The sequence below is a fragment of the Anolis carolinensis genome, unplaced genomic scaffold (genome assembly GCF_035594765.1).
Source record: "Anolis carolinensis isolate JA03-04 unplaced genomic scaffold, rAnoCar3.1.pri scaffold_7, whole genome shotgun sequence".
In the NCBI taxonomy this organism is placed as follows: domain Eukaryota; kingdom Metazoa; phylum Chordata; class Lepidosauria; order Squamata; family Dactyloidae; genus Anolis; species Anolis carolinensis.
In genome coordinates this window covers 34,325,766-34,469,944 of record NW_026943818.1, presented here as the reverse complement: position 1 = coordinate 34,469,944, position 144,179 = coordinate 34,325,766, and the positions used below count along the sequence as shown (strand labels likewise).

The window sequence follows — 144,179 nt, the reverse complement described above, 5'->3', positions numbered from 1 at the left end:
CAGCTTTCGACTTTTCCAAGCAAGTCAGCAGCTGAACACTTATCTTTTTTTACTCATCCTGGGAGTTGTAGTTTGACACGTTGTCCATCAACAATGTGGAATGAATGTGTTTGTTACGGAGTCCTGGGAGATGTAGTTTGACAAGGAGTGGGTCTACACTGTTCAGCTTTCGACTTTTCCAAGCAAGTCAGCAGCTGAACACTTATCTTTTTTTACTCATCCTGGGAGTTGTAGTTTGACACGTTGTCCATCAACAATGTGGAATGAATGTGTTTGTTACGGAGTCCTGGGAGATGTAGTTTGACAAGGAGTGGGTCTACACTGTTCAGCTTTCGACTTTTCCAAGCAAGTCAGCAGCTGAACACTTATCTTTTTTTTACTCATCCTGGGAGTTGTAGTTTGACACGTTGTCCATCAACAATGTGGAATGAATGTGTTTGTTACGGAGTCCTGGGAGATGTAGTTTGACAAGGAGTGCGTCTACACTGTTCAGCTTTCGACTTTTCCAAGCAAGTCAGCAGCCGAACACTTATCTTTTTTTACTCATCCTGGGAGTTGTAGTTTGACACGTTGTCCATCAACAATGTGGAATGAATGTGTTTGTTACGGAGTCCTGGGAGATGTAGTTTGACAAGGAGTGGGTCTACACTGTTCAGCTTTCGACTTTTCCAAGCAAGTCAGCAGCTGAACACTTATCTTTTTTTACTCATCCTAGGAGTTGTAGTTTGACACGTTGTTCATCAACAATGTGGAATGAATGTACTTGTAATGGAGTCCTGGGAGATGTAGTTTGACAAATTGTCAATCTACACTGTGGAACAAATGTATTTGATATAGAGTCCTGGGAGATATAGTTTGACGTGGTTTTTCACGTCAGCAAACTGCAACTCCCAGGATCGCAAAGGAAGTGTTACCAAGCCCGTATTATATTCCGACAGTGTCAATAAAATGGGATCCTTAACAAGTATATTTTGAGACGAGCGAAGGAAGCGGAATTTCCTCGGAATCCATCGGAAGGGTTGGTTTCCGAGCGGACCGAAATCCGCCCGGATACGGCCCAAAACAGCCAAAATTAATGTCCTAATGGAAGTCCAAATTTGCTGATCGACGGGAAATTGGGAAACCCATAATGTAGATCATCGGGAGGGAGATTTAATGCGGAAACCTTGCAACAGCTTTCGGAGCTCGGAGAATATACGGTAGCATTCGAGTCACGGATACTGTCGAGCCGGGTACTCCGTTGTCTCTCCTCGCGCTTTTTTCGCTTCTCTCTGCTCCGAACTTTCAACGGGTTTCTTGGTGATTTTCGTCCTTCTGCGATAAGAAGGGCGACGTTTTCCCAATCTCGAAACCGTGCCCCTGATACGGAGCCCTTTCTTCTGGTAAAGAGGCCATAAATCATGCGCCAAAGTCGATCGATAGATTTCCAATGCAGTTTCTCTTTCCTCGCCGAATTCCCCTCTCCATTTGCAGAACTTTATCACAGACTTAAAGGCGGATTGATGCCACTCGAATCCGCCACATCATCCTGGGAGTTGTAGTTTGAGAAAGCCAAATAATGCCCAACAACTAATAATATTCCATAGCATTGAGTAGCCTCAAACGGCATTAAGTCTACATTAAGTGTAGATTTGCATGAGGCATATTTTCATATTACTATTCATTTATTTACAATGTTTATAAGATCCAACTCAGGATGGGCAAACATTCAGTCCCGTTTGTAGACAGACAAGACAGTCATACTCCTAGTATGACCAAGAATGTGATGTGGGATGGCCATCTGTCAGGAGGGATTGGATGGTGTCATGGCGGAAAGGTGTTGGACTGCATAGCCCTTGGGGATCCCTCCCAACTCTAGGATCCTACGGCCCTATTTCTCCATGAACTTGCTCATGTTTATGAGGTTGGAGGGCTAAGGTAAGCCTTGACTTAGATTGCACTAGAAAGCTGAGTGTGTGCTTGCCTCCTGTAGTTAAAGGCTAGCTGCTCTGCTGGGGCACCAGAAAGCCGTGTGTTTGTTGTGAAGTCGAGGCTAGATACTCCAGCCAGTAGTTGATTGGCAGTTGTTTCCTGTTGTTGGAGGGCTAAGGTGAGCCTTGACTTAGATTGCAGTAAAAAGTTGAGTGTGTGCTTGCCTCCTGTAGTTAAAGGATAGCTGCTCTGCTGGGGCACCAGAAAGCCGCGTGTTTGTTTTGAAGTCGAGGCAAGATACTCCATCCAGTAGTTGATTGGCAGTTGTTTCCTGTTTTTGGAGGGCTAAGGTAAGCCTTGACTTAGATTGCATTAGAAAGCTGAGTGTGTGCTTGACTCCTGTAGTTAAAGGCTAGCTGCTCTGCTGGGGCACCAGAAAGCCGTGTGTTTGTTGTGAAGTCGAGGCTAGATACTCCAGCCAGTAGTTGATTGGCAGTTGTTTCCTGTTGTTGGAGGGCTAAGGTGAGCCTTGACTTAGATTGCAGTAAAAAGCTGAGTGTGTGCTTGCCTCCTGTGGTTAAAGGATAGCTGCTCTGCTGGGGGCACCAGAAAGCCGTGTGTTTGTTTTGAAAGCGAGGCTAGATACTTCAGCCAGTAGTTGTTTGGCAGTTGTTTCCTGTTGTTGGAGGGCTAAGGTAAGCCTTGACTTAGATTGCATTAGAAAGCTGAGTGTGTGCTTGCTTCCTGTAGTTAAAGGATAGCTGCTCTGCTGGGGGCACCAGAAAGCTGTGTGTTTGTTTTGAAGGCGAGGCTAGATACTTCAGCTAGTAGTTGATTGACAGTTGTTTCCTGTAGTTGTTGGAGGGCTAAGGGCATTTGCGTTGACTGTTTATTGCCTATGTTGTGTTCTGCACTTGTTGTATTTTGTGTCACACCTTGAGTGTTTTCTGAGTCATTCTGGGAGATGGTGGTGGGATATAAATAAAGTATTATTATTATTATTATTATTATTCGACTCAGTTAAGTGATTGACAGTGGTTCCCTGTTGTTTTTGCCTAGTTAAGTGAGTGATTGTTCCCTGTTGAGTGAGTGTTGTTTCCTGTTCTTTGACGACTAAGGGCATTTAATCCGAAGAACAATGGCTTAAAAATACAGGAAAGGAACATTAGGAAGAACTTCCTCACTGGGAGAGCTGTTCGCTGGGAAAGTGTGTTGGAGGCTCCTACCAACAGAGGCTGGATGGCCATCTGTCCGGGGTGCTTTGAATGTGAATTTCCTTCTTCTTGGCAGAAAGGCGTTGGACTGGATGGCCTTTGGGGGTCCCTTCTATGATTCCCCCCAAAGAGAGACTCGCTCGTTCCTCTGTTAGCAGCAGGTGCCTCTGGCAAGCGTGTTGGCTTTTTCGTTATTATTTTCCGCTCCTTCTTTTCAAGCCCATCAAAAACCCGTCTGGAAGAGCGGGCGATCAATTCCCCTGTAAAGCTGTCGAAATATTTAACAGATATTACAGCTAATAGGCGAAGAGGAAAGCCTTGGCTGCCAGCCGGGAAGAAAAATGACAGGGCCGCGCGGCGCCAGGGAGACGGTGCCAAGAGCCGAGAGGCCGTTTGGGTGCAGTCGGCAGGGTAGAAAAAATGCCGTCGGGATCCTGGCAGTCCGAGAAAGCTTGGGAAACTACAACTCCCAGGATCCCATCACTTTGGGCATTAATTTGGGGACATTGAACAATTTGATTGGAAGCGGGAGTCACACCAGAGGATTTCGGTCAAGGTTCGCCAAACTACAGCCCGCGGTCCGATTACAGCCCGTCAAAGCCTTTGCTCCGTCCGGTGTCTTGAGTCTGAAACGCCTTGAAGGCGAACAACAACAATTCTAGTTAACTTGACTCTCTCGTCAGCCCAAAGTAGACCAATATTTCCCATTGAAACACTGGCAAATTAATGTTGTTTACCATTGTGCTCCCTTTTAAATATTCTATTGCTCGTTCGATACAAAATATGTGCCGTGTTTGGGTTAAACTGTATTCGTTCAACAGTATCGATGGGAAACAGGTCGCCGCGAAATCCACTCCCCGAACCCAGGACCTTTGACATGCAAAGCAGGGCCGTCGTCCCCGAAGCCTTTTGTTGACCGAGACACAGGCTTCGCGTTTCCCAATTTGCATGTGGTTAATAATTTGCCCCTTATCTGCTCACATTGGCAGATATGCTTGTCTCTGTGTGCTTTAACATCAACAGTACAGATAGAGGTATATAAGTATTTCCCATCTTCAGCATCCTGCTGGGTGGGCAGTGAGCTGGGCTGAAGGTTGGGTGCTCACCCTGACCCGTACCTTTCAATTAGTAAGATTTATTTCAACTGGTGGAAAATACCTCCCCACTTAAGCGGTACATATTTATCTACTTGCAGCTGTTTTCGGTCTGCTAGGTGGGCAGTGAGCTGGGCTGAAGGTCGGGTGCTCACCCCGATCCATACCTTTCGATTGGTAAGATTTATTTCAGCTGGTGGAAAATATCACCCCACTTAAGCGGTACATATTTATCTACTCGCAGCTGTTTTCGGTCTGCTAGGTGGGCAGTGAGCTGGGCTGAAGGTTGGGTGCTCACCCCGACCCATACCTTTCGATTGGTAAGATTTATTTCAGCTGGTGGAAAATACCTCCCCACTTAAGAGGTACATATTTATCTACTCGCAGCTGTTTTCGGTCTGCTAGGTGGGCAGTGAGCTGGGCTGAAGGCCGGGTGCTCACCCCGACCCATACCTTTCGATTGGTAAGATTTATTTCAGCTGGTGGAAAATACCTCCCCACTTAAGAGGTACATATTTATCTACTCGCAGCTGTTTACAGTCTGCTAGGTGGGCAGTGAGCTGGCCTGAAGGTCGGGTGCTCACCCTGACCCATACCTTTCAATTGGTAAGATTTATTTCAGCTGGTGGAAAATATCACCCCACTTAAGCGGTACATATTTATCTACTCACAACTGTTTTCGGTCTGCTAGGTGGGCAGTGAGCTGGGCTGACGGTTGGGAGCTCACCCCAACCCAAGCTTCGAACTGCCAACCATTCGATTGGTAAGATTTAGTGCAACTGGTGTGCTGTGTCATTAAAATACCTTCCCACTTAAGCAGTACATATTTATCTACTCGCAGCTGTTTTCGGTCTGCTAGGTGGGCAGTGAGCTGGGCTGACGGTCGGGAGCTCACCCCGACCCGAGCTTCGATTGGTAAGATTTAGTGCAGCTGGTGTGCTGTGTCATTAAAATACCTCCCCACTTAAGCAGTACATATTTATCTACTCACAGCAGTTTTCGGTCTGCTAGGTGGGCAGTGAGCTGGGCTGACGGTCGAGAACTCACCCCGACCCGAGCTTCGATTGGTAAGATTTAGTGCAACTGGTGTGCTGTGTCATTAAAATACCTCCCCACTTAAGCAGTACATATTTATCTACTCGCAGCTGTTTTCGGTCTGCTAGGTGGGCAGTGAGCTGGGCTGACGGTCGGGAGCTCACCCCGACCCGAGCTTCGATTGGTAAGATTTAGTGCAACTGGTGTGCTGTGTCATTAAAATACCTCCCCACTTAAGCAGTACATATTTATCTACTCGCAGCTGTTTTCGGTCTGCTAGGTGGGCAGTGAGCTGGGCTGACGGTCGGGAGCTCACCCCGACCCGAGCTTCGATTGGTAAGATTTAGTGCAACTGGTGTGCTGTGTCATTAAAATACCTCCCCACTTAAGCAGTACATATTTATCTACTCGCAGCTGTTTTCGGTCTGCTAGGTGGGCAGTGAGCTGGGCTGACGGTCGAGAACTCACCCCGACCCGAGCTTCGATTGGTAAGATTTAGTGCAGCTGGTGTGCTGTGTCATTAAAATACCTCCCCACTTAAGCAGTACATATTTATCTACTCGCAGCTGTTTTCGTTCTGCTAGGTGGGCAGTGAGCTGGGCTGACGGTCGGGAGCTCACCCCGACCCGAGCTTCGATTGGTAAGATTTAGTGCAACTGGTGTGCTGTGTCATTAAAATACCTCCCCACTTAAGCAGTACATATTTATCTACTCGCAGCTGTTTTCGGTCTGCTAGGTGGGCAGTGAGCTGGGCTGACGGTCGGGAGCTCACCCCGACCCGAGCTTCGATTGGTAAGATTTAGTGCAACTGGTGTGCTGTGTCATTAAAATACCTCCCCACTTAAGCAGTACATATTTATCTACTCGCAGCTGTTTTCGGTCTGCTAGGTGGGCAGTGAGCTGGGCTGACGGTCGGGAGCTCACCCCGACCCGAGCTTCGATTGGTAAGATTTAGTGCAACTGGTGTGCTGTGTCATTAAAATACCTCCCCACTTAAGCAGTACATATTTATCTACTCGCAGCTGTTTTCGGTCTGCTAGGTGGGCAGTGAGCTGGGCTGACGGTCGAGAACTCACCCCGACCCGAGCTTCGATTGGTAAGATTTAGTGCAACTGGTGTGCTGTGTCATTAAAATACCTCCCCACTTAAGCAGTACATATTTATCTACTCGCAGCTGTTTTCGGTCTGCTAGGTGGGCAGTGAGCTGGGCTGACGGTCGGGAGCTCACCCCGACCCGAGCTTCGATTGGTAAGATTTAGTGCAGCTGGTGTGCTGTGTCATTAAAATACCTCCCCACTTAAGCAGTACATATTTATCTACTCGCAGCTGTTTTTGGCCTGCTAGGTGGGCAGTGAGCTGGGCTGACGGTTGGGAGCTCACCCCGACCCGAGCTTTGATTGGTAAGACTTATTGCAGCTGGTGTGCTGTGTCATTAAAATACCTCCGCACTTAAGCGGTACATATTTATCTACTCGCAGCTGTTTTCGGTCTGCTAGGTGGGCAGTGAGGTGGGCTGACGGTCGAGAACTCACCCCGACCCGAGCTTCGATTGGTAAGATTTAGTGCAGCTGGTGTGCTGTGTCATTAAAATACCTCCCCACTTAAGCGGTACATATTTATCTACTCGCAGCTGTTTTTGGCCTGCTAGGTGGGCAGTGAGCTGGGCTGACGGTTGGGAGCTCACCCTGACCCGAGCTTTGATTGGTAAGACTTATTGCAGCTGGTGTGCTGTGTCATTAAAATACCTCCCCACTTAAGTGGTACATATTTATCTACTCACAGCAGTTTTCGGTCTGCTAGGTGGGCAGTGAGCTGGGCTGACGGTCGGGAGCTCATCCCGACCCGAGCTTCGAACTGCCAACCATTCGATTAGTAGGATTTAGTGCAGCCTGGAAACGAGGGTCTCTTGTATATCCCATGGGTCTATATGATGATGTCGATGGACTCCTTCCCAAACTATAAATCCCAGTTCATAGGCATTCAGCCTAAGCAAAGGAGGAAATAATGATTGGAGCACTGAGATTGATAGCAGCCCGGTTTCTTGGGATTCCTCCGCCGTTCGGTGCCAGGAATACAACGCTTCCCCATCCATCATCTCGCTCGGATTATTAGGGACATCCCTAATGCGTGTTCGGAGCCGTGAGCCAAAATTTTACAAAATTGGCCGGAGTCCATTGCAGTCTGGATCGCGACGCAGTTGCTGATCTATGGTCCTCGATCAGTCCGAAGCCGACCCAAGGAGGCATCATCCGGGTCTCCCCCACTCTCCACCCCCTTTCCCGGCCTTCTTCCCTCCTTGCGCCTCGTAATGGAGCTGTCAACGTCTCGCGGGCCCCCTCTGGCACCGAGGCGAGACTCCTCCGCCTGCCAGGTCCGGTTACGCCGGCAGTTTATTAGCAGCAATTGGCTCATGTCACATTAGCCGATCTTGACTCGGGAGGAAACGAGATTGGGAGTGAAGGGAGGCCGGGGAAGCAGTAAGAACCGTCTTCCTTCCTTCCTAATAATAATAATAATAATAATAATAATAATAATAATAATAATAATAATATACTTTATTTATATTCTGCTCTATCTCCCCGATGGCGGATTACTAAATACAATTAGCAAGGACAGACAATACACAGACAGAGGTAAAGGCATTTCCCGACTTATTTCCAGGATCTCCTAGGTGGGCAGGCGAGCTGGGGCTGGTGGCAGGTGCTCACCTCAACCCGGGCTCACACTGCTGAAAGCGGTGCCTATTTATCTACTCACATTTCTGCTTTCGATCTGCTAGGTGGGCAGGTGAGCTGGGGCTATCGGCGGGTGCTCACCCCAACCCGGGTTCACACTACTGAAAGCTGTGCCTATTTATCTATTCACATTTCTGCTTTCAATCTGCTAGGTGGGCAGGTGAGCTAGGGCTATCGGCGGGTGCTCACCCCAACCCGGGCTCACACTGCTGAAAGCGGTGCCTATTTATCTATTCACAATTCTGCTTTCGATCTGCTAGGTGGGCAGGTGAGCTGGGGCTATCGGCGGGTGCTCACCCTGACCCGAGCTCGAATTGCCAACCTTTCGATGAGTGGAATTTTCCACAGCACAGCGGTTTAGCCCAATGCCCAACCACGTCCTTCCTTCCTTCTCTAGTTCTGTATTTCTTCATTCCTTCTTCCGCTTCTTTTCCTTCCACCTTCCTTTCTGCTCGCCTTCTTTCCTTCCTTCTCTATTTCCCTTTCCACTTTCATCACTTCTTTCCAACGAACAGCCCCAAGGACAGAAATCTGTGTTACCTAAAGTCATGGATACTACCAAACACCATTAAATTACTCAGCGTACCATAGAGTCACCCTAGAGGACCTAGAAAATTCCTAGAGAGGTAGTCCAGAGCGGAAAGGATACCATAAGAGTCACCTAGAGGGCCTAACAAATTCCTAGAGAGGTAGTCCAGAGCGGAGAGGATACATAGAAGGCCTAAAAAATTCCTAGAAAGGTAGTCCAGAGCGGAGAGGATACCACAGAGTCACATAGAGCGCCTAACAAATTCCAAGAGAGGTAGTCCAGAGCGGAGAGGATACCATAGAGTCACATAGAGGACCTAGAAAATTCCTAGAGAGGTAGTCCAGAGCGGAGAGGATACCACAGAGTCACATAGAGCGCCTAACAAATTCCAAGAGAGGTAGTCCAGAGCGGAGAGGATACCATAGAGTCACATAGAGGACCTAGAAAATTCCTAGAGAGGTAGTCCAGAGCGGAGAGGATACCATAGAGTCACATAGAGGACCTAGAAAATTCCTAGAGAGGTAGTCCAGAGCGGAGAGGATACCATAGAGTCACATAGAGCGCCTAACAAATTCCTAGAGAGTAGTCCAGAGCGGAGAGGATACCACAGAGTCACATAGAGCGCCTAACAAATTCCTAGAGAGTAGTCTAGAGCGGAGAGGATACCATAGAGTCACATAGAGCGCGTAACAAATTCCTAGAGAGTAGTCCAGAGCGGAGAGGATACCATAGAGTGACGTAGAGCGCCTAACAAATTCCTAGAGAGGTAGTCCAGAGCGGAGAGGATACCATAGAGTCACGTAGAGGGCCTAACAAATTCCTAGAGAGGTAGTTCAGAGCGGAGAGGATCCCATAGAGTCACCTAGAGGGCCTAACAAATTCCTAGAGAGGTAGTCCAGAGCGGAGAGGATACCATAGAGTCACGTAGAGGGCCTAACAAATTCCTAGAGAGGTAGTCCAGAGCGGAGAGGATACCATAGAGTCACATAGAGCGCCTAACAAATTCCTAGAGAGGTAGTCCAGAGCGGAGAGAATACCATAGAGTCACGTAGAGGGCCTAACAAATTCCTAGAGAGGTAGTCCAGAGCGGAGAGGATACCATAGAGTGACATAGAGCGCCTAACAAATTCCTAGAGAGGTAGTCCAGAGCGGAGAGGATACCATAGAGTCACGTAGAGGGCCTAACAAATTCCTAGAGAGGTAGTCCAGAGCGGAGAGGATACCATAGAGTCACATAGAGCGCCTAACAAATTCCTAGAGAGGTAGTCCAGAGCGGAGAGAATACCATAGAGTCACGTAGAGGGCCTAACAAATTCCTAGAGAGGTAGTCCAGAGCGGAGAGGATACCATAGAGTGACATAGAGCGCCTAACAAATTCCTAGAGAGGTAGTCCAGAGCGGAGAGGATACCATAGAGTGACGTAGAGCGCCTAACAAATTCCTAGAGAGGTAGTCCAGAGCGGAGAGGATACCATAGAGTCACGTAGAGGGCCTAACAAATTCCTAGAGAGGTAGTCCAGAGCGGAGAGGATACCATAGAGTGACATAGAGCGCCTAACAAATTCCTAGAGAGGTAGTCCAGAGCGGAGAGGATACCATAGAGTCACATAGAGCGCCTAACAAATTCCTAGAGAGGTAGTCCAGAGCGGAGAGGATACCATAGAGTCACGTAGAGGGCCTAACAAATTCCTAGAGAGTAGTCCAGAGCGGAGAGGATACCATAGTCACATAGAGAGCCTAACAAATTCCTAGAGAGGTAGTCCAGAGCGGAGAGGATACCATAGAGTCACGAAGAGGGCCTAACAAATTCCTAGAGAGGTCGTTTTTCTCCCGTATGAGTTCTTTGCTTATTATATCTGGAGGATAAGAAGACAGTAGTAGGGAAAAAAAGGGCAGAGTTTGTATATGAAAGCCTACTGCCATCTAGTGGGCAGGAGAAGCATAACACATTGAATCCTATTAAGTTCATGCAGTTTCTAGCGAGGTTGCTGAGAGTTTTCCGGGCTGCCTAGACATGTTCCGGAAGCATTCTCTCTTGATGTTTTATCCACATCTATGGCAAGCATCCTCGGAGGTTGTGAGGTTTGTTGGAAACTAGGCAAGTGAGATTTATGTATCTGTTGAGTTCATTAATGGCTCTGTTTTGACCCCTTCTCAATGTAGTTCATCTCGTGGATGCCATGAGTTGATGGAGCTTACTTACTCACCCAGAAGCTCCACCCAACAAGGAGGTTCCCAAACTTATTTGGCCTACCGCCCCTTTCCAGAAAAAAATATAACTCAGCGCCCCCTGGAAAGGGGGCGTGGCTTAGAGGGGTGGGCGTGGCTCCTGCTCAAGAGGGCGGGGCTGAGCCTCTCCCCTAGTCCAAGATGCAGAGCTGGGAGGGGAGGTGGGCGGGGCCACAAATGGGCGGCCAGGACTGGGATGGGCGGAGTTACGAGCTCTGAGGCAGGGCTGAGCTTCTATCCCTGTCCTGCGGCGCCTGCCAGGACACAGGGGGCGGGGCTAGAGGAGGGGGCGGGACCAATTCCCAAGTGCCTGATGGGACTGAACAGAGGCTCAGCCCTGTCTCGCACCCCGCCCCCGCCCCAGCCCCACCCTTTAGTCCTAAAAGGCCTCTCAGGAGAGATATAGAGGCTCAGCCCTGTCTCACGCTCTTGGGAAGAGGCCCCGCCCCCACCCCTAGCCCCGCCCTTTAGTCCTAAAGGCCTCTCAGGAGAAGTATAGAGGCTCAGCCCTGTCTCACGCTCTTGGGAAGAGGCCCCGCCCCCACCCCTAGCCCCGCCCTTTAGTCCTAAAGGCCTCTCAGGAGAAGTATAGAGGCTCAGCCCTGTCTCGGGCTCTTAGGAAGAAGCCACGCCTACTCCTCTAGCTCCGCCCTCTGTGTCCCAACAGGAGAGTTATAGATTCTCAGCCCTGTCTGAGGCTCTTGGGAAGAAGCCACGCCCACTCCTCTAGCTCCGCCCCCTGTGTCTTCACAGGTGCTTCAGATGCTCAGCTCTATCTCTGGCACTTGGGAAGAGGCCCCACCCCTTTTCTGGCCCCGCCTCCGTGTCCTAATAGGTGCCATCACCACCAGAGGGCGGTAGCGCCCACTTTGAGAATCACTGCTCTACCCAATCACCTGAAAGCTCCACCCAACAAGGATCATCCCATAGTGGGTCGTCTCTAGTGCTGAGTTTTGTATCAGAAGGCCAATTGGTTCTCGCAAAACCCACCTTGTTGTCCGGGCCCATAACCCCATTGTCCCTTTTTTTGCCCACCGAATGCTGTTTTTGATGCCTTTTTCCTGGAACGAGGACACTCTCCAATGCGTGTTTCGTCCCAGTTCTGCGCATCGAACGACGCTCGATGTGCCTCCGAATCCCAAAAGCACTTCAGTCTAAGAGGAAAGGAGAGGAAATGATAGGTTGTGGCTTCCAGATTGCTGGGGAGGGGATGACAAACACATATACACAGATGTGTATATACACACAGACACACAAAGGGAGAACGGGAAGACTCACGCAGGGAGAGATAATGGGCCGCTATCCACCGCCAGCATCTTGATTGTCGCTATTATGTGTCCCGGCCTTAGAAGCTATTCGGGGGATTTTGTCATCTTCTGTCATCTTCCGATTTCAAGGAGAAAAAGAAGGTCAGGATACCCCAAGATACATCCAGTCAGAACTTGTGGGACATCAGAACTGGGGTCTCCTTAGTCATCGGGGTGACTAGCTCAAGGAGGATCACAGAATCCGAGAGTTAGAAGAAATCTTAGACCTTCTCGGTGCCTCCTTGAGTTGGAAGGGACACAATCAAAACCCTCCTGAATGATGGTCCATTCAGCCTCACGAAAGGTTTTGGGGTGAACTGACCTTCCTTTCTGGGAGTTGTAGTTCACCCACAACCAGAGACACCGTGACCACCACCAATGATGGACCTGGTCCAAATTCGGCACACAAAACCCCCAGGAATAACTCAACCTACTGCAGGTAGCGGGTTCACAGAGAAATAGAGCCATAGAATCCTAGACCCCAAGGACCATCCAGGCAAGGAGACACCAACAAAGCTCTCCCGACAGGTGGACATCCAATCTGTGCTTCAGAAGCTCCAGAGAAGGTGACACCACCAGATTCTGAGATTTGCATATTCCATCAGGAAAGTTCTTCCTAACGTTTAGGTGGGATCTAGACATGTGCAATGTTGACATGACGACAACCAACAGATTCCGAGATTCGTATATTCCATCAGGAAAGTTCTTCCTAACGTTTAGGTGGGATCTAGACATGTGCAATGTTGACATGACAACCACCAGATCCTGAGATTCACATATTCCATCAGGAAAGTTCTTCCTAACATTTAGGTGGGATCTAGACACATGCGATGTTGACATGACAACAACCACCAGATTCCGAGATACACATATTCCATCAGGAAAGTTCTTCCTAACATTTAGGTAGGATCTAGACATGTGCGATGTTGACATGATTACGAGATTCCGAGATTCTCATATTCCATCGAGAAAGTTGTTCCTAATGTTTAGGTGGGTTCTAGACACTTGTGATAATGACATGCAGACAACCAGACCATTCATTTTCTTTGCTCAATGTCCACCAGATTCCAAGATTCGTATATTCCATCAGGAAAGTTCTTCCCAACGTTTAGGTAGGATCTAGACATGTGCAATGTTGAAATGATGACTAGATTCCGAGATTCTCATATTCCATCGAGAAAGTTCTTCCTAATATTTAGGTGGGATCTAGACATGTTCAATGATGACATGACGACAACCACCAGATTCTGAGATTCACATATTCCATCAGGAAAGTTCTTCCCAACGTTTAGATGGGATCTAGACATGTGCGATGTTGACATGATGACTAGATTCCGAGATTCTCATATTCCATCAGGAAAGTTCTTCCTAATGTTTAGGTAGGATCTAGACACATACGATGTTGACATGAGGACAACCACCAGATTCTGAGACTCGCATATTCCATCAAGAAAGTTCTTCCCAACGTTTAGGTGGGATCTAGACACGTGTGACGTTGACATGACAACAACCACCAGATTCCGAGACTCGCATATTCCATCAGGAAAGTTATTCCTAATGTTTAGGTGGGTTCTAGACATGTCCGATGTTGACATGACGACAACTAGATTTCAAAATTCATATATTCCATCAGGAAAGTTCTTCCCAACATTTAGGTGGGATCTAGACATGTGTGTTGTTGACATGATGACTAGATTCCGAGATTCTCATATTCCATCAGGAAAGTTCTTCCTAATGTTTAGGTGGGATTTAGACATGTGCAATGTTGACATGATGACTAGATTCCGAGATTCGCATATTCCATCAGGAAAGTTCTTCTTAACGTTTAGGTAGGATCTAGACATGTGCAATGTTGACATGATGACTAGATTCTGAGATTCTCATATTCCATCAAGAAAGTTCTTCTTAACGTTTAGTTAGGATCTAGACACATGCGATGTTGACATGACGACAACTACGAGATTCCGAGATTCACATATTCCATCAAGAACGTTCTTCTTAACGTTTAGGTAGGATCTAGACACATGCGAAGTTGACATGATGACAACTACGAGATTCCGAGACTCACATATTCCATCAGGAAAGTTCTTACTAACGTTTAGGTGGGATCTAGACATGTGCAATGTTGACATGACAACCAGATTCCGAGACTCGCATATTCCATCAGGAAAGTTCTTCTTAACGTTTAGGTAGGATCTAGATATGATGACAAGATTCCGAGATTCTCATATTCCATCAGGAAAGTTCTTCCCAACGTTTAGGTGGGATCTAGACATGTGTGATGTTGACATGACAACCACCAAATTCCGAGATTTGTACATTCCATCAGGAAAGTTCTTCTTAACGTTTAGGTAGGATCTAGACACATGCGATGTTAACATGACGACAGCCACCAGATTCTGAGATTCACATATTCTATCAGGAAAGTTCTTCTTAATGTTTAGGTGGGATCTAGACATGATGACAAGATTCCGAGATTCTCATATTCCATCGAGAAAGTTCTTCTTAACGTTTAGGTAGGATCTAGACATGATGACAAGATTCCGAGATTCTCATATTCCATCGAGAAAGTTCTTCTTAACGTTTAGGTGGGATCTAGACATGATGACAAGATTCCGAGATTCTCATATTCCATCGAGAAAGTTCTTCTTAACGTTTAGGTAGGATCTAGACACATGCGATGTTAGCATGACGACAGCCACCAGATTCTGAGATTCACATATTCTATCAGGAAAGTTCTTCTTAACGTTTAGGTGGGATCTAGACATGATGACAAGATTCCGAGATTCTCATATTCCATCGAGAAAGTTCTTCTTAACGTTTAGGTAGGATCTAGACATGATGACAAGATTCCGAGATTCTCATATTCCATCGAGAAAGTTCTTCTTAACGTTTAGGTGGGATCTAGACATGATGACAAGATTCCGAGATTCTCATATTCCATCGAGAAAGTTCTTCTTAACGTTTAGGTGGGATCTAGACATGATGACAAGATTCCGAGATTCGCATATTCCATCGAGAAAGTTCTTCTTAACGTTTAGGTGGGATCTAGACATGATGACAAGATTCCGAGATTCTCATATTCCATCGAGAAAGTTCTTCTTTAACGTTTAGGTGGGATCTAGACATGATGACAAGATTCCGAGATTCGCATATTCCATCAGGAAAGTTCTTCCTTACGTTTAGGTAGGATCTAGACATGTGTGATGTTGACATGACATCCAGATTTCGAGATTCGCATATTCCATCAGGAAAGTCTAGGTAGGATCTAGACATGTGCAATGATGACATGACGACAACCATGCCCTTCATCCCAACCGGGTCCTATGTTCACTGTCCGGTCTCAATGAAAAAAGCATGTGCTTGCATATATCACTCCTAAGGGTCTGCGGGGGACGGAGAAATATGAAAGGACGCTGCCGGTTACAGCGTTGGCGCTGCTCTGAATATAGATTTGACTACAGCCGCGATCGATTTCTTCTCGGTGGCGCTGTAATTATATCGAACGGCCAACCACCGCTTTCAGACGTTTCTCTCCCCCTTCCCTTTAGAAAAAGACGGGGAAATTTTCTCTCCGATTTCCTATGAAGGGTTGAAGGATGCGAAAGACAGCGTTTGGGAGTTCACGGGCGAAAGCAACGGACTCCTCCCCGTCCGTAACAAAAAAACGAGGTCGTATTACGAGAAATAGATTTCCAAACAGTTCCTTTCCAGAAGGGTTGAGTGATTTCAAAGGCTGCGGTGTCGATGATGTGTCAAATCATGCTTTTCCCGATAATTTTCACACTCCGGTACTTTATTGGTGGGGAAAACACGGTACGATTTTTTTTTCATGACAAATACTTTTTTTGCAGTAGCAACGTTGTAGGTACTGGGAGGTATAGTATAATATATAGAGTATCTATATCTATATCTATATAGAAATGTAATGTGCATTTTTCCCGTGGAGTAAACAACAAAACCACTGGACCAAATCAAGCTAAATTGGGCCACAAAAGACATACCGTATATACTCGAGTATAAGCCGACCCGAATATAAGCCGAGGCACCTAATTTTACCACAAAAAACTGGGATAACTTATTGACTCGAGTATAAGCCGAGGGTGGGAAATGCAGCAGCTATGGGTCAATTTCAAAATAAAAATAGATACCAATAAAATTTCATTTCATGAATCGAGGCATCAGTAGGTGAAATGTTTTTGAATAATTACCGTATTTCAAAGAAAAACAAACTAGCTCTTTAAGTGGAAGAAGTAGGGGCAACAAAAACAATATGGTATCAACAATAACCTAATAATAATAATAATAATAATAATAATAATAATAATAATAATAAAACTTCATTTGGATCCCACCCTATCTCCCCATGGGGACTCAGGCCGGCTTCCAACATAGTCACAGGCAAACATTCAATGCTTATATAAACAATGCAGAGCTAGATATAGATCTATTATTATAGACACTAATTTCACATATGCATTTCCCCCTGAAACGTTTGCAAATCCCTCTCTCTGTGTGTGCATTTCCCCTACAATATTTGCAAGCCCTATATATATATATATATATATATATATATATATATATATATATATTCATATCTATCTAGACATGTCTATAGATATTTGTGTATTCATTTCCCCCTGTAATATTTGCAAGCCCTATATATAGGTAGGTAAGAATATATTCATATCTATCCAGACGTCTCTATTTATATAGATATTTCCAGAGACTTGCAAACATATGAGGGGAAATTCATATATAAAAATAATGTATATGTATGGCTACAGATACTCAGGTACATGGATCTATATGTATAAAGGATTTGCAAAGACTTGCAAACATATGAGGGGAAATTCATATATAAAATTAATGTGTAGTTATGGCTACAGATACACAGGTACATGGATCTATATGTATAAAGGATTTGCGAAGACCTGCAAACGTATGAGGGGAAATTCATATATAAAATTAATGTATATAGATAGATACACATATAAAGGTACATAGAGATGGCAAAAGCTTGCAAGGGGTTAATGCCTATATATCTGTAGGAGAGTTTAACAAATATTTCAGGGGAAAATGGATTAAGTGGATTAAGCCTTTTATATGAATTGTTGTTTTGTCGATTGTTTTATATGAATTGTTGTTTTTACATTGTTTTAGGCATTGAATTTTTGGTCATTGTAGTTCTGTGTGCCAAGTGAGTTCCAGGTCCATCACTGGTGGATCAATTCCTCTGCTTGCTTTGTACCAAAGAGAAGAATAGGAAAGGGTTCTAGGAGAGGCAGTGGGCGGGATCATGCAAATTCCACACTAATACAGTAAGGAACACTGGGATGCCTGTGGTGGGGGAAAAACAGAAAATCTCGGATGAAATTGTCCCCGTATGAAGCTGTCATGATCTCCAATCTTTGACATCTCCGGTTGGCTGACAAAGAACAGATGCCAGCCATAAAACGGGCCAGCCAAAAAACCTCAATTACCCTCTGGTATGTGAGAGCCCCTATATAAATGGGCTAAAGGGAAGGTTCTGGTATTTTGTACAAATTGTTGGGTTCTCTTCTTCCAGTTGTGCTGTGGGTAAGTCTTCCACCAGGAGAAAGCAACGACACACACTGGTAGATTCCAACAGGTTTTATTGTACAGAACCTTCTCTTTGGCCCATTTATATAGGGTCTCTCACATACCAGAGGGTAATTGAGGTTTTATGGATTGTTAGGTCCTCTTCTTCCAGTTGTGCTGTGGGTCAGTCTTCCACCAGAAAAAGCACCAAGATACACACTGGTAGATTCCAACAGGTTTTATTGTACAGAATACCAGAACCTTCTCTTTGGCCCATTTATATAGGGTCTCTCACATACCAGAGGGTAATTGAGGTTTTATGGATTGTTAGGTTCTCTTCTTCCAGGTGTGCTGTGGGTCAGTCTTCCACCAGAAAAAGCACCAAGATACACACTGGTAGATTCCAACAGGTTTTATTGTACAGAATACCAGAACCTTCTCTTTGGCCCATTTATATAGGGGCTCTCACATACCAGAGGGTAATTGAGGTTTTATGGCTGGCCCGTTTTATGGCTGGCATCTGTTCTTTGTCAGCCAACTGGAGATGTCGAAGATTGGAGATCATGACAGAATCCTTCACTTGGGATGGTGTTTGTGGAGGACATTGGACATGTTCATGCGCTCGCCATAACCTGCAATGGCATTTCTTTAATCGAGGGGGTTATATGATATGCTTTTGAAATGAGTCCTGATTTGCCAATCTGTCTCGTTGTTTCCCTTTCAGAAATGTTGGTAGAAAGAAAGAACAAATTCTTTCGTTTTTTTTGTTACTGTCATGTGCCAAAAAGGTTTATTTTTGTTTTGTTTTCTTTGCAAGCATCTGATGGTCATAGGGTAGGTCCTTCCTTCATCTGTCGGGGGTTTCGATTGCAGAGGCCGGCTTGGGATGATGGGAGTTGTAGTCCAGGACCGGGCCGGGGAGGCGGGTTGGAAGCAAAAGCTCCGGGGCATTCAATTATTATTATTATTATTATTATTATTATTATTATTGAATGGCCTGGCATTTTCGCTCCTGGATGGAAATACAGTAGAATCTCGGTCATCCGACATAAACGGGCGGGCACAATATCGGATAAGTGAAACTGTTGGATAATAGGGAGGGAGAGGCCTCCCCTCACTCACTTGCCCTCCCTCACTCACTCACTCACTCACTGCAACCTACCCTCCCTCACTCACTCACTGCAAACTACCCTCCCTCCCTCTCTCACTCACTCACTCACTGCAACCTACCCTCCCTCCCTCACTCACTCACTGCAACCTACCCTCCCTCTCTCACTCACTCACTCACTCACTGCAACCTACCCTCCCTCCCTCACTCACTGCAACCTACCCTCCCTCCCTCTCTCACTCACTCACTGCAACCTACCCTCCCTCCCTCACTCACTGCAACCTACCCTCCCTCCCTCTCTCACTCACTCACTGCAACCTACCCTCCCTCACTCACTCACTCACTCACTCACTGCAACCTACCCTCCCTCTCTCACTCACTCACTCACTCACTGCAACCTACCCTCCCTCCCTCTCTCACTCACTCACTCACTCACTGCAACCTACCCTCCCTCCCTCTCTCACTCACTCACTACAACCTACCCTCCCTCCCTCTCCCACTCATGGGAAAAAGAAGGCAGGTGAGTGAGTGAGTGAGTGAGTGAGTGAGGCTGCTGTCGGGTTCTCCCAGTTGTGCTGTGGGTCAGTCTTCCACCAGAAAAAGCACCAAGACACACGCTGGTAGATTCCAACAGATTTTAATGTACAGAATACCAGAACCTTCTCTTTGGCCCATTTATATAGGGGCTCTCACATACCAGAGGGTAATTGAGGTTTTATGGCTGGCCCGTTTTATGGCTGGCATCTGTTCTTTGTCAGCCGACCAGAGATGTCAAAGATTGGAGATCATGACAGCTGCAAAGGCGACAATGGTGGCAAAAAAAGGAGCCTGGAAGAGGCGGCCAGGCTCCTGCTTCTACCACCGCTGTCGCCTTTGCAGCCTGCCTCCCTCTCTCACTCATCAGCCGAGTCTTAGCGAGGAGGAGAGACAGGGAAACATAGGGAAGGTGAGTGAGTGAGTGAGTAAGAAAGAGAGAGGGGGCAGTCTGCAAAGGCGACAGCGGCGGCAGAAAGAGGAGCCTGGAAGAGGCGGCCAGGCTCCTGCTTCTACCACCGCTGTCTCCTTCCCTCTCTCACTCATCAGCCGGGTCTTAGCGAGGAGGAGGGAGAGGGAAACAAAGAGCAAGTGAATGAGTGAGTGAGAGAGTGAGAGAGAGCAGGCTGCAAAGGCGACAGTGGCGGCAGAAAGAGGAGCCTGGAAGAGGCGGCCAGGCTCCTGCTTCTATCCGCTGTCGCCTTTGCAGCCTGCCTTCCTCCCTCTCTCACTCACGAGGAGGAGGGAGAGAGAAAAAAAAGGCAGGTGAATGAGTGAGTGTGAGAGCGAGAGAGGGCAGGCTGCAAAGGCAACAGTGGCGGCAGAAAGAGGAGCCTGGAAGAGGCGGCCAGACTCCTGCTTCTACCACCTCTATCACCTTTGCAGCCTGCCTCCCTCTTTCTCTTACTCATCGGCCAGGTTTTAGCAAAGAGAAAGGAGAAGGAAACATAGGGCAAGTGAGTAAGTGAGTGAGTGAGAGAGCGGGCTGCAAAGGCAACAGTAGCGGCAGAAAGAGGAGCTTGGAAGAGGCAGCCAGGCTCCTGCTTCTACCACTGCTGTTGCCTTTGCAGCCTCCCTCCCTCCCTCTTTCTTAGTGAGAAGGAGGGAGAGAGAAACATAGGGAAGGTGAGTGAGTGAGAGAGTGAGAGAGAGAGGGCAGGCTACAAAGGCGACAGTGGCGGCAGAAAGAAGAGCCTCGAAGAGACGGCCAGGCTCCTGCTTCTACCACCGCTGTCGCCTTTGCAGCTTCCCTCCCTCCTTCTCTTACTCATCGACCAGGTTTTAGCAAAGAGAAAGGAGAAGAAAACATAGGGAAGATGAGTGAGTGAGTGAGAGAGAGAGAGAGAGAGAGAGAGGGCAGGCTGCAAAGGCGACAGTGGCGGCAGAAAGAAGAGCCTCGAAGAGACGGCCAGGCTCCTGCTTCTACCACCGCTGTCGCCTTTGCAGCCTCCCTCCCTCCTTCTCTTACTCATCGACCAGGTTTTAGCAAAGAGAAAGGAGAAGAAAACATAGGGAAGATGAGTGAGAGAGAGAGAGAGAGAGAGAGAGGGCAGGCTGCAAAGGTGACAGTGGCGGCAAAAAGAGGAGCCTGGAAGAGGTGGCCAGGCTCCTGCTTCTACCACCGCGGTCACCTTTGCAGCCTCCCTCCCTCTCTCACTCATCGGCCAGGTCTTAGCGAGGAGGAGAGAGAGAGAAACATAAGGAAGGTGAGTAAGTGAGTGAGTGACTGAGTGAGAGAGAGGGCGGCCAGGCTCCTGCTTCTACCACCGCGGTCGCCTTTGCAGCCTGCCTCCCTCCCTCTCTCACTCTCACTTAGGAGGGAGAGGGAAGCATAGGGAAGGTGAGTGAGTGAGTGAGTGAGTGAGTGAGTGAGAGAGAGGGCGGCCAGGCTCCTGCTTCTACCACCGCGGTCGCCTTTGCAGCCTGCCTCCCTCCCTCTCTCACTCTCACTTAGGAGGGAGAGGGAAGCATAGGGAAGGTGAGTAAGTGAGTGAGTGAGTGAGAGAGAGGGCGGCCAGGCTCCTGCTTCTACCACCGCGGTCGCCTTTGCAGCCTGTCTCCCTCCCTCTCTCACTCTCACTTAGGAGGGAGAGGGAAGCATAGGGAAGGTGAGTGAGTGAGTGAGTGAGTGAGTGAGAGAGAGGGCAGCCAGGCTCCTGCTTCTACCATCGCGGTCGCCTTTGCAGCCTGCCTCCCTCCCTCTCTCACTCTCACTTAGGAGGGAGAGGGAAGCATAGGGAAGGTGAGTAAGTGAGTGAGTGAGTGAGAGAGAGGGCGGCCAGGCTCCTGCTTCTACCACCGCTGTCGCCTTTGCAGCTTGCCTCCCTCCCTCTCTCACTCTCACTTAGGAGGGAGAGGGAAGCATAGGGAAGGTGAGTAAGTGAGTGAGTGAGTGAGTGAGAGGGCAGCCAGGCTCCTGCTTCTACCACCGCGGTCGCCTTTGCAGCCTGCCTCCCTCCCTCTCTCACTCTCACTTAGGAGGGAGAGGGAAGCATAGGGAAGGTGAGTAAGTGAGTGAGTGAGTGAGAGAGAGGGCAGCCAGGCTCCTGCTTCTACCACCGCGGTCGCCTTTGCAGCCTGCCTCCCTCCCTCTCTCACTCTCACTTAGGAGGGAGAGGGAAGCATAGGGAAGGTGAGTAAGTGAGTGAGTGAGTGAGAGAGAGGGCAGCCAGGCTCCTGCTTCTACCACCGCGGTCGCCTTTGCAGCCTCCCTCTCTCACTCTCACTTAGGAGGGAGAGGGAAACATAAGGAAGGTGAGTGAGTGAGTGAGTGAGTGAGTGAGAGGGTGGCCAGGCTCCTGCTTCTACCACCATGGTCGCCTTTGAAGCCTCTCTCCCTCCCTTTCTTACTCACTCACTCGCCCTTGTTCCCCCTCTCCCTCCTCCTTGCCAAGACGTGTCGGATAATCCGGAGTGTCGGATGAGCGGAAGTCGGATAACCGGGACTCTACTGTAGAGCAAAATATTTACTGTTATATAGCCAATTGGGGACATTATCCGACAGGGTATAACCAATGAGGGATTTCGGCTGTTACCTGAAAGTACAGGGAGCCCATTAGAAAAGGGAGAGACGCGGAGGGTTCTAGTCCTCGCGAATGCATTCGTTTTGGTCTTTTGCCCAAGCGACAAACATTTGCCGTGCATTTCTCCTGCTCTGGTGGGAAGGGAGAGTGAGTAGCTTGCCCGTGGCTGGGAATGGCATTGCTTTCATGGCCGTCTCCTTCTTCTCCTCCCCTTTTTTTCTGCCCGTTCTGCGTGCAGCGTGCAAGCGCAAAGAGCAGGAGCAGCAGAAGGACCGGAACCTGCAGCCCAAGAAGCAGCGCCTGGTCTTCACGGACCTCCAGCGCCGCACCCTGATTGCCATCTTCAAGGAGAACAAGCGCCCGTCCAAGGAGATGCAGATGACCATCTCGCAGCAGCTGGGCCTGGAGCTCAACACCGTCAGCAACTTCTTCATGAACGCCCGCCGGCGGTGTATGAATCGCTGGCAGGAGGAGCCCGGCGCCAACCCCGGGGTCCCTTCTTCCTCGACGAGCACTTTCTCCAAAGCATGATCTGCCCCTCGACATCACTCACCTCTGCATCTCTCGACTCCACACCGCCCCATCTCACAAACCATATCCACATCCGCAACGGGTGCGTCTAGTTTCTCAACCACTGCTTTCCGGGAGCATTTCCCCGCCCTCGCATCTCACAAGCCAACCCGTCCGAACCTTGCCGTTCGTTGAGAAATGCCTCTTCCCCATTCAATCCTAGCTCACGTCGGGGGTGGGCGGCAAATAACAAACCATTCCAGTCCTTATTCTGAAGTTAGGAACGAAAGTCAACGACCTACAGAGCGAGCGTGCAATGTATGCCTTAAAAAAACACCCCACAATTTAACTCGAGGAAGGCAAGGAACGGTGGGATTGTTATCATTATAAACCTCCTTCCCGTTTGGCTTCTTGGGCTTTCAGCACTTGCCCTCATCCCTTTTTTTGCTGTTACAGTTGTGTTGACACTAGCAAGACCATAAGCACAACGTGTCTTGCATTTTGGTCTAAAACATACAGTTACTTGCCCTTCTCCCTCTGCTTTGAATCAGTCACAAAGTCGAAAAGGCGTTTGACCGAATCGAGTGGGAATCCCTTTGCCGTCCCGCTGAAAGCAATTGGTCATAGCTGACACTTGTCAATTTGTGGCAGATATGGCTGTGGCATTTCACTTAACACAAGGCAAAGTTTTATCAAGCTCCCATATTCATGATCCTTCTCCCCTTATTTGAATCGCTGTCACAAAGTCAAAAAGGCGTTCGACCGAATCGAGTGGGAATCCCTTTGCCGTCCTGCTGAAAGCAATTGGTCGTAGCTGGCACTTGCCAATTTGTGGCAGATATGGCTGTGGCATTTCACTTAACACAAGGCAAAGTTTTATCAAGCTCCCATATTCATGATCCTTCTCCCCTTATTTGAATCGCTGTCACAAAGTCAAAAAGGCGTTCGACCGAATCGAGTGGGAATCCCTTTGCCGTCCTGTTGAAAGCAATTGGTTGTAGCTGACACTTGTCAATTTGTGGCAGATATGGCTGTGGCATTTCACATAACACAAGGCAAGGTTTTATCAAGCTCCCATATCCACGATCCATTCAGTAGGGCAATGGCATGGCAAACCACCATCACAACATCTCCATACTGCCCTCACAAACATCTCCTTTGATCCTCACCAACATCTCCTCTAATTCTCGCTCACATCTCATTCTCTAAAACACTCACTCTCTTTGAAAGAAATCAGTTGCCAAGACCATAACCCACACCGACCAAAAAAGACGCACGGTGCCAATTCACCGAGACAACACGCAATCCAAGAGAAGACACTTAGTTCTTCGATGATTCCTCTCAAAAGGAATTCCAAGCCAAAGTATGGAGGGGGGGATGAAGAAGAAATAGAAGAAACTCTTTGATCGAAAGATACCCCCTCTTCTCCCCCTTTGAATCATTAGCGGGGGGTTCCAAACCTAGTTGCACTGTGTCACCTAGAGATAAAGCGGGTCATGAAGCACATTTTAGGTACATGAATCGGGTATTTAAAGAAAAAGCTTTAAAGAAATCAAAGGAAAGAATGAGTCCGAGTTTGGCTTTCTTTTCCGGACACTGACCTTCCATTCGACCGTGGTTTCGTTCCAGCTCCGAACTGGATTAATCCCATCCGCCTCCTCCCTGAATACCTATCAACCTCACTCCTTGCCTCTTTCCCTTGTTTTTGTTAACAAAATTAAGAAATGAGAGCTATGGTAAAAAATTGGATATAGGAGGGCTGGGTCTGATCATAAAATGGAGTGCGGAAAAGTAGAAATGTAACACCCGTTCCCAACTTTCTCCAAGCAACCTGACACAAGGATCATTGTCTCAACTGCAACATACGAGACATGCCCAAGAAATAGAGAGCAAAAAAATAGAGAGCAAGAAGTAAGTGACAGGATGATGCTGGAGTTTCTGGGCCCAAAAGATAAATGAAAAAGAACGAGACAGTCAGCCAGATGAGTCAACCAGTCCTTGTTTCATGAAAAAGTTGAAGGAATGAGACGAGTCGTTCTATTGACGCGTTTCCAGTCCTTGTTTCATCTAAAAGTTGAAGGAACGAGACGAGTCATCCTATTGATAGAGTTTCCGGTCCTTGTTTCATCGAAAAGTTGAAGGAACGAGACGAGTCATCCTATTGATAGAGTTTCCGGTCCTTGTTTCATCGAAAAGTTGAAGGAACGAGACGAGTCATCCTATTGATAGAGTTTCCGGTCCTTGTTTCATCGAAAAGTTGAAGGAACGAGACGAGTCATCCTATTGATAGAGTTTCCGGTCCTTGTTTCATCGAAAAGTTGAAGGAACGAGACGAGTCTTTCTATTGAAGGAGTTTCCAGTCCTTGTTTCATTGAAAAGTTGAAGGAACGAGACGAGCTGTTCTGTTGATGGAGTTTCATCGAAAAGTTGAAGGAATGAGACGAGTCGTTCTATTGACGGAGCTTCCAGTCCTCGTTTCATCGAAAAGTTGAAGGAACGAGATGAGCTGTTCTGTTGACGGAGTTTCATCGAAAAGTTGAAGGAACGAGATGAGTCGTCCTATTGACGGAGTTTCCAGTCCTTGTTTCATCAAAAAGTTGAAGGAACGAGACAAGTCGTTCTATTGAAGAGTTTCCAGTCCTTTTTTCATGGAAAGGTTGAAGGAACGAGACGAGTCTTATTGACGGAGCTTCCAATCCTTGTTTCATCTAAAAGTTGAAGGAACGAGACGAGTCGTTCTATTGACGGAGTTTCCGGTCCTCATTTCATGGAAAGGCTGGAGGAACGATATGAGTCGTTCTATTGGTGGAATAACATCTCAGCTCCATCTAAATGTGGGAATCATTTTGGGCTGTGGTTGCTTTTTGACAGAACACTCTCACATTGATGCGGGTACAAGAGCTTACGGGCAGGTCAGCGTTAGTGTTCGGTTTACACGGAGGAGAGGCAAAGTGAGTGGAAAAGGAGGAGGAGGAGGAGGAAAAGAATGCAATGGAACGAACCACTGGATTCAAAAGGAAGAAGGAAGCAATGAAACAAACCTCTCATTAACTTCACCAAAAAAAAAAAAACCAACCCCAACGAGTTTTGTTTGTTTGCCCCAATCTAGGCTATTGGGTCTGGCCAATCAGGGTTTGGGAGATTGTGTTTTTGATTTGACGGTGGGGGGGAAATGGTTGGTCCAGCCAAGTGGACAATAGAACGAGCTGGAAGAGGGACAGTCGCAAATGCCAAGGTACGTTTTGCCAAAGAATCTTTTAAAAAGAAGAGGAGAGGAGGAAAAGGGAGGAAAAATCGAAACCCAAATGGAAAAGAAATCCTCCCGATCGTCTCTCCTCTCCTGGAGTTTCCACCTCCCTACCGAGTGTCCCTCGCCCCACTGTGTCTTTTTGTCTTGTTGTGATGTGTTGATGCTCATGGACAATTGAAAAAAGGACCGCGGTGGATTCCCGGCCCTGGTTGTGTGTAGTCTTTGAGGGCTACGAAGCCACCAGGGGGAAGAAAAAAAAAAGATGAAAGAAAGAAAGAAAAGCGAAATACCGGGACCCGATTCCCGACGAGACGAACACCCAACGAGAGAAGAAAAAAAAAAACAAGAGAGTTCGCACGAACTACCATGCAAAGACATTTTTAGTGAGAACCAGAAAAATATAGGCTACCTCACTTGAGTTTTCGAATTTTTTGTGATGTGAAAATCACACCTGATACCAAAGATTTTGTTCCCCTTGCCTGGTCTGTGCTGGAAACCACACACTCGTACAACCCATATAAGCATTCATTCCTAGTGCGATCCAAACCATCCAAAGCTGAGAGAGAGAGAGAGAAGGAAAGAGAGAATATGAATGTTAGAGTGCGAGAAGATGAGTGCCTTGTTCTTGAACCAAAGGTGTGCAAAACCATTCCCTTTCCATGGTTTTCTGTCCTGTATTACCTCAGTTCTCCGAATCAGATCGATTCTGGCGAATTTTGTAGCCGTTGGGTGATGGGGCAGAGAATTACACCCCGGAACTCCCCTTATTTGCTCTCCTGTACCCAATTTTCCAATCCCCATACCCATCGAAGGACTAATATTTCCCCCTCAGACACCTTGTGCATACTTTAACAAACTACAAAACTCGACGAGAAATCCCAATCCGAGATATCAGTTTGGACAAACTGGAGCATATGGGACCATCACATTTGTTCACTTCCATTTTCTGATTTTTAGAGACGAAGTGCAAACATTGTGACACTGACAATAAAGCTAAGTTTGGAGAGGAAGGTTTTGTGAACCTCCGTTCCTACCCAGGTCCCCACGTAAAGAACATTCTCCGGTTATTTGGGTCCAGTTTTTGTAATCTATATATATAAAAGAGTAATGGCATCACGGCGACCTACAAAACAACAAAACTACAGGCCCCCCAACCTTGAAATTTGACAACACAACCCATCATCCACGCCTCTAGGTTGATACAACAAAAAGAAAAGAAAAATAAAGTCCTAATTTGAGAGAGAGGAATAATTGCTTTTATCCAATTGCTGCCAGTTAGAAGGCTAAACTCCTCCAACTTGGTCTCCCAGCAACCCAATAAAAAATAATAAAAAACACTAAAAATTAATACAATAAAATACTATAATAACAGAAAATAACTAAAAATAATACAAGAAAATAATAAAATATAATAAATAAAAATATAACTTAACAATAAAATTAATAAAAAATTGCAAATAATGTCAAATAAAAATTACACAACAATTTTTAACCAATACCACCACCACTTTGCCACAGCAACGCGTGGCCGGGCACAGCTAGTATATTATATATATATATTAGACATGTCCAAAAAATTGTTTTGAATCATTTGAAACGGAAATATCTGAAATTTTTGGGTGAAAAATTCGGAAATACTTTCTATATCGAAGCACCAGCGCCCCCTACTTTAGAAACGAGAATTGAAACATTTTTTTCATCGATTGGACATGCCATATATATATATATATATATATATATATATATATATATATATATAAAAGAGTGATGGAATCAGGGCACTGGACAAAACAACAAAACTACAGGCTCCTCAACCTTGAAATTTGACAACACAACCCATCTTCCACGCCTCTAGGTTGTGTCGCTTTTCACAGACTCGCTGTTTTGTGGGTTTTTTAATAAACACTAAAATAATATCATAAATTTTAAAAAATATATAATTTACAGTGGCAGTGGTCCTAGTCGAGTGTGTCACTTTTCACGGACTCACTGATTTGTGGTTTTTAAATAAACACTACAATATTATAAATCATAAAAAATTATAATTTACAGTAGCGGTGGTCTTAGTCGTGTGTGTCGCTTTTCACGGACTCGCTGTTTAGCGTTTTTTTTAATAAACACTAAAATAATATTATAAATCATAAAAAATTATAATTTACAGTGGCGGTCGTCCTAGTCGGGTGTGTCGCTTTTCACGGATTCGCTGTTTTGCGGGGTTTTTTAAAATAAACACTAAAATAATATTATAAATCATAAAAATTATAATTTACAGTGGCGGTCGTCCTAGTCGGGTGTGTTGCTTTTCACGGACTCACTGTTTTGCGTTTTTTTAAATAAACGCTAAAATAATATTATAAATCATAAAAAATTATAATTTACAGTGGCGGTGGTCCTAGTCGAGTGTGTCACTTTTCACGGACTCGCTGTTTTGCGTTTTTTAAAATAAACACTAAAATAATATTATAGATCATAAAAAGTTATAATTTAAGTGGCGGCGATCCTAGTCAGGTGTGTCGCTTGTCATGGACTCGCTGTTTTGCGGTTTTTTTTAATAAACACTAAAATAATATTATAAATCACAAAAAGTTATAATCTAAGTGGCGGTGATCCTAGTCGGGTGTGTCGCTTTTCACGGACTCGCTGTTTTGCGGTTTTTTAATAAACACTAAAATAATATTACAAATCATAAAAAATTATAATTTACAGTGGCGGTGGTCCTAGTCGGGTGTGTCGCTTTTCACGGATTCGCTGTTTTGCGGGGTTTTTTAAAATAAACACTAAAATAATATTATAAATCATAAAAAATTATAATTTACAGTGGCGGTGGTCCTAGTCGAGTGTGTCACTTTTCACGGACTCACTGTTTTGCGGGTTTTTAATAAACACTAAAATAATATTATAAATCACTAGTTGTGCCCGGCCACGCGTTGCTGTGGCAAAGTGGTGGTGGTATTGGTTAAAAATTGTTGTGTAATTTTTATTTGACGTTATTTGCATTTTTTATTAATTTTTTATTGTAAGTTATATTTTTATTTATTATATTTTATTTTTTTCTTGTATTATTTTTAGTTATTTTCTGTTATTATAGTATTTTATTGTATTAATTTTTAGTGTTTTTTATTATTTTTTATTGGGTTGCTAGGAGACCAAGTTGGAGGAGCTTAGCCTTCTAACTGGCAGCAATTGGATAAAAGCAATTATTCCTTTTTCTCAAATTAGGACTTTATTTTTCTTTTCATTTTGTTGTATCAACCTGGAGGCGTGGATGATGGGTTGTGTTGTCAAATTTCGAGGTTGGGGGGCCTGTAGTTTTGTTGTTTTGTGGGTCGCCATGATGCCATCACTTTTTTATATATATATATAATTTACAGTGGTTCTAGTCGGGTGCTGGCGGCGGGGGGGCGGGGTGGAGGGGTGGTGGGGCGGAGCCCAAGTGGCAGTGGAAGGAGAAGGAGGCAACGCCATGTTCCTCTGCCTCTTTCTTCCCTTCTTCCTTTTCTTCTTCCCTCCCTATGGAGAAGCCTAGCATCCCTACTTCACGGATTTTCAGGAACGTGGTGAGGGAACACTTTAACAGTTCGTCCATTCTCCAATTTTGATATTAGCTCGTACAAATGCTTTATTTCCCGTTAACGTCGAGGGCCCGGAGACCTCCTCACCTACCCACCTTCCCTATCTCTGTGGGGTTTTCTTTCTGACCCAACACCCAAACGGCTAGTTTGATACCAAAGATATTCTCCACTCAGGAGAGCAAAAACAATAAAAATGAACGAACCAAACAAAACCAAGGGATCCTTACCCCCATTTCTCTCTCCGGCACAAACCAGGCAAGTCTTTGACAATGCTCTCTGAAATACCTCAAAAATATTTAATGTATAGTTTATGTGATGAAAAAAAAATGATGATGATGATGATGATGATAATTACTTAGCTAGTTTTTGGAATTTGCAACTTGAAGCTTTATACTGTTAAATTATAATTTTTGCAGAAGACGGCATGTTGGTATGAAGTTGACATGCTCAAAATGGGAGACGTATTGAATGTTTGAGAAGGAGGAGACGTTAAAAATTGGTTAGTTACGCGTTTTTGTTTTTGTTTTCTAAAGACAAAAGAGAGAGAATGAGGAAAGGGAGAGCGCGCGAGAGAATGAAGGTTCGTTGGAGTTTACAGATTTCGTATTGAAACCTTTCCAAAGAAAAACCCACCAAGGAGACCCTTTCGCTTTGGGGGGGGGATGCGTTCTCGTTTCTTCTTTTTTCCCTGCTTAGTCGCGTCTTATTGAGAGTATTTATTATATGTGTTTTACGTGTTCAAATGTAATTTAAGAAGGTTAAAAAAAAAGACCAAAAAAAAAAAAGGACGAAATCGGAAATTTGATTTATGCATGGAAATGGAAAATATATATATATATAAATATACTCTTTCTTGAAGTAATGTAATAATTATCGGGAGGGGGTGGGTCCAGCGGGGAGGAAACTTTTTTGGTGTGTTTTTCGTCCGACGAGATTTCCTTTCGACTCGGAGGTCTGTGCATGGACCCATGCGTTGCATATGATCGTGGGCATTTCTTTGTCGTTTTGTTTGCTTTCCCCTCTTTGGTCATCGTCCTTTGTTTTGGTTCCGTTGGCGTTTCGAGAAACCGATCGAGAGAGAAAGATCCATATCGAAAAATTGCCAGGTTGGAGGATTGAGCTTAGCTTGCCGCAATTGTGAGATTCCGATCCCTCCGAAATTAATTTTTCCTCAATTTTCAACTCTCGAAGGCCTCATTGGCCTTCCCTTGTCACAGATACTTTACATTATTGCAATCTGGAAACAAAGGAAATTTTCACAGAGGAGGCCGAATTTTTCACCGGGAAGAGAACGCCGTTCTATTCTCCCCGCCCAAAAAAACCACACCGAATTTTTCACTGGGAAGAAAACGCCGTTCTATTCTCCCCGCCCAAAAAAACCACACCGAATTTTTCACTGGGAAGAAAACGCCGTTCTATTCTCCCCACCCAAAAAAACCACACCGAATTTTTCACTGGGAAGAAAACGCCGTTCTCCCCGCCCAAAAAAACCACACCGAATTTTTCACTGGGAAGAAAACGCCATTCTATTCTCCCTACCCAAAAAAACCACACCGAATTTTTCACTGGGAAGAAAACGCCATTCTATTCTCCCTACCCAAAAAAACCACACCGAATTTTTCACTGGGAAGAAAACGTCGTTCTATTTCCCGCCCCCCAAAAAACACATTTTTAAAATAATTTTTTAATAAAATAATCTTTATTAGTTTTAACATAATAATAAAAAGGAAAGTTCCAAATTGGGAGAAAAAGAAAAGGAAATGAAAAAAAAGAAAAAAAAGATTTAAAAAGTGAATATAAAAACGACTTCTCAGCAGTTTCTTCAAGGTAATTTGCCTTTTCTTTCTTTCCTTAATTTCTCCTTGAATTTTAACTCGTTTTCTTCTTATTTCCTTCTCCTTTATTTATTTATTTATTTATTTGCGACATTTATATCCCGCCCTTCTCACCCCGAAGGGGACTCAGGGCGGTTTACAAGTATATATACATACAATATATTATATTCTCCTTTCTGTTGAGGTTATCTTTCTTTCTCTTGATATTTTATCTTTCCTTCTCCTTTATCGTCTTTTTTTGCTTTCTTCTCTCATCTATCCGTTTTAGGTTTTCTATCGTTCTGTCCCAATTTTTTTTCTTTGATTATTTTTTTTTTGAGATGTTCTTCTCCAAAGTTGGCCCTCCAAGCATTTTGGACTCCATTTCCCGAATCGAGTCCCAGATATCCAGAGGACTGATATTGGGGAAATTTTCAGGGCAAGAGAATATTAGTGGGGTGTGAAATGGTTCAGAATCCATTCTGTTTTGATTCTGTTTTCTTGTCCCATTCCCCCCGCCCCCCGGCAACCTGGGAAGATCCTTCTCAAAATGGTAACGGGACTCCAGATCTAGAATTATGAATCTGAAGATTCTGGAAGATCTCCCAAAATTTGAAATTTTCCTAAAACAGAAGGGGCGGGGGGGGGGGGGGACCAAAATTCGGAATGAAAACAGAACGGACCGAAATTCAAAATTTTCCTAAAACAAAACGCGGGGTGCCCAAAATTTGGAACGAAAACAGAACGGACTGAAATTTGAAATTTTCCTAAAACAGAATGGGGAGTGCCCAAAATTCAGAATGAAAACAGAACGGACCGAAATTTGAAATTTTCCTAAAACAGAACGCGGGGTGCCCAAAATTCGGAACGAAAACAGAACGGACTGAAATTTGAAATTTTCCTAAAACAGAACGGAGAGTGCCCAAAATTCGGAACCAAAACAAAACGGACCGAAATTTGAAATTTTTCTAAAACAGAACGGGGAGTGCCCAAAATTCGGAACGAAAACAGAACGGACCGAAATTTGAAATTTTCCTAAAACAGAACGGGGAGTGCCCGAAATTGTGGAGATCTCAGGCAGAGGGGAATTTCTTTTTATCTTTCTCTTTTCTTTTTATTCTTATTCACTTTAGATGGTAGCGTTCTTAGTTTAAGATATGAGTGACAGAGGCTTGGATGTAAAAAAAAACCAATAATAAGTTTATTTCAGGCACAGAGCTTGGTGGTTACAATATTGCTTCTCAAAGTTAAACTTTTTTAATCAGTTGCAGATATAACTTACTTATAACTCCCCTTACTACTCAGACTCTACCAATAAACCTAAACAAGTCCCTTAACTTGCTTAACATGACACAACTAGAGATCTGAGTTTCCCCGGTTTCCCCAACTTGGGACCAGTGTCTTCCCTGTGACTAAAAATCACAGACTCAACTGTTTTTAAAACATTCCCTCCTTTTCCTCCAAACGGCAGTTGGCTCCGCCCTCGTTACTATGGAAACCGGCCTCAGAATGCTGAGGTGGTTACCATCCCCCACGCAATAGTAACTAATACATAGTTAAACATGACTTTTAAAACGAAATTAAACATGACATCTATAAATCAAAACAAAAACGCATTTCTTTACACCGAGAAATTGGACAAAATTGTGGAAAAAAATGGCATTTTGGATACAAAATTATGGAGGCGTTCCACTGGGTGATAACATGAGATAAGGTGCATGTTGTTATTTTAATTGGGTGGGGATGGAAATCAATGGTTCGCCAATGGGATCCAGGCTTTCTGTAGCTGTATTTCGCCCGCAAAAACCAGAATATTGCCCAAGCTAAGCCCAATCCTAACCTCCGCTCTTCTACCTTCCCGACCATCCCAGCAATCCTCGTCCTGGCTTTCCACTTATTCAGAAGAGAGAAAAGAGAGACAATCATTTGCATATTATAATTATATCTCTCCCCGTGTAAACCTTTATTCTAGTTTCTCCTCCCGCTCTTTTGGAGGGGAAACGAGGCCGACAAAAATCCCGAAATAGTTTCCAAATTGAGGTTCTTGAGCTGGTTTGGACGGTCCTTAGTCCGGCGGAGGCAACTCGGCATTTTTTCTGCGTTTCTACGAATCCTTGAGTCTCGAGAGTTCCGTGCTTTGTTTCGAGTCACAAGAGAAATCCAAGGTTCGTTCTCTCAACTCGGCCCTTCCTTCTGGGATCCTAGACAGCTTCTGCCGGTCAGAGCAAGCAATACTGAGCCAATAGTCCGACATTCGGGGTTTCCTCCAAAACCAGGGAATCGTAGGTTGTTTAGTAGGGTTTAGGGATAGAAGTGATCTCGAATCTAGAGCCTTGGAGAGCAGCAGAGTAGACACCGCAGGGCATTGCTTTCAATTTTGTTAATTTTGTTAAACCACCGAGCTGCTGATCAGAAGGTTGGAAATTCAAATCCATGGGTCAGGGTGAGCTCCCACTGTTAGCCCCAGCTTCTGCCAACCTAACAGTTCGAAAACATGCAAGTGTGAGTAGATCAATAGGTACCAAAGGCAATGGCGCTCGATGCAGTCATGACCTAGGAGGTGTCTACGGACAACGCCGGCTCCTTAGCTTAGAAATGGAGATAAGAATCACCCCTCAGAGTCGGATACAACTAGACTTAACGTCAAGGGGAAATCTTTACTTTTAATGTGAACGAGTCCAAGGGCAGACGGAGAGGAAGCTCGGGATTATTTGTAGGCCCAGTTTCACTGAACTTGGAGGGAGCTTTCCAAGGTGCTGAAACTCTTCGCCGAACTCAACTCAGAACCTTGGATAGCTCCAAATCCAAAGTGAGATTTCGAGGTCTGATCAGTTTCGGGATCTTTCGAATTGTGCCCTCTCCGAACCTTCTCTTCTCCAAGCTAAACATCCTCAGCCCTTTAAACCACTCCTCAGAGAGATTCATCGTTCCCAGTTTGGTAGGAGTGTGCAAAATGGCCGAGATCCGTTGGGTTTTCATTGTTTTCGGGACGATTCTAAGGCGGGGGCATTAGTACAGTGGGCTAAAACGCTAGTTGCAGAAAATCCTGCCGATCAAAAGATCAGCGGTTCAAGCCCGGGTCGGGGTGAGCACCCACCATCAGCCCCAACTCCATGTTCCGTTGGGTCATCTGTTCCGTTGGGTCATCTGTTCCATTGGGTCATCTGATCCGTTGGGTCATCTGATCCGTTGGGTCATCTGATCCGTTGGGTCATCTGTTCCATTGGATCATGTGATCCATTGGGTCATGTGATCCGTTGGGTCATGTGATCCGTTTGGTCATCTGTTCCGTTGGGTCATCTGTTCCGTTGGGTCATCTGATCCGTTGGGTCATCTGATCCGTTGGGTCATCTGATCCGTTGGGTCATCTGATCCGTTGGGTCATCTGATCCGTTGGGTCATCTGATCCGTTGGGTCATCTGTTCCGTTGGGTCATCTGATCCGTTGGGTCATCTGTTCCGTTGGGTCATCTGATCCGTTGGGTCATCTGATCCGTTGGGTCATCTGATCCGTTGGGTCATCTGATCCGTTGGGTCATCTGATCCGTTGGGTCATCTGTTCCGTTGGGTCATCTGATCCGTTGGGTCATCTGAATACATTGGGTCATCTGTTCCATTGGGTCAGCTGTTCCATTGGGTCATCTGATCCATTGGGTCATCTGATCCGTTTGGGTCATTTGTTCCGTTGGGTCATCTGATCCGCAGATCAAAAGCAGAATTGTGAGTAGATAAATATGTATAGCTTCTATCGGGGAGGTAATAAAGGTGTCCTTAAGGACATTGATCAGGATGTCCAAGGACGACAAAGCTCCTCGGCATGGAAGTGACAGCGCCCCCTTGTGGCCGGAGTCAAGCACAGCCTCCCAGATGCCGAAAATAAAATGGGAAAGCCTTTACCTCTGTCTCTGTATTGTCTGTCCTTGTCGATTGTTTAACAGCATTGAATGCTTGCCGTATGTTCTGTAATCCGCCCGGATTCTCCGAACAGAATGAAAACAGAACAGATTTCTGCCATTTTGCACATCCCTACATTTTAGTCATCCTTCTAATAATAATAAATAAATTATATAAATTATGCCAGGTCAGGTCCGAGCAAAGTAGAATAAAAGAGAACGAGGTCTTTCCTTGAACTTAGACCAGGTATGGGGAAACTTCAGCCCTCTGGGTATTTTGGACTCGGAATTGTGGGAGTTGAAGTTGAAATCCAAAATACACAGAGGGACAAAGTTTCCCCATGCCTGGCGTAGATACATCCCGAAGTTTTGACTTCTGAGATTCGATGTGGTACAGTGGGTCCAGTCGTTTCATTTGAAACATCGACAGGCTGTGGCTTTCCTGCAATTTCCCGACTTCCGTTCGTTCCCAAAAAAACGTTGATTTCCGAGCAACGTTGTCCCAGTTACTGTTTCTTTTAGAAATATTGGCGCATGTGTTGGGCACTTTATCAGGAACAGGAACCGCGGATTTGTTCCCGCTTCTGAAAGCTCTGCTCTTGGACGATTCCTTTTTTCGTTTGGTTCTCCCGGAAAGGAAACAAGCAAAGCGAACCAATGTCTTTGTCCGTCTCGTTCGCTACCGTTCCATTCGACTGTGTTGTACGTTCCGACCGCTTTTCGGGTTCTTCAATAAATTATTTTTTTGTCATTCACCCGATTTGTCTCCCCTTCTGTGCCTCTTGTCGGATTCTCTCGCTTCTCGCAAACAAATCTTGCCGTAAGATCTCCTCGGATCCTAGGAGAAGATTAAATTGCCTCTGCGTCTGTCTGTCTGTCTCTGTCTCAGTTCGATGTGTTTATGGGCATTGAATATTTGCCCTATATGTACATAATGTGATCCACCCTGAGTCCCCTTCGGGGTGAGAAAGAAGGGCGGAATATAAATATTGTAAATAAATAAATAGGATGGGACGGGAGAAAGGAAGGTAGGTAGGAAACAGCTTTAAAAGGTTTGAGGACCCCCAATAGATGTTGACTTGAAGACACAGAGTAAGCCCATCAACTACTAAGCCTTTGATAAAGTTACTTTTTTGAAATCCAGTTGTGAGTGTCAGGATCACCGTAGCGGCCTGGAACTGGCTGCTTCGGTTCTCCGCCATGAAGAAGGAAGGTGGAAGGAAGGGAGGCTGGGCACAGGGTAGTGTAGATAGTAGGCATGTCTGATTGATGAATAAAAATGTTTCAATTCTCGTTTCTAAAGTAGGGGGCACTGGCGCTTTGATATAGAAAGTATTTCCGATTTTTTCACCCAAAAAATTCGGATATTTCCGAAAATTCGTAATGACTCTAAATGTTTCTAAAATGGCGGACGCGCATGCGCAGTCGCTAACCACCAGGCTTGTATGGCAATCTTCCATGTGGACGCAGAGGACGTTAGCCCCCACCTTTGTGTCCATCATGGAAGCTTCTGATTGGCCAGGGAGCGGCAGCCATGTTAAGCTGCGCTAAGCTCCCATTCAAGGTAGGTTGCAGAAACAAAAAAATTTTAAAAATATTTTTAAAAATACATTTTAAAAAATTTGGGGGGAGGGGGAAAAATTAACAAAATATTAAGAGACAATTAGAGAATGGGCCAACAATGGTTCGAATTACATTGCTGGTTGTGCTGTGAGACAATGTCTCGGAATGCGTATCAAAAAGCGAGAAGAATCCGAAATAATTCCGATATACGATTCAAAACGATTTTTTGGACATGTCTAGTAGATAGACTTTTTTTGTGAGGGAATGAGGAATTACAGTTAACAGACTGTTGGCACAGTGTTTGACCACTAGAGGGCAGATAGGAGTTGAGCTGTTATACTACAGGGTGTTTTGAGCGGGAACTTTTTAGAACTGTTTTTCAGTGATTGTGGAAAGATAGAAATAAATCAATGTGTTGTCGAAGACTTTCATGGTCGGGATCACAGAGTTTTTGTATGTTTTCCGGGCTGTATGGCCATGTTCCAGAAGTATTCTCTCCTGACGTTTCGCCCACATCTATGGCAGGCATAGATGTGGGCGAAACGTCAGGAGAGAATACTTCTGGAACATGGCCACACAGCCCGAAAGATATACAACAACTCTGTGATCCCGGCCATAAAAGCCTTCGACAACAGATTCAGATAAAATTAGCTTGTTTGCCGATGACACAATTTTGACCTTAAAAGGAATAGCAGATGAAATGGAAATAATAGGGGAGCATAATGAAGTTTGGAGAAATAACAGGGCTGAAAATAAATTGGAAAAAATCGGAGGTGGATTTCGACCATTCACCGGATGTCACTGGATTGCCTGATGGAAGGGGATGATGGGAGTTGCTCTCCAATAGCATCCAGGAGGTCATGCAATGCGTCTCCCGATTTAGGAGACAGCCCACAAACAAGGGGTATCATTCCCCTCCTATCCATTGTCAACACAATGCCCATAAATACCGTGTTTCCCCAAAAATAAGATATTATATTATATCTTATATTAATTTTTGCTAGGTTTTATTTTCAGGGGATGTCTTATTTTTCCATGAAAAAGAATTCACATTTATTGCTGAACAAAAAAATGAACATTTATTATATACACAAACCAGCATGACCAGACAAACTGTGAATCCTATCAAGAATTTCTTGTTACTACCATTATTTCCATGTACGTACATTTACCGATCCTGCATGCTCGAGTGTTCTGTTCATTGGGCATGCTTCCAAACAAAAGCTTTGCTAGGTCTTACTTTCGCGGGAGGCCTTATAATTTAGCAATTCAGCAAAACTTCGACTAGGTCGTATTTTTCGGCGATGTCTTATTTTCGGGGAAACAAGGGTAGATTAACAATTTGGTATGGCATAAAAGCAGCACGGGGGCCATGTAACCCTCCTCCTCCTTCATTTGGAGGCCTGCAAAACCTCCACTGTTGCCTATGAAAGATAGGAACCTCTCCCTTGATAAGGTGCACTTAAATCTGAGTCAACAGATAATGTATGCATTCCTCGAAATGAGATTTCTCTTGCAGCGAGTGCCATGAGCCGTGGGCATGTCCGCCTTCCTTCATATCCACACAGAGTTCGGTCCAAAGTACTGGCAAATAAAGGACGTTGGAACCGCAGGAGCAGGAACACAGTCGAGAACCGTCCGGCCGACACTGAGAACCTCTCTTTGCACCAACCCAAGTGGAGCTATTGCTTGAAAGGCTTTTCTGGAGATAGGCGGCTGGCTTTGGAGGGAACTGGGCTCTCTTCGGGGAGTGGTGGTGCGGTGCGGAAGACTTTGTCCCGGGTGGGGCCCCGGGGCCCTTTGGTGCGGAGACTGGCCCCTCGGGAGATGAGGTCGGCGTAGCCTCCTTCGTGGGAAAAGGCGTAGCTGGAGCGCCGGCGGAAGGTGGTCCTCCGGACGTGGGAGGTCAGCTCCACGGGCTTCTCCTTCCGGTGGAGGCCCCGGGTCTCCACCATCTGGAAAAGAGAGGGAAGGATGGAAGGAAGGAGTGTCCGAGAGGGAGGGATCAAGAGAGAGGATAAAAGGAAGGAAGCAAGGAGGAGAAGTGTCAACTCTTGAAAGCCTGGGAAAGGAGTACATAACAGACACGTGTGAATATGGAAAGAGGGGAGGTGAGAGGTGGATATCCTTGGGGTTAACACAGGCGCTAAGCTCCCATTCTAGGTAGGTTGCAGAAACAAACAAAAAAAATTAAACATATTTTTTAAAATATATTTTAAAAAAATTTGGGGGAAAAAAAATTAACGAAACATTAAGAGACAATTAGAGAATGGGCCAACAATGGTTCGAATTACATTGCTGGTTGCGCTGTGAGACAATGTCTCGGAATGCGTATCAAAAAGTGAGAACAATCCGAAATAATTCCGATATACGATTCAAAACGATTTTTTGGACATGTCTAATATATATACACATCATAACTGGTCCTTAGGATGCCTTCTCTTTTCTATTATCTTTATTTCTATTTCATATCTATTTCTCTAAATCTAACGATATTTTATTATTGTAACAATAAAATCTTAATAAAGAGTATCTAAAAATAAATAAATTATTAATTAAATAATAATTAAAATACCAATATAAGCAAGCAAAGCTTTGGAAGGCGTGAGAGGAGGCGGGAAAGGTGGGAGGTGGATATACTTGGGGTTTGGCAGGAATACATTAGTTCTAGCTTTGTTTTCAACTTGAAAAGAAGGCCTTCAATAAAGCGTTTCCACGGAACTGCCTGTGTGAGCCTGAATTAAGTCCTATAGAATCATAGAATCATAGAATAGTAGAGATGGCCCATGAGGTCACTTCCAACTCTACTATTCTATGATTCTATAGGACTCAATGCAGGCTCACACAGGCAGTTCCGTGGAAACGCTTTATTGAAGACCTTCTTTTCTGATAAAAAAGAAATCACCAGGATCTATAAAAAATTATTAGACTGGTCAACAGAGCCAGAAACTGTCAAATATTGTGTTATTAAATGGGCAAAAAACCAGGGACACCAAATTATGATGTCGGAGTGGGAAATAATTTGGAATAAGAAACTAAAGTACAGTAGAGTCTCATTTATCCAACATAAACGGGCCAGCAGAATGTTGGATAAGCGAATATGTTGGTTAATAAGGAGAGATTAAGAAAAAGCCTATTAAACATCAAAATAGGTTATGATTTTACAAATTAAGCACAAAAACATCATGTTATACAACAAATTTGACAGAAAAAGTAGTTCATTATGCATTAATGCTATGTTGTAATTACTGTATTTACGAATTTAGCACCAAAATATCATGATATATTGAAAACATTGACTACAAAAATGTGTTGGATAATCCAGAACGTTGGATAAGTGAGTGTTGGATAAGTGAGACTCTACTGTATACGTATGCCTCAGATTTACAAGAAAATTGGCTTAAAATGTTTCACCGATGGCCAGCCATAAAACGGGCCAGCCATAAAATCTCAATTCCCCTCTGGTAGGTGAGAGCCCCTATATAAGTGGGCCAAAGAGAAGGTTCTGGTATTCTGTACAATAAAACCTGTTGGAATCTACCAGCGTGTGTCTTGGTGCTTTTTCTGGTGGAAGACTGACCCACAGCACAACTGGGAGAAGAGAACCCGACAGTTGGGCGGGTTTGTAGAGTTGGAAGGACCAACCCGTCTGAACCTCGGACTAAAATCCATATCGGATTGGCCAACCCAACATGAACTCGCGATTGGCCCAGAGTCCCAAGGAGGACTCAGTTTTGGGGCGGATCCCTTACTCACGTCGGACATGTCGGTGGAACGGGAAAAGCTGTCCACGAAGCGGACGGTGAGGGACGTGATGACGTTGACCATCACGCAGAGCAAGATCACCAGGAGGCTGGTTGGATCTGTCAGGGCGTTCTTGGCGGCATCTAAAGAGAGATGTTGTTCATGACTGAACCAGGTCAAGCGGGGTTATACTCCATACATATAGGGATGTCATACTACTAACTGTAGGATAGGTGAGAAGAACATCTCCATCCAGGACCAAAATCCTTGGATCCCATAGTATTGAGCCATGGCCATTAAATTAGAGTTGACGCCCCTCAAAGATTTGAGTAAATAGGGTGTATATACAGCAAGACCTCCATATCCACATCTATACCTCTCCTGAGGCTCTTGTTGGGACACTGGGGGCGGAGCTAGGGAAGGGGGCGGGGCCTCCTTCCAAGAGCCCGAGACAGGGCTGAGCCTCTATACCTCTCCTGAGAGGCCTTTTAGGACTAAAGGGCGGGGCTAGGGGTGGGGGCGGGGCCTCCTTCCAAGAGCCCGAGACAGGGCTGAGCCTCTATACCTCTCCTGAAAGGCCTTTTAGGACTAAAGGGCAGGGCTAGGGGTGGGGGCGGGGCCTCCTTCCAAGAGCCTGAGACAGGGCGGAGCCTCTATACCTCTCCTTTTAGGACTAAAGGGCGGAGCTAGGGAAGGGGGCGGGGCCTCCTTCCAAGAGCCTGAGACAGGGCTGAGCCTCTATACCTCTCCTGAAAGGCCTTTTAGGACTAAAGGGCAGGGCTAGGGGTGGGGGCGGGGCCTCCTTCCAAGAGCCTGAGACAGGGCGGAGCCTCTATACCTCTCCTTTTAGGACTAAAGGGCGGAGCTAGGGAAGGGGGCGGGGCCTCATTCCAATAGCCTGAGACAGGGCTGAGCCTCTATACCTCTCCTGAAAGGCCTTTTAGGACTAAAGGGCGGGGCTAGGGGTGGGGGCGGGGCCTCCTTCCAAGAGCCTGAGACAGGGCTGTGCCTCTATACCTCTCCGCCCATCCCAGTCCTGGCCGCCCATTTGTGGCCCCGCCCACCTCCCCCTCCCAGCCCTGCATCTTGGACTAGGGGAGAGGCTCATCCCCGCCTTCTTGACCAGAAGCCACGCCCACCCCTCTAAGCCACGCCCCCTTTCCAGAGAGCGCTGAGTAATATTTTTTCTGGAAGGGGGCAGTAGGCCAAATAAGTTTGGGAACCACTGTTGTAGAGGGTTGGGAGTCATAAATTTCTCCAAATGTTCTCAGACACGAACCCCCAATAAAACGAGGTCTTACCCGGATAAGGGAATGAAACGTAAGCCGTTCGGTAGGCCTCAAAACTTTGCGTGACGTAGGAGAACAGGCAGTAGAAAGCCAGGCTCACCACGATGGCCAGCACAGAGAAGATGTTCCAGAATTTGACCTCCATCATGATCTATCCAGACAGACAAGGAGAACAAGGCTTAAGACGTGGCTCCCTGGTATGTCCAAGATTTCACTCTGAAAGGCCTAGAGAATGTGTAGTTAATCCCCCACCACATACATGTATTTTTAGCAATGTGTCATGGAAGGAGGAAGGTACCTCCTTGAGCAACATCCTTGTATTGAGGAGACAAAGACATTGTGCAAGGAGATTATTCGTACCTCCTTGGACAACATGTGTAAGGAGATGGTTTGTACCTCCTTGTGTAACATCTGTGTATTGAAGGCACAAAGACATTGCGTAAGGAGATGCTTTGTAGCTCCTTGGACAAGATCCTTGTGCTGAATACACAGAAATGTTATGGAAGGAGATAGTTTGTACCTCCTTGGACAATACACTAAGGACACAAAGACATTGCGTAAGGAGATGGTCTATATCTTCTTGGACAACATCACTGTGCTAAGGACACAAAGACATTGCATAAGGAGATGGTTTGTAGCTCCTTGCACAACATCCTTGCACTGAATACACATAAATGTTATGGAAGGAGATGGTTTATACCTCCTTGGACAACATACTGAGAACACAAAGACATTGCGTAAGGAGATAGTCTATATCTCCTTGGACAACATCACGGTGCTAAGGACACAAAGACATTGCGTAAGGAGATGGTCTGTGTCTCCTTGGACAACATCACTGTGCTGAGGTCACAAAGACATTGCGTAAGGAGATCATTGCATTGAATACACAGAAACGTTATGGAATGAGATGGTTTGTACCTCCTTGGATAACACACTAAGGACACAAAGACATTGCGTAAGGAGATGGTCTGTGTCTCCTTGGGCAACATCACTGTGCGAAGGACACAAAGACATTGCGTAAGGAGATTGTTTGTAGCTCCTTGGACAACATCTTTGCACTGAATACACAGAAACGTTATGGAAGGAGATGGTTTGTACCTCCTTGGACAACACACTAAGGACACAAAGACATTGCGTAAGGAGATGGTCTGTATCTCCTTGGACAACATCACTGTGCTAAGTACACAAAGACATTGCGTAAGGAGATCATTGCATTGAATACACAGAAATGTTATGAAAGGAGATGGTTTATACCTCCTTGGACAACACACTAAGGACACAAAGACATTGCGTAAGGAGATGGTCTATATCTCCTTGGACAACATCACGGTGCTAAGGACACAAAGACATTGCGTAAGGAGATGGTTTGTAGCTCCTCGGACAACATCACGGTGCTAAGGACACAAAGACATTGCGTAAGGAGATGGTCTGTGTCTCCTTAGACAACATCACTGTGCTGAGGTCACAAAGACATTGTGTAAGGAGATCATTGCATTGAATACACAGAAACGTTATGGAATGAGATGGTTTGTACCTCCTTGGATAACACACTAAGGACACAAAGACATTGCGTAAGGAGATGGTCTGTGTCTCCTTGGACAACATCACTGTGCGAAGGACACAAAGACATTGCGTAAGGAGATTGTTTGTAGCTCCTTGGACAACATCTTTGCACTGAATACACAGAAACGTTATGGAAGGAGATGGTTTGTACCTCCTTGGACAACACACTAAGGACACAAAGACATTGCGTAAGGAGATGGTCTGTATCTCCTTGGACAACATCACTGTGCTAAGGACACAAAGACATTGCGTAAGGAGATCATTGCATTGAATACACAGAAATGTTATGAAAGGAGATGGTTTATACCTCCTTGGACAACACACTAAGGACACAAAGACATTGCGTAAAGAGATGGTTTGTACCTTCTTAGGCAACATCTTTGTTTTGAATACACAAAGACATTGCGTAAGATGATCATTGCACTGAATACACAGAAACGTTATGGAAGGAGATGGTTTATACCTCCTTGGACAACACACTGAGGACACAAAGACATTGCGTAAGGAGATGGTTTGTACCTCCTTAGGCAACATCCTCGTTTTGAATACACAAAGACATTGCGGAAGAACGTTCTTTGTATCTCCTTGTGCAACATCTTTGTATTGAGGAGACAAAGACGTTGCAGAAGGAGGTTGTTTACATCTCCTTGGACAACATCATGGGTCTGAGAACTTTCCTTGGCCACCATTTGACATTAATCCGAGTCTCACCTCAGCAGTGACGGTCATTATGGCCGAGGTGGCGACAATCATGCCAAAGGATTGATAGTCACCAATGACGTGGACCCCGGCTCGATCCCCCATGGCCCAAAAAGTGATGTAGAAGTTGACCAAAGAGACGCAGGAGCCGTGGAGGAAAGAAACGCAGAAAGTCCGGAAATTGAAAAGCTGGTTCGTCTGGCCCACCTTGTAGAGTTCTGGGAAATGTAGGCTTTTTCCGGCACTCACATCCTAGACGGGTGAGAAAAGGAAGGAGGGTTAGTGTGCTCATGATGCGTCAGAGAGTGTCCTTCTTGGGTGAAAAATGTGCTCAAATGCTCACCCAGCCATATCTCGCACACAGGTGGGAGTACTAGGATGCTTACCTGTTCAAATATCCCCATGCACAGAACCGGATACGAAGTGTAGAAAACATGGTACAAGGCGAGAAACCAGACTTCCAGAAGCGGCTAAAATGGAAGAGGAAACATGTGAGATTAGAGCAGTGATTCCCAAAGTGGGCACTACCGCCCCCTGGTGGGCGCTGCAGCAATCCAGGGGGGTGGTGATGGCACCTATTAGGACACAGGGGCGGGGCCAGGGGAGGGGAGGGGCCTCTATACCTCTCCTGAGAGGCCTTTCAGGACTAAAGGGCGGGGCTGGGACGAGGGCGGGGCCTCCTTCCAAGAGCCTGAGACAGGCCTGAGCCTCTATACCTCTCCTGAGAGGCCTTTCAGGACTAAAGGGTGGGGCTGGGGCGGGGGCGGGGCCTCCTTCCAAGAGCCTGAGACAGGGCTGAGCCTCTATACCTCTCCTGAGAGGCCTTTCAGGACTAAAGGGTGGGGCTGGGGCGGGGGCGGGGCCTCCTTCCAAGAGCCTGAGACAGGGCTGAGCCTCTATACCTCTCCTGAGAGGCCTTTCAGGACTAAAGGGTGGGGCTGGGGCGGGGGCGGAGCCTCCTTCCAAGAGCCTGAGACAGGGCTGAGCCTCTATACCTCTCCTGAGAGGCCTTTTAGGACTAAAGGGTGGGGCTGGGGCGGGGGCGGGGCCTCCTTCCAAGAGCCTGAGACAGGGCTGAGCCTCTATACCTCTCCTGAGAGGCCTTTCAGGACTAAAGGGTGGGGCTGGGGCGGGGGCGGGGCCTCCTTCCAAGAGCCTGAGACAGGGCTGAGCCTCTATACCTCTCCTGAGAGGCCTTTCAGGACTAAAGGGTGGGGCTGGGGCGGGGGCGGGGCCTCCTTCCAAGAGCCTGAGACAGGGCTGAGCCTCTATACCTCTCCTGAGAGGCCTTTCAGGACTAAAGGGTGGGGCTGGGGCGGGGGCGGAGCCTCCTTCCAAGAGCCTGAGACAGGGCTGAGCCTCTATACCTCTCCTGAGAGGCCTTTCAGGACTAAAGGGTGGGGCTGGGGCGGGGGCGGGGCCTCCTTCCAAGAGCCTGAGACAGGGCTGAGCCTCTATACCTCTCCTGAGAGGCCTTTCAGGACTAAAGGGTGGGGCTGGGGCGGGGGCGGAGCCTCCTTCCAAGAGCCTGAGACAGGGCTGAGCCTCTATACCTCTCCTGAGAGGCCTTTCAGGACTAAAGGGCGGGGCTGGGGGTGGGGGCGGGGCCTCCTTCCAAGAGCCTGAGACAGGGCTGAGCCTCTATACCTCTCCTGAGAGGCCTTTCAGGACTAAAGGGCGGGGCTGGGGGTGGGGGCGGGGCCTCCTTCCAAGAGCCTGAGACAGGGCTGAGCCTCTATACCTCTCCTGAGAGGCCTTTCAGGACTAAAGGGCGGGGCTGGGGGTGGGGGCGGGGCCTCCTTCCAAGAGCCTGAGACAGGGCTGAGCCTCTATATCTCTCCTGAGAGGCCTTTCAGGACTAACGGGCGGGGCTGGGGTGGGGCCTCTTCCCAAGAACTTGTTAGAACACAGGGACGGGGTCTAGAGGTTCAGCCCCATCAGGCACTTGGGAAGAGGCCCCGCCCCCTCCTCTAGCTCCACCTCCTGTGTCCTGGCAGGCGCCGCAGGGCAGGGATACATGCTCAGCCCTATCTCAGAGCTCATAACTCCACCCATCCCAGTCCTGGCCGCCCATTTGTGGCCCTACCCACCTCCACCTCCCAGCCCTACATCTTGGACTAGGGGAGAGGCTCAGCCCCGCCCTCTTGAGCAGGAGCCACGCCCTCCCCTCTAAGCCACACCCCCTTTCCAGGAGGGCGCTGAGTCATATTTTTTCAGGCCAAATACGTTTGGGAACCACTGCTTTAGATGTTGAGGAGCTTCAGCTCTCGGGAGTTCCTACCAAGATGGTTAAACGTTGAGGATTCCAACTTCCTTCAAGTTTGAGAAGCTACCTCACTCTACTCCCTGAGTAGAGACTCATTTGGAGCCCACCTGGGCCGTGAAGCCTGTGTAGAAAGCGAACCAGATCTGCACCATCATGCCCGCGAAAGTCTTGAAGAAGAAGTAGCGGAGGAACTTGCAGATCCGGATGTAGGACCAGCGCCCGTGGACGAAGAGGAGCCTCTGGAGGTAGCGGAACTGGGCCAAGGCATAGTCACTGCACTGGACCGCTTGCATCCCTTCCTGACCACTGATGCCCACCCCGATGTCGGCGGCTGGTGAGGAAGAGGCAACAAAAGGGAACTGGGGTGAAACTTGGAGAACCGGGAACAAAACCCAAGGATAGATGAAGAAGACTCCACCCTTGGTGGCCTCCTCAGCATCATCTCCAAGAGTTGTGTTTCACCGATCCTGGATGTCCAGATATTGGGAACCATATCTGGTTTACGATGGACCTTGCCCACCCTGCCTCCAAACGTCCTCCCCACTCAAGGCAGTGGACTCACTTTTGATCATGTTGACGTCGTTGGCCCCGTCCCCGATGGCCAAGGAGATGGCGTTCTTGTGCCGCTTGACCATCTCCACAATCAGCGCTTTCTGCTTGGGAGTCACCCGGCAACAGATGACAGCCTGGCACTCGGTGGCCAGCTCCACAAAGGCCTGCTCCACCAAGTGCCCTTGGTCCTCCTCAGGGTCCGCCGTACGGCACCCAAAACGCTCCAAAAAACTCTTCTTCCTCTTTGCCCTCTTCTCCCCGTCCATGTGGAAGATTTTGTCCTGGGAAGAAAAAGAGACAACAATACCCTCCAGATTTGGTAGGGTCAAGAGGTAGGACTACGTGGTCATCCTTCAAAGATCTGTCTTCGGAATCCATCAGTTCAAGTCCTAATGTCCACAGAAGCAGAGGATAGAACTACATAGTGGTCCTTCAAAGACCCAACCTCTCAATCCATTGGTAGGGTCGAGAGGTAGGACTACATGGTCATCCTTCAAAGATCTGTCCTCTGAATCTATCAACTCAAGTCCTAATGTCCACAGAAGCAGAGGATAGGACTACATAGTGGTCCTTCAAAGACCCAACCTCTCGATCCATCTGTTCCATGTCTTACTACCCGGAGAAGCTTGCGCTTGGTGATTTGACTAAGAAGCCCAACCTCTAAACCCATTCATTCAAGTTCTACCATCCGAAGAAGCAGAAGATAAGCTCACTCTGGATGATAGGACTATAAGGTGGTCCTTCAAAGACCCGTCTTCTAAATCCATCGATTCAAATCCTATCATCTGGAGAAGTAGAATACGAGTTCAATCCAGATGATAAGACTACAAAGTGGTCCTTCAAAGACCGGTATTCAGAATCCTTAAATTCAAGTCCTACCATCTGGAGAAGCAGAAGATAGGTTCAGTCCGGATGATAGGACTATAAGGTGGTCCTTCAAAGACCCAACCTCTCAATCCATCGGTTCAGAAGACAAACTTGCTCCAGAGGATGGGACTACATAGTGGTCCTTCAAAGACCCAACCTCTGAATCCATCTGTTCCATGTCTTACTACCCGGAGAAGCTTGCACTTGGTAATATGACTAAGAAGCCCAACCTCTAAACCCATTCATTCAAGTTCTACCACCTGAAGAAGCAGAAGATAAGCTCACTCTGGATGATGGGACTATAAGGTGGTCCTTCAAAGACCCATCTTCTGAATCCATCGATTCAAGTCCTACCACCTGGAGAAGTAGAATACAAGTTTAATCCGGATGATAAGACTACAAGGTGGTCCTTCAAAGACCCCATTGATTCAAGTCCTACCATCTAGAGAAGCAGAAGATAGGTTCACTCCGGATTATAGGACTATAAGGTGGTCCTTCAAACATTCAACCTCTCAATCCATCGGCTCAGAAGACAAACCTGCTCCAGAGGATAGGACTACATAGTGGCCCTTCAAAGACCCAACCTCTGAATCCATCTGTTCCATGTCTTACTATCTGGAGAAGAAGAATACAAGCTCACGCTTGGTGATATGACTAAGAAAAAAAATTATTATTATTATAAACCCAACCTCCAAACCCATTCATTTAAGTTCTACCATCTGAAGAAGCAGAAGATAAGCTCACTCTGGATGATAAGACTACAAGGCGGTCCTTCAAAGACCTGTATTCAGAATCCATCGATTCAAGTCCTACCATCTGGAGAAGCAGAAGATAAGTTCATTCCAGATGATAGGACTATAAGGTGGTCCTTCAAAGACTCAACCTCTCAATCCATCGTTTCAAGTCCTACCATCTGGAGAAGCAGAAGATAAATTCATTCCAGATGATAGGACTATAAGGTGGTCCTTCAAAGACTCAACCTCTCAATCCATCGTTTCAAGTCCTACCATCTGGAGAAGCAGAAGATAAATTCATTCCAGATGATAGGACTATAAGGTGGTCCTTCAAAGACTCAACCTCTCAATCCATCGTTTCAAGTCCTACCATCTGGAGAAGCAGAAGATAAGTTCATTCCAAATGATGGGACTATAAGGTGGTCCTTCAAAGACTCAACCTCTCAATCCATCGATTCAAGTCCTACCATCTGGAGAAGCAGAAGATAAATTCATTCCAGATGATAGGACTATAAGGTGGTCCTTCAAAGACTCAACCTCTCAATCCATCGATTCAAGTCCTACCATCTGGAGAAGCAGAAGATAAATTCATTCCAGATGATAGGACTATAAGGTGGTCCTTCAAAGACTCAACCTCTCAATCCATCGTTTCAAGACCTACCATCTGGAGAAGCAGATGATAAGTTCATTCCAGATGATAGGACTACAAGGTGGTCTTTCAAAGACTCAACCTCTCAATCCATAGTTTCAAGTCCTACCATCTGGAGAAGCAGATGATAAGTTCATTCCAGATGATAGGACTATAAGGTGGTCCTTCACAGACTCAACCTCTCAATCCATAGTTTCAAGTCCTACCATCTGGAGAAGCAGATGATAAGTTCAGTCCGGAAGATAGGACTGTAAGGTGGTCCTTCAAAGACTCAACCTCTCAATCCATCGTTTCATGTCCTATTATCTGGAGAAGTAGAATGCAAGCTCTCGCCAGGTGATAGGATTACAAGGTGGTCCTTCAAAGACCCATCTTCTGAATCCATCAATTCAAGTCCTACCATCTGGAGAAGCAGAAGATAAGTTCATTCCAAATGATAGGACTATAAGGTGGTCCTTCAAAGACTCAAGCTCTCAATCCATCGTTTCAAGTCCTATTATCTGGAGAAGCAGAAGACAAGTTCATTCCAAATGATAGGACTATAAGGTGGTCCTTCAAAGACTCAACCTCTCAATCCATCGATTCAAGTCCTACCATCTGGAGAAGCAGAAGATAGGTTCATTCCAGATGATAGGACTATAAGGTGGTCCTTCAAAAACTCAACCTCTCAATCCATCGTTTCAAGTTCTACCATCTGGAGAAGTAGAATACAAGCTCTCACCAGGTGATAGGACTACAAGGTGGTCCTTCAAAGACCCAACCTCTCAATCCATCGTTTCAAGTCCTATTATCTGGAGAAGTAGATAGGACTACAAGGTGGTGCTTCAAAGATCCAACCTCTGAATCCATCCATTCGAGTCCTAACATCTGGAGAAGCTGAAGACAAGCTTGCTCCATCATCTACATAGCAATCCTTCAAAGACCTGGAGATCATTGAGAACCAAGCTTCCACCTTTGTGTCTGCAGGTGAGAAGACACAGCTTTTGCTCATGACCCGTCTTACCAAGAAGTCCCCCGTGACCACCAGGGCCTTCTCTCCGTAGATGGACGATGCCTGGAAGGACTGTAAAGAGCTGTTACAAAGCGATTCCTTGCTGTTGGCGAGACTGCTGCTGCTGTACCAAGACGGCTCAAGGATATCTCTAGGGAGAGAAGAAGAGAAGATCTGAGCCATGAGAGGCAATGTGAAGACCCCTGGGATCGTCTTCACGTGTCCTGCTTTCACCCATCCTGTGTTTGAGCATCTTGTAGGACCCAAGCTCTCAAATCTTAGTAAGTAACTTCTCCAAGGTGTCCACACACCTGATCACATCTTCCTCCAGGATGGTCATGTCGTCGGAAAGGAGCTGGCAGGAGAAACCAATGTTGACCGCCGTCTCTGCAGGACCGAGAAGATCTCACGTAAATTATGGAAACCCACCAGGAATGTGATGCCGATCTTCACCTCATTCCCAATGGTTACCAAACTTGGTGACCCTTCAAACCACATCCACCCCATACCTTGCTTGTCTCCGGTGAGGACCCACACTTTCATGCCTCCTCTTTTGAGGAGGTCGATCGTCTCTGGGACCCCGTCTTGCAGCTTGTCTTCAATGGCCGTGGCACCCAGGAGCTAGAAGGGTTTTTCAGAAACAATTGACAGGGCTCAAATTTGGTTTGTTTGTTGATGACCAACATACCACAACAAGAGAATCCAACCAAGGTCTCCTCCCCGCACTCCCAACAACCTCAAATAAATCTTCAGGTTGTTCTGGTGACCTTATGGAGAAACAATTGACAGGACTCAAACCTGGTTTGTTTGTTGATGACCAACATCCCACAACCAGAGAATCCTCCCCACACTCCCAACAACCTCAAATAAATCTTCAGGTTGTTCTGGTGACCTTACGGAGAAGGCCATCTAGTCGAAAGTCTTTCCGGCTAGGAATGAAGGACTAAAGCAGTGGTTCCCAAACTTATTTGGCCTACCGCCCCCTTTCCAGAAAAAATATTACTCAGCGCCCCCTGGAAAGGAGGGGGGCGTGGCTCCTGCTCAAGAGGGCGGGGCTGAGCCTCTCCCCTAGTCCAAGATGCAGGGCTGAGAGGGGGAGAGGGAGGTGGGTGGGGCCACAAATGGGCAGCCAGGACTAGAATGGGTGGAGTTACAAGCTCTGAGATAGGGCTGAGCTTCTATCCCTGTCCTGTGGCGCCTTCCAAGACACAGGGGGTGGGGCTAGAGGGGGGTGTGGCTAGAGGAGGGGGCGGGGCCTCTTCCCAAGTGCCTGACGGGGCTGAACCTGTATACCCCGCTCCCCTGTTCTAACAAGCGCCTCAGGGGAGGTATATAGAGGCTCAGCCCTGTCTCACACTCTTGGGAAGAGGCCCCGCCCCTAGCCTAAAAGGCCTCTCAGGAGAGTTATAGAGGCTCAGCCCTGTCTCGGGCTCTTGGAAGGAGGCCCCGCCCCCACCCCTAGCCCCGCCCTTTAGTCTTAAAAGGCCTCTCAGGAGAGGTATAGAGGCTCAGCCCTATCTCAGGCTCTTGGAAGGAGGCCCCGCCCCCACACCAGCCCCGCCCTTAAGTCCTAAAAGGCCTCTCAGGAGAGGTATAGAGGCTCAGCCCTGTCTCGGGCTCTTGGAAGAGGCCCCGCCCCCACCCCTAGCCCCGCCCTTTAGTCTTAAAAGGCCTCTCAGGAGAGGTATCTCAGGCTCTTGGAAGGAGGCCCCGCCCCCACACCAGCCCCACCCTTTAGTCCTAAAAGGCCTCTCAGGAGAAGTATAGAGGCTCAGCCCTGTCTCTTGGGAAGAAGCCACGCCCACTCCTCTAGATCACTCCTCTAGGGCCTACTTTTGGAATCACTGGACTAAAGCTTGCTCCGAAATGTAGATGATTAGACCCGACGGGATCCTACCTGAAGGCCGTGCTCGATCTCCTCATACACTTTGTCCAGTTGTTGGGCCCGGCCTTGCAATGTGACGCTGGCTTCGTGGTGCTTCTTACTCCAGGTTTCAAAGTCCTGCGCATTCACCGTCTTGGTGGCGAGACACAAAGTCCTCAAAGTCTCCTCGGCGAAACTCTGTGGGATTGTAGCAAACGGGGAAGACGAAAGATGAAAACAACTTATTGATAGCTATTGATAAAACTAAAATAATAAAGCCCCTGGTCCAGATGGTTTTTCCATAATACGATTATAAGAATTAGCTCTAACTTACTGTATATACTCGAGTATAAGCCTAGTTTTTCAGCCCTTTTTTAGGGCTGAAAAAGCTTATACTCGAGTGAGGGTCCTGGCCGGCTTCTATTCAGGTCAGCTTATACTTGAGTATATAGTAGACATGGCCAAAAAATCGTTTTGAATCGTATATCGGAATTATTTCGGATTGTTCTCGCTTTTTGATATACATTCCGAGACATTGTCTCACAGCGCAACCGGCAATGTAATTCGAACCATTGTTGGCCCATTCTCTAATTGTCTCTTAATGTTTCGTTAATCCCCCCCCCCAAATTTTTTTATACATTTTAAAATATATATATATATATATATATATATATATATATATATATATGTTTCTGCAACCTAGCTAGAATGGGAGCTTAGCGCAGCATAACATGGCTGCCGCTCCCCGGCCAATCAGAAGCTTCCACGATGGACACAAAGGTGGGGGCTAGGGTTGATGAGGATAGCTCAAGAAATTAGGGCAGGAGAGCCCTGTAAAAGTCCCCCCCCCCAGGTTCCTTTTTTTTTTTTTTTTTTTTGGTTATTGCACATGCGTGTCCGCCATTTTAGAAACATTTAGAATCATTACGAATTTTCAGAAATATTCGAAATTTTTGGGTGAAAAAAATCGGAAATACTTTCTATATCGAAGCGCCAGCGCCCCCTACTTTAGAAACGAGATTTGAAACATTTTTTTCATCGATCGGACATGCCTAGTATATAGGTATTCAGAGTTAGACAGTCTTATTAAAGTCTTATTATTATCTTAAATTACAGTTTTATATAAATATTCAAAAACATTTAACCTACTGATGCCTCAAATAATGCAATTTTATTAATATCTATTTTTATTTTTGAATTTGACCCATAGCTGCTGCATTTCCCACCCTCATCTTATACCCAGTTTTTGTGGTAAAATTAGGTGCCTCGGCTTATATTCGGGTCGGCTTATACTCGAGTATATACGTTATTTCAGTAATGAATCAAGTACTTCAGAAAGAAGACACCCTGGATTCGTTGGCGGAGGCTACTATAGTTCTCATCCCCAAACAAGGCAGATACATGGAGCAAGTTAAGAACTTCAGACCAATTTCGCTATTATTATTATTTGCAGAAATATTAGCAAACAGATTAAAATTAATCCTGGCTAAGATTTTATATGAAGACCCAAGCAGGCTTCCTTCCAAGCAGAGAGTTCGATCAAAACATAAGAACAGCTTTAAACATACTAGAGGTTGCTGAACAAGATCCTAACTTCTATTTCTAGATCTGAGTGGACATCTGCGTTCCCATCAAAGGACCCACATTGGGGAGAAGCCACACCACTGGATTTGTATGCATTGTTTTTTTGATTTTAATGATTGTGTTTTTGGGCATTACATTTTGCCAATCTCTGTAAGCCACCCTGAGTCCTCTCGGGTGAGAAGGGCGGGGTCTAAATGTTGCAAATAAATAAATAAATAAATGCTATATTGGTACCTACTAGACATGTCCAAAAAATCGTTTTGAATCTTATATTGGAATTATTTCGGATTGTTTTCGCTTTTTGATACGCATTCCGAGACATTGTCTCACAGCGCAACCAGCAATGTAATTCGAACCCTTGTTGGCCCATTCTCTAATTGTCTCTTAATGTTTCGTTAATTCCCCCCCCCCCCCCAATTTTTTAAAAATATATTTTAAAAAATATTTTTTAAAAATTTTGTTTTGAATGGGAGCTTAGCGCAGCCTAACATGGCTGCCGCTCCCCGGCCAATCAGAAACTTCCACGATGGACGCAAAGGTGGGGGCTAACATCCTCTGCGTCCACATGGAAGATTGCCATACAAGCCCAGCGTGTAGCGATTGCGCATGCGCGTCCGCCATTTTAGAAACATTTAGAATCATTACGAATTTTCGGAAATATCTGAAATTTTTGGGTGAAAAAATCGGAAATACTTTCTATATCGAAGCGCCAGCGCCCCCTACTTTAGAAACGAGAATCGAAACATTTTTTTTCAGTGATCGGACATGCCTAGTACCTACCTACACACATAATAAAATTGAAAGCTTTCAATAACATTCATTGGGAATTTATAGGAAACTAGCTGTGCCCGGCCATGCGTTGCTGTGGCAAAGTGCTGGTGGTATTGGTTAAAAATTGTTGTGTAATTTTTATTTGATGTTATTTGTATTTTTTAATTAATTTTATTGTAAGTTATCTTTTTATTTATTATATTTTATTATTTTCTTGTATAATTTTTAGTTATTTTTTTGTTATTATGGTATTTTATTGTATTAATTTTTTAGTGTTTTTTTAAATTATTTTTAGTGTTTTTTATTATTTTTTATTGGGTTGCTAGGAGACCAAGTTGGAGGGGGCAATTGGATATTTATTTATTTATTTACATCATTTATATTCCGCCCTTCTCACCCCGAAGGGAACTCCGGGCGGATCACATTACACATATTAGGCAAACATTCAATGCCTTTTTAACACAGGACAAAGACAAACAAACATAGCTCCGAGCGGGCCTCGAACTTATGACCTCCTGGTCAGTGACTCATTGCTCTCCCGTCTGCGCAATTATTCCTCTCTCTCTAATTAGGACTTTATTTTTCTTTTCTTTTTGTTGTATCAACCTAGAGGCGTGGATGATGGGTTGTGTTGTCAAATTTCGAGGTTGGAGGGCCTGTAGTTTTGTTGTTTTGTGGGTCGCCATGATGCCATCACTCTTTTATATATATATAGATGTATTGGCTCGCGATGGAGTGGGTGAGCAATTTAATAGGGCGGTTGGTGCTACCCCAAACACAGTGCTAAGATCCCCTAAAGGTAGTCCAATCCAACCCAAAATCTGATGCAGGATCTCCAACTAGGGTGCCCCAAAGGCCATCCAGTCCAACCCCAAACAATGCAGAATCTCAACAGGAGAAATACATAGATGCGCTCCAAAGCTTGTCTCCATTACGGGTTTCTTCCGAATTACGTGGGGCAAGACTCACATCCAAGGCCTTGACGGTGTAGCCCTCGCTGACGGGGTCTCGCCGCAGCCGCTCCAGAATCACCGTGTCGGCTCCTTTGGTGTAGAGCCGGATGCAGCCCTCGGGGTCTTGAACTGGAACGAAAAGGCCACCAAAATGGCCAAAATGTCATTTTTTTTTAAATCAAAAGAATTGGACTTATTTATGGAATGACTGATGGACGCTCACCCAGGATAGACATCCGTTTGCGGACGCTGTTGAAGTCCAAGATGGCCAAGACCTTATAGGTTCTCTGAACACCCAGCTCCTGGATGGTGATGGTGTCTTGCGTCCTTGATAAGAAAACGTAGCCGAGATCCCGAGCCGCGGATACCAGGGCTTCTTCGTCCGGCGACGCCGCTTGGTAAAGCAACTCACCTGCAAAATATAATCCCCGTCGACGAATAAGATAATAATAATATACTTTATTTATATTCCGGGTGGATTATAGAACACACTAGCTGTGCCCGGCCACGTGTTGCTGTGGCAAAGTATGGTGGTATGGGAAACAGTCAAGATAATCCAGTTCAAAGCAGATCAAATCTATATATATAAAAGAGTGATGGCATCACGGCAACGCACAGAACAACAAAACTACAGGCCCCCCAACCTCGAAATTTGACAACACAACCCATCATCCACGCCTCTAGGTTGATACAACAAAAAGAAAAGAAAAATAAAGTCCTGATTAGAGAGAGAGGAATAATTGCTTTTATCCAATTGCTGCCAGTTAGAAGGCTAAGCTCCTCCAACTTGGTCTCCTAGCAACCCAATAAAAAATAATAAAAAACACTAAAAAATGATTAAAAACACTAAAAAAATTAATACAATAAAATACTAAAACAGAAAATAACTAAAAAGAATACAAGAAAATAATAAAATATAATAAAAAGATAACTTACAATAAAATTTATTTAAAAAAATACAAATAACGTCAAATAAAAATGACACAATTTTTAACCAATACCACCACCACTTTGCCACAGCAACACGTGGCCGGGCACAGCTAGTCTATATATATAAAAGGGTAATGGAATCCTGGCACCGGACAAAACAGCTAAACTAAACGCCCCACAACTTCGAAAATTGACAGCACAACCTCTCATCCACGCCTCTACGTTCATACAACAAAAAGAAAAGAAAAATTAAGTCCTAGCCACAGCAACGCGCGGCCAGGCATAGCTAATAAGATTATAAATGGGTTATATAGCTGTGTGGAATGGCCTTGAGTCTACATTGCCATATAATCCAGTTCAAATCAGATAATCTGTATCTTATAGGCAGTGTGGAAGAGGCCTAAGTGAGGCCTAGCTCTGCCTGTCCCCTGCTAGGAGACCAAGTGAGCAGAGCTTAACCTTCTAACTGGCAGCAAGTGGATAAAAACAATTCTTCCTCTCCCTCTAATTAGGACTTTATTTTTCTGTTCTACATTGCCATATAATCCAGTTAAAATCAGATAATCTGTATCTTATAGGCAGTGTGGAAGAGGCCTAAGTGAGGCCTAACTCTGCCTGTCCCCTGCCTGTCAATGTCAAAAACACAATTATTCATCTCCCTCAAATTAGGACTTTATTTTTCTTTTCTTTTTGTTGTATGAACATAGAGGCATGGGTGAGGGGTTGTGCTGCCAAGTTTAGTGTTTCTGGGATGTGTAGTTTTGTTGTTTTGTTCTAGGCAAACATTCAATGCCGTTATACAATTAACAAGGACAGACAATACACAGACAGAGGTAAAGGCTTTTCCGATCTTATTTCCGGCATCTTGGAGGCTGTGCTCGACTCCGGCCACCAGAGGGTGCTGTCGCTCCATCTTCCATGCCGAGGAGCTTTGTCGTCCTTAGACAACCAGAACTCGCAAGCACTATTAGCGACTAATAGGGACTATGGGAGATTATTGGGTACTATTACGGACTACTAAGAATTATTAGGGACTACTAGAGGTTATTAAGCTTATTGAGAACTACTCGCACAGCTCACCGTCCTTCTCCTCCACCATCACCGTGTGGCAAAGGGCCAATAAGCGCATGAATTCCCGCACCACAGGGTCGGTGTTTTGCTGGACGGTATCCAAAAGGCAGTGGTCATAGAAGCCCACGGTCTTCCCCAGAGTCTGGGAAGAAAGGCAAAATCAGATGGAAAGACAAATAACACAACTGTGCACTGAGGAAGCTCAAGGCCTTTGCAAAACTACAAATCCCGGGATCCCAGAACGACATGGCCATATGGAAACTACACAATCCACCAATGAAAGGTCTCACTTACCGATGTTTTGTCTTTGCCGCTGGAGCTTGAACCTGCAGAGGGAATAATAATAATAATAATAATAATAATAATAATAATAATAATAATAAAGCATGAACATGTGATAACTGTGGTCGGCAAAGAATACACACAAAGGGTCAGAAGACCCTGCTTTGATTGAAGTCAAAAATCAGAAACTCCTCAAAGCACAGCAGACAAAAAAATAGTACAAGAAAACCGCACTACAAACTAGAGCAGAATCAGTACAAGAAAACCGCACTACAAACTAGAGCAGAATCAGTACAAGAAAACCGCACTACAAACTAGAGTTGACAGCTGGCACAACAAAACATTGCCTGGAAAGTTCCTTGACAAAATTGAAGGAAAAGCTGATAAGAAGAAGACCTGGCTCTGGCTCACGAATGGGACCCTGAAGAAGGAGACAGAAGGCCTGATCCTTGCAGCCCAGGAGCAAGACATCAGAACAAAGGCAATTCAGGCCAAGATTGAAAAATCAGCTGATGACCCAAAATGCAGACTGTGCAAGGAAACCGACGAAACCATGGATCATATCCTCAGCTGCTGTAAGAAAATCGCACAGACAGACTACAAACAGAGGCACAACTACGTGGCCCAAATGATTCATTGGAACTTATGCCTCAAGTACCACCTCCCAGCAGCAAAGAACTGGTGGGATCACAAACCTGCAAAAGTATTGGAAAAAGAGCACGCAAAGATACTGTGGGACTTCCGAATCCAGACTGACAAAGTTCTGGAACACAACACACCAGACATCACAGTTGTGGAAAAGAAAAAGGTTTGGATCATGGATGTTGCCATCCCAGGTGACAGTCGCATTGACGAAAAACAACAGGAAAAACTCAGCCGCTCTCAGGACCTCAAGACTGAACTTCAAAGACTCTGGCAGAAACCAGTGCAGGTGGTCCCAGTGGTGATGGGCACACTGGGTGCCATGCCAAAAGATCTCAGCCGGCATTTGGAAACAATAGACATTGACAAAATTACGATCTGCCAGCTGCAAAAGGCCACCCGACTGGGATCTGCACACATCATCCGAAAATACATCACACAGTCCTAGACACTTGGGAAGTGTTCGACTTGTGGTTTTGTGATACGAAATCCAGCATGTCTATCTTGTTTGCTGTGTCATAATAAAATAATAATAATATAGTAATAATAATAATATAGTAATAATAATATAATAACACAGCTTTTTAGTTATGTCTCATTCAATAATAATAATAATAATAATAATAATAATAACACAGCTTCCTAGTTATGTCTCATTTCACAATAAAAACAATAATAATAATATAGTAATAATAATAATGTAACAACACAGCTTCCTAGTTATGTCTCATTCCATAATAATAACAATAATAACAATAACAATAATAATAATAACAATAATACGGTAATAATAATAATAATAATAATAATAATAATATAGTAATAATAATAATATAATAACACAGCTTTTTAGTTATGTCTCATTCCATAATAATAATAATATAGTAATAATGATATAATAACACAGCTTCCTAGTTATGTCTCATTCCATAATAATAATAATAATAATAATAATAATAATAATAATAATAATAATAATTACACAGCTTCCTAGTTATTTCTCCTCCATAATAATAATAATAATAATAATAATAATAATATAGTAATAATAATAATAACAATACAGTAATAATAATAATATAGTAATAATAATATAATAACACAGCTTTTTAGTTATGTCTCATTCCATAATAATAATAATAATAATAATAATAATAACAATAATACAGCAATAATAATAATACAATAACACAGCTTCCTAGTTATGTCTTATTCCCTTAATAATAATAATAATAATAATAATAATAATAATAATAATAATAATATAGTAATAATAATATAATAACACAGCTTCCTAGTTATGTCTCATTCCATAATAATAATAATAATAATAATAATAATAATAATAATAATATAGCAATAATAATAATATAATAACACAGCTTCCTAGTTATGTCTCATTCCATAATAATAATAATAATAATAATAATAATAATAATAATAATATAGCAATAATAATAATATAATAACAGAGCTTCCTAGTTATGTGTCATTCCATAATAATAATAATAACAACAATACAGCAATAATAATAATACAATAACACAGCTTCCTAGTTATGTCTCATTCCATAATAATAGTTATAATAATAATAATAATATAGTAATAATAATAATAATAATAATAACACAGCTTCCTAGTTATGTCTCATTCCATAATAATAATAATAATAATAATATAGCAATAATAATAATATAATTACACAGCTTATGTCTCATTCCATAATAATAATAATAATAATAATAATAATAATAATAATAATATAGTAATAATAATAATAATAATAATAATAATAATTACACAGTTTCCTAGTTATGTCTCATTCCATAATAATAGTAATACTAATAATACAGGAAAGGCATCTCCCTCGTCACCGACATCGTACCGTATATCTTCCCGTTGATGCAGCATTTCTTGAAGGTCATGATGTTCTGGGTCAAGGTCCCCGTCTTGTCCGAGAAGACGTACTGGATCTGTCCCAGCTGGTCATTGAGGCTGGTGCTGCGGGCCTGGGCCGGCGTGTCCTTCTCGGCCAAGTACATCTCCAGGTCCCAGTTGATGAAGCAGCTGTTGACCAGGTAGATGAACTCGAACCTGGAGGAAGAGGCCACCCGATGATCCCGGAAACACCTCTTTGGAACCCAAAACCCCATTTATTCCTCCGCCGTCCCACTTTTCGGTGGATTGTGAGAATGTCCCGGAGTCTCGTCCCTCCTCCTCCTCCTCCTTTGTCCTCAGCTCGCTTCATTGGCTGCAAGCTGCGTCCAAAGGGATTGGATTGGGTCGAAGCAAAGCGCGGCAAACTTTCTGGGAGAAAAGAGGAAGAGGGAAGAAGAGGAAGAAGGTAAAGGGAGGAGGAGGAGGAGGAAAAAGAGAGAGGGGGTAAGAAAGAAGGTAGAGGGAAAGAAATGAGGAGGAGGAGAAGAGGAGAGGAGGAGGAGGAAAAGGAAGAGCCCAGAGGGAAAGGAAAGAGGAAGAGATAAAAGAAGACAAAGGAAGGAGAGAAGTGGAAGAAAGGAAAGAATAAGGGGAGGAAGGAGGAGGAGGAGAAAGAAGAGGAAAAGGAAGAAGAGGAAAAGGAAAGAGCAGGAGGAGGAGGAGGAAGAAGGCAGCAAGGGAAGAGGAAGAGGAAGGAGAAGGAAGAGAAAGGAGAAGGAGAAAGAAAAAGAAGGTGGCAGAGGAAAAGGAGAAAGGAGGAAGAAGGAAAAGAAAGAAATAGCAAGAGGAGGAGGAAGAAGGCAGAAAAGGAAGTAGAAAGAGGAGGAAGAGGAAGAGAAAAGGGATGAGGAAAAAGGGAGGAAGAAGAAGGCAGAAAGGAATGGAAATGGAAAGGAGAGGAAAAGGAGGAGGAAAAAGGAAGGAGGAGGCAGAAGGCAGAAAAAAGGAAGTAGAAAGAGGAGGAAGAGGAAGAGAAAAGGGATGAGGAAAAGGGGAGGAGGAAGAAGGCAGAAAGGAATGGAAATGGAAAGGAGAGGAAAAGGAGGAGGAAAAAGGAAGGAGGAGGCAGAAGGCAGAAAAAAGGAAGTAGAAAGAGGAGGAAGAGGAAGAGAAAAGGGATGAGGAAAAGGGGAGGAGGAAGAAGGCAGAAAGGAATGGAAATGGAAAGGAGAGGAAAAGGAGGAGGAAAAAGGAAGGAGGAGGCAGAAGGCAGAAAAAAGGAAGTAGAAAGAGGAGGAAGAGGAAGAGAAAAGGGATGAGGAAAAGGGGAGGAGGAAGAAGGCAGAAAGGAATGGAAATGGAAAGGAGAGGAAAAGGAGGAGGAAAAAGGAAGGAGGAGGCAGAAGGCAGAAAAAAGGAAGTAGAAAGAGGAGGAAGAGGAAGAGAAAAGGGATGAGGAAAAGGGGAGGAGGAAGAAGGCAGAAAGGAATGGAAATGGAAAGGAGAGGAAAAGGAGGAGGAAAAAGGAAGGAGGAGGCAGAAGGCAGAAAAAAGGAAGTAGAAAGAGGAGGAAGAGGAAGAGAAAAGGGATGAGGAAAAGGGGAGGAGGAAGAAGGCAGAAAGGAATGGAAATGGAAAGGAGAGGAGGAGAAAAGGAAAGGAAGAAGTAGGAAGAAGAGGAGGAGAAAAAGGAAGGAAGAGGGAAAAGGAAGGAGGAGGAAGAAGGCAGAAAAAAGGAAGTAGAAAGAGGAGGAAGAGGAGGAGGAGAAAAGGGATGAGGAAAAAGGGAGGAGGAAGAAGGCAGAAAGGAAGGAAGTAGAAAGGAGAGGAAAAGGAGGAGGAGAAAAAGGAAGGAAGAGGAAAAAGGAAGGAGGAGGAAGGCAGAAAAAAGGAAGTAGAAAGAGGAGGAAGAGGAAGAGAAAAGAGATGAGGAAAAAGGGAGGAGGAAGAAGGCAGAAAGGAATGGAAGTAGAAAGAGGAGGAAGGGGAGGAGGAGAAAAAGGAAAGAAGAAGAAAAAGGAAGAAGGAAGAAGAAGGCAGAAAGGAAGGAAGTAGAAAGAGGAGGAAGGGGAGGAGGAGAAAAGGGATGAGGAAAAAGGGAGGAGGAAGAAGAAGGCAAAAGGAATGGAAATGGAAAGGAGAGGAGGAGAAAAGGAAAGGAAGAAGTAGGAAGAAGAGGAGGAGAAAAAGGAAGGAAGAGGAAGAAGGCAGAAAAAAGGAAGTAGAAAGAGGAGGAAGAGGAGGAGGAGAAAAAGGAAGGAGGAGAAGGAGGTAGGTAGAGAGAAAGGAGAAAGAGGAGAAGAAAAGGAAGAGAGGAGGAGAAAAAAGAAAGGAAAAGGAAGGCGGAAGAGGGAACGAAAAGAGGAGGAAGAGATCAAAGAAGGTGGAAGGAAAGAAAGGAGAGAGGAGGTGAAAGATAAGGAAGAAGGAGGAGGAAGAGAGAAGGATGGGAAAAGGAAAGAGGAGGAAAAAGAAGAAGACCGAGGAGGAGGAGGAGAGTGTGAAGTGTAGTCGCTCTCCAAGAAGCTCTCCAAGGTTCTGCATCACCGCAGCCGGATTGAGCACCTGGGAGAGCTCCAGGCGGCAGCCTCGGCTTGAGGGGAGTGTCTCACTCACGTGATGAGCATGGACATGGGGATGACCAGGCTGAGGAGGATGAGGAAGCCGAAGAAGGCCAAGACGGCCGACTCCACCGCGGGGACGCTGTCGTAGAAGACGGACAGGTAGCCGTGCTCCCGGCGGAACTTCTCTGCGCAAAGGCCGGAGCCGATGGACAGGCCGAAGGAGACGAGCACGAGCGCCGCCACAATCTCGGAAAAGGGAGGAAGGAAAAGCATTAGGACTCCGATTTGGGTTTCGGAGAATTTCCTACGTCCTCTGGTATTATTATTATTATTATTATTATTATTATACTCGAGTATAAGCCGAGACTCCTAATTTCACCCTAAAAAACTGGGGAAACTTATTGACTCGAGTAGAAGCCGAGGGTGGGAAATGCAGCGTCGGACACTTCCCAAGTGTCTAGGACTGTGTGATTTATTATTATTATTATTATTATTATTATTATTATTATTATTATTATTATTATTATGACACAACAAACAAGATAGACATGCTGGATTTCGTTTCACAAAACCACAAGTCGAACACTTCCCAAGTGTCTAGGACTGTGTGATGTATTATTATTATTATTATTATTATTATTATTATTATTATTATTATTATTATTATTATGACACAACAAACAAGATAGACATGCTGGATTTCGTTTCGCAAAACCACAAGTCGAACACTTCCCAAGTGTCTAGGACTGTGTGATGTATTTTCGGATGATGCGTGCAGATCCCAGCAGGGTGGCCTTTTGCAGTTGGCAGATGGTGATTTTGTCAATGTCTATTGTTTCCAAATGCCGGCTGAGATCTTTTGGCACGGCACCCAGTGTGCCCATCACCACCGGGACCACCTGCACTGGTTTCTGCCAGAGTCTTTGAAGTTCAATCTTGAGGTCCTGAGAGCGGCTGAGTTTTTCCTGTTGTTTTTCGTCAATGCGACTGTCACCTGGGATGGCAACATCAATGATCCAAACCTTGTTCTTTTCCACAACTGTGATGTCTGGTGTGTTGTGTTCCAGAACTTTGTCAGTCTGGATTCGGAAGTCCCACAGTATCTTTGCGTGCTCATTTTCCAAGACTTTTGCAGGTTTGTGATCCCACCAATTCTTTGCTGCTGGGAGGTGGGACTTGAGGCATAAGTTCCAATGAATCATTTGGGCCACATAGTTGTGCCTCTGTTTGTAGTCTGTCTGTGCGATTTTCTTACAGCAGCTGAGGATATGATCCATGGTTTCGTCAGTTTCCTTGCACAGTCTGCATTTTATTATTATTATTATTATTATTATTATTATTATTATTATTATTATTATTATTATTATGGCACAGCAAACAAGATAGATATGCTGGATTTCGTATCACAAAACCACAAGTCGAACTCTTCCCAAGTGTCTAGGACTGTGCGATGTATTTTTGGATGATGCGTGCAGATCGCAGCAGGGTGGCCTTTTGCAGTTGGCAGATCGTAATTTTGTCAATGTCTATTGTTTCCAAATGCCGGCTGAGATCTTTTGGCACGGCACCCAGTGAGCCCATCACCACCGGGACCACCTGCACTGGTTTCTGCCAGAGTCTTTGAAGTTCAATCCACGACCTTTGCTGGTTTGTGATCCCACTAGTTCTTTACTGCTGGGAGGTGGGACTTGAGGCATAAGTTCCAATGAATCATTTGGGCCACATAGTTGTGCCTCTGTTTGTAGTCTGTCTGTGCGATTTTCTTACAGCAGCTGAGGATATGATCTATGGTTTCGTCGGCTTCCTTGCACAGTCTGCATTTTGGGTCATCAGCTGATTTTTCAATCTTGGCCTTAATTGCATTTGTTCTGATGGCTTATTATTAACATTGAGGGTGGGTGGCCTTCTGTCAGGGATGCTTTGCTGGTGCTTTCGGTGCACAAAGGCAGAAGGGGATTGGACTCAATGTCCCAAAGGGTCCAACCCTCTTTTTTATTGTTGTTGTTGTTGTTATTATTATTATTAATTATTATTATTGCTTGGTGGCCAACTATAGTCCGGCCCTCCAACGGTCCAAAGGATCGTGAACTGGCCCCCTGTTTTAAAAGTTTGGGGACCCCTGATCTACGGGTAAATTTCAAAATAAAAATAGATACCTATAAAATTACATGAATTGAGGCACCAGCAAGTTAAATATTTTTTGCATATTTACCATATTTCGAAGAAAAACAGTAAACTAGCTCTCTAAGTAGGGTAAAAAAACAATATGGTATTAACAATAACTTAATAATAATAATGATGATAATAATACTTCAATTGTATCTCGTCCTATCTATCTCCCAATGGGGACTCAGGCCAGCTTCCAACATAGTAACAGGCAACATTTAATGCCGATATAAACAATGCAGAGCTAGATATAGATCTATTATTATAGATACTAATTTCACATATGCATTTCCCCCTGAAACGTTTGCAAATCCTCTCTATATATGTGCATTTCCCTCCTGCAATATTTGCAAGTCCCATTTATCTATGTTTACATCTATCTAGACATCTGTGTTTGGGTGCATATGTAAAAGGCCTATATCTATATTAATATCTATCTACCTAGATATTGCTCTATATATAGAGAATTATATCTTTATAGGACTTGCAGAGACTTGCACCTATCTAGAAATCTCTATATATGTGTGTGTGCATTTCCAAGCCCTATATATCTATATTCATATATATCTAGATGGACATCTCTCTCTATATAGATAATTATATCTGCATAGGGTTTGCAAAGACTTGCAAACATGTGAGGCAATTTTTTTAATATAAAAATAATGTATACACATACAGATATACAGGTATATGGAAATCTCTAGATATCTATATGTATATAGGATTCGCAAAGACTTGCAGACATGAGGGGAAATTCATATATAAAATTAATATATAGAGAGAGATACAAATATTTATGTGCATAGGGATTGTAAAGGCGTGCAAGGGGAAATGCTTATATATCTGTAGCAGAGATTAACAAATATTTCAGGAGGAAATGCTTTTATAAAATTAATGGGTATATATATATATATATTCTTCTTCCTGACTTGCAAGGGCTTCTTTCCCTTTTCAAAACAGTCCCTTGGTTAAGAGCGAGGGAGGCTTTGGAAAAGCAAACATTGATAAGGGAGGATAAGATGAGAGATAAATATATCATATATTGCAAACAACGGCTTGACCTTGACCCGATTATAAGCTGGGGGAGGCTTTTTCAGCTCATAAAAAGGGCTGAAAAACTCGGTTATTTTTGAGTATATACGGTATTATTATTATCATTATTATTATTATTATTATTATTATTATTATTATTATTATTATTATTATGGAGACTATGAATGCAGACTAGAAACAAGAGAAGAATCTCTCAGGTTGAAATGCGGGGGAAAACACATTATTTTACAATCCGGAAACCCTCAGGATGGACTCAACATTTACCAACAAGACGAGTCGGTCCATCAGTCGGTTGAGGTTGGTTTTCTTCACCTTGACCTTCCCACAGTTCTTCATGATCTTGGAGTCGAATCCTGTGCGAGAGACATTGGAAAGAAGAAGCAACTCAGATGGGTTTCGCTGGTGGAATCGCGACGGTCTTTGGGTTGTTTGTGATTTGCGAGTTTTTCAAGAGTTCGTTCGAATCTCGGTCCGAGAAACGCAGAGGAAGGCAGGGTTTCACTCTCTGAGACACATATTAAGAGTCAGAAATCATCTGAATTCACATTTGACTGGCTTCCAAGAAGTTCTCTGAAAGGATTTCGGTTCCTTGGAAGTTCAGCGAGTCTCCGAAAGCCAAGGAAGGGTTACCTGCATAGATGACAAGACCGTAGCAGATCTCGGTGTTGCGGATGCGGCACCCGCGCAGCAAGACCTTCTCGCTGTCGAGGGAGTATTGCTCGCCTTGCCACTCCAAAATGCCGATGAAGCTGTGCATCCGACTGTTGGGCTCTTCGCAGGTCACGATCCCTGGGAAATATGAAAGGAAGACGGATTGTGAGATGGTCCTCCATTCTGAGGTCCTTGAAAAATCACGTTGGCCATAGAATTGTCCTGGAAGACCTAGGGAGGACCTGGAGGAACTTGAAAGCTCCCTCATCCAACCCAAAAAACATGTTGGCCATAGAACTGTCCTGGAAGACCTAGGGAGGACCTGGAGGACCCTGAAAGCTCCCTCATCCAACCCAAAAAACACGTTGGCCATAGAACTGTCCTGGAAGACCTAGGGAGGACCTGGAGGACCCTGAAAGCTCCCTCGGCCAACCCAAAAAACATGTTGACCATAGAATTGTCCTGGAAGACCTAGGGAGGGCCTGGAGGAACTTGAAAGCTCCCTCATCCAACCCAAAAAACATGTTGACCATAGAATTGTCCTGGAAGACCTAGGGAGGACCTGGAGGACCTTGAAGGCTCCCTCATCCAACCCAAAAAACACCATAGAACTGTCCTGGAAGACCTAGGGAGGACCTGGAGGACCCTGAAAGATCCCTTGGCCAACCCAAAAAACATGCTGACCATAGAACTGTCCTGGAAGACCTGGGGAGGACCTGGAGGACCTTGAAAGCTCCCTCAGTCAGCCCAAAAAACATGTTGACCATAGAATTGTCCTGGAAGATCTGGGGAGGACCTGGAGGACCTGGGGAGGACCTGGAGGACCTTGAAAACTTCCTCATCCAACCTAAAAAACATGTTGACCATAGAATTGTCCTGGAAGACCTGGGGAGGACCTGGAGGACCTTGAAAGCTCCCTCAGTCAGCCCAAAAAACATGTTGACCATAGAATTGTCCTGGAAGATCTGGGGAGGACCTGGAGGACCTGGGGAGGACCTGGAGGACCTTGAAAACTTCCTCAGTCAACCCAAAAAACATGTTGACCATAGAATTGTCCTGGAAGACCTAAGAAGGACCTGGAGGAACTTGAAAGCTCCCTCATCCAACCCAAAAAACATGTTGACCATAGAATTGTCCTGGAAGACCTAGGGAGGACCTGGAGGACCTTGAAGGCTCCCTCATCCAACCCAAAAAACACGTTGGCCATAGAACTGTCCTGGAAGACCTAGGGAGGACCTGGAGGACCCTGAAAGCTCCCTCGGCCAACCCAAAAAACATGTTGACCATAGAATTGTCCTGGAAGATCTGGGGAGGACCTGGAGGACCTGGGGAGGACCTGAGGATCTTGAAAGCTCCATCGGCCAACCCAAAAAACATGTTGACCATAGAATTGTCCTGGAAGATCTGGGGAGGACCTGGAGGACCTTGAAAGCTCCCTCAGTCAACCCAAAAAACATGTTGACCATAGAATTGTCCTGGAAGATCTGGGGAGGATCTGGAGAACCTTCAAAGCTCCTTCGGCCAACCCAAAAAACATGTTGACCATAGATTTGTCCTGGAAGACCTAGGAAGGACGTGGAGGACCTGGAAACCTTCGGCCAACCCAAAAAACGTGTTGACCATAGAATTGTCCTGGAAGACCTAGGAAGGACCTGGAGGACCTGGAAACCTTCTTCGGCCAACCCAAAAAACATGTTGACTATGGAATTGTCCTGGAAGACCTGGGGAGGACCTGGAGGACCTTGAAAGGAACGGATCACAGGCGAGTGGCAATGAAGGACTCACCATCAAAGTCCACCATGTTTTCTTCGCAAGATAACTTTTCGTGTGTCACGAGGAGAGCTTGCCTATACTTCAGGTTGGTCTCTCTGAAAATGAAATTTAATAAAAACAATGTAGAAGCAAATATGGTAATAGGATTGGAGTATACTGTTACCACGTTTCTTTTGTGTGTTGACTCCTTTGAAGGATTCGCAAATCCACTTTCAGCTCGTTGTCACAAACAATAGTCATATACAACATAGAAAGATGCTGACACAGAGTTACACAGGAGAGAGAAAGATGGATTCTTTCATCTTTCATAGGATAGGGTTGAGAGACGACAACAACAACAGCAACGACCATTTTAATTTTTAACTGCCTCTCCTCGTGACTCGAGGAGGGTTACAACATAGCGAAAAATATAATCATCACAAACATTTTGTAAAATATACATGTTAAAATATATTACCCGTCTATATCCATCGTCTCTATGTAGCAAAGGCTGTTGGGCTCCGAACTCGAGAGTAAGAGCAGGTCGGCCTTGAGGATGGAAAATGAACGAAATGAGGACGAAACGAAAGCAAAATGAGGACGAAACGAAAGCAAAATGAGGACGAAACGAAGCAAAATGAGGACGAAACGAAGCAAAATGAGGACGAAACGGAGCAAAATGAGGACGAAACGGAGCAAAATGAGGACGAAACGGAGCAAAATGAGGACGAAACGGAGCAAAATGAGGACGAAACGGAGCAAAATGAGGACGAAACAAAAGCAAAATGAGGACGAAACGAAGCAAAATGAGGATGAAACGAAGCAAAATGAGGACGAAACAAAAGCAAAATGAGGACGAAACGAAGCAAAATGAGGACGAAACGAAGCAAAATGAGGACGAAACGAAAGCAAAATGAGGACGAAACGAAAGCAAAATGAGGACGAAACGAAAGCAAAATGAGGACGAAACGAAGCAAAATGAGGACGAAACGGAGCAAAATGAGGACGAAACGGAGCAAAATGAGGACGAAACAAAAGCAAAATGAGGACGAAACGGAGCAAAATGAGGACGAAACGAAGCAAAATGAGGACGAAACAAAAGCAAAATGAGGACGAAACGAAGCAAAATGAGGACGAAACGAAGCAAAATGAGGACGAAACGAAAGCAAAATGAGGACGAAACGAAAGCAAAATGAGGACGAAACGAAAGCAAAATGAGGACGAAACGAAGCAAAATGAGGACGAAACGGAGCAAAATGAGGACGAAACGGAGCAAAATGAGGACGAAACGAAAGCAAAATGAGGACGAAACGGAGCAAAATGAGGACGAAACGAGCAAAATGAGGACGAAACGGAGCAAAATGAGGACGAAACGGAGCAAAATGAGGACGAAACGGAGCAAAATGAGGACGAAACGAGCAAAATGAGGACGAAACGGAGCAAAATGAGGACGAAACGGAGCAAAATGAGGACGAAACGAAAGCAAAATGAGGACGAAACGGAGCAAAATGAGGACGAAACGAAGCAAAATGAGGACGAAACGGAGCAAAATGAGGACGAAACGGAGCAAAATGAGGACGAAACGGAGCAAAATGAGGACGAAACGGAGCAAAATGAGGACGAAACGGAGCAAAATGAGGACGAAACGGAGCAAAATGAGGACGAAACGAAGCAAAATGAGGACAAAACGAAAGCAAAATGAGGACGAAACGGAGCAAAATGAGGACGAAACGGAGCAAAATGAGGACGAAACGAAGCAAAATGAGGACAAAACGAAAGCAAAATGAGGACGAAACGGAGCAAAATGAGGACGAAACGGAGCAAAATGAGGACGAAACGGAGCAAAATGAGGACGAAACGAAAGCAAAATGAGGACGAAACGAAGCAAAATGAGGACGAAACGGAGCAAAATGAGGACGAAACGGAGCAAAATGAGGACGAAACGAAGCAAAATGAGGACGAAACGGAGCAAAATGAGGACGAAACGGAGCAAAATGAGGACGAAACGGAGCAAAATGGGGACGAAACGGAGCAAAATGAGGACGAAACGAAGCAAAATGAGGACGAAACGAAGCAAAATGAGGACGAAACGAAGCAAAATGAGGACGAAACGAAGCAAAATGAGGACGAAACGGAGCATAATGAGGACGAAATGGAGCAAAATGAGGACGAAACGGAGCAAAATGAGGACGAAACGAAAGCAAAATGAGGACGAAACAAAGCAAAATGAGGACGAAACGAAAGCAAAATGAGGACGAAACAAAGCAAAATGAGGACGAAACGAAGCAAAATGAGGACGAAACGGAGCAAAATGAGGACGAAACGAAGCAAAATGAGGACGAAACGAAGCAAAATGAGGACGAAACGAAGCAAAATGAGGACGAAACACGGGTCGGCAACAACGGTACCTAGAAATCCATCCCAACCACAAAGATTTCTGCACTTCTAAGGCCCACAAAATACTAGTTGAAGCTTCGTCAGGGGGTGAAAGTCGGACGCAAGAGACTTACCGGCACGAAGCTGTCCTTGTGGAGGCGAACTATGTCTCCCACGCGAACGTCGGCCCATTTCTTTGTGCAGAAACTGGCGGAAAGGAAGGGGAAAGGATGTGGCGGAGCACGGGACACAATTGAGAGTGTGGTCCAATAAACGGTATCCTGATTGATCGGGATTCATATCACCTTACGGTTTTGATTGGCGGTGTACCGCTAGCCGTTTCCCGAAACCGGCTTTGCAGCAATCCCCGTCCCCTTCTTCCTTCCCGTACCTTTTTCCGCTCAAAATGTCGCAGGGCCGGCTGTTGATTTCCCAGTCGCTCCGGTGCCGTCCCTGAGACCCCAAAGAGAAGGTAGAGCTAAATAGAAATCCTCTTTTCCCTCTGTTTCCCTCGTTGCCTTCCATGGGTTGTCCCGAATTATCAGTCTGACTCACAATAAGTCCCATCCCAGCCCAATGGGAGATACTAGGCATGTCCGATTGATGAAAAAAAAGTTTCAATTCTCGTTTCTAAAGTAGGGGGCGCTGGCGCTTTGATATAGAAAGTATTTCCGATATTACAGATATTTCCGAAAATTTGTAATGATTCTAAATGTTTTTAAAATGGCGGACGCGCCAAAAAAAGGAACCTTGGGGGGGGGGGGGGACTTTTACAGGGCTCTCCCGCCCTCATTTCTTGAGCTATCCTCATCAAATTTGCAATGCCCTTGCAAGTTGTGCAAAGATACTTTGAAAACTAGAAATTCCCTTGCTATATTTGTAAGCAAGAAGGACACTGGAAATCAATGTTGTCTCTGGCTATGTAATCTCACAAGCCTCAACCCAATGCCTTCAATTAGAAATGGACCAGTGACCACCATGCCAAACAATGCCCTGGCAAGGAGTGCAAAGATACTGAAAACTAGAAATTCCCTTGCTACATTTGTAAGCAAGAAAGACACTGGAAATCAAATTTGGGGGGGGGGGGGGGGGAATTAACGAAACATTAAGAGATGATTAGAGAATGGGCCAACAATGGTTCAAATTACATTGCTGGTTGCGCTGTTAGACAATGTCTCGGAATGCGTATCAAAAAGCGAGAACAATCCGAAATAAATCCGATATACGATTCAAAACGATTTTTTGGACATGTCTAGGAGATACAATCCATCCAAACGTAGAAAATAATACCCAAGAAATCTACTCACGATGTCGTCGATCAAGTCCCGGACCCCTCGGATGCCGAGAAGGATGCCGAGAGGGAAGAGGAGGGCAAACCAGGGAAGCGTGGAGATCTGGGGGACCGTCTGGAGTCGGAAACAAAACAGGGTGAAACTAAGGATATTTTTTCGTGAAATGTTTGGCTTTCCCAGATTTGTCTTAGCCGAGCAGTTCTCCTAGTCAAAGGATATCAGTTCAATGATCGACTGGAACCCCTGAGAGGCTAAATTCAGAAACGATCAGAAAAGCACACCTGGGCCATACCAGTCATAAGATATACTGCTGGCATCATAAACTGGATACAGGCAGAACTGGACAATTTGGACAGAAAAACAAGAAAACTCATGACCATTCATCATTCACTGCACCCTCGCAGTGATGTTGACCGGCTATATCTGCCTAGAAGATCAGGGGGCAGAGGACTCTTACAAGTCAAACAAGCAGTCAAAGAAGAAGAACATGCCCTGGCAGAATATGGAAAGCAAAGTGAAGAACCTGCTTTGATTGAAGTCAAAAATCAGAAACTCCTCAAAGCACAGCAGACAAAAAACCAGTACAAGAAAACCGCACTACAAACTAGAGCAGAATCAGTACAAGAAAACTGCACTACAAACTAGAGCTGACAGCTGGCACAACAAAACATTGCCTGGAAAGTTCCTTGACAAAATTGAAGGAAAAGCTGATAAGGAGAAAACCTGGCTCTGGCTCACGAATGGGACCCTGAAGAAGGAGACAGAAGGCCTGATCCTTGCAGCCCAGGAGCAAGCCATCAGAAAAAATGCAATTCAGGCCAAGATCGAAAAATCAGCTGATGACCCAAAATGCAGACTGTGCAAGGAAACTGATGAAACCATGGATCATATCCTCAGCTGCTGTAAGAAAATCGCACAGACTGACTACAAACAGAGGCACAACTATGTGGCCCAAATGATCCATTGGAACTTTGACTCAAGTCCCACCTCCCAGCAGCAAAGAACTGGTGGGATCACAAACCTGCAAAAGTATTGGAGAATGAGCACACAAAGATACTGTGGGACTTCCAAATCCAGACAAAGTTCTGGAACACAACACACCAGACATCACAGTTGTGGAAAAGAACAAGGTTTGGATCATTGATGTTGCCATCCCAGGTGACAGTCCCATTGACAAAAAACAACAGGAAAAACTCAGCCGCTATCAGGACCTCAAGATTGAACTTCAAAGACTCTGGCAGAAACCAGTACAGGTGGTCCCAGTGGTGATGGGCACATTGGGTGCCGTGCCAAAAGATCTCATCCGGCATTTGGAAACAATAGACATTGACAAAATCACCATCTGCCAACTGCAAAAGGCCACCCTGCTGGGATCTGCACGCATCATCCGAAAATACATCACACAGTCCTAGACACTTGGGAAGTGTTCGACTTGTGGTTTTGTGATACGAAATCCAGCATGTCTATCTTGTTTGCTGTGTCATAAAATAATAATAATAATAATAATAATAATAATAATAATAATAATAATAATAATAATAATGGGATTATGAGGATTCCAATCCATTGAAGCCACTATCCCTTGGTCTGACTCAAGGTCCCATGTTGGGCGCCAAAATTAATAATTAAGAAATGTGAGAAGTTTTCCCTGGAGGAAAGTGGGATAATAATAATAATAATAATAATAATAATAATAATAATAATAATAATAATAATAATTCCATGCTTCCCATTACACAGCATTCTGTAAACTCGGCCACAGAAGGAAGGTGTCTCACCTGTAACAAAATGATGGAGATGAAATACAAGTTGGCCATCCGGTGGAATTGCTCAAAGAGGTTGCGGGGGAGAAAGGTGACCACGTTATACTTGGCCGTCTTGATGGCATTATCCTGCAAAGGAAGGACGAGAATGTGGAGGGGAAGGGTCAGAGTTCGAATCCCCATGTCAAGTCACACTCTCTCAGCCTCAGAGGAAGGCAACGGCAAAGCTCTAGAGCCTCCCCTGGTCGTTTGGAGACTATTTAAAGTTGTCTGCAAGTGTTTGAAGTCTTGGTTTTGAAAAATGGAAACCCGCCAGTCTTCCATTTCACTGAAAAATCCTCTTTTGCCCACGTTCCTCCTTCCATTTTTTCCCCTTCCTTCCATACTTCCTCTCTCCCTTTCTTACTTCTCTTCCTTCCCTCTCTGTTTCCTCTTTCTTTCTTTCTCCCTTTGAGAGAAGAAGTCATAGCGATGCATGGAAGGTGAAAAGAACTTCAATCTGAGTGGACATCTGCGTTGCCATCAAAGGACCCACATAGGGGAGAATAATAATACAATAATACTAGCTGTGCCCGGCCACGCGTTGCTGTGGCTAGGACTTAATTTTTCTTTTCTTTTTGTTGTATGAACATAGAGGCGTGGATGAGAGGTTGTGCTGTCAATTTTCAAGGTTGTGGGGCGTTTAGTCTAGTTGTTTTGTCCGGTGCCGTGATTTCATTACCCTTTTATATATAGCTATGCCTGGCCGCGCGTTGCTGTGGCTAGGACTTAATTTTTCTTTTCTTTTTGTTGTATGAACATAGAGGCGTGGATGAGAGGTTGTGCTGTCAATTTTCAAGGTTGTGGGGTGTTTAGTCTAGTTGTTTTGTCCGGTGCCGTGATTCCATTACCCTTTTATATATATAGATAGCTATGCCTGGCCGCGCGTTGCTGTGGCTAGGACTTAATTTTTCTTTTCTTTTTGTTGTATGAACGTAGAGGCGTGGATGAGAGGTTGTGCTGTCAATTTTTGAGGTTGTGGGGCGTTTAGTTTAGTTGTTTTGTCCGGTGCCGTGATTCCATTACCCTTTTATATATATAGATAGCTATGCCTGGCCACGCGTTGCTGTGGCTAGGACTTAATTTTTCTTTTCTTTTTGTTGTATGAACATAGAGGCGTGGATGAGAGGTTGTGCTGTCAATTTTCAAGGTTGTGGGGCGTTTAGTCTAGTTGTTTTGTCCGGTGCCGTGATTTCATTACCCTTTTATATATAGCTATGCCTGGCCGCGCGTTGCTGTGGCTAGGACTTAATTTTTCTTTTCTTTTTGTTGTATGAACATAGAGGCATGGATGAGAGGTTGTGCTGTCAATTTTCAAGGTTGTGGGGTGTTTAGTCTAGTTGTTTTGTCCGGTGCCGTGATTCCATTACCCTTTTATATATATAGATAGCTATGCCTGGCCGCGCGTTGCTGTGGCTAGGACTTAATTTTTCTTTTCTTTTTGTTGTATGAACGTAGAGGCGTGGATGAGAGGTTGTGCTGTCAATTTTTGAGGTTGTGGGGCGTTTAGTTTAGTTGTTTTGTCCGGTGCCGTGATTCCATTACCCTTTTATATATATAGATAGCTATGCCTGGCCACGCGTTGCTGTGGCTAGGACTTAATTTTTCTTTTCTTTTTGTTGTATGAACATAGAGGCGTGGATGAGAGGTTGTGCTGTCAATTTTCAAGGTTGTGGGGCGTTTAGTCTAGTTGTTTTGTCCGGTGCCGTGATTTCATTACCCTTTTATATATAGCTATGCCTGGCCGCGCGTTGCTGTGGCTAGGACTTAATTTTTCTTTTCTTTTTGTTGTATGAACATAGAGGCATGGATGAGAGGTTGTGCTGTCAATTTTCAAGGTTGTGGGGTGTTTAGTCTAGTTGTTTTGTCCGGTGCCGTGATTCCATTACCCTTTTATATATATAGATAGCTATGCCTGGCCGCGCGTTGCTGTGGCTAGGACTTAATTTTTCTTTTCTTTTTGTTGTATGAACGTAGAGGCGTGGATGAGAGGTTGTGCTGTCAATTTTTGAGGTTGTGGGGCGTTTAGTTTAGTTGTTTTGTCCGGTGCCGTGATTCCATTACCCTTTTATATATATAGATAGCTATGCCTGGCCACGCGTTGCTGTGGCTAGGACTTAATTTTTCTTTTCTTTTTGTTGTATGAACATAGAGGCGTGGATGAGAGGTTGTGCTGTCAATTTTCAAGGTTGTGGGGCGTTTAGTCTAGTTGTTTTGTCCGGTGCCGTGATTCCATTACCCTTTTATATATATATAGATAGCTATGCCTGACTTCCCTTTCTGGGAATTGTAGTTCACCCACAACCAGGGAAACTGTGACTTCCACTGATGATGGACCTGGACCAAACTTGGCACACAGAACCCCCAGGACTCACTCAACCTACTGGAGGGTACTAACTCACCAGAGTGGGAGTTGTAGTTTACCCTACACCAAACCCACTCATGATGCATCCAGAGCAAACGTGCCCGACAAAACAAACTTTTAAGTACTGATTGAGTTTCTGAGGTGAACCTGGCACAATATCAGTTGTAGTTAATCTTCGGCATTTTGTACAATAAACAAATTGACTTGTTCAAATACCTGAGAAACGCCGGGTACCCAAGCTAGTACTTTTTATATTTTTACAAAGATTTTATTCGTCTTTTATTTATGAGGTTGGCCAACTATTTGTTTTGGAATAGAGGTTGTTTTGTTGACTTCTCCACCCCCAGAACACTACACCTGGAAGACAATCATACTTGGACAACGAGTGGCCACCTACGTAAGTAAGTAAAATTATTGGCATATTTTTAACTGCTTGTTTTCAACTATTTGTTCAACTCTGTTTTATTTCTCTGCCTTATTTATATGCCTTATTTCTCTCCTGAATTTCCTTTGCTCCCAGGCCTGGACTAGATGGCCCCTTGAGATCCCTTCTGATTCTTGGAATCACTCAGTGGGTCCAATGTCTTCTTCCCAAACCGTGCAAAGCCTCCCAACCCTCTTCTCACCGCATACTTTTTCCTCTTCAGACAGTAGAAGTGCCTCTTCACGAACTGGTCATGGAAAGCCCGGTCGTTGGCCTTGACCACCCAAGTGAAATCTGAGCCGGAAAAGAAAAGACACCAAAGGCATGAGAGGCTCAAACACTGTGCAATGTCTCCATCTATTCTGACCCCAATCGGCATAGAAATCCCCTTATTATGATGCTACCGACCTGGCTGCGCTTCCAAATCATCCTTCGAAGACTCTGGAGTCGACATTTCGGAATCTGGGGAAGCAAAGGGATCAGAGAATCACCAGCAGTAATAAGATCTACCAACGGAAAGGTGGCCAGTTCAAAGCCCGGTCAGGGTGAGTACCCAACCATCGAGCGGCCAGTTCGAAGCCTGGTTGGGGTGAATACCCGACTGTCGAGCGGCCAGTTCGGAGCCTGGTTGGGGTGAGTACCCAACCGTCAAGCGGCCAGTTCGAAGCCTGGTTGGGGTGAGTACCTGACCGTCAAGCGGCCAGTTCGAAGCCTGGTTGGGGTGAGTACCCGACCGTCAAGCGGCCAGTTCGAAGCCTGGTTGGGGTGAGTACCCAACCGTCAAGCGGCCAGTTCGGAGCCTGGTTGGGGTGAGTACCCAACCGTCAAGCGGCCAGTTCGAAGCCTGGTTGGGGTGAGTACCTGACCGTCGAGTGACCAGTTCGAAGCCTGGTTGGGGTGAGTACCCGACCATCGAGCGGCCAGTTCGAAGCTTGGTTGGGGTAACCGACCATCGAGCGGCCAGTTCGGAGCCTGGTTGGAGTGAGTAACCGACCATCGAATGGCCAGTTCGGAGCCTGGTTGGGGTGAGTACCCAACTGTCGAGCGGCCAGTTCGGAGCCTGGTTGGGTTGAGCACACGACTGTCGAGCGGCCAGTTCGGAGCCTGGTTGGGGTGAGTAACCGACCGTCGAGCAGCCAGTTCAAAGCCTGATTGGGGTGAGTACCTGACCATCGAGCGGCCAGTTCGAAGCCTGGTTGGGGTGAGTACCTGACCATCGAGCGGCCAGTTCAAAGCCTGGTTGGGGTGAGTACCCGACCATCGAGTGGACAGTTCAAAGCCTGGTTGGGGTGAGTACCTGACCGTCGAGCAACCAATTCGAAGCCTGGTTGGGGTGAGTACCTGACCGTTGAGTAGCCAGTTCAAAGCCTGGTTGGGGTGAGTAACTTACCGTCGAGTGGCCTGTTCGAAGACTGGTTGGGGTGAGTGCCCGACTGTCGAGCAGCCAGTTCGAAGCCTGGTTGGGGTGAGTGCCCGACTGTCGAGCAGCCAGTTCGAAGCCTGGTTGGGGTGAGTACCTGACCGTCGAGCAGCCAGTTCGAAGCCTGGTTGGGTTGAGCACACGACTGTCGAGCGGCCAGTTCGGAGCCTGGTTGGGGTGAGTAACCAACCGTCGAGCAGCCAGTTCGAAGCCTGATTGGGGTGAGTACCTGACCATCGAGCAGCCAGTTCGAAGCCTGGTTGGGGTGAGTGCCTGACTGTCGAGCAGCCAGTTCGAAGCCTGGTTGGGGTGAGTACCCGACCATCGAGTGGACAGTTCAAAGCCTGGTTGGGGTGAGTACCCGACCATCGAGTGGACAGTTCAAAGCCTGGTTGGGGTGAGTACCTGACCGTCGAGCAACCAATTCGAAGCCTGGTTGGGGTGAGTACCTGACCGTCGAGCAGCCAGTTCGAAGCCTGGTTGGGTTGAGCACACGACTGTCGAGCGGCCAGTTCGGAGCCTGGTTGGGGTGAGTAACCAACCGTCGAGCAGCCAGTTCGAAGCCTGATTGGGGTGAGTACCTGACCATCGAGCAGCCAGTTCGAAGCCTGGTTGGGGTGAGTGCCCGACTGTCGAGCAGCCAGTTCGAAGCCTGGTTGGGGTGAGTACCTGACCATCGAGCAGCCAGTTCGAAGCCTGGTTGGGGTGAGTGCCCGACTGTCGAGCAGCCAGTTCGAAGCCTGATTGGGGTGAGTACCTGACCATCGAGCGGCCAGTTCGAAGCCTGGTTGGGGTGAGTGCCCGACTGTCGAGCAGCCAGTTCGAAGCCTGATTGGGGTGAGTACCTGACCATCGAGCAGCCAGTTCGAAGCCTGGTTGGGGTGAGTGCCCGACTGTCGAGCAGCCAGTTCGAAGCCTGGTTGGGGTGAGTACCCGACCATCGAGTGGACAGTTCAAAGCCTGGTTGGGGTGAGTAACTTACCGTCGAGTGGCCTATTCGAAGACTGGTTGGGGTGAGTACCTGACCGTCGAGCAACCAATTCGAAGCCTGGTTGGGGTGAGTACCCAACCGTCGAGCGGACAGTTCGGAGCCTGGTAGGGGCGAGTACCCAACCGTCGAGCAGCCAGTTCAAAGCCCAGTCGGGGTGAGCACCCGACCATTGAGTGGCCAGTTCGAAGCCTGGTCAGGGTGAGTACCCGACTGTCGAGCAGCCAGTTCAAAGCCCGGTAGGGGTGAGCACCCAACCATCAAGCCCAGCTCAGTTTGAAAACAGCTTAGACCTGTGACTGAACTCAAACTCAACCTACAAGGCACTGAAACCAGACTTTGAGACAACATACCTCCTTCTTGTCTGTTCTGTCTAAACAGCATTGAATATTTGTTGTGTATGTGTACTGTGATCCGCCTTGAGTCCCCTTGGGGAGATAGGACGGAATATAAATAAAGTATTATTATTATTATTATTATTATTATTATTATTATTATTATATTAATTGTAATAATTGTTGTGTATGTGTACTGTGATCTGTCCTGAGTCCCCTTGGGAGATAGGATGGAATATAAATAAAGTGTTATTATTATTATTATTATTATTATTATTATTATTATTATTATTATTGTAATAATTGTTGTGTATGTGTACTGATATCCGCCCTGAGTCCTCTTGGGGAGATAGAATGGAATATAAATAAAGTGTTATTATTATTATTATTATTATTATTATTATTATTATTATTATTATTATTATTATTGTAATAATTGTTGTGCATGTGTACTGTGATCCACCCTGAGTCCCCTTGGGGAGATAGGAAGGAATATAAATAAAGTGTTATTATTATTATTATTATATTAATTGTTGTGTATGTGTACTGTGATCTGTCCTGAGTCCCCTTGGGGAGATAGGATGGAATATAAATAACATGTTGTTGCTATTATTATTATTATTATTATTATTATTATTATTATTATTATTATTATTTTAATTGTAATAATTGTTGTGTATGTGTATATCCCTTGGGGAGATAGGTCAGAATATAAATAAAGTGTTGTTGTTGTTATTATTATTATTATTATTATTATTATTATTATTATTATTATATTAATTGTAATAATTGTTGTGTATGTGTACTGATATCCGCCCTGAGTCCCCTTGGGGAGATAGGACGGAATATAAATAAAGTGTTGTTATTATTACTATATTATATTAATTGTAATAATGGTTGTTGTTGTTGTTGTTGTTGTTATTATTATTATTATTATTATTATTATTATTATTATTATTATTATTATTATTATAGAACAGTAAATAAAAAGCAATACTCTGAAAACAGAGGATTTCCAGACATGAATCAACCAAGGGCAGTTAACGACTCTAAACAAAGGATGCCCCAGAGGCAGGAAGAAGACAGCAGATAAGCTTTACAATGCTAATTAAAGTGATTAACTACACAACATTCACACTGACCTCTCTCACCCTAGACTTTCCACAGATATATATTAACCTCTTTGCTTAGTTTTCTCCATACCTCACAACCTCTGAGGATGCCTGCCATAGATGTGGGCGAAACGTCAGGAGAGAATGCTTCTGGAACATGGCCACACAGCCCGAAAGACATACAACAACCCATTATTATTATTATTTTGCGAAGGGACCTCCAAAGGCCATCCAGTCCAACCCCGTTATTGTGCCAGGCTGGACGATGCCATGTGATCCTTCCCGACAGTTTCGATTCTTAAATCTCCCTCCTGCGTTTCCTGCATGTTTATAATATCGATTCGTATGCACGAATGTGACGAATTTAATACGAAAACCGAAATTTTGCACATCCCTAATATATATACATTCCCCTTGCGTCACTGCCAACAGAACCTCTGAAGATGCCGTTGGCCGAAGATGCAGGCGAAATGTTAGGAGGGAGTGCTGCTGGAACATAGCCATACAACTCGTAGCAAGCCAAGGATTCCAGCCGTGAAAGCCTTCGATTAGACATGTAGTAATGCTTTGCGAAGCCCGTAACATTCGAGCCAAACGACAACTCCTACACTACACGGAAACATCTCCCGGGGCTTTTTCTCGATGGAGTGATCAGCCAGGATCGTGACAACGTCATCTGCGAGGCGATTGAGATCCATATCAGCCGCCTGGCCAAACCTGATTTTCCCAAGCAAAGGATTGAGCTATCAACTGGCATGTTGGCACGGGACGAGGTGCTTCATGTGCCGGCTCGGTATGTGCCGACGCTTTGATTCTTTAAACCCAACGAAACCGGGTGGCGGCCAAAACTTAGCCGACTGAACCGATCCCCTCTCGTTGCCTTGGAGTCCGGGGAGCTGTAGTTTGGCATAACAACAATAATAGTAATAATCTATATCGCTTATATCGGCTCCCATTTTAATGTTTATATTTTACGATGTTGACTGGGCGGCGGGATACATTATTATTATTATTATTATTATTATTATTATTATTATTATTATTATTATTATTGGACCATGGATGATGGGATTTGCAGTACTTTCACTTGCTTTGGATCTGACTTCAAATGACCACTGCGACCCCCACCAATGACGGATCAAGACCAAACTTGGCACACAAACCCCCATGACCCACTTTACGTCCGGAGAATTTTAATGTTTATATTTTACGATGTTGACTGGGCGGCGGGATAAATTATTATTATTATTGTTGTTGTTGTTGTTATAATTGGACCATGGATGATGGGATTTGCAGTACTTTCACCTGCTTTGGATCTGACTTCAAATTACCACTGTGACCCCCACCAATGACGGATCAAGACCAAACTTGGCACACAGACCCTCCATGACCCACTTTATTTCCTGGTGCAGTTTGGGGAATGATGGACCATGGATGATGGGATTTGCAGTACTTTCACTTGACTTCAAATGACCACTGCGACTCCCACCAATGACGGATCAAGACCAAACTTGGCACACAGACCCCCCATGACCCACTTAATATCCTGGTGCAGTTTGGGGAAGGATGGACCATGGATGATGGGATTTGCAGTACTTTCACTTGACTTCAAATGACCACTGCGACCCCCACCAATGACGGATCAAGACCAAACTTGGCACACAGACCCTCCATGACCCACTTAATATCCTGGTGCAGTTTGGGGAAGGATGGACCATGGATGATGGGATTTGCAGTACTTTCACTTGACTTCAAATGACCACTGCGACCCTCACCCATGACGGATCAAGACCAAACTTGGCACACAGACCCTCCATGACCCACTTCATATCCTGATGCAGTTTGGGGAAGGATGGACCATGGATGATGGGATTTGCAGTACTTTCACTTGACTTCAAATGACCACTGCGACCCTCACCCATGACGGATCAAGACCAAACTTGGCACTCAGACCCTCCATGACCCACTTAATATCCTGGTGCAGTTTGGGGAAGGATGGACCATGGATGATGGGATTTGCAGTACTTTCACTTGACTTCAAATGACCACTGCGACCCTCACCCATGACGGATCAAGACCAAACTTGGCACTCAGACCCTCCATGACCCACTTCATATCCTGATGCAGTTTGGGGAAGGATGGACCATGGATGATGGGATTTGCAGTACTTTCACTTGACTTCAAATGACCACTGCGACCCTCACCCATGACGGATCAAGACCAAACTTGGCACACAGACCCTCCATGACCCACTTAATATCCTGGTGCAGTTTGGGGAAGGATGGACCATGGATGATGGGATTTGCAGTACTTTCACTTGACTTCAAATGACCACTGCGACCCCCACCAATGACGGATCAAGACCAAACTTGGCACACAGACTCTCCATGACCCACTTAATATCCTGGTGCAGTTTGGGGAAGGATGGACCATGGATGATGGGATTTGCAGTACTTTCACTTGACTTCAAATGACCACTGCGACCCTCACCCATGACGGATCAAGACCAAACTTGGCACACAGACCCTCCATGACCCACTTCATATCCTGGTGCAGTTTGGGGAATGATGGACCATGGATGATGGGATTTGCAGTACTTTCATCTGGTTTGGGAAATAATTTTAATTCTCCCATTACCCAACTCTTTTCTTTTTCTAAGCTTTTCATCTTGTTTCAAAGGAACAGGCGAGCCCTCTTTGTGCCCGTCTAAATGCCAGACGGATGGGGTTTCTCTCCCTCCGACGCTCAAACCACAACGTGCCCATTTCCTTCTGAAGGGGGCGGAAGGACACAAACAAACCCCTCCCAACAGGTGGCCAGCCAGCCCCATAGACAGTAATAGGTTCATGGGCACAAACAGGGCTACATAATCATAGCTATAAAATCATGGAATTATGGCATTGGAAGGAACCCCAAGACCCAACCTCATTCTGCTATGAAGGAGAACACCATCCGATCCCTCCCGACAGATGGCCATCCAGCCACATAGACATTAATAGGTTAGTGGAGAGGAATAGGGCTAGATATTCATAGAAATAAGACTATAGATTCATACAAGGGACCCCAATGTCCCACCCCCGTTCTGCCATAAAGTACACCATCCGATCCCTCCCGACAGATGGCCATCCAGCCACATAGAAATTAATAGGTTAGTGGAGAGGAATAGGGCTAGATATTCATAGAAATAAGACTATAGATTCATACAAGGGACCCCAATGTCCCACCCCCGTTCTGCCATAAAGTACACCATCCGATCCCTCCCGACAGATGGCCATCCAGCCACATAGACATTAATAGGTTAGTGGAGAGGAATAGGGCTAGATATTCATAGAAATAAGACTATAGATTCATACAAGGGACCCCAATGTCCCACCCCCGTTCTGCCATAAAGTACACCATCCGATCCCTCCCGACAGATGGCCATCCAGCCACATAGACATTAATAGGTTAGTGGAAAGGAATAGGGCTAGATATTCATAGAAATAAGACTATAGATTCATACAAGGGACCCCAATGTCCCACCCCCATTCTGCCATAAAGTACACCATCCGATCCCTCCCGACAGATGGCCATCCAGCCACATAGAAATTAATAGGTTAGTGGAAAGGAATAGGACTGTATATTCATAGAAATAAGACTATAGATTCATACAAGGGACCCCAATGTCCCACCCCCATTCTGCCATAAAGTACACCATCCGATCCCTCCCGACAGATGGCCATCCAGCCACATAGACATTAATAGGTTAGTGGAGAGGAATAGGGCTGTATATTCATAGAAATAAGACTATAGATTCATACAAGGGACCCCAATGTCCCACCCCCATTCTGCCATAAAGTACACCATCCGATCCCTCCTGACAGATGGCCATCCAGCCACATAGAAATTAATAGGTTAGTGGAAAGGAATAGGACTGTATATTCATAGAAATAAGACTATAGATTCATACAATTCTAGAGCTGGAAGGGACCCCAAGGGTCAACCCCATTCTGCCACAAAGTACACCATCCGATCCCTCCCGACAGATGGCCATCCAGCCACATAGACATTAATAGGTTAGTGGAAAGGAATAGGGCTAGATATTCATAGAAATAAGACTATAGATTCATACAATTCTAGAGCTGGAAGGGACCCCAAGGGTCAACCCCATTCTGCCATAAAGTACACCATCCGATCCCTCCTGACAGATGGCCATCCAGCCACATAGACGTTAATAGGTTAGTGGAAAGGAATAGGGCTAGATATTCATAGAAATAAGACTATAGATTCATACAAGGGACCCCAATGTCCCACCCCCATTCTGCCACAAAGTACACCATCCGATCCCTCCCGACAGATGGCCATCCAGCCACATAGACATTAATAGGTTAGTGGAAAGGAATAGGGCTAGATATTCATAGAAATAAGACTATAGATTCATACAAGGGACCCCAATGTCCCACCCCCATTCTGCCACAAAGTACACCATCCGATCCCTCCCGACAGATGGCCATCCAGCCACATAGAAATTAATAGGTTAGTGGAGAGGAATAGGGCTAGATATTCATAGAAATAAGACTATAGATTCATACAAGGGACCCCAATGTCCCACCCTAATTCTGCCACAAAGTACACCATCCGATCCCTCCCGACAGATGGCCATCCAGCCACATAGAAATTAATAGGTTAGTGGAGAGGAATAGGGCTAGATATTCATAGAAATAAGACTATAGATTCATACAAGGGACCCCAATGTCCCACCCCCGTTCTGCCACAAAGTACACCATCCGATCCCTCCCGACAGATGGCCATCCAGCCACATAGAAATTAATAGGTTAGTGGAGAGGAATAGGGCTAGATATTCATAGAAATAAGACTATAGATTCATACAAGGGACCCCAATGTCCCACCCCCGTTCTGCCACAAAGTACACCATCCGATCCCTCCCGACAGATGGCCATCCAGCCACATAGAAATTAATAGGTTAGTGGAGAGGAATAGGGCTAGATATTCATAGAAATAAGACTATAGATTCATACAAGGGACCCCAATGTCCCACCCCCGTTCTGCCACAAAGTACACCATCCGATCCCTCCCGACAGATGGCCATCCAGCCACATAGAAATTAATAGGTTAGTGGAGAGGAATAGGGCTAGATATTCATAGAAATAAGACTATAGATTCATACAAGGGACCCCAATGTCCCACCCCCGTTCTGCCATAAAGTACACCATCCGATCCCTCCCGACAGATGGCCATCCAGCCACATAGACATTAATAGGTTAGTGGAGAGGAATAGGGCTGTATATTCATAGAAATAAGACTATAGATTCATACAAGGGACCCCAATGTCCCACCCTAATTCTGCCATAAAGTACACCATCCGATCCCTCCTTACAGATGGCCATCCAGCCACATAGAAATTAATAGGTTAGTGGAGAGGAATAGGACTGTATATTCATAGAAATAAGACTATAGATTCATACAATTCTAGAGCTGGAAGGGACCCCAAGGGTCAACCCCATTCTGCCACAAAGTACACCATCCGATCCCTCCTGACAGATGGCCATCCAGCCACATAGACATTAATAGGTTAGTGGAAAGGAATAGGGCTAGATATTCATAGAAATAAGACTATAGATTCATACAATTCTAGAGCTGGAAGGGACCTGAAGGCTCAATCCCATTCTGCCACAAAGTACACCATCCGATCCCTCCTGACAGATGGCCATCCAGATTCATAGAAATTAATAGGTCCATGGAGAGGAATAAGGCTCTATAATCATAGAATCGTAGCATTGGAAGAGACCCCAAAGGCCAACCCCATTCTAACATATACAAAGACACAATCCGACCTCTCCCGACAGATGGCCATCCAGCCACATAGACAATAATAGGTTCATTGAGGAACAGGGCTATATAATCATACAAATAGGGCTATGGATTCATACAATCCTAGAGTTCGAAGGGACCCCAAAGGCCATAAAGGAGGACACCATCCGATCCCTCCCGACAGAAGGCCATCTGTTTGGCTTGGCAAGCAAAGCCCTCCTCCCTGGCAACCAAAACCCTGGCAAAGTCTCACCTGTCGAGGCAGGTCGGCCTTTCCTTTGGGCAGCAGACGCGAAGACTGGCAGCTCCAAGGTCTGGTCTCAAGGCTCTTCAGGAACCGGGGAGGGACGGCCCGACTCTCCTCCCCATTTCACACTGTTTCGAACATTGAAACCTGGCTCTCGAAGTCCGGCACTGAACATTGAAACACAAATCCCACGCCTACCTGGACTTCCTTGAATTATTATTATTATTATTATTATTATTATTATTATTATTATTATTATTTGGGTGAATTATTATTATTATTATTATTATTATTATTATTATTATTTGGGTGAATTATTATTATTATTATTATTATTATTATTATTATTATTATTTGGGTGAATTATTATTATTATTATTATTATTATTATTATTAGGGTGAATGAATATATTATTATTATTATTATTTTATTGTTATTTTATTGTTATTATTATTATTATTATTATATCATATTATTATTATTTTATTGTTATTATTATTATTATTATATCATATTATTATTATTTTATTGTTGTTATTATTATTATTATTATTTGGGTGAATTATATTATTATTATTATATCATATTATTATTATTATTATTTTATTATTATTATTATTAGTATTAGTATTATATATTATTATTATTATTATTGTTATTTTATTGTTGTTGTTATTATTATTATTATTATTATTATTATTATTTGGGTGAATTATATTATTATTATTATTATTATTATTATTATTATTATTTTATTGTTATTATTTTTATTATTTTTATTATTATTATTATTCTGGAATTGACCCAACTCTGGGTGAATGAATGTATGGGCTCCCCTTGTATGGAGTCATGGGAGTTGTAGTCTTCATTGTATGGAATCATAGGAGTTGTAGTCTTCATTGTATGGAGTCATGGGAGTTGTAGTCTTCATTGTATGGAATCATAGGAGTTGTAGTCTCCATTGTACAGAATCATGGGAGTTGTCGTTTTCATTGTACAGAATCATGGGAATTGTAGTGTTTGTTGTAAAGAATCAAACCATGGGCATTGTAGTCTTCATTATAAAGAATCATGGGAGTTGTGGTCTTCACTGTACAGAGTCGTGGGAATCATAGTCTTCACTGTACAGAGTCATAGGAGTTGTAGTCTTCACTAGATGGAATCATGGGAGTTGTAGTCTTCATTGTACAGAGTCATGGGAATTGTAGTCTTGGTTGTATGGAGTCATGGGAGTTGTAATCTTCGTTGTATGGAGTCATGGGAGTTATAGTCTTCGTTGCACTTATGGGAATTGAATTCTTTGTACGGAGTCATGGGAGTTGTAGTCTTCATTGTATGGATTCATGGGAGTTGTAGTACTCATTCAACAGATCAGATTTGTACTGTTCATTGTATGGAATCATGAGAATGGTAGGCCTCATTGCATAGAGTCATGGGAGTTGTAGTCTTCATGGTCCGGAGTCATGGGAGTTGTAGCCTTCATTGTACAAAATCATGGGGATTAAATTCTTCAGACATGGGAGTTGTAGTATTCATCCTACGGAATCAGATTCGCAGCGTTCATTGTATGGAATCATGGGAGTTGTAGTATTCATTGTATGGAATCACGGGAGTTGTAGTATTCGTTCTATGGAATCAGAGTTGTAGTGTTCATTGTATGGAATCATAGGAGTTGTAGTGTTCATTGTAAATAATCGTGGGAGTTGTAGTATTCATTGTATGGAATCAGAGTTGTAGTCTTCACTGTATGGAATCACGGGAGTTGTAGTCTTGATTATAAATAATCGTGGGAGTTGTAGTGCTCATTGTATGGAATCATGGGAGTTGTAGTATTCATTATATGGAATCATGGGAGTTGTAGTTTTCACTGTATGGAATCATGGGAGTTGTAGTGTTCATTGTATGGAATCACGGGAGTTGTAGTGTTCATTGTATGGAATCATGGGAGTTGTAGTCTTGATTATAAATAATTGTGGGAGTTGTAGTGTTCACTGTATGGAATCACGGGAGTTGTAGTCTTGATTATAAATAATCGTGGGAGTTGTAGTGCTCATTGTATGGAATAATGGGAGTTGTAGTATTCATTATATAGAATTAGAGTTGTAGTGTTCATTGTATGGAATCATGGGAGTGTAGTCTTGATTATAAATAATCGTGGGAGTTGTAGTGTTCACTGTATGGAATCACGGGAGTTGTAGTCTTGATTATAAATAATCGTGGGAGTTGTAGTGCTCATTGTATGGAATAATGGGAGTTGTAGTATTCATTATATAGAATTAGAGTTGTAGTGTTCATTGTAAGGAATCATGGGAGTTGTAGTGTTCATTGTATGGAATCCCGGGAGTTGTAGTGTTGATTATAAATAATCGTGGGAGTTGTAGTATTCGTTCTATGGAATCCGAGTTGTAGTGTTCATTGTATGGAATCCCGGGAGTTGTAGTCTTGATTGTAAATAATCGTGGGAGTTGTAGTATTCGTTCTATGGAATCCGAGTTGTAGTGTTCATTGTATGGAATCCCGGGAGTTGTAGTCTTGATTGTAAATAATCGTGGGAGTTGTAGTATTCGTTCTATGGAATCAGAGTTGTAGGGAATCATAGGAGTTCTAGTGTTCAGTGTAGGGAGCCTTGGGAGTTGTAGTCTCCATAGGAGTTTGGTGTTCTCTGCCGAGGAGGATTCGTGCCTCAGCCAAACTACAGATCCCAGGAGGCCAGGGCTCTCAGCCAAGGCCCATTCATTCGAGGGAGCATTTTTCAGAACTATGCTCTGACCTCAAGACATTCCAGACAACCGAGACAAAAGGCGGGCGCTTGGGAGACGTAGTTGGCAGGCTCAGTCTGACGTCCGCCAGCCTCGGTGGGAGGCAGGGGAAAAAGAAATCCAGATGGAAGGGGCACCCAGAGGCCATCTAGACCGATGTCTCCCTATGGGCCTCTATTGCCAACCTCTAGTCTTCATGCGCCCTCTAGTGGCAGGAAAGCGAAAAATACTGCTGGTTTTGGGAGTTGTAGTTCACCTACACCCAGAGCCACTATGAACCCAAACAAGGATGGATCTGGACCAAACTTGGTATGTAGACCCGAAAGGCCCGAATTTGGATACCGGTGAGTTTTGAGGGAAATCGGCCTGAGCGTTTTGGATTTGTAAGTACTGAGATGTATAGTTCACCTGCAATCAAGGAGTACTCTGAACTCGGAGTACTCCCACGATTATTTACAATTAAGACTACAACTCCCGGGATTCCATACAATGAACACTACAACTCTGATTCCATAGAACGAATACTACAACTCCCACAATTATTTACGATTAAGACTACAACTCCCAGGATTCCATACAATGAACACTACAACTCTGATTCCATAGAACGAATACTACAACTCCCACGATTATTTATAATCAAGACTACAACTCCCGGGATTCCATACAATGAACACTACAACTCCCACGATTATTTATAATCAAGACTATAACTCCAAGGATTCCATACAATGAACACTACAACTCTGATTCCTTAGAACGAATACTACAACTCCCACAATTATTTACAATTAAGACTACAACTCCCATGATTCCATACAATGAACACTACAACTCCTGTGATTCCATACAATAAACACTACAACTCTGATTCCATAGAACGAATACTACAACTCCCACGATTATTTACAATGAACACTACAACTCCCACGATTATTTACAATTAAGACTACAACTCCCGTGATTCCATACAATGAACACAACTCCCATGATTCCATACAATGAACACTACAACTCCCGTGAGGCCATACAATGAACACTACAAATCTGATTCCATAGAACGAATACTACAACTCCCACGATTATTTACAATTAAGACTACAACTCCCGTGATTCCATACAATGAACACAACTCCCGTGATTCCATACAATGAACACTACAACTCCCGTGATGCCATACAATGAACACTACAAATCTGATTCCATAGAACGAATACTACAACTCCCACGATTATTTACAATTAAGACTACAACTCCCGTGATTCCATACAATGAACACAACTCCCGGGATTCCATACAATGAACACTACAAATCCCGTGATGCCATACAATGAACACTACAAATCTGATTCCATAGAACGAATACAACTCCCACGATTATTTACAATTAAGACTACAACTCCCGTGATTCCATACAATGAACACTACAACTCTGACTCCCTATAATGAATACTACAACTCCCATGATTCCATACAGTGAAGACTACAACTCACATATTCTGCACAATGGGCATTACAACTCCAATGCTTCCATACAATGAACGCTGCAAATCTGATTCCATAGGATGAATACTACAACTCCCATGACTCCCAAGAATTCGATCCCCATGATTTTGTACAATGAAGGCTACAACTCCCATGACTCCCAAGAATACTACAACTCCATGACTCCCAAGAATACTACAACTCCCATGACTCCCAAGAATACAACTCCCATGACTCCCAAGAATACTACAACTCCATGACTCCCAAGAATACTACAACTCCCATGACTCCCAAGAATACTACAACTCCCATGACTCCCAAGAATACTACAACTCCCATGACTCCCAAGAATACTACAACTCCCATGACTCCCAAGAATACTACTACTCCCATGACTCCCAAGAATTCGATCCCCATGATTTTGTACAATGAAGGCTACAACTCCCATGACTCTGTACCATGAAGACTACAGCTCCCATGATCCCATACAGTGAAGACTACAACTCCCATGACTCTATGCAACGAGGCCTACCAATGTCATGATTCCATACATTGAACAGTACAAAACGGATGCGTTGAATGAATACTACAACTCCCACAACTACTTACAATGAAGACTACAACTCCCATGACTCTGTACAAATAAGAATTCAACTCCCATAACTGCAACGAAGACTATAACTCCCATGACTTCGTATTGGACCAAACTTGGCACATGAAGACTTAGCATGTCCAAATCTGAACCCTGGTGGAGTCTGGGGAAAATAGACCTGGGCATTTGGGAGTTGTAGTTCCTGGGATTTATAGTTCACCTATACTCAAGGAGAAGGAAGAGGCGAAGATGAGGAAGAACTAGAAGAAGAGGAATGAGAAGATGGAGGAGTGAGAATGGGAAGAAGGTCTTAGATTTACCTCCTGGGCTGCTGGTGGTCTCCTCTGGAGTATCTCTTGAGGTTCTTCAGCTTGAGTTCTGAAGGAGACCTGAGGAAACAAGCCAAGTCCTCCTTCCTCGTGCCCTTGGAGTGCCCTGTGCCCGCTCCATGGAGGCTCCGGGTGCAATTATAGGGCCGGCCAACCACCCCTTTCGGGACAACCCCACACAGAACTGGAAGAGCAGGATAGGCTTCCAACGGGCCTTGCCCAAGATTGGGATCGGTCCTCCTGGAACCCAGATTCGGGTGACTCACATCAGGGAGATTCCAGGATTATGGGGCACCCGGCGAGCTCCTGGCTAAATTCCATGACAGGTCCTCAGCACCTCACTTCCCAAGTCAAGGTACAAGGAATCATCTATTACAGCATTTCCCAACCCCCTGAGATGTCAGAGGGGTCCCCAAAGGCCATCAGAAAACACATATCAGGGACCCCAAATTTGGTCCAGATCCATCGTTGTTTGGGTTCACAGAGCTCTCTTGGATGTAGCCGAACTACATCTCCCCTACATCTCCACCCAAACATTCAGTCCACCATTTGGAGCCATGGAGAAGAACGCAACATGTTCCTGAAGCACCTCAACAGCATCCACCCAAACATCTAGTTCACCATTCGGAGCCATGGAGAAGAACTCAACACGTTCCTGGAGCACCTCTACAGCATCCAACCAAAGAAGAACTCAACACGTTCCTGGTGCACCTCAACAGCATCCAACCAAAGAAGAACTCCACACGTTCCTGGTGCACCTCAACAGCATCCAACCAAAGAAGAACTCAACACGTTCCTGGTGCACCTCAACAGCATCCAACCAAAGAAGAACTCCACACGTTCCTGGAGCACCTCAACAGCATCCAACCAAAGAAGAACTCCACACGTTCCTGGTGCACCTCAACAGCATCCAACCAAAGAAGAACTCAACACGTTCCTGGAGCACCTCAACAGCATCCACCCAAACATCTAGTTCACCATTCAGAGCCATGGAGAAGAACTCAACATGTTCCTGGAGCACCTCAACAGCATCCAACCAAAGAAGAACTCCACACGTTCCTGGTGCACCTCAACAGCATCCAACCAAAGAAGAACTCAACACGTTCCTGGTGCACCTCAACAGCATCCAACCAAAGAAGAACTCCACACGTTCCTGGAGCACCTCAACAGCATCCAACCAAAGAAGAACTCCACACGTTCCTGGTGCACCTCAACAGCATCCAACCAAAGAAGAACTCAACACGTTCCTGGAGCACCTCAACAGCATCCACCCAAACATCTAGTTCACCATTCAGAGCCATGGAGAAGAACTCAACATGTTCCTGGAGCACCTCAACAGCATCCAACCAAAGAAGAACTCCACACGTTCCTGGTGCACCTCAACAGCATCCAACCAAAGAAGAACTCAACACGTTCCTGGAGCACCTCAACAGCATCCACCCAAACATCTAGTTCACCATTCAGAGCCATGGAGAAGAACTCAACATGTTCCTGGAGCACCTCAACAGCATCCAACCAAAGAAGAACTCCACACGTTCCTGGAGCACCTCAACAGCATCCAACCAAAGAAGAACTCAACACGTTTCTGGAGCACCTCAACAGCATCCACCCAAACATCTAGTTCACCATTCGGAGCCACGGAGAAGAACTCAACACGTTCTTGGAGCACCTCAACAGCATCCAACCAAAGAAGAACTCAACACGTTCCTGGAGCACCTCAACAGCATCCACTCAAACATCTAGTTCACCATTCGGAGCCACGGAGAAGAACTCAACACGTTCTTGGAGCACCTCAACAGCATTCACTCAAACATCTAGTTCACCATTCGGAGCCACGGAGAAGAACTCAACACGTTCTTGGAGCACCTCAACAGCATCCACCCAAACATCTAGTTCACCATTTGGAGCCATGGAGAAGAACTCAACACGTTTCTGGAGCAGTTTGGATGACCTTTGGGATCTCCTCCAACACGGGAATCCTACGGTTGTATCACCGAACCCGTATGAATACCAGTTTATGATAGGGGTCATAAACTGGAAGTATATGTCAAAGACCACGTCTCCTACCTGATATTTCTTGCCTTTCCAGTTTCCCCCCAAAAAGGGCAAAACGGAGCAATAAAAGCAACGGGTTTTGCCTGCCCTCCATCGAAAGAGAAATGAATGCGGTGATCACTAATAGTTAACATGGATTTATCAAAAACAAGTCATGCCAGACTCATCTGATCTGTTTTTTTAATTGAGTCACAACCTGGGTAGATGCAGGGTTAGTTCACCATTCGGAGCCATGGAGAAGAAGAACTCCACCAGTTCCTGGAGCACCTCAACAGCATCCACTCAGACATCCAGTTCACCATTCGGAGCCATGGAGAAGAACTCAACAAGTTCCTGGAGCACCTCAACAGCATTCACCCAAACATCCAGTTCACTATTCGGAGCCATGGAGAAGATCTCAACACGTTCCTGGAGCACCTCAACAACATCCACCCAAACATCCAGTTCACCATTCGGAGCCATGGAGAAGATCTCAACAAGTTCCTGGAGGTCCTCAACAGCATCCACTCAGACATCCAGTTCACCATTCAGAGCCATGGAGAAGAACTCAACAAGTTCCTGGAGAACCTCAACAGCATCCACTCAGACATCCAGTTCACCATTCAGATCCATGGAGAAGATCTCAACATGTTCCTGGAGAATCTCAACAGCAACCACTCATTCGGAGCCATGGAGAAGATCTCAACACGTTCCTGGAGCACCTCAACAACATCCACTCAGACATCCAGTTCACCATTCGGAGCCATGGAGAAGATCTCAACAAGTTCCTGGAACGCCTCAACAGCATTCGCCCAAACATCCAGTTCACCATTCGGAGCCATGGAGAAGATCTCAACAAGTTCCTGGAGAACCTCAACAGCATCCACCCAAACTTCCAGTTCACCATTCGGAGCCACGGAGAAGATCTCAACCAGTTCCTGGACCACCTCAACAACATCCACCCAAACATCCAGTTCACCATTCGGAGCCATGGAGAAGATCTCAACCAGTTCCTGGACCACCTCAACAACATCCACCCAAACATCCAGTTCACCATTCGGAGCCATGGAGAAGATCTCAACAAGTTCCTGGAGAACCTCAACAGCATCTACCCAAACATCCAGTTCACCATTCGGAGCCATGGAGAAGAACTCAACAAGTTCCTGGAGAACCTCAACAGCATCCACCCAAACTTCCAGTTCACCATTCGGAGCCATGGAGAAGATCTCAACAAGTTCCTGGAGCACCTCAACAGCATTCGCCCAAACATCCAGTTCACCATTTGGAGCCATGGAGAAGATCTCAACATGTTCCTGGAGCACCTCAACAACATCCACTCAGACATCCAGTTCACCATTCGGAGCCATGGAGAAGATCTCAACAAGTTCCTGGAGAACCTCAACAGCATCCACCCAAACTTCCAGTTCACCATTCGGAGCCATGGAGAAGATCTCAACAAGTTCCTGGAGCACCTCAACAGCATTCGCCCAAACATCCAGTTCACCATTTGGAGCCATGGAGAAGATCTCAACATGTTCCTGGAGCACCTCAACAACATCCACTCAGACATCCAGTTCACCATTCGGAGCCATGGAGAAGATCTCAACAAGTTCCTGGAGAACCTCAACAGCATCCACCCAAACTTCCAGTTCACCATTCGGAGCCATGGAGAAGATCTCAACAAGTTCCTGGAGCACCCCAACAGCATCCACTCAGACATCCAGTTCACCATTCAGAGCCATGGAGAAAATCTCAACATGTTCCTGGAGAACCTCAACACCAACCACTCATTCGGAGCCATGGAGAAGATCTCAACACGTTCCTGGAGCACCTCAACAACATCCACTCAGACATCCAGTTCACCATTTGGAGCCATAGAGAAGATCTCAACAAGTTCCTGGAGCACCTCAACAGCATTCGCCCAAACATCCAGTTCACCATTTGGAGCCATGGAGAAGATCTCAACATGTTCCTGGAGCACCTCAACAGCATCCACCCAAACATCCAGTCCACCATTCAGAGCCACGGAGAAGGACTCAACACGTTCCTGGAGCACCTCAACAGCATCCACCCAAACATCCAATCCACCATTCAGAGCCATGGAGAAGAAGAACTCAACACGTTCCTGGAGCACCTCAACAGCATGCAACCATTTGGAACCATGGAGAAGAACTCAACACGTTCCTGGAGCACCTCAACAGCATCCAACCAAACATCCAATCCACCATTCGGAGCCATGGAGAAGAAGAACTCAACAAGTTCCTGGAGCACCTCAACAGCATGCAACTATTTGGAGCCATGGAGAAGAACGCAACACTTTCCTGGAGCACCTCAACAGCATCCAACCATTTGGAACCATGGAGAAGAACTTAACCAGTTCCTGGAGCACCTCAACAGCATCCAACTAAACATCCAATCCACCATTTGCAGCCATGGAGAAGAACTCAACACGTTCCTGGAGAACCTCAACAGCATCCAGAGTTTTGGCCAATCATCTCTGTGAAGATCGTTTTGGATTCTCTTGGTTCTCCCTCCTTTCTGAATTTGGTCCTGCCTCTAAACTTGATGATCATGCCTTCTAACCCTTCATGTAAGTCAACAGAACAGAACCGGGCCCATAACCTGTGTGGCACTCCACTCGTCACTTCTTTCCAGGATGAAGAGGAAGCACTGGGGGGCATCACCCGTTGGGTTCGTTCACTTCACCAATTCCAGATCCACCTAACCATAGTTTTGCCTAGACCACAATGGACTTGTTTGTTGACCGGAAAGTCATGGGAGACCTTGTCGAAGGCCCTCCTGAAATCCTGAAATCCACGGTGTTCCCTTCATCTACCACGCTTGTAACTACCGAAAAAAGAGATCAGATGAGCCTGGCATGACTCATTTTTGGTAACTCCATGTTGACTACTACTGATCACCACCATTGCTCTCTTTTTTGGGGAAAATTGACAAACTGGAAAGGCGAGAAATATCAGGTAGGAGACGTGGTCTTTGACATATACTTCCAGTTTATGACCCCTATCGTAAACTGGGATTCATACATACGGGTTCGGTGATACAACCATAGGATCCCGTGTTGGAGGAGATCCCAAAGGTCATCCAAACGGACCCCCTTCTGCCATAGACACCACCCAATCCCTCCCGACAGAAGGCCATCTGTGCTCTGCTTAGAAAGCTCCACTGGGCGTCAAGGAAGTGTCTTCTGACCGTAATGTTTAGGTGGAATCCCTTTTCCCACAATTCGTATCCGTTGCTCCACTGTTTCCCGGTCCCACATATTAAAAAGTCCCGGAAGAAAATTTTGCAAGGAATAAAAATAAATCCCAGCCATTTGGAAAGCTTCGAAATAAAGCCTTGATGGGAGGGACTCGCAGGCCCATCGTCCCCTGCTCAGGTCTTGCAAGGCATTGTCGGGTTAACTCAGTGGTTCTCAACCTAGTGTTTTGGTCTTATAATGTATTTCACCACATAAAGGTCGCACTTGTTCTCAACCTGCGGATCCCCAGGTGTTTTGGACTCATACTGAATTTCATCACATAATGGTCGCACTTGTTCTCAACCTGAGGATCCCCAGGTGTTTTGGACTTATACTGTATTTCATCACATAATGGTCGCACTTGTTCTCAACCTGAGGATCCACAGGTGTTTTGGACTCATACTGAATTTCATCACATAATGGTCGCACTTGTTCTCAACCTGAGGATCCCCAGGTGTTTTGGACTCATACTGAATTTCATCACATAATGGTCGCACTTGTTCTCAACCTGAGGATCCCCAGGTGTTTTGGACTCATACTGAATTTCATCACATAATGGTCGCACTTGATCTCAACCTGAGGATCCCCAGGTGTTTTGGACTTATACTGTATTTCATCACATAATGGTCGCACTTGATCTCAACCTGAGGATCCCCAGGTGTTTTGGACTCATACTGAATTTCATCACATAATGGTCGCACTTGTTCTCAACCTGAGGATCCCCAGGTGTTTTGGACTCATACTGAATTTCATCACATAATGGTCGCACTTGATCTCAACCTGAGGATCCCCAGGTGTTTTGGACTTATACTGTATTTCATCACATAATGGTCGCACTTGTTCTCAACCTGAGGATCCACAGGTGTTTTGGACTCATACTGAATTTCATCACATAATGGTCGCACTTGTTCTCAACCTGAGGATCCCCAGGTGTTTTGGCCATATACTGTATTTCATCACATAATGGTCGCACTTCTGCCCCTTCTTTAAATTGAAAAGGAGGATGCGACTATTACTAGAGGAAAAGACTCTACCTTTTAATCTACCGGAAGGAAGATTGATCCAGCCTCAAACAAACAGCTGTTTCTTTGTGTGCCTGCGACTATTACGTGATGAAATACGGTGTATATCGGTTGTATTGCCTTGCGGCTATTTTCCTCAAATAAGAGTCTTATTCTCCCCAGGGGTAGTTTGAGATAGGAAGCCAGGAAGACAATAGGTATAAAGCCCATTATATGGTTCAGATATCTGGATGACACCTTCACCATTTGGAGCTATGGAGAAGAACTCAACAAGGTCCTGGAGCACCTCAACAGCATCCACTCAGACATCCAATCCACCATTCGGAGCCATGGAGAAGAACTCAACATGTTCCTGGAGAACCTCAACACCAACCACTCATTCGGAGCCATGGAGAAGATCTCAACACGTTCCTGGAGCACCTCAACACCATCCACTCAGACATCCAGTTCACCATTCGGAGCCATGGAGAAGATCTCAACATGTTCCTGGAGAACCTCAACAGCATCCACCCAAACATCTAATTGACCATTTGGAGATATGGAGAAGAACCCAACACGTTCCTGGAGCACCTCAACAGCATCTACGCAAACATCTAAATGACCATTTGGAGATATGGAGAAGAACCCAACATATTCCTGGAGCACCTCAACAGCATCCACCCAAACATCTAAATGACCATTTGGAAATATGGAGAAGAACCCAACATGTTCCTGGAGCACCTCAACAGCTTCCACCCAAACATCTAAATGACCATTTGGAGATATGGAGAAGAACCCAACATGTTCCTGGAGCACCTCAACAGCATCTACCCAAACATCTAAATGACCATTTGGAGATATGGAGAAGAACCCAACATGTTCCTGGAGCACCTCAACAGCTTCCACCCAAACATCCAGTTCAGCCTTTGCCAGAAGAGTAGGCTATATTTTCCGGAACCACCACACTTCGGAAAACAGGATTTTTCATTTATATATATATATATATATTAAAAAAAACATTTACAAAATAGCGTTAACGTGGTATACAGTTAGGCTTGTACAAAGTCCACGAGTCGTTGTTTTTATTCCGTTGCCTAGTGTTACGAAACGAGACGGGAATCCTAACCGGGAAACGAAAAGGAAACTGGTGTCCCCATAAGTCTCGTGGCTTCCTAAATAGTTAAATATTATTATTCTGGAATCTGGAACTATAACTCCCAAGAGTCTGTGCCGAACTACAACTCCCAGGGGTCCCTGTCAAACTACAACTCCCAAGAGTCCTTGGAGTGGAGGGGAGCAACCGTGCCCCAAAAGCCTCTCTATTTCTAAATAATGTCAAGCACCGATACTTGTGCTGAATAATTTTATTTATAACCTCAAGGCGAGGACACAGTCTTCAGGGCTGGTCTCAGCCAGTTAATGGGAGGCTCCCTTCCAATTAAATTAAGAACCTAAACGAGAAGCTCAAGCTTGAAAAAAATTTCATAAATAAAAAAGGGAAGAAGAGGAAGAAGAAGTTCGGCGGTCCAGAAAACCTTGGAAGGAGTCGGGACATATTTTTTCACCAAAAGAAGTCGCGGAAGAGGAAATGTCCGGCCTTCCTTCCTTCCTTCCTTCCTTCCTTCCTTCCTTCCTTCCTTCCGGAAGCTTCCTTATTGCACTGTGCCAACGGACGGGGGAAAGGAGCGTGTCGGCGAGCCGCCCGTCACCGCTTGACTTTGGCGTCCTCCTTGATCTTCCAGATCATCAGCTCCATGCAGGCCCTGGCGTCCTCGCTGGAGTCGTGGCCTTCCACTGCCGGAAACGAGAAGAAAAAGGATAAAACTGTATTTCATCACATAATAGTCGCACGCACACAAATCGTTTTATATATATATATATATATATATATATATATATATATATATAAAACTTTATTACAGTCCAGGGACCTACAGCTGTTAAGTGAATAACATATAAGAGTAGCAAAATTGGTATTTTGTGTTCCTCGCATAATAGTCGCAGTCGTTTGGAGCAGATTCCCCCTTCTTTCCTCCTCCTTTTTTGAGGAAAAGCATTTTATAAAAACAAACATAAACAGAGCTGTTTTTTTGAGGCTGAATCATCCCTCCTCTTCCTCCTCCACAGAATCAAAGGTGGATTCATTTCCTCGCATAATAGTCGCATCCTCTTTTTTAAAATGAAACAGAAACCAGAGAATCAAAGGTAGATTCTTTCCTCATGTAATAGTCACGTCCTTTTAAAAAATGAAACAGAAACCAGAGAATCAAAGGTAGATTCTTTTCCTCATGTAATAGTCGCATCCTTTTTTAAAACAAAACATAAACCAGAGAATCAAAGGTAGATTCTTTTCCGCTTTTTTAAAATGAAACAGAAACCAGAGAATCAAAGGTAGATTTTTTTCCTCATGTAATAGTCGCATCCTCTTTTTTAAAATGAAACAGAAACCAGAGATTCAAAGGTAGATTCTTTTCCTCACAAAATAGTCGCATTCCTCTTTTTTTAAAACGAAATAGAAACCAGAGAATCAAAGGTAGATTCTTTCCTCATGTAATAGTCACGTCCTTTTAAAAAATGAAACAGAAACCAGAGAATCAAAGGTAGATTCTTTCCTCATGTAATAGTCACGTCCTTTTAAAAAATGAAACAGAAACCAGAGAATCAAAGGTAGATTCTTTTCCTCATGTAATAGTCGCACCCTCTTTTTAAAAATGAAACAGAAACCAGAGAATCAAAGGTAGATTCTTTTTTCACAAAATAGTCACATCCTTCTAAAACAAAACAGAAATAAGAGAATCAAAGGTAGATTCCTTTCCTCATGTAATTGTCGCATCCTATTTTTAAAAAATGAAACAGAAACCAGAAAATTAAAGGTAGATTCTTTTCCTCATGTAACAGTCGCATCCTCTTTTTTAAAATGAAACGGAAACCAGAGAATCAAAAGTAGATTCTTTTCCTCACGTAACAGTCGCATCCTCTTTTTTAAAATGAAACAGAAACCAGAGAATCAAAGGTAGATTCTTTTCCTCACGAAACAGTCGCATCCTCTTTTTAAAAATGAATCAGAAACCAGAGAATCAAAGGTAGATTCTTTTCCTCATGTAATTGTCGCATCCTCTTTTTTTAAACAAAACAGAAACCAGAGAATCAAAGGTAGATTCTTTTCCTCATGTAATAGTCACATCCTCTTTTTTAAAACAAAACAGAAACCAGAGAATCAAAGGTAGCTTCTTTTCCTTACATAATAGTCACATCGTTTGTTAAAAAAACAAAAATAAGGAAATCAAAGGTAAATTCTTTTTCTCACGTAATAGTCACATCCTCTTTTTTTTAAAAAATGAAACAGAAACCAAAGAATCAAAGGTAGATTCTTTTCCTCACGAAATAGTCGCATCCTCTATTTTAAAATGAAACAGAAACCAGAGAATCAAAAGTAGATTCTTTTCCTCACAAAATAGTCGCATTCTCTTTTTTAAAATGAATCAGAAACCAGAGAATCAAAGGTAGATTCTTTTCCTCATGTAATAGTCGCACCCTCTTTTTAAAAATGAAACAGAAACCAGAGAATCAAAGGTAGAATCATTTTTCACAAAATAGTCACATCCTTCTAAAACAAAACAGAAATAAGAAAATCAAAGGTAGATTTTTTTCCCCATGCAATAGTCGCATCCTTTTTTTTAAAATGAAACAGAAACCAGAGAATCAAAGGTAGAGTATTTTCTCACGTAATAGTCACATCCTTCTAAAACAAAACAGAAATAAGAGAATCAAAGGTAGATTATTTTCCTCATGTAATAGTCGCATCCTCTTTTTTAAAACGAAACAGAAACCAGAGAATCAAAGGTAGATTCTTTTCTCACATAATAGTCACATCCTTTTAAAACAAAACAGAAATAAGAGAATCAAAAGTAGATTTTTTTCCTCACGAAATAGTCGCATCCTCTTTTTTAAAATGAAACAGAAACCAGACAATCAAAGGTAGATTCTTTCTTCATGTAATAGTCGCATCCTCTTTTTTAAAAGAAACAGAAACCAGAGAATCAAAGTAGATTCTTTTCCTCAAATAATAGTCACATCCTCTTTTTAAAAATGTAACAGAAACCAGAGAATCAAAGGTAGATTCTTTTCCTCACGTAATAGTCGCGTCCTGTTTTTCGATTTAAAGAAGGGGCAATAGTGCGACCATTATGCGAAGAAATGTGATATAATTCTTTTAAGTCTTATTCTCTAAAAAGTTAGATTTTTGGGGACTGAAGGAGGGGAAAATCCCGGGAAGAATAAGACTCTTATTTGGGGAAAATAGTCTTGATTGGGCTCCAACTGTCAACGCAGCCCCCCAGTTCTTCCTTACCGCTGTCCTGGATGATGCGCTTGAGGTAGTCCGCCATCAGAGTGCGAAGCGCCCGCTTATAAGGCAAGCCCAGGCGGTGAGGGAAGACCACGGAGGTGTCCACCACGGTGCAGTGGATGAGCTGGGCAAAAAGGCCAGAGAGTGAGCCATAGTAAGACATTATTCAGCAAAGGAATAAGCTGCCCCCTGGAGGCTTAAAAGCAGAAACTGGATGGCCATCTGCCGTGTACCTTGAGTGCAAACAGGTCGCTTTCCAAGCTGTGCCCAATCAGAACGGTGTCCGCGCTGAACATGTTCAGGAGCACGGCCTGCACGTCCCGGAGGGAGATGGTGGCGTTCTCCAGGTCTGCCGCAGTCACACCGGAAAACCTGCCAAGACAAGTTGATTGAAGGCATTTTTTTTTCCTTGCATAATAGTCGCACCCACTCTGATGGAGTTATCTAACTTCCAAGAGAGACTGGGATTCATTCTACAGCATAGTCACCCCTTTGATGTTTTCCACAACAATGACAGTGGTCAAATTGATTGAAGGCATACTTTTTTTCCTCGCACAATAGTCGCACCCAATCTGATGGAGTTATCCAACTTTCAAGAGAGACTGGGATTCATTCTACAGCATAGTCGCCCCTTCAAAGTTTTCCACAACAATGACGGTCGTCAAATTGATTGAAGGCATTTTTTTTTCCTCGCACAATAGTCGCACCTTCTCTGATTGAGTTATCTAACTTCCAAGAGAGACTGGGATTCATTCTACAGCATAGTTGCCCCTTCAATGTTTTCCACAACAATGACAGTTGTGAAATTGATTGAAGGCGTATTTTTTTCCTCGCACAATAGTCGCACCCACTCTGATGGAGTTATCTAACTTCCAAGAGAGACTGGGATTCATTCTACAGCATAGTTGCCCCTTCAATGTTTTCCACAACAATGACAGTTGTGAAATTGATTGAAGGCGTATTTTTTTCCTCGCACAATAGTCGCACCCTCTCTGATTGAGTTATCTAACTTCCAAGAGAGACTGGGATTCATTCTACAGCATAGTTGCCCCTTCAAAGTTTTCCACAACAATGACGGTCGTCAAATTGATTGAAGACATATTTTTTTCCTCGCACAATAGTCGCACCCTCTCTGATTGAGTTATCTAACTTCCAAGAGAGACTGGGATTCATTCTACAGCATAGTTGCCCCTTCAATGTTTTCCACAACAATGACAGTTGTGAAATTGATTGAAGGCATATTTTTTTTCCTCGCACAATAGTCGCACCCACTCTGATGGAGTTATCTAACTTCCAAGAGAAATTGGGATTCATTTTACAGCAGTAGTTCCAAAACTTATTTGGCCTGCACCCCATTTCCAGAAAAAATATGACTCAGCACCTCCTAGAAAGGGGGTGTGGCTTAGAGGGGTGGGCGTGGCTCCTGCTCAAGTCCAAGATGCCTCTCCCCTAGTCCAAGATGCAGGGCTGGGAGGGGGAGGTGGGCGGGGCCACAAATGGGCAGCCAGGGCTGGGATGGGCCGACTTACGAGCTCTGAGGCAGGGCTGAGCTTCTATCCCTGTCCTGCAGCACCTGCCGGGACACAGGGGGCGGGGCTAGAGGAGGGGGCGGGGCGTCTTCCAAGTGCCTGACGGGGCTGAACCTCTATACCCCGCCCCCGTGTTCTCACAAGCACCTAAGGGAAGGTATATAGAGGCTCAGCCCTGTCTCGTGCTCTTGAAGGAGGCCCCGCCCCCACCCTAACCCCACCCTTTAGTCCTAAAAGGCCTCTCAGGAGAGATATAGAAGCTCAGCCCTGTCTCAGGCTCTTGGAAGGAGGCCCCGCCCCCACCCCTAGCCCCGCCCTTTAGTCCTAAAGGCCTTTCAGGAGAGGTATAGAGGCTCAGCCCTGTCTTGTGCTATTGGGAAGAGGCCCCGCCCCCACCCTAACCCCTCCCTTTAGTCCTAAAAGGCCTCTCAGGAGAGATATAGAGGCTCAGCCCTGTCTCAGTCTCTTGGGAAGAGGCCCTGCCCCCACCCTAGCCCCGCCCTTTAGTCCTAAAAGGCCTCTCAGGAGAAGTACAGAGGCTCAGCCCTATCTCGGGCTCTTGGAAGGAGGCCCCGCCCCCTTCCCTAGCTCCGCCCTCTGTGTCCCAACAAGTGCCTCAGGAGAGATATAGAGGCTCAGCCCTGTCTTGCGCTATTGGGAAGAGGCCCCGCCCCCACCCTAACCCCGCCCTTTGATGGCGCATTAGACTCAAGTTAATATGTGTGTGGAGAAGTCTGGAGACTGGAGAAGTCTGAGCCCAAATTGAGTCCCAAAATATCGGAAACTGTATGGGTCTCAGACACTGAGGTCCAAGGGGGGGGGGGTCTTTGGCAAAGTGAAGGGCTTTTAATAGCCACAGAATTTCCTAAACCGTGAAGCAGCACAACAGGGATGCCTCATAGTGATACACCATGGTTGAGGGTCCTCACCTGGTGTTGTAGTCCACCACTTTGTGGTCCGGCTTGACAAAAGTGTCGTAGACCACCTTCCGGTCCGCGTCGATGACCGTGACCCGCGTCAACTCCAGGCCTTGCTTGGTGTAACACTGCAGAGAGAAGTCCCGTCCCGTCAGAAAGGACTTTTTCAACATTTCACTATGTTGTTAAATGTTCTGTTCCTAGCTCAACGGCCCATCCCATTCTTGGAGTCCCACTCACCATTTCGCAGTCCAAGGCGTAAACACCCGGGTAACCGTTGGCGCCGGGGAGCTTCTCAAAGGTCCTGACGAAACCCTCCAGGTTGTCCTTCCGTCCGTCTTGGACGTGTTGCTTGAGGGGGGGAAACGGGAGGGAATCACTGGAGGAGGAGAAGCCGAGGCAAGGCGGAACCACGTGAGGCTAGTAGTGAGAGCCAATCGGCCGACTTACCTTGGCGACTTGGCAGCCAGGTGACCCCACTGCGCCGGAGCAGCAGCTGTAATGCGTTTCCCAGCCGCCTGGAACTGAGAACAAAGAAAAGAGAGGTCTTAAGCTGTTTTCTAAAGAAGGAGAGTGGTGACTGGAAACAGTCAGGAAGGTTTTCTAAAAGAGAGTGCTCACTGGAAACAGTCAGGAAGGTCTTAACCTGTTTTCTAAAAGAGAGCGCTGACTGGAAACAGTCAGCAAGGTCTTAAGCTGTTTTCTAAAACAGAGCGCTCACTGGAAACAGTCAAGAAGGTCAAGCTGTTTTCTAGAGGAGGAAAGTGCTGACTGGAAACAGTCAGGAAAGTCTTAAGTTGTTTTCTAAAGGAGGAGAGTGCTGTCTGGGAACAGTCAGGAAGATCTTAAGCTGTTTTCTAAAGGAGGAGTGCTGACTGGAAACAGTCAAGAAGGTCTTAAGCTGTTTTCTAGAGGAGGAAAGTGCTGACTGGAAACAATCAGGAAGGTCTTAAGTTGTTTTCTAAAGGAGGAGAGTGCTGTCTGGGAACAATCAGGAAAGTCTTAAGTTGTTTTCTAAAGGAGGAGAGCGCTAACTGGAAACAGTCAGGAAGGGCTTAATAATAATAATAAATCCGAAAATACATCACACGGTCCTAGACACTTGGGAAGTGTTCGACTTATAATTTTGTGAAACAAAATCCAGCATATCTATTTTGTTTGCTGTGTCATATAATAATAATAATAATAATAATAATAATAATAATAATAATAATAATACATCACACAGTCCTAGACATTAGGGAAGTGTTCGACTTGTGATTTTGTGAAACGAAATCCAGCACATCTATCTTGTTTGCTGTGTCATACAATAATAATAATATTATTATTATTCTTATACCCCGCCTCCATCTCCCCGTGGAGACTCGGGGCGGCTTACAAACATAAAACGAACATTCAATAACCTCAAATACCGAAAACGCGCAAATGAAAATTAAAGACATACAATAAAATCACAACCATTAATAAGACAAAGTTAAAACGTAGCAATAAAAACATAAGAAAGACTTGTAAAGATTCTTTCTGTTTTCTGTAAGAATTCAGAGAGACTGCTGTATATATTGTTGCCCTGTTTGATCTTTTGAATTGAAGTAAAGTTACTGTTACTTGTTACACAAACCTGAGTGACACTTTATTATACCGCAGGGTATATTTTGGTTCAGAAAACATGGCAAAGCTTCTATTTATTGATATCTACAACCCCCGCCCCCAACAAGTACCTCTCTGTTTCCGCAACCGGCCCCAGTGATGGACGCACTCTTCTTTACGGACGCAGTTCCCAGACGGCGTCACCATGTACTCGGCGCCACAACGGCAGCAAATCCGACAAAAACCTGGAAACATTACAACATCATCATCATATTACTATGATCATATTATTATTATCATCACATTATTATTGTTGGTATATTGTCATCATCACATTATAATTACTATAATTATCATCATCATCATACTATTATCGTATTATTACTAATATTATTATCATCATATCATCATCATATTATTATTATTGTTATTAATATCATCATCATTATTATCATATTATTATTATCATACTCATTTTATTATTATCATATTATTATATCATCATCATCATTTTATTATCATCAAATTACTATTATTATATTATCATATTATTATTATCATATTATAATCATCATATTATTGTCATATTATTATTATTGTCATATCATCATATTATTATCATATTATTATTATAACTACTATTATTATTATCATATTATTATCATCATCATATTATTACTATCATAATCATTATTATCACCATATTATCATCATTATATTATTATTATCATATCATCATTATCATTTTATTATCATCATATTATTTCATCATCATCATCATTTTATTATCATCATATTACTATTATCATATTATTATCATATTATTATTATCATATTATAATCATCATATTATTGTCATATTATTATTATTGTCGTATTATCATCGTATTAATATAATTTCTATTATTATCATATTATTTTTATCATCATATTATTATTACTATTATTATCATCATATTATTACTATCATAATCATTATTATCACCATATTATTATCATCATTATTGTATAATTATATCATCATATTATTATTTCATCATCATCATCATTTTATTATCATCATATTACTATTATCATATTATCATCATATTATTATTATCATATTATAATCATATTATTGTCATATTATTATTCTTATTGTTGTATTATTATCATCGTATTATTATAATTTCTATTATTATCATAATATTATTTTTATCATCATATTATTATTATTACTATTATTATCATCATATTATTACTACCATCCTCGTTATTATCATCATATTATTATCATAATCATTTTATTATCATCATCATATTATTACTATTATTATATTATTATCATATTATAATCATCATCATATTATTGTCATATTATTATCATCGTATTATTATCATCATATTATTATTTTTATCATCGTATTATTACTATTATTATCATCATATTATCATCATCATTTTATTATTATCATCATATTACTATTACCATACTATTATCATCATCATATTATTATCATATTATAATAATTGTATTATTATTATTATTATTGTTATTATCATTTTGTTGTTGTTGTTGTTGTTGTTGTTGTATTCCAGAGCTCAACTTTGAACGAGACTCACCATCGCTGGGTTTCTTCTCTTCCACGGAGAAGACCACGGCGCGGCCAGGCTTCTCGGGACACGGCAAGGGGTAGCCGTGCAACTTCAAGTCGTCCTCCGTCATCAGGTACTCCTTGAGCCGTTGGTACAAGACGGGCCCTGAGGACGAGAAGGATCTCCTCGTTCTCACCAAGCAAAAAAACAAGGATTTGTGAAAACGAGCCCCGGAAGAGAAGGAAGAGTGGGAAAGACCTCCGAGAGAGACGTACCCGTCAGCTCTTCCACCCGGACGGACGTCGGCCGGTTGAAGGAAAAGCTCGTCTTGGCCGCCAGCTTCCCTCCCAGCATGGCTTCATGGGAGACCAACTTCCGGTTGAAGTTCTCTGCAAGGGAAAGGCATCTTTTTCCATGAGCAGAGACAAGGCAGGAGCTAAGCTTCCAAAATCATTCCTCTGACCTTGGGTTCCCACACATTTACGAGCGATTCTCACAGAACGTCTGGGACAAACTCTTAACCTTAATCTTGTGTCTCTATCTAAGGAAGACTCCTCTGACTCACTGCCAGAGCCACCTGGACGTTGTTGATGTTGACGATCTTGTGAAAGGTCACCCTTATCGGTAACTTCAGCCTGCGGCCTCTCTGCCAATTCAGAGCCTTCAACATTTCCTTAAACCCAAAATCTCCCTTCATCGTCAGACTGAATCACATGACATTGACACAAAAGACCAGGGACAGAGAGTTTCATCTACGCTGACGATCGTACCATCACCGCTCAAGCAGAGCTTTGAAATGGTTGGACAGAAGCTTTAGGTGCTCTTACTGCCTATTACATGGGAAAACAGCTGATTCCTAATCCATCTAATGCAACGCTCTGCTCCAGACCTTCCATCAGAGTGGGTGCGACTATTGTGCGAGGAAGAAAATATGCCTTCAATCAATTTGGCACGTACTGTGCGTGTCTTGCGAGGGGCTAGGCAGCAGGCTCCGCAGCTTCTTCAAGGTGTTCACCGCCACGTTCAGGTAGATGTTGCGGGAGGTGCTCCGCTCGTAGGCCACCTTCTCCTCCAACAGGGCCTGCAAAACGAGAGCATCATTATAGAAGGGGTTCTGGACCCTCGCTCCATCCGTATTAGACTCTCTAGACGATCTCATAAGACCATAGGTAAGCAAAGAGACCTTCAAAGACCATCTAGACGATCTCATAAGACCATAGGTAAGCAAAGAGACCTCCAAAGACCATCTAGACGATCACATAAGACCATAGGTAAGCAAAGAGTCCTCCAAAGACCATCTAGACGATCTCATAAGAGCATAGGTAAGCAAAGAGACCTCTAAAGACCATCTAGACGATCTCATAAGACCATAGGTAAGCAAAGAGTCCTCCAAAGACCATCTAGACGATCTCATAAGAGCATAGGTAAGCAAAGAGACCTCCAAAGACCATCTAGACGATCACATAAGACCATAGGTAAGCAAAGAGTCCTCCAAAGACCATCTAGATGATCTCATAAGACCATAGGTAAGCAAAGAGACCTTCAAAGACCATCTAGACGATCTCATAAGACCATAAGTAAACAAAGACACCTCGAAAGACCAACTAGACGATCTCATAAGACCATAGGTAAGCAAAGAGTCCTCCAAAGACCATCTAGACGATCTCATAAGACCATAGGTAAGTAAAGAGACCTCCAAAGACCATCTAGACCAGGGGTCCCCAAACTAAGGCCCGGGGGCCGGATGCGGCCCTCCAAGGTCATTTACCTGGCCCCTGCCCTCAGTTTTATAATATAATATTTTTATATCATTTTAAATAATATAATATATTGTATATACATATAATATTGATAATAATGTTATAATGTTATACAATATAATATTAATAATAATGCCATATAATAATATTAATTATATGTTATATGTTATATATTACATATAATATTACAGTATAGTGGTATAGTTCAATATAGTAATATATAATGCTAATGTGATATGCTAACAATATAATATATTGTATGTACATACAGCTGCTCTGAGTCCCCTTCGGGGTGAGAAGGGCGGGATATAAATGTAATAAATAAATGTAGTAAATGAATAAATAAATAATTTTAGACTTAAAAGATAAAGGTAAAGGTTTCCCCTGATGTTAAGTCCAGTTGTGTCCAACTCTGGGGGTTGGTGCTCATCTCCATTTCTAAGCTGAAGAGCTGGAGTTGTCCATAGGTCACGTGGCTGGCATGACTGCATGGAATGCCGTTATTTTCCCGCCAGAGCAGTACCTATTGATCTACTCACATTTGCATGTTTCTGAACTGCTAGGTTGACAGAAGCTGGAGCTAACAGCGGGCGCTCACTCTGCTCCCCAGGTTTGAACCTGGGACTTTTCGGCCCGCAAGTTCAGCAGCTCAGTGCTTTAACACACTGAGCCACCGGAGGCTCCAATTTTAGACTTAGGCTCACCCAAAGTCTGAAATGACACAACAACAATCCTAATTAACTTAACTATCTCATTGGCCAGAAGCAGGTCCACACTTCCCATTGAAATCCTGATAGGTTTATGTTGGTTACAATTGTTTTCATTTTAAAATATTGTATTGTTCTTTCATTGTTGTTTTTGTTTTGCACTACAAATAAGACATGTGCACTGTGCATAGGAACTTGTTTTGGTTTTTTTTTCCAAATGATAATTCGGCCCCTCCATAGTCTGAAGGATTGTGGACCGGCCCTCTGCTTTAAAAGTTTGAGGACCCCTGATCTAGACGATCTCATAAGACCATAGGTAAGCAAAGAGTCCTCCAAAGACCATCTAGACCAGGGGTCCCCAAACTAAGGCCCGGGGGCCGGATGCGGCCCTCCGAGGTCATTTACCTGGCCCCCGCCCTCAGTTGTATAATATAATATATTGTATATACATATAATATTGATAATAATATTATAATGTAATACAATATAACACTAATAATAATACCATATAATAATAATATTAATTATATATTCTGTATTACATATAATATTACTAATAATATTACAGTATAGTGGTATAGTTCAATAAAGTAATATATAATGCTAATATTGTGCTATGCTAGTAATATAATGTATTGTATGTGAATGTAATTTGTAAGCCACTCTGAGTCCCCTTTGGGGTGAGAAGGGTGTGATACAAATGTAGTAAATAAATGCAGTAAATAAATAAATAATAAATAAATACATTTTAGACTTAGGCTCGCCCGAAGTCTGAAATGACTTGAAGGAACACAACAACAACAACAACAACAACAACAACCCTAATTAACTTGATTATTTCATTGGCCAGAAGCAGGAGCACACTTCCCATTGAAATCCTGATAAATGTATGTTGGTTAAAATTATTTTTATTTTTAAATATTGTATTGTTCTTTCATTGTTGTTGTTGTTTTTGCACTACAAATAAGACATGTGCAGTGTGCATCGGAATTTGTTTGTATTTTTTTTTTTCAAATGATAATCCGGCCCCTCAACAGTCTGAAGGATTGTGGACCGGCCCTCGGCTTAAAAAGTTTGAGGACCCCTGATCTAGACGATCTCATAAGACCATAGGTAAACAAAGACCTCCAAAGACCATCTAGACGATCTCATAAGACCATAGGTAAACAAAGACCTCCAAAGACCATCTAGACGATCTCATATGACCATCGGTAAACAAAGACCTCCAAAGACCATCTAGACGATCTCATAAGACCATAGGTAAGCAAAGAGACCTCCAAAGACCGTCTAGACGATCTCATAAGACCATAGGTAAGCAAATAGTGCTCCAAAGACCATCTAGACGATCTCATAAGACCATAGGTAAACAAAGACCTCCAAAGACCATCTAGACGATCTCATAAGACCATAGGTAAACAAAGACCTCCAAAGACCATCTAGACGATCTCATAAGACCATAGGTAAGCAAAGAGACCTTCCAAGATCATCTAGACGATCTCATATGACCATAGGTAAGCAAAGAGTCCTCCAAAGACCATCTAGACGATCTCATAAGACCATAGGTAAACAAAGACCTCCAAAGACCATCTAGACGATCTCATAAGACCATAGGTAAGCAAAGAGACCTCCAAAGACCGTCTAGACGATCTCATAAGACCATAGGTAAGCAAATAGTGCTCCAAAGACCATCTAGACGATCTCATAAGACCATAGGTAAACAAAGACCTCCAAAGACCATCTAGACGATCTCATAAGACCATAGGTAAGCAAAGAGACCTCCAAAGACCGTCTAGACGATCTCATAAGACCATAGGTAAACAAAGACCTCCAAAGACCATCTAGACGATCTCATAAGACCATAGGTAAGCAAAGAGACCTTCCAAGATCATCTAGACGATCTCATATGACCATAGGTAAGCAAAGAGTCCTCCAAAGACCATCTAGACGATCTCATAAGACCATAGGTAAACAAAGACCTCCAAAGACCATCTAGACGATCTCATAAGACCATAGGTAAGCAAAGAGACCTCCAAAGACCGTCTAGACGATCTCATAAGACCATAGGTAAGCAAATAGTGCTCCAAAGACCATCTAGACGATCTCATAAGACCATAGGTAAACAAAGACCTCCAAAGACCATCTAGACGATCTCATAAGACCATAGGTAAGCAAAGAGACCTCCAAAGACCATCTAGATGATCTCATAAGACCATAGGTAAGCAAAGAGACCTCCAAAGACCATCTAGACGATCTCATAAGACCATAGGTAAGCAAAGAGACCTCCAAAGACCATCCAGACGATCTTATAAGACCATAGGTAAGCAAAGAGACCTTCCAAGACCATCTAGACGATCTCATAAGACCATAGGTAAGCACAGAGACCTCCAAAGACAACATAGACTTAGGGCGAACTACAACTCCCATCATCCTGGGTCAATCCCTCCCCACGCACACAAAAAAACAGCCTCCACAACACCAACCTTGTCGAAGGCTTCCTGCTGGGAGGAACACGACTTCAGGCACTCGTCGATGAAGAGGTTGAGGTACCGCTGTCGGACGTTGGTGGGGACTCGGGCGCCAAACTCGGTGGGGATGACCGGCCTTTTCAACGCGGCGCTCTGCAGACCGGAGAAAGCAACATGCTACATTCACGTGCAGAATAATAATAATAATAATAATAATAATAATAATAATAATAATAATATATATATAAATGTAATATGCGTAATTCCCATGGAGTAAACAACAAAACCACTAAACCAAATCACACCAAATTTGGCCACAAAAGACAAGTCATCAAATCAATGTCTTTCATTCAAAAAAATCTAGAAAAATGAAGTCCAAATTACAGAGGACAAGGAAGAGCCACTCTCCCCCTGGCTGCCAGTCAGAAGGGTAGGCATGTAATAATATTAGTAATATTACAAGCTATATAAATAAATTATAATAGTGTAGTATTATTAGTATTGTATTCTACTACATTATAATATTATTATCAATATTATATGTATATACAATTTATTGTATTATTAGCATAGCACAATATAAGCATTATATATTACTGTATTGAATTATACCACTATATTTATTTATATTTATTTACTATATGTATATCCCACTCTTCTCACCGCGAAGGGGACTCAGAGCGGCTTACAAATCAAATGAACATACAATATATTATTAGCATAGCCCAATATAAGCATTAAATTACTATATTGTACTATATAATTATATGGTAATATTATTAGTAATATTACATTTAATATATAACATATAATTAATATTATTATAATGTATTATTAGTATTATATTGTATTCCATTATAATATTATTATAAATTATATATATATATATATATATATATATATTAGTAATATTACATGTAATATAAATATACAATTATAATACTGTATTATTATTATTGTATTATACTATTATCAATATTATATGTATATACAATATATTATAATTAGCATAGTACAATAGAAGCATTATATATTACTATATTGTACTATACCACTATATTGCAATATTAGTAATATTATATGTAATATAATTATACAACTAAATACTGTATTATTATTATTGTATTACATTATACTATTATCAATATTATATGTCTATACAATATATTATATTATTAGCATAGCACAATATAAGCATTATAACTATATTGTACTATAGCAATATATTGCAATATTATTAGTAATATTACATGTAATATAATTACACAGTTATAATACTGTATTATTATTATTGTATTACATTGATAATTGTACTATATTGTACTATAGCAATATATTGCAATATTGATAATATTATATGTATATACAATATATTATATTGTTAGTATAGCATAATATGAGTATTACCGTATATACTCAAGTATTAGCCGACTCGGATATAAGCCGAGGCACCTAATTTTACCACAAAAAACTGGAAAAACATTGACTCTAGTATAAGCCGAGAGTGGTAAATTTCAGAAATAAAAATAGATACCAAGAAAATTACATTAATTGAGGCATCAGTAGGTTAAATGTTTCTGAATATTTACATCAAGCTCAAATTTAAGATCAGACTGTCCAACTCATAAATCATTATTCCCATCTTCTTCAATGTAAGTGTGCTTATGTATCCTTTTAATAATAATTGAGTGAAATAATACATGTAATAATAATAATAATAATAAATACAGGAAAATAATACAAGTAATAATAAATAGAGTAAAATAATAAATGCAATAATAATAAGATCAGAGTGAAATGTCTTAATAAGAAGAATAAAAATAAATGTAATACAGTAGAGTCTCACTTATCCAACATAAACGGGCCGGCAGAACGTTGGATAAGCGAATATGTTGGATAATAAGGAGGGATTAAGAAAAAGCCTATTATACAACAAATTAGGTTATGCTTTTACAAATTAAGCACCAAAACATCATGTTATACAACAAATTGGACAGAAAAAGTAGTTCAGTACGCAGTAATGCTATGTAGTAATTACTGTATTTATGAATTTAGCACCAAAATATCACGATATATTGAAAACATTGACTACAAAAATGCGTTGGATAATCCAGAACGTTGGATAAGCGAGTGTTGGATAAGTGAGACTCTACTGTAATAATAAATAGAGTAAAATAATAAATGCAATAATAATAAGATCAGAGTGAAATGTCTTAATAAGAAGAATAAAAATAAATGTAATAGTAGCAACAATAATTGAGAAACATAATAAATGTAATGATACCAATAATAATAGAGAAAAATAATACATGTACCATATATTCTCAAGTATAAGCTGACCCAAATATAAGCCAACTAGGACCCGAGTATAAGCCGAGGGGGGCTTTTTCAGTCTTAAAAAACAAGCTGAAAAACTAGGCTTATACTCGAGTATATACAGTATATCCCGCTCTTCTCACCCCGGCTTACAAATCAATCTATATATATAAAAGGGTAATGGAATCACGGCACTGGACCCGAGTATAAGCCGAGGGGGATTTTTCAGTCTTAAAAAAAGGGTTGAAAAACTAGGCTTATACTCAAGTATATACAATAATTATTATTAGATTGTTATATTGACACAAGATGACTGTATGAGGCCAATTGAACACGCACCCCAACTACGCCAAGGCGCTTTAGCCCCAAAGGTGAGCATTCGATTCAAGGAAATAGGGTATTTGGATAAAAGGCCCCAAGGCTTGAAGTCAAGGCCATACCTGCAGGGTGGGGGCATGGGCCACCCGTTTCGGGACGTTGGTGGACGTTGTCTTGGACGCCATGCCAGCCAAGGTGCGGGCTTTCAGGGACACCGTGGTGTTGGGGACACGGGAGAGTGCGCCGCTCACAGGCGGGAGGGTCTTCTTGAGGCTTCCTTGGGCTGGAAAGGCAAAGATACAGAGCAGCAAAATGAGAACGGACAGCCCAGAAAACTCACAGCGACCCAATAATAATATTTATCATCCGTATCTCTTTGCGACTCGAGGTGGGTTAAAGCCTCCTTTAAGAGGGTTAAAGCAGCACCGTGAAACAAAACAATATCATTTATTTATTTACTACATTTATATCCCACCTTTCTCACCCCGAATGGGGACTCAGAACAGCTTACAAATAATACGTACATACAATGATATTAGCATAATATTAGCATTAGATATTACTTTATTGTAATACACCACTATACTGTAATCTATATATATAAAAGAGTGATGGCATCACGGCAGCAGACAAAACAACAAAAGTAAACACCCCACAACCTCGAAAATTGACATCACAACCCCTCATCCATGCCTCTAGGTTGATACAACAAAAAGAAAAGAAAAATAAAGTCCTAATTAGAGGGAGAGGAATAATTGTTTTTATCCAATTACTGCCAGTTAGAAGGCTAAGCTCCGCTCACTTGGTCTCCTAGCAACCCACTCAGCCCAGGGGACCCTTTACCTTAACTACCACCAATTCCTCAATACTTTATTTCCCATACAACCATACTTCGCCACAGCAACGCGTGGCTGGGCACAGCTAGTCTATATATATAAAAGAGTGATGGCATCAGGGCAGCAGACAAAACAACAAAACTACAGGCCCCCCAACCTCGAAATTTGACAACACAACCCATCATCCACGGCTCTAGGTTAATACAACAAAAAGAAAAGACGCGTGACCGGGCACAGCTAGTATAATATATAATAAATATTATATTATATTATTATTAGCATTATATTGTATTACACTGCAACATTATTATCAGTATTATATGTATACACAATATATTACTGTATATACTCTAGTTTTTCAGCCCTTTTTTAAGACTGAAAAAGCCCCTCTCAGCTTATACTCGGGTGAGGGTCCTGGATGGCTTATATTTGGGTCAGCTTATACTCGAGAATATATGGTACATTTATTATTTTTCTCTATTATTATTGGTATTATTACATTTATTATTTTTCTCTATTATTGTTGCTACTATTACATTTATTTTACTCTATTTTTATTATTATTACTAGCTGTGCCCGGCCACGCGTTGCTGTGGCAAAGTGGTGGTGGTATTGGTTAAAAATTGTTGTGTAATTTTTATTTGACGTTATTTGCATTTTTTTAAATTAATTTTATTGTAAGTTATCTTTTTATTTATTATATTTTATTATTTTCTTGTATTATTTTTAGTTATTTTCTGTTATTATAGTATTTTATTGTATCAATTTTTTAGTGTTTTTTTATTATTTTTTATTGGGTTGCTAGGAGACCAAGTTGGAGGAGCTTAGCCTTCTAACTGGCAGCAATTGGATAAAAGCAATTATTCCTCTCTCTCTAATTAGGACTTTATTTTTCTTTTCTTTTTGTTGTATCAACCTAGAGGCGTGGATGATGGGTTGTGTTGTCAAATTTCGAGGTTGGGGGGCCTGTACTTTTGTTGTTTTGTGGGTCGCCGTGATGCCATCACTCATTTATATATATAGATAAATACATTTACTATTTCACTCTGATCTTATTATTATTATATTTATTATTTTACTCTATGTATTAGTACATGTATTATTTTCCTGTATTTATTATTACAGTAGAGTCTCACTTATCCAAGCCTCGCTTATCCAAGCCTCTGGATAATCCAAGCCATTTTTGTAGTCAATGTTTTCAATATATCGTGATATTTTGGTGCTAAATTCGTAAATACAGTAATTACAACATATCATTACTGTGTATTGAACTACTTTTTCTGTCAAATTTGCTGTATAACATGATGTTTTGGTGCTTAATTTGTAAAATCATAACCTAATTTGATGTTTAATAGGCTTTTCCTTAATCCCTCCTTATTATCCAAGTTATTCGCCTATCCAAGCTTCTGCTGGCCTGTTTAGCTTGGATAAGTGAGACTCTACTGTATTATTCTTACATGTATTATTTCACTCTATTATTATTAAAAGGATACATACGCACATTTACATTGAAGAAGATGAAAATAATGATTTGATCAGAGTTGGACAGTTTTATCTATGTAAATATTCAAAAACATTTAAATTACTGATGCCTCAATTAATGTAACTGTATTGGTATCTCGGCTTATTCTGGAGTCAATATATTCCCAGTTTTTTTGTGGTAAAAATAGGTGCCTCAGCTTATATTCGGGTCGTCTTATACTTGAGTATATACGGTATTTATCACCCGAGGCTGAATACAACAGGATTAAAGCAGCACTGTGAAACATAACACTATTAAGACACATAAGTTAAAAAGTGGGTTAAAATTCCCAACTTACCATTGACTGGGTAGGCCTGCCGGAAGATAGAGGTAACAATAATAATAATACGAGAGAGAAAGTGGGATAGAAATAATAAAAATAATAATAGTAACCGAACAAATCTAAGCATCGCTTTCCCTTTCTGTTCGGGACAGGGAGCCAAACAGAAAGCAAAAGCAATGCTCAGCTCCTAAGAGAGAGGAGTCTTAAAGAGACAGCGCATAAGTATAGATGATAGTTTTGATATTCTATATATATAAAAGAGTGATGGCATCACGGCGACTCACAAAACAACAAAACTACAGGCCCCCCAATCTCGAAATTTGACAACACAACCCATCATCCACGCCTCTAGGTTGATACAACAAAAAGAAAAATAAAGTCCTAATTAGAGAGAGAGGAATAATTGCTTTTATCCAATTGCTGCCAGTTAGAAGGCTAAGCTCCTCCAACTTGGTTTCCTAGCAACCCAATAAAAAATAATTAAAAACACTAAAAATAATTAAAAATGCTAAAAAATTAATACAATAAAATACTATAATAACAGAAAATAACTAAAAATAATACAAGAAAATAATAAAATATAATAAATAAAAAGATAGCTTACAATAAAATTAATTAAAAAATACAAATAACGTCAAATAAAAATTACACAACAATTTTTAACCAATACCACCACCACTTTGCCACAGCAACGCGTGGCGGGCACAGCTAGTATTACATATAATATTACAGTATAGTGGTATAGTTCAATATAGTAATATATAATGCTAATATTGTGATATGCTAATAATATAATATATTGTATGTACATACAGCTGCTCTGAGTTCCCTTCGGGGTGAGAAGGGTGGGATATAAATGTAGTAAATAAATGTAGTAAATGAATAAATAAATAATTTTAGACTTAGGCTTGCCCACTTGACTTGAAGGCACAGAACAACAACAACAACAACAACAATCCTAATTAATTTGACTATCTCATTGGCCTGATAGGTTTATGTTGGTTAAAACTGTTTTAATTTTAAAATATTTTATTGTTCTTTCATTGTTGTTGTTGTTTTGCACTACAAATAAGACATGTGCAGTGTGCATAGGGATTTGTTCGTATTTCTTTTTCAAATGATAATTTGGCCCCTCAACAGTCTGAAGGATTGTGGACCGGCCCTCTGCTTAAAAAGTTTGAGGACCCCTGGTCCAAAGTATCGAACATATACAGAGTTTCAGTTGTACTAAAAAATCCTTAAGTTATTCTGAATAATATATTATTTAGTCAAATACTGTGTTCGTCGAGATTTTGTGTTAATTTAAAAAGAAAAGTTTTAACTTATGTTGTTGTTGGGCTTGTTGTTGTTGTTATTACATACAATATTATTATATTATATTATGATAATATTATTATATTATTATTACATATTAATTATAATACTAATATATAATATAATATTATTATAATACAACTAGCTTTGCCTGGCCACGTGTTGCTGTGGCTTATGGGAATCCTTTGTTGGGAAGTGTTAGCTGGCCCTGATTGTTTCCTTTCTGGAATTCCCAATTTCCCTGCTTTCAGAGTGTTGCTCGTTATTTACTGCCCTGGTTTTAGAGATTATATTGTTCTGTATTATTATACCACAGGAATTATTTCATATTACAGTAGAGTCTCACTTATCCAACATTCGCTTATCCAATGTTCTGGATTATCCAACGCAGTCGGCCTTTTAGTAGTCAATGTTTTCAAAACATTGCGATATTTTGATGCTAAATTCGTAAATACAGTAATTACTACATAGCAGTACTGCACACTGAACTACTTTCCTGTCAAATTTATTGTATAACATGATGTTTTGGTGCTTAATTTGTAAAATCATAATGTAATTTGACGTTTAATAGACTTTTCCTTAATCCCTTCTTATTATCCAACATATTCGCTTATCCAACGTTCTGCTGGGGTGTTTATGTTGGATAAGTGAGACTCTGCTGTATATAGTAGAGTCTCACTAATCCAAGCTAAACGGGCCGGCAGAAGCTTGGATAAGCGAATATCTTGGATAATAAGGACTGATCAAGGAAAAGCCTATTAAACATCAAATTAGGTTATGATTTTACAAATTAAGCACCAAAACTTCATGTTATACAACAAATTTGACAGAAAAAGTAGTTCAATACACAGTAAAGTTATGTTATAATTACTGTATTTATGAATTTAGCATCAAAATATCACGATATATTGGAAACATTGACTACAAAAATGGCTTGGATTATCCAGAGGCTAGGATAAGCGAGGCTTGGATTAGTGAGACTCTACTGTATTTATAATCTTATATTATCTGCTTAGAACTGGATGATACGAGGCCCCTTCTACACAGCTGTATAAAATGCACACTGAAGTGGATTATATGGCAGTGTGGACTCAAGATAATCCAGTTCAAAGCAGATAATATAAGATTATAAATGGGCAATATAGCTGTGTGGAAGGGCCTTGAGTCTACACTGCCATATAATCCAGTTCAAATCAAATAATCTATATTTTATAGGCAGTGTGGAAGAGGCCTGTTTGAAGCAGCCCTGGGCACCATTAAATGGCTGAGTGGGTTGCTAGGAGACAAAGCGGGCGGAGCTTAGCCTTCTAACTGGCAGCAATGGGGAAAAAAACAATTATTAGGACTTTATTTTTCTTGTTTTTTGATGTCTAAACACAGGGGGGAAGACCATGTCTTTTCTGGCCAAGTTTCGTGGGTTTGGGGTGTTTAGTTTCGCTGTTTACTTGAAGGCAGAAACAGTCAGAACATTTATATATACATATATATATATACTAGCTGTGCCCGGCCACGCTTTGCTGTGGCGAAGTATGGTGGTATGGGAAATAAAGTATTGAGCAATTGGTGGTAGTTAAGGTCAAGGCTAAAGGTGCCAGCCTGTTTATGTTGGATAAGTGAGACTCTACTGTATATTTATAATCTTATATTATCTGCTTAGAACTGGATTATATGAGGCCCCTTCTACACAGCTGGATAAAATGCACACTGAAGTGGATTATATGGCAGTGTGGAGTCAAGATAATCCAGTTCAAAGCAGATAATATAAGATTCTAAATGGGTTATATAGCCTAGTCTACACTGCCATATAATCCAGTGCAAATTAGATAATCTGTGGAAGAGGCCTAAGTGAAGCCTAACTCTGCCTGTCCCCTGGGCTGAGTCGGTTGCTAGGAGACCAAGTGGGCGGAGCTTAGCCTTCTAACTGGCAGCAATTGGATAAAAACAATTATTCCTCTCCCTCTAATTAGGACTTTATTTTTCTTTTCTTTTTGTTGTATCAACCTAGAGGCGTGGATGATGGGTTGTGTTGTCAAATTTCGAGGTTGGGGGGCCTGTAGTTTTGTTGTTTTGTCCACTGCCCTGATACCATCACTCTTTTATATATATATATATAAATATAAAATGATACAAATTACATTGTGTACACATTATAAACACAGCGGGGATGGCCATGTCTTATGTGGCCAAGTTTCGTGGGTTTGGGGTGTTTAGTTTCGCTGTTTACTTTAAGGCAGAAACGGTCAGAACACACACACACACACACACACACACACACACACACACATATATATATATATATATATATATATATATATCTTAATATAAAATGATACAAATTACATTGTGTATACATTATAAACACAGCGGGGATGGCCATGTGTTATGTGGCCAAGTTTCGTGGGTTTGGGGTGTTTAGTTTCCCTGTTTACTTTAAGGCAGAAACGGTCAGAACCTTTTTATATATATAGAAGATAGGGACAAGCCCGATCAACATGGGTTAAAACACAATCAGCAAATTAAAAACATACTATCAACATAAAACCACATAAAACAATTTGAATGCGGTAATAATAATGATATTAATTGAGGTCTTACCGGCCTTTGCAGCCGCCGGAGTGGCCCGCTGAGGCACATGCGCAATGCGCTTCCTCTCGCCTGTGCGCATCCCAAGGGAAGGGCTTCTCAAGGGAGGCGTGGAGAGTGGCCGGGCCACTCTGCTTTGTTGTTGTTGTTGTTGTTGCTGCTGCTGCTGGGCCAGTCGCAAAGCCTGCTTCTGGGCCTCCTGGATCCGCTGGTAGCACACCTCCTGCGCCGTCGGGGGCCGAAACGGGCGCACCACCGTCTTGCGCGGGGCTTCCGCCTGCCGGGTGCAGAATTTGGCAGCTTAGTAAACTTTCCCCATGTTTTTATTACAGAACCAATTCGGAAACAACATTTATAACCCAGGGATAAAAACATTATCATGCCAGCCACATGACCTTGGAAGTGTCTACGGACAACGCCGGCTCTTCGGCTTAGAAATGGAGATGACCACTGTAATGAAGTGTGAATTTTTTTTTTTGGTTTACAGATGCTATGTTTAATTGTGTGTTTGTGTTTTAAGAGGGTAAGTATTTCAGTTACTGCATCTCTGCACAGAGAGGTTGGTTGCCATGGAGAAGTAGGCGGAGCCAACCGCCGTTTTGTTGGAGAAGTGCAGGTTTAAAAAAAAAAACAGTCAGACTGTGCTCTGATGAGGCACAGGGAAGACTGATCCTACCGTGTTTCCCCGAAAATAAGACAGTGTCCTATATTAATTTTTGCTCCCAAAGTGCACTAGGTCTTATTTTCAGGGGATGTCTTATTTCTCCATGAAGAAGAATTCACATTTATTGTTGAACAAAAAAATGAACATTTATTATATACTGTACAGTAGTTGTCATCACAAACCAGCATAACCAGGCAAACTGTGAAATCAAGAATTTCTTGTTACTACCATTATTTCCATGTACAACACTCTATGGTACGTACATTTACCGATCCTGCATTCTCTGGTGTTCCAAACAAAAATTTTGCTAGGTCTTACTTTCGGGGGAGGCCTTATATTTAGTAATTCAGCAAAACCTCTACTAGGTCTTATTTTCTGGTGATGTCTTATTTTAGGGGAAACAGGGTAGGTTGAAGGTCTCAGGGAGGCTCAATTGCTTATTTTGAGTCAGTTTAAAATAAGTTTGGTGACTTATTGAATGTAGTCTGTGTCCTAGTAAGGAACAGAGAATCTGTGATTGTATATCACAGGGTGATTGCGGATTAAAAGTAGTAGAGAAAGAAGTGACATTTTAGGAAGTTTGAATCACCTCATTCTGATATTGTAACTGTTAATCAAAGTGCCTCTAAGGAGAAACAATTTTATAACCACTAAGCTCTGTGCCTGAATAAACTTGTTAATGTAAAAGGTCTCCTCTCTGAGTCTGTGGTGGCTGAATCTTTCCAAAGTGGTGTCAAGCGTTAATAGCTCCTTTACAATTGGTGGCAGCGTTAATAAGGACTTTACTAATTGGTGGCAGTGTATGATAAATAAGTCCTCGTTACAATTGGTGGTAGCAGTGGGATTTAAAAGGATTCCCCCCTGCCTGAAAGAGCCTTAGACATTTGTAGCTCTTTACAACCACCAACCCACAGAATCGGACACTACTGGACTTAACGTCAGGGGAAAACTTTACCTTTACTTAAGGGACTATTACGTGCTGTTCTGTAAGTCCCTTTTGGGACATAGTGGCGGGATATAAATAAAGTTGTGGTTGTTATTATTATTATTATTGACACAAGACAGAGTATGATACAGCAAACTAGATTTATATGCTGGAATTTCATATTATTATTATTATTATTATTATTATTATTATTATTATTCACTCAAAGACTGTATGACACTGAAAATGAGATATATATGCTGGATTTCGTATTATGATTATGATTATTATTATTATTATTATTGACGCAAAGACAGATGATGACACAGCAAATGATATATATGCTGGATTTTGTATTATTATGATTATTATTATTTTATTATGTCACAGCAAACAAGATAGATATGCTGGATTTCGTATCACAAAATCACAAGTCGAACACTTCCCAAGTGTTGTTGTTGTTGTTGTTGTTGTTGTTATTAACTCAAAGGCAGTATGACACAGCAAATGAGATATATATGCTGCATTACGTATTATTATTATTGACACAAAAGACAGCGGATGACACAGCAAGCGAGATATATATGCTGGAATTTCATATTATTATTATTATTATTATTGTTATTAACTCAAAGACTGTATGACACTGAAAATGAGATATATATGCTGGATTTCGTATTATTATTATTTTATTATGACACAGCAAATGATAGATATGCTGGATTTCGTAATAAAATAAAAATAATAATATGAAATCCAGCATTATTATTATTATCGACACAAAGACAGAGGATGACACAGCAAACGAGATATATATGCTGGGATTTCATATTATTATTATTATTATTATTATTATTCACTCAAAGACTGTATGACACAGCAAATGAGATATATATGCTGGATTTCATATTATTATTATTATTATTATTATTATTATTGACACAAAGACATAGTATGACACAGCAAACGAGATATATATGCTGGAATTTCATATTATTATAATCATTATTATTACTATTATTGGCACAAAGACAGAGTATGCACAACAAACATTTTGGACTGAGTGATGTAATAATAATACAAACTAATTATTATTATTATTGACACAAAGACAGAGTATGACACAGCAAATGTTTGTGGATTACAAACTAAGTATTATTACTATTATTATTATTATTGACACAAAGACAGATTATGCACAGCAAACGTTTTGGACTGTGTGATGTAATAATAATACAAACTAAGAATTATTATTATTATTATTGACACAAAGACAGAGTATGACACAGCAAATATTTGTGGATTACAAACTAAGTATTATTATTATTATTATTATTATTATTATTATTATTATCGACACAAAGAGTATGCACAGCAAATGTTTTGGACTGTGTGATGTAATAATAATACAAACTAAGTATTATTATTATTATTATTATTGACACAAAGAGAGAGTATGACACAGCAAACAAGATACATTTGCTGGAATTCGTATCACAGAATCACAAGTCAAAAACCTCCCAAGCGTTTAGGACTGTGTGATGTATTTTCAGATTATTATTATTATTATTATTATTATTATTATTATTATTATTATTATTATTATTATTATTACGGTCAAGATTTTCTAAGTGTCTGAGTCACATCCCCTTCTGAAAAGCAAACTCCGTCCACAAAGCATAAGGCTAAAAAATAATAATAAAGCCCTGCAAATATTTGCGTTGCGGGTTTTTTCCAAACCACTTTGCCTTTTACAGAGGAAAAGCGGCCGGGCGGAAGGCACAAAGTGCTGACCACCGGCCCTTGAATGTTGAAACAGCCGCGAGAAAATACGTCCGCAGGCAACGTGCGGAAACTAGGAAACCATACGGCCTTTTCGAGTATTTCAATGGGAAGTGTGGGCCTGCTTTTGGCCGATGAGAAAGTCAAGTCAATTCGGAAACGGGTGGAAAAATGGCTCTGAAATCGACTCACCGGACTCCCTTGGTTTGCGACATGAGAGATCCTCCGTTTCTGCCCGGGAAAGAGCGTGGTCAACCGGTCTTCGGTCGCCTTTTCCTCGGCCCCTTCCTCTTTCGACGGCTGAAAGAAGAAGAAGATGTCTCACAACCTCTGCGGAAGCCTGCCATAGATGTGGGCGAAACGTCAGGAGAGAATGCTTCCAAAATATGGCCATGCCGTCCGGAAAACTCACAGAGATTCTGGCCACAAAAACCTTCGACAACACATATGTCCCAACAAGACCTCCTCTAATATGAAACCAGAGCTAAACCAGGCATTTCTGAATTTGATGGTTCCAGTGGTGTTGTTATTATTATTATTATTATTATTATTATTAGTATGTTTAGTACTACTAATTGTTTTTGTTGTTGTTGTTATTAACATATCTCGGTCCAGTCTGACTCTTATAGAAGCCCACTGGTCTATCAAAGTTGCCTCTTTGACAACTCGACAATTATTTATTGTATATACTGTTAATGTGGGATTTGTGTATTTATACTTTGTATAAATACTTTGTCTACTTTGTATAAATTTATAATTTGTGCCATGCTTGTATTGCAACTGATTGCATCGTCCAGAATGTACCATAGTGTGGAAAGAGTTAATTGACAAGAAGCTATGATGTCCTAGTTGTGTGGCTGGAACTAGGGAGTATCCAGACACAAGTTCGGTTCAGTTCAGTTGAGTTCTGTCTGCCTAGAGTTTGAGTCAAGTTCTGTTGGAGAACAGAACAGTCCTGTGTTTGTCTGTAAGTCTATTTGTGTTGATTATTACTGCATACAATAAAACTTTGTAAATAGTTTTATCAACGTCTCTGAGTGTCTCTTCGTTCTGTGTTCCACTGCTTCCATCTAACTACTGCTGCGCTGCAAATACTCTGATATATACCGTATACACTCAAGTATAAGCTGACCCAAATATAAGCCGAGGCACCTAATTTTACCACAAAAAAACTGGGGAAACATCCAGTATAAGCTGAGGGTGGTAAATTTCAGAAATAAAAATAGATACCAATAAAATGACATTAATTGAGGCATCAGTAGGTTAAATGTTTTTGATGCTCAAATTTAAGATATGACTGTCCAACTCTAATCAAATCATTATTCTCATATTCTGCTTATGTATCCTTTTATTAATAATAGAGTAAAATAATACATGTAATAATAATAATAATACAGGAAAATAATACATGTAATAATAAATAGAGTAAAATAATAAATGCAATAATGATAATATCAGAGGGAATAAATATATTATTATTATTAATAATAATAATAATAATAGAGTAAAATAAATGTAATACAGTAGAGTCTCACTTATCCAACATAAGTAATTATTAGTAATATTACATGTAAAATATAATATGTAATTAATATTATTATATTGTATAATTAGTATTATATGGTATTACAATATAATATTATGAATATTATATGTATATACAATATGGTATAATTATCATATATTATTGTAAATTATATTGTGTATATATATATATATATATATATATATATATATATATATAGAGTAGAGTCTCGCTTATCCAATGTAAACAGGCCGGCAGAACGTTGGATAATAAGGAGGGATTAAGGAAAAGCCTATTAAACATCAAATTAGGTTATGATTTTACAAATTAAGCACCAAAACATCACGTTATACAACAAATTTGACAGAAAAAGTAGTTCAATACGCAGTAATGTTATGTTGTAATTGCTGTATTTACGAATTTAGCACCAAAATATCATGATGTATTGAAAACATTGACTACAAAAATGCGTTGGATAATCCAGAACGTTGGATAAGTGAGTGTTGGATAAGCGTATTGTCATATTATCATCATATTATTATCATATTATTATTATAATTATTATTATTATCATATTATTATTATCATAATCATTATTATCATCATTATTATCATCATCATTTTATTATTATCATCATATTATTATATCATCATCATCATGTATTGAAAACATTGACTACAAAAATGTGTTGGATAATCCAGAACGTTGGATAAGTGAGACTCTACTGTAGTAGCAACAATAATAGAGAAAAATAATACATGTAATAATACCAATAATAATAGAGAAAAATAATAAACGTACCATATATTCTCGAGTATAAGCTGACCCAAATATAAGCCAACCAGGACCCGAGTATAAGCCGAGGAGGGCTTTTTCAGTCTTAAAAAAACAAGCTGAAAAACTAGGCTTATATTCGAGTATATACAGTATATAAACATGTAATGTGCGTAATTACTATGGAGTAAACAACAAAACCACTGGGCCAATTCACACCCAATTTGTCCACAAAAAAACACTGTCATCCAATGTATGTCTTTCAATAAAAAACCCTTAAAATTAGGTCAAAATGACAGAAAATCATTATTATTATTATTATTATTATTATTATTATTATTATTATTATTATTTGGGTTCCTGGTAACCATCAAAATGAACAAAACCTGGCAGCCACCATTTAAACAATTCTACAATTTGGACAGTAAGTAAAAAACAACACTCTGAAAATAAGGGTATTCCAGACAGGAAGCAACCAGAGCTAGCTAACACGTCCCAACAAAGGATTCCCCCAGGGAGGGAACAATCACACTTTGAAGCTGCAAGCCCATTCAATGTTAACCAAGGTGGCTACTTAAAACATTCACACTTGCCTCCACAAACAAAACCCCACTTAGGATGATGCCACAGCAACGCTAGTTACTAATAATAATGATGATTATGATAACAGTACTGTTATTAATTATCACTGTTAGTAATAGCCGTAGTAGCATTTTTAGTTATTATTATTATTACTAGCTGTGCCCGGCCACGCGTTGCTGTGGCTTAGTCTGGTGGTGTTGGTCAGTCTACATTAGGTTGTATTGATGCTGTGACCTCCACCCTTCTTTATACTCACATTAGTAGTACTATTTGAAGTCTGTTACCTTCTTCAATTTTTGTGTTGATTGATAATTGCTTGAGATCCCTGTTGTCTTTGGTTTGTTGTTAATTGTAATGTCTGATTCTGCTGAATGCGGTTTATATTTTTATTGTGGTACAATAGTCTTTTTTTGTTTTGCCTGTGTAGGTGTTTATTATTGTTGTTGTTGTTGTGGTCATGAAGGTTGGATAAGTTAGATGCTACTGTATTGTTTTTTGGAGGCCCAGTGTAGCACTGATTGGCCTCTCAGCCTCAGTGCCTGGCTGCTTCTTGCCTGTGATGGTGTAGATTCTTATTGTTGTTGTTGTTGTCATTGTTATTATTGTAATTGTTTTTTTTGGAGGCCAAGTGTGAATGTAGGGATTGGGGAGGTGGATGAGTTGTGTTGTCAAATTTTGTATTTGTTATAGTCACAATGCGTTGTTGTGAGTTTTGTGGGTCCGGATTGTGGTTTTGTGTTGTGGTTGTGTTTTTACAACTGGGAGGCAAGGCTTTTGCATTGTGTTGTCAAATTTTGTATTTCTGGGGCGTTTAGTTGTGTTATAGTCACGATGCGTTGTTGTGAGTTTTGTGGGTCCGGATTGTGGTTTTGTGGTGTAGTTGTGTTGTTATAACCGGGAGAAAAGGCTTTTGTGTTGTGTTGTCAAGTTTTGTATTTCTGGGGTGTTTAGTTGTGTGCCAAGTTTCGTATTTCTGGGGCGTTTAGTTGTGTTGTTATAGTCACGATGCATTGTTGTGAGTTTTGTGGGTCCGGATTGTGGCTTTGTGGTGTAGTTGTGTTGTTATAACCAGGAGAAAAGGCTTTTGTGTTGTGTTGTCAAGTTTTGTATTTCTGGGGTGTTTAGTTGTGTGCCAAGTTTCGTATTTCTGGGGCGTTTAGTTGTGTTGTTATAGTCACAATGCGTTGTTGTGAGTTTTATGGGTCCGGATTGTGGTTTTGTGGTGTGGTTGTGTTGTTACAACCTGGAGGGAAGGCTTTTGCGTTGTGTTGCCAAGTTTTACATTTCTGGGGCGTTTAGTTGTGTGCCAAGTTTCGTATTTCTGGGGCGTTTAGTTGTGTTGTTATAGTCACGATGTGTTGTTGTGACATTTGTGGGTCCTGTGTGGTTTTGTGGTGTGGTTGTGTTGTTACAACTGGGAGGCAAGGCTTTTGCATTGTGTTGCCAAGTTTTGTATTTCTGGGGCGTTTAGTTGTGTTGTTATCGCATGATGCGTTGTTGTGAGTTTTGTGGGTCTGGATTGTGGTTTTGTGGTGTGGTTGTGTTGTTGAAACCTGGAGGCAAGCCTTTTGCATTGTGTTGCCAAATTTCGTATTTCTGGGATGTTTCGTTTTGTTGTTATAGTCACTGCGCAAACAACTTTATCATTTTATATATATAGATTATTTCACATTTATGGCTCCAGAGTGGCTCCTATAGGTCTCGGCCCACAAGTTGGGAACTACTGGGTTATACAGCTAGGAACTCCCCCAGGCCATTCACCTGTTTGCCGAGCCGGCCTTTGTCCTCCGTCTTGACGTCGGTGGACTCGTTAAAAATCCGAAGGCACTCCTCCATCGGGTCGGACTCGAAGTCTAGGTCCCGCTCGAGGACGGAGTAATCGACCTCATCGGAAGAAGAGGAGGAGGAGGACGGCCGCTTGGATAGCTTGGGCCGCTTGGCACCCACCACCCCGTTATCCCGGGGCAAAGGCGAGCAGCCGCCGTCAGCGTCCGAGTCCGAACTCGCGCCCGGGATCGCGACGGGGAGGGACCCCTCGTCCCCGCTCTCGTCCCCAAAGAGCTCGGCGTGGCTCAGGGTCCGCCGCTTGCCCTCCGAGTTCCCCAGCTTGGGTTTGTCAGAAGAGGGTCTCTTCCCCTTCCCGTCTTTCGGGTCCGTCTTCCTTTTAGGATCGGCGGACCGGAGCTTGCCGTCCTTTTTACCGACGTCCACTTTCTCCTCGTTCTTTTTACCGACATCTGCTTTCTCTCCGTCCTTTTTACCGCCGTTCGATTTCTCCCCACGTGTCTTCTTGCCGCCGTCCTGAACCCTCGCGGCTCCAGGAGACATAGGCTTGTGTGCCTTGTTGGTTTTCTCCTTCACCCTCTCACCGTTTCGGAGCTTCGCTTTCTCCTTGGGGGTAACTTTGCTGCCGTCCGTTTTCCCCTCTTCCCTCTTCTTCCTCGGTTTCTCCTTCGTCCCCCCTTTGCTCTTCGCTCCCACTTTTGGGTCCTCTCTGGAAGACACTTCGGACCTCTTTGGAACTTTATCCTGTGACCCCGCTTGCCGGGCTCCTCCGGCTCCGAACCCACTTTCCGCAACGCAATTTATTTTTGAACTAGAGCTGTGTCCTGCGTCCCGTTCTTCTTCCGAGTCCGAGAACCGGGCCGACGGTTCGGAGTCGCTAGACGCGTCGCAAACCCTCTTCAACGAAGGAGAATAAACCTCGCTGTGGTCGGAACCTCTTTTACGCTTGACCCCCTTCTGCTGTTTCGCTTTGTTTAAGAGTCTGGCCGAGTAATTGGAAAGCGGGTCGTACTCCAAATCTGTCGAGGGCTTGGAGTTGTCGACGACGTATTTGCTGTTCCCGGTGGAGGAGCTGTACTTCTTGGGATGGCTGACCACGGTGGGCACGTACTCCAAGGAGCGTCCCTTAGACTTGGAAGGACCGGAAGAATCCAAAGTGTACTTGCCAGAGAGCGGGGTAGGGTTGTAGTCAGTGCTACAACAGGCATCGTAGCTCCCTGGGTTGTAGTCCAGAGAAGGGAATGGGTCCGAAGCAGCCTCTGAGTCGAGCAAGGCGCCCTCGGAGGAGCCGTACTCTTTGGCCGTCTCCAACAGCTCCTCGTACTTCTTCCTATCGCGCTCGTACTCGTCCTTGGCCGCTTCGATTGCTTTGTTAACCAGCTCCAGCTCCAGAATGCCGGCCGCCGGTTCGGGGATCTCCTCCAAGGCACCATTGCTGCTCTGGGCCACAGGTTTCGGAAGCTCTGGGTTGTACGGATCATAGCCGCACCCTGCGGAAAGAAAAGATAAAAGGGAATCAATTGGAAAATTACCCAGTGTCTGTTCGTTTGGCAAATGAACATGCGGAGACCACCTTTTGAAAACCATTAGTCAAGAAAAGCATGACCTTGTCAGAAGTCACCATTACCACAACATTCATGTAATGGCACACAGGTTACTCGGTTGTTAAACTGAAGAACCGTGTCACTGAACTGCCAAGAACAAAGACATGCCACTACAAATACATATATATATATATACTAGCTGTGGCCCGCCACGCGTTGCTGTGGCCCACTGGAATTGCACTGAATAGCTCCATTTTTTGGGGTTTTTGAGGCCCCATGGAGGTTCGTGACGTGATATTTTGTGGTTTCAACCTCGAGGCGTGGATGATGGATTGTGTTGTGAAATATCGAGGTTGGGGGGTGTTTAGTTTTGTTGTTTTGCTCGGTGCCAGGATTCCATCACTCTTTTATAGATATATAGATATATAGATATAGATATAGATACTAGCTGTTCCCAGCCACGCGTTGCTGTGGCGAAGTATGGTGGTATGGGAAATAAAAATATTGAGGAATTGGTGGTAGTTAAGGTAAAGGGTGAAGGTTTTCCCCTGACATTAAGTCCATTATAAATGGGTTATATAGTTGTGTGGAAGGGCCTTCAGTCTACACTGCCATATAATCCAGTTAAAATCATAATCTGTATTTTATAGGCAGTGTGGAAGAGGCCTAAGTGAGGCCTAACTCTGCCTGTCCCCTGGGCTCAGTGGATTGCTAGGAAACCAAGTGGGCGGAGCTTAGCCTTCAAAATGGCAGCAATTGGATAAAAACAATTATTCCTCTCCCTCTAATTAGGAGTTTATTTTTCTTCTCTTTTTGTTGTATCAACCTAGAGATGTGGATGATGGGTTGTGTTGTCAAATTTCGAGGTTGGGGGGCCTGTAGTTTTGTTGTTTTGTCGGTCGCCAGGATTCCATCACTCTTTTATATATACAGAAGAAGATAGATAGATATTGCTTTTAAATCATGCTCTCAAGAACCCAAAAAATAAGTGGTTTTCGTTAAAAGTTAAGATAGTCGATAGGGGTTGTGCTGTCAAGTTTAGTATTTCTGGGATGTGTAGTTTTGTTGTTTTGTCCTAGGCCGAAACTTCATTACCCTTTTATATATATAGATATATTTCTAACAAAAAAAACCTGACAGAATCGGGAAAAAGAAGAACGAAAAGAAAATACAGAATACAGCGAAATATCTAGGACATCATTCCACAGCGATATATATATATATAAACCCCACTTGCCTAGTTTCCAACAGACCTCACAACCTCTGAGGATGCCTGCCACAGATGTGGGCAAAACGTCAGGAGAGAATGCTTCTGGAGCATGGCCAGGCAGCCTGGAAAACTCACAGCAACCCAGCGATTCCGGCCATGAAAGCCTTCGACAAAAACATTAAATTTCACTCCTTGACTTTTGAGATGCCCTACATTGATAAGTTTCTTTTAACTGGAAAATATAAATTCAAATGTATGTATTTGGGCAAAAATACAAATACATGATGTTACGAACAAAGCAAGCCCAAAAACAGCTATAGAAACTCTTAAAAGTTTCAGTCATTCAACATCTGTCTTTGAAACGAAACTGCGAACAAAGCTGAACCTATACCGGGTTATAATTAGCAAGAAAAGCCATTCGTTTCGTCAAACCAGAAAAGGGTTATTTCAATAACCGATTTAGAAAAACTAGAGATTCTAAGATTAAAGAACAGATACAAAAATATATATAGTTGCCACAGATATTCCTATCTATCCATCTAAACATCAATCCATTCACCTATCTGTGAGTTTTCCAGACTGTATGTTCCAGAATAATAATAATTATTATAATAATTATTATTTTATTCTTGTAGCCGATCCCATCTCCCCATTACCTATCTATTCATCCATATCTATTTCTGTATTATCTATCTATCTATCCATCAGGGTGCTGTGAGTTTTCCAGGCTGTATGTTCCAGAATAATAATAATTATTATTATTATTATTATTATTATTATTATTATTATTATTTTATTCTTGTATCCCTCCCCATCTCCTATCTATTCTTCCATATCTATTCCTGTATTATCTATCTATCTATCTATCTATCTATCTATCTATCTATCTATCTATCTATCTATCTATCCATTGGGGTGCTGTGAGTTTTCCAGGCTTTATGTTCCAGAATTATTATTATTATTATCATTATTATCATTATTATTATTATTTTATTCTTGTATCCCACCCCATCTACCCATTACCTATCTATTCACCCATATCTATTTCTGTATTATCTATCTATCTATGCATCGGGATGCTGTGAGTTTTCCAGGCTGTATGTTCCAGAATTATTATTATTATTGTTATTATTATTATTATTTTATTCTTGTATCCCGCCCCATCTCCCCGTTACCTATCTATTCACCCATATCTATTTCTGTATTATCTATCTATCAGGGTGCTGTGAGTTTTCCGGGCTGTATGTCCATGTTCCAGAATAATAATAATAATAATAATAATAATAATTTTATTCTTGTATCCCACCTTATCTCCCCATTACCTATCTATTCACCCATATCTATCTCTGTATTATCTATCTATCTATCCATCGGGGTGCTGTGAGTTTTCCGAGCTGTATGTCCATGTTCCAGATTAATAATAATAATAATAATAATAATAATAATAATAATAATAATAATTTTATTCTTGTATCCCGCCCCATCTCCCCGTTACCCATCTATTCATCCATATCTATTTATGTATTATCTATCTATCCATTGGGGTGCTTTGAGTTTTCTGGGCTGTATGGCCATGTTCCATAATAATAATAATAATAATAATAATAATAATAATAATAACAACAACAACAACAACAACAATTTTATTATTGTATTCCGCCCCATCTCCCCGTTACCTATTTATTCGCCCATATCTAATTCTGTATTATCTATCTATCCATTGGGATGCTGTGAGTTTTCCGGGCTGTATGGCCATGTTCCAGAATAATAATAATAATAATAATAATAATAATAATAATAATAATAATAATAATAATAATTTTATTCTTATATCCCGTCTTATCTCCCCTTTACCTATCTATTCACCCATATCTATTTCTGTATTATCTATCTATCTATCCATCTGGGTGCTGTGAGTTTTCCGGGCTGTATAGCCATGTTCCAGAATAATAATAATAATAATAATAATAATAATAATAATCTCTTATCTCTGTATTCCTATCTATCTATCTGATGTCTTCTTTTTTTTTACCTGAGCTCTCACGCGTTAGCAGGCAATGGAGGTACTTGTTCATGCTTTTACGGAAAAGTCTCGCAATCCACTTCTCGCACAGTTATCTCCAGAAAATGTCACAATAACGCCTCTTTCTGGGCGGCCAAGATAACCCAAGACCGGACAGAAACCCCCAGCTTTGCATGCAAGCGGCTCTTAAAGAGATATTTCCCCTTTTAAAGCCCAGGACCCATTGATTTCCCAAGCAAAGGACCCACATATTTCCCTTTTCGCATTCCTTCTGGCACACTTCCATCTCCAAAACACCTCTGAACATGTGCAGAGTGCCTTTCACTGAAAACAAGGCTCATCTTCCCATCTACTCTACCCTGGAAGCACTTCTGAGCATGTGCAGAGTGCATTGAATCATCAGAGACCTCTCCTTCGCCCTCCGCTTTCTCTCTTCCACCTCCAAAGTACCTCTAAGCATGTACAGAGTGCCATTCACTGAAGGCAAGAGCCAGGTACTGTACACTGGAAGGTCTCCTGAACATGTGCAGAGAGCAATTCACTGAAAAAGAGGCCTAACTTCCACCCTGGAAGGTCTCCTGAGCAGGTGCAGAGTGCAATTCACTGAAAAAGAAGCCCAACTTCCACCCTGGAAGGTCTCCTGAGCATGTGCAAAGTGCCATTCACTGAAAAAGAGGCCCAACTTCCACCCTGGAAGGTCTCCTGAGCATGTGCAGAGTGCCTTGCACTGATGGCAATAACATGCTATGCTAGTTTTATTTATATATATAAGTCTCACTTATCCAAGCTAAACAGGCCGGCAGAAGCTAGGATAATAAGGAGGGATTAAGGAAAAGCCTATTAAACATCAAATTAGGTTATGATTTTACAAATTAAGCACCAAAACATCATGTTATACAACAAATTTGACATATAAAGTAGTTCAAGATGCAGTAATGTTATGTTGTAATTACTGTATTTACGAATTCAGCATCAAAATATCACGATATATTGAAAACATTGACTACAAAAATGCCTTGGATAATCCAGAAGCTTGGATAATATTACAATATATTGATACAGTACAATATAGTAAATTATAGGCCAGTATTGTACTATACTAATAATATAATATTGTATGTAAATTTAATTTGTAAGCCGCTTTGATTTGTAAGAAGGGCGGGATAGAAATGTAGCAAATAAATAAGTAAATGGCAAGGCCCATCTTCCATCTACTCTACCCTGGAAGGGCTCCTGAGCATGTACAGAGTGCATTGGATCATCAGGGACCTCTTCTTCACCCATACTGCTCCACATCCACCTCCAAAGTACCTCTGAGCATGTGCAGAGTGCCTTTCACTGTAAACAAGGCTCATCTAGAATCATAGAATCATACAATCTTCCCAACCTTTCCACCCTGGAGGTGCTTCTGAGCATGTGCAGAGTGCCTGTCACTGAAAACAAGGTCTATTTTCCCTTCCTCTCCACCCTGGAGGTGCTTCTGAGCATGTGCAGAGTGCCTTTCACTGAAAACAAGGTCTATTTTCCCTTCCTCTCCACCCTGGAGGTGCTTCTGAGCATGTGCAGAGTGCCTTTCACTGAAAACAAGGCCTATTTTCCCTTCCTCTCCACCCTGGAGGTGCTTCTGAGCATGTGCAGAGTGCCTGTCACTCAAAACAAGATCTATTTCCCCTTCCTCTCCACTCTGGAGGTGCTTCTGAGCATGTACAGAGTGCCTTTCACTGAAAACAAGGTCTATTTTCCCTTCCTCTCCACCCTGGAGGTGCTTCTGAGCATGTGCAGAGTGCCTGTCACTCAAAACAAGGTCTATTTCCCCTTCCTTTCCACCCTGGAGGTGCTTCTGAGCATGTGCAGAGTGCCTTTCACTGAAAACAAGGCCTATTTTCCCTTCCTCTCCACCCTGGAGATGCTTCTGAGCATGTGCAGAGTGCCTGTCACTCAAAACAAGGTCTATTTTCCCTTCCTCTCCACCCTGGAGGTGCTTCTGAGCATGTGCAGAATGCCTGTCACTCAAAACAAGGTCTATTTTCCCTTCCTCTCCACCCTGGAGGTGCTTCTGAGCATGTGCAGAGTGCCTTTCACTGAAAACAAGGCCTATTTTCCCTTCCTCTCCACCCTGGAGATGCTTCTGAGCATGTGCAGAGTGCCTGTCACTCAAAACAAGGTCTATTTTCCCTTCCTCTCCACCCTGGAGGTGCTTCTGAGCATGTGCAGAGTGCCTTTCACTGAAAACAAGGTCTATTTTCCCTTCCTCTCCACCCTGGAGGTGCTTCTGAGCATGTGCAGAGTGCCTGTCACTCAAAACAAGGTCTATTTCCCCTTCCTTTCCACCCTGGAGGTGCTTCTGAGCATGTGCAGAGTGCCTTTCACTGAAAACAAGGTCTATTTTCCCTTCCTCTCCACCCTGGAGGTGCTTCTGAGCATGTGCAGAGTGCCTGTCACTCAAAACAAGGTCTATTTCCCCTTCCTCTCCACTCTGGAGGTGCTTCTGAGCATGTACAGAGTGCCTTTCACTGAAAACAAGGTCTATTTTCCCTTCCTCTCCACCCTGGAGATGCTTCTGAGCATGTGCAGAGTGCCTGTCACTCAAAACAAGGTCTATTTCCCCTTCCTTTCCACCCTGGAGGTGCTTCTGAGCATGTGCAGAGTGCCTTTCACTGAAAACAAGGTCTATTTTCCCTTCCTCTCCACCCTGGAGGTGCTTCTGAGCATGTGCAGAGTGCCTGTCACTCAAAACAAGGTCTATTTCCCCTTCCTCTCCACTCTGGAGGTGCTTCTGAGCATGTACAGAGTGCCTTTCACTGAAAACAAGGTCTATTTTCCCTTCCTCTCCACCCTGGAGATGCTTCTGAGCATGTGCAGAGTGCCTGTCACTCAAAACAAGGTCTATTTCCCCTTCCTTTCCACCCTGGAGGTGCTTCTGAGCATGTGCAGAGTGCCTTTCACTGAAAACAAGGCCTATTTTCCCTTCCTCTCCACCCTGGAGGTGCTTCTGAGCATGTGCAGAGTGCCTTTCACTGAAAACAAGGCCTATTTTCCCTTCCTCTCCACCCTGGAGGTGCTTCTGAGCATGTGCAGAGTGCCTGTCACTCAAAACAAGGTCTATTTTCCCTTCCTCTCCACCCTGGAAGGGCTCCTGAGCATGTGCAGAGTACCCTTCACTCAAAACAAGGTCTATTTTCCCAACTTCTCCACCCTGGAGGTGCTTCTGAGCATGTACAGAGTGCCTTGGCTCACCAGAGGCCTCTCCAAAGCACCTCTGAGCACGTACAGAGTGCCTTTGGCTAAAGGCAAGGCCCACCCCCCTTCTCCAACCTGGAAGCGCCTCTGCGCATGCGCACTGCCCCGAATAGGCCCCGTTACCTCGGCGGCGCCGCGGGAGAGTCGCCGTTGGCGGGGCGGCGGCTTGAGGCGGGCCCGCCGGGTGCCGAAAGTGGCAGTAAGGCCTCCCGCAGGCCGGCCCGAAGGGGCACTCGACGCCGCGGAAGAAACCGCTGGAGCGGAGCATCCCTCAACCGCCGCTTTCTCCGCCTCAGCGGGTCGCTTCCCTTTACCTCAGGCCGCCGCCATGCTGGCTATGGGCAGGAGAAAGGAGTCAGCGCGGGGACTGCGCATGCGCTGCAGTGGATGTTAACACCTTCGCCGTTGCTTGTCGCCATTGCCACTAAGGGCAGTGAAGAGGGAGATTAGATAATGCGCATGCGCACTCATACGCAAACCTAACCCTCCTCTCTGAAAGGGCGAGGAGGCGGGAAAAGAATAATCGCGCATGCGCTGGAACACATACCAACATCCCACCTGGTCTATATACAAAGCCGGGAGTGGCGATGCGCATGCGCATTAAAGAAACACAGAGCGCCTGGCGGAAGTGCCTCTAAGCCACCATTTTGCTCAAAGGCAAAACCCAGCCAAAGGAAACAAAGGCCGAAGTGAGGTCCTCGACGCCATTTTTTTTTGAGACAGGCCCAAGATGTGGAGCCTGTCCTAGGCGAACGCCTGATCGAAATCACAACATGTAAACAATGTGGAGGCTGTCCAAGACGAACGCCTGATCGAAATAGCAATATGTAAACAAAGGCCTGGGCAAACTTGGGCCCTCCAGGTATTTTGGACTCCAACTCCCACCATTCCTAATTCCACAATTTGGCAACATACTGTCGAAAGCAGTCACAGGGTTGCTGCGAATTTTCCATGTCTCCAGAAGCACTCTCTCCTGACGTTTCGCCCACAACTATGGCAGGCATCCTCAGAGGTTGTGAGGCCTGTTGGAAACCAGGCAAGTGGGGTTTATATATCTCTGGGTAGGACTCTTGTCTGTTGGAGGCAAGTGTTAATATTGCAATAAATCACCTTGATTAGCATTGAATAGCCTTGCAGCTTCGAAGCCTGGCTGCTTCCTCCCTGCTGGGCTGTTCACTGAGCCTGACTCGTAGCTATTGCTTGAGTATGTTTTAATGTATTATATGTTTTATGATTTTATGTTTATATATATATACATACAATATAATTTACTATAATATTATAATATATTGTATATAACTATATTAATATGATTTTGTAATACAATATAATACTAATAATGCTATTATTATTATTATTATTATTATTATATATTACATGTCATATTACTAATAATATTACAATACAGTAGAGTCTCACTTATCCAACACTTGCTTATCCAACATTCTGGATTATCCAACGCATTTTTGTTTTCTATTATTGTTGCTATTACATTTATTTTACTCTATTATTATTATTATTTTATTTTTATTATTATTAATACATTTATTATTTCACTCTGATCTTATTCCAGTAAAGTCTCATTTATCCAACACTCGCTAATCCAATGTTCTGGATTATCCAATAATTTTTGTAGTCAATGTTTTCAATACATCGTGATATTTTGGTGCTAAATTCGTAAATACAGTAATTACTACATAGCATTACTGTGTATTGAACTACTTTTTCTGTCAAATTTGTGGTATAACAATGTTTTTGTGCTTAATTTGTAAAATCATAACATAATTTTATGTTTAATAGACTTTTCCTTGATCTCTCTTTATTATCCAACATATTCGCTTATCCAACGTTCTGCTGGCCTGTTTACGTTGGATAAGTGAGACAATATAATTTACTATAATATTATAATATATTGTATATACATATATTAATAATATTATTTTGTAATACAATATAATACTAATAATGCAATATAATAATATTAATTATACATTACATGCAATATTACTAATAATATTACAATATATAGATATAGTACAATATGGTAATTTTATTGCTAATAATATGATATTGTATGTAAATTTAATTTGTAAGCCGCTCTGAGAAGGGCGGGATTATAAATGTATTAAATAAATAAATACAGTAGAGTCTCGCTTATCCAACGTAAACGGGCCGCCACAAATTGGCGGCCAGGACTGGGATGGGCGGAGTTACGAGCTCTGAGATAGGGCTGAGCATCTATCCCTGTCCTGTAGTTCCTGCCAGGACACAGGGGGCGGGGCTAGAGGAGGGGGCGGGGCTTCTATACCCCACCCCCATGTTATAACAAGTGCCTCAGGGGAGGTATAGATTCTCAGCCCTGTCTCGTGCTCTTGGAAAGAGGCCCCGGCCCCACCTCTAGCCCCGCCTTTTAGTCCTAAAAGGCCTCTCAGGAGAAATATAGAGGCTCAGCCCTATCTCATGCTCTTGGAAGGAGGCCCCGCCCCCTTCCCTAGCCCCGCCCTTTAGTCCTAAAAGGCCTCTCAGGAGAAGTATAGAGGCTCAGCCCTGTCTCAGGCTCTTGGGAAGAGGCCCCGCCCCCACCCCAGCCCCGCCCTTTAGTCCTAAAAGGCCTCTCAGGAGAAATATAGAGGCTCAGCCCTGTCTCAGGCTCTTGGAAGGAGGCCCCGCCCCCACCCCCAGCCCCACCCTTTCGTCCTAAAAGGCCTCTCGGGAGAAATATAGAGGCTCAGCCCTGTCTCAGGCTCTTGGAAGGAGGCCCCGCCCCCTTCCCTAGCCCCGCCCTTTAGTCCTAAAAGGCCTCTCGGGAGAAATATAGAGGCTCAGCCCTGTCTCAGGCTCTTGGGAAGAGGCCCCGCCCCCACCCCTAGCCCCGCCTTTTAGTCCTAAAAGGCCTCTCAGAAGTATAGAGGCTCAGCCCTGTCTCAGGCTCTTGGAAGGAGGCCCCGCCCCCACCCCTAGCCCCGCCTTTTAGTCCTAAAAGGCCTCTCAGGAGAAGTATAGAGGCTCAGCCCTGTCTCATGCTCTTCGGAAGAGGCCCCGCCCCCACCCCTAGCCCCGCCTTTTAGTCCTAAAAGGCCTCTCAGGAGAAGTATAGAGGCTCAGCCCTGTCTCATGCTCTTCGGAAGAGGACCCGCCCCCACCCCTAGCCCCGCCTTTTAGTCCTAAAAGGCCTCTCAGGAGAAGTATAGAGGCTCAGCCCTGTCTCATGCTCTTCGGAAGAGGACCCGCCCCCACCCCTAGCCCCGCCCTTTAGTCCTAAAAGGAAGGATTCCACCCACAACCGAGCGTTGTCCAAAACCTGCTCTTTAATAAGGGTTTCCTTAAATTAAAACAACCAGCCTCCAGACATTCACCAAACCCACAGAGACCAAGCGGATCCGATCTTAGCGGCGTCCTTTACAACTCGCTTCCAGGCATCGGAGGAGCCTCTGCTTGAAAAACCGCTGGCCGTATTCCAGTCCAGTTAAGAGCCTCAGGGACGGCGGGGCCTCCTCCGGCCGGACGCCCACGTACACCGGGACGACCTTGGCTTCCTCTTGGTGGACGGCGTGGAGCAGGGTCAGCTCGGCCACCCGCCGGCACCAGCGGTCGCCCAAGGAGCGGGGGCTCAGGAGGAGGAGGGCCACCCGGCTGGAGCGGATGCCCTCGTCGGCCGAGGCGAGGACCGGCCTCCCGGCCACGGCGTCTTGGTGCTCCACGTATCCGCGGAAGCCGTGCTCCCGGAGGATCCCGGCCACGGCGGCGGCGATGTTCTCGTCCTCCGGGGAGTACCAGAGGGAGAAATCGTAACGGGGCGGAGGGAGAGAGGTCATTCCTGTCGACGGGACACTCTACCCACCCACCCAAATGGCTATACCCGTCTCCGTTTCCCACCTCTTGGCCCTCAGAGTCCAGTTCTCCGGAACGAAACACATACAATGACTGAACAAAGAATCCCGGACGAGCCCCCAGCCTAATGGGGTGTAGAGGTCATTGCAAAGCCTCCTGTCGACGGGACACTCTACCCACCCACCCAAATGGCTATACCTGTCTCCGTTTCCCACCTCTTGGCCCTCAGAGTCCAGTTCTCCGGAATGAAACACATACAATGACTGAAGAAAGCATCCCGGACGAGCCCCCAACCTAATGGGGTGTAGAAGTCATTGCAAAGCCTCCTGTCAATGGGACACTCTACCCACCCACCCAAATGGCTATACCCTTCTCCTTTCCCCACCTCAGAGTCCAGTTTTCTGGAACGAAACACATACAATGACTGAACAAAGAATCCCGGACGAGCCCCCAACCTAATGGGGTGTAGAGGTCATTGCAAAGCCTCCTGTCAATGGGACACTCTACCCACCCACCCAAATGGCTATACCCCTCTCCTTTCCCTACCTCAGAGTCCAGTTTTCTGGAACGAAACTCAGAGTCCAGTTTTCTGGAATGAAACACATACGATGACTGAAGAAAGAATCCCGGACGAGCCCCCATAACGGGGCGGAGGGAGAGAGGTCATTGCAAAGCCTCCCGTCGACGGGACACTCTACCCACCCACCCAAATGGCTATACCCGTCTCCTTTTCCCACCTCTTGGCCCTCAGAGTCCAGTTCTCCGGAACGAAACACATACGACGACTGAACGAAGAATCCCGGACGAGCCCCCACCCCCCAGTTCTACCCCGACTTATACAAAGCGCACGAGATCGGAAAGCAGACGGCGGAAGGGAGTGGCGGGACCTAGCGGCCTACGGTCGGCACACATTCACGGGACCTAAAACACAAGATGGCAGCGGCGTCGAGGAAGAAGAAGAAGCGGCGGCGGTGGCAGAGGCATGCTGGAATCGATCACGTTGCAGGCCGGCGAGTCTTTTTGTTTTTGTTGCAGAAAGGAAGAGGATGCTTCTGGGTTTTCGTGGCAAGGGGAGAGTCTTTGATTCCCCCTCCCCGGCCCCCTCCCCAGCCCCCCGCGAAAGGAAGAACGAGTCGTGTGCCTCACAAGGCCCTCTGCTTCATCTCCAGGATGCCTTGCTCCAAGGTGGCCCCGGCCAGTTTGAGCTCCTCGCACTTCTCCTTCAGGAGGCTGCAGGCCTTCTGCAGGCGGTGGTTCATCTCCACGTAGGACTGGGTCAGGCGGTAGAGGCGCTCCCGCTTGGCTTCGGGGTCCTCGTTTTTGACCGGAGTGGGCAGGTCTGTGGGGCAGAGAGAGAGAAGTGGTCACTTACTTACTCTCCAGAAGAGCGAGGGCACAACACACAGGGCTCATGCCTTTCATTTGGTCCTTTGAGTGCTATTTATTATTATTATTATTATTATTATTATGTTTACTAGCTCTGCCCGGCCATGCGTTGCCGTGGTGTAGTCTGGTGGTTAGGATCCCTTTGGTTAGGAAGCAGCCTGCCTGTGAAGCTGGGTAATGTTGTTTCAATTCCCGGGGGTCCTCTGCGCATGCGCAGTAAGCAATTTGGGTTTTTCTGTTACTTGGACTTTATTTTTCTGGGTTTTTTTAATTGAAGGACATATTTTGGGTGACTATGTCTTTTGTGACCAAATTTGGTGTGATTTGGTTCAGCGGTTTTGTTGTTTACTCCAGGGGAAAAACGCACATTACATTTATAAATATATATAGATTGCTGTGGTGTAGTCTGGTGTTTAGGATCCCTTTGGTTAGGAAGCAGCTTGGCTGTGAAGCTGCAAGGCTGTTCCACCATGGCAACGTATTTTAAAAGCGGCGTTAGGCTCCACGCACAGCTATGAGGTCCTCTGGGTAATGTAGTTGTTTCAATTCCCGGGGGTCCTCTGCGCATGCACAATAAGCAATTTGGGGTTTTCTGTTACTTGGACTTTATTTTTCTAGGTTTTTTTAATTGAAGGACATATTTTGGATGACTATGTCTTTTGTGACCAAATTTGGTGTGATTTGGTTCAGCGGTTTTGTTGTTTACTCCAGGGGAAAAATGCACATTACATTTATAAATATATATAGATTGCTGTGGTGTAGTCTGGTGTTTAGGATCCCTTTGGTTAGGAAGCAGCCTGGCTGTGAAGCTACAAGGCT

At 43.4% G+C, this 144,179-nt stretch overlaps 3 protein-coding genes across 5 annotated transcripts in view; all 3 read right to left on the bottom strand.

Annotated features, from left to right (window-relative positions):
- Window positions 1–37,458: 37,458 nt before the first annotated feature.
- atp8b3 (ATPase phospholipid transporting 8B3) lies at window positions 37,459–77,427 on the bottom strand. The gene is given in 28 exon segments (XM_062959892.1): window positions 37,459–38,836; window positions 40,638–40,768; window positions 41,927–42,065; window positions 44,189–44,428; window positions 44,563–44,646; window positions 46,550–46,773; window positions 47,005–47,275; window positions 48,147–48,211; window positions 50,082–50,386; window positions 50,547–50,622; window positions 50,745–50,856; window positions 52,133–52,297; window positions 55,424–55,536; window positions 55,631–55,819; window positions 57,418–57,550; window positions 58,382–58,385; window positions 60,175–60,426; window positions 62,827–63,020; window positions 66,258–66,346; window positions 66,624–66,782; window positions 68,430–68,512; window positions 68,875–68,945; window positions 70,907–70,979; window positions 71,164–71,225; window positions 72,080–72,178; window positions 73,843–73,956; window positions 76,858–76,949; window positions 77,064–77,427. Coding segments are annotated over 28 exon segments (3,858 nt in total). The 5' UTR covers window positions 77,110–77,427; the 3' UTR covers window positions 37,459–38,563.
- A 21,574-nt stretch (window positions 77,428–99,001) lies between these two features.
- Window positions 99,002–138,534, bottom strand: rexo1 (RNA exonuclease 1 homolog). The gene is made up of 16 exons (XM_062959502.1): window positions 138,267–138,534; window positions 130,103–131,616; window positions 125,652–125,759; window positions 122,101–122,365; window positions 115,673–115,833; window positions 112,932–113,069; window positions 108,942–109,065; window positions 108,260–108,373; window positions 108,012–108,149; window positions 106,541–106,654; window positions 105,273–105,346; window positions 105,063–105,173; window positions 104,835–104,950; window positions 102,610–102,748; window positions 102,380–102,500; window positions 99,002–99,822 (listed from the first exon to the last, which is right to left on the bottom strand). Exons 1-16 carry the CDS (start codon window positions 138,409–138,411, stop codon window positions 99,734–99,736), a joined length of 3,471 nt encoding a protein of 1,156 aa, XP_062815572.1. The 5' UTR covers window positions 138,412–138,534; the 3' UTR covers window positions 99,002–99,733.
- Window positions 138,535–141,431: 2,897 nt separating this feature from the next.
- The window catches only part of cunh19orf25 (chromosome unknown C19orf25 homolog), a 13,450-nt gene continuing 10,702 nt past the window's right edge, over window positions 141,432–144,179 (bottom strand). For all 3 annotated transcript variants that reach the window (XM_062959511.1, XM_016999405.2, XM_003230767.4), the window contains exon 3: window positions 141,432–143,313. In XM_062959511.1, coding sequence (XP_062815581.1) covers window positions 143,117–143,313 — 197 coding nt within the window. In that variant the 3' untranslated portion in view covers window positions 141,432–143,116. The remainder of the gene's footprint in view (window positions 143,314–144,179) is intronic.

Excerpts from the sequence above, each read along its gene's own strand:
- rexo1 (XM_062959502.1), bottom strand. The coding sequence starts at position 138,411 with ATGCTCCGCTCCAGCGGTTTCTTCCGCGGCGTCGAGTGCCCCTTCGGG. Across the intron at positions 131,617-138,266 it reads TCTCCCGCGGCGCCGCCGAG|GGTGCGGCTATGATCCGTAC; the intron begins GTAACGGGGCCT and ends TTCTTTCCGCAG. Across the intron at positions 106,655-108,011 it reads AGAGAAGAAACCCAGCGATG|GTTTTTGTCGGATTTGCTGC; the intron begins GTGAGTCTCGTT and ends TAATGTTTCCAG.